Genomic DNA, 121896 nt, shown 5'->3' on the forward strand with positions numbered 1-121896 from the left:
TAAAATCAACAAATAAAAACCCACTGAAGATCCAGCATTGCAACCTAATATCATCCTATTTTAGTTCCTTTTAAATCTTTTAAGTGCACCTGAGTCAAATGCTATATCTCAGTATCACAGATAGGTAGAGACCCTCACGCTTGACAATACAGAATGTTGAATTTCAAATTGTAAACAGTGCAAACCTTTTACCACTATCAGGTTACCTGACTCTAGATAGAACATGACAAAACAGACACGTCTTGAAGGCGTTTTAGCATAATAAGGTGGATTTATACATCAAATTAGAGTTTAATGGTAGAAAAGTTTAAATCTAATTCACAAGGATAGCCTCTATTTTTGCAAGGGAGAAGCAAGCTGAAAGTTGAGGAGAAGCAACCTGTTCATGGGCATCTGGTAGGGAGTCCACTTTGGCATCAATATTGAGGCTATTGAGCAATTCATCTATGTTAGATGAATGTGACTCCAAGTCCAACTGCACATTCTTATCAGCTACCATATCACCATTGTCATTAGGTTTTTTTTCTTCTACCAGTGACCCTGGGTCATGCTTGAAACTATACAACTTAGATGCAAGCCCTTTGGAATCTTTAAAAACTCGTCCTTTCTTTGACCTTTCTTCTATAATATCTAAAACAGACGGTCGGTGTTTTTTCCTCAGTTCCTGCAATCTTGCCTCAGTCACAGCTAGGTAACCCATACAAGCAGTAAGGACAAGCTGGCTGCTATCAAATGTTGAGCCAGCAAGTGATTGCAATAGAGTAATTGCATCACCTGCATCTGTTGTAGTAACTAATGCAGGACCTAGAATAAAAGATATATTATTTAACTATGTAAACAATAACTTAGTTTAGTTTACTACATGTACAAACTAGTCAGCACAGATCAGACTCAAAAATAGAAAAACACAGGTCAATACCATATAATTCCATTAGAGCCAGCGCTGTTCGAAATAGCATAACACGGTTCCCTTCAAATAGCAGAACATCCCAAACTCGAATAACTAAGATGCAGAAACACATCAAAAGGTAACATTTAAGTATATGCCAAGTTCGAAATCAATGCTGTAATATTAAAAAATCACTCCAAAAAATATTTTACCACTTTCCCATGGAATCATGTTCATAAAGATTGATAGAAACCACGGCGCAGATATCCATGCCACCTGCACTCCCAAGTAATCTAGATGATTAACTGCACCAAAAACATTCATAGAATAAAAAAAGCTACCCAAGCTGATTAATTGAGACAATAATAAGAAGAATACTAAAGAGCAAAGATGATAAATACGAACCAAGTTTAGGAAATCTTTCACGCATCAATTCCTCAAAAACGAGCTGGTCCACCTGACAAGTTAAAAGCTTCGGTGAGTCTGTGAATGGCAAAGAAAGTAGTGTCCCTCAATACTATGATTATCAAATCTGACTCAGGAATCAGGATAAATAATGTTTTCTTTCCATTTTATTAAAGACATAAGTTAGATTCGCACCTGGGATTCTATCATTTCTTCCGTATAGTAGCCTTCAAAATAATCATCAATAATTCTAACGAATGTCCTGAGTTATACCAGTACAACAAATCAGATCCTATAAACATAAGACAAATTAAACCAAGTATTGATAGTAAACTTCCAATAAAGAAGGTTTGTGTTACAGAAGAAATAAGCAGGGCAGTAGGAAAATAGAGCTTTAAAGGAAGTAATAATTGTAGCAGAGCAGCATAGGTAACTGCTGGTTACTACTTATTAGAATTAGTTAGTTAGTTTGCAGTCAATAAGGGGGAGGTAGTTACATAAATCTGGAAAATAGAAATTCTTGGTTATCTTGTATTTTGGGAAACACTAGTTAGGAGAGTTACCAGGTCTTTTGAACACCTGGATACTCAATAACATTTTTATATTTTCAACATCCTTGACCTCTGTTTGTGTATCATGTTGGTAAAAATCTATGGCTTAAGGATTCAAATTAAAAATCTAGGGGTTAAGGATTCAAATTATGAAAAATTATATTCCGTTACTTCTTTTGATACAGTTCTAATATGTTGTGTGTTAAACCAACCAATATGCAGTCATAAATAGACACATATTTAAAATATTGAGTTTCCCGTATAATTAGTTGCCAAAAGACAATTGATGGAAGTTTATTCATTGGCACAACTATTATCTATGTTGTATAGGGGACTGACAAAGGGGAAATATAAGGCAAGTTTCGTAAACCTACCAAAAGGCATTTTCTTCTGGCATAAGAAGCAACAATAAACCAGCAAAGAAATTCATTGCCTGCATGTATTTAGTAACAAAATTTAATGACAAACAATATGATGACGATGACACCAACAACAGCAATGATGAAGAATACCACCAGTGAAGAGATTAACAGATGTCCTCAACAAATGAAAAGACACCTCAAAAGCTATTCTAAACCTTTTATTTTGTAATCCTATCCATAGCTCAGAAAAATAATTTGGCTTCTTATATTATCAGTTTTTTTCCGATTGTGCTTTTCATTTTCGAGAACATAAGTCCTTTAGAAAAGAAAATTTAAACTGGAAATAGTAAATCTTGAGTTTCAAATCATGAATCCCAAAAGAAGTTACCAGTTTTACAGTATACTAACATTTATAAACACATTTTGTAGTTCTTGAAAGGAAACATCCATGATCAGTTATATGACATAGTTTGCAAATTAGATAACAAGTGGCTAGATGTATAAGAAAATTAGACTCTGGATTTAGCTCTATGCAAATGATTCTCAATAATGCTGTAAATAAAAACAGCAAGTTGAAAACATAGAAACGAACAAAAATATTTTTAAAGAGCCAGAGAGAGAGAGGTTTTACAATACATGAGCACTAACTAATTTTTCATAATAGGGGAAAATGACCATAAGTTTCTGGACATTATAGATAAATTTCCCAATGGCACAATATATTTCAATTTCTTTATTCCTTGCAAGGAAAATACTTGTTTGGAGGGATGGAAATTTTATGAGTGAATTCGAAAAGTTTAAACATTCGGAAATAATAGCTGAATCAGTATTTACCAAGATTTTATTTACAACTATCGTTACCTGACAGTACCCAACAGAGGGGTTATGTCGAGCATATGCTAGTAGTAAACGCCTCAAGGAATTTCTGCCGTTTTCGTCCAAAGCAGGGTGACCTGGGAAAGTTCGCGGTATGTCCTGAGAATGGAAAATCCTATTTAGTCTAAGGAGAGAGTCAATTTGCAATATAAAGCAAAAGATGCAGCACCTACAAATCAAAATAAATTCCAAGGCGCATGCAGCTAATGACCTTCTCAATCTGCTTTCTGCATTTCCCTTCTGCAGCAGATAGAACATCTTGCTCCTGGCCTTCACAACTGTTAGTTTCTTGAGCTAACAGATCATCATAATAACTCTCCACCCGTCGTGTGTTCACACCTACAAAGGCTTGCCATACCTGTAACAGCAATATTGTATAGTGTAGGGAAGGCTACTGTACTTTTTCCCCAACAAAAGTGGGAACTTGAGTGAAATAGAAAGCATAAATCTACCTCTCCTCTAAGATCCTTTGGGACTCCTCCCTGAACAAGAAACTCCAGTTCCTTCCACGGAGAAAAAAGTTCTGGCAAGATTTGATTCGTTAAATCATTTTCTTCCCTTGGGCTGTTACCACCATCTAGTGTCTCATTAGTGCAGACCTCTCTCTGAATATCTTCCTTAGGAGCCCCTTCTACAGGTTCTGATTCTTCTATAGATGGAAGGTGGTCACGACTACCGTTTATCTTCTCAACTTTCAGATTCTTTCCTTTCTTGACACGAGAGCTCAATATTTCTTCAATGGCACTAAGAGATGGTCTAATTTTAGACCAGCGTTGAACCTTACGGGTCTTTCTTTCTTCCGAATGGTGTAGTTCCTTTGCAGAATTATTTGCTGTAGAACAATCAGAAAAAGATTTTCTGTTACTTGAATCATCCCCTTCAGTGGCCCTCCCAGGATTAGTAACTTCTTTTATCTCGGTTTCTTCAGAAGAAGTACTTCTACTTGAGTCACCTTCTTTGTTAACTCTATTTGGAATTGTCTCTTCTACTATCTCATTAACTTCAGTAGAATTCCTCTTACTTGAATCATTTGCTTCACTAATTATGTCTGCATTTGTCTCTTCTACCTTTGGACTTTCGGAAGAAACCTTGCTACTTGAATCATCCCCGTTACTTACCCTATGAGGAGATCCCTCTTCTTTTACCTCGCTACTTTCAGCTTTCAATGTTTCTTTATGTTCGTTCTCAGAAGAACTTGTTTGAGAGGATTTGTCTACCTGTTCAATGAAACTTCTCCATTTATCTGATCTTTCATCTTCCTCTTCCTGATATGATAAATACATCAATTTAGGTTACATTGTATTTCTTTTACTAAGTAAAAACAAGTTCTCATGAAATTCGACCATTTAGCTTGTTGTACCAAAAAGCTAAAATATAACAATTCAATTGTTTTTTCCTTGATTATTCAGGGAAATATATTTGAATTTGGCAATATAGGATTGAAATATCAAAGTAGATCAGCACTCAGCAGTAAGATAAACCCATACTGAAGCACAATGGATAGTTACCTTGTAGATTAAGGAATACTCTCTATATCTTTGTGCGAATTGAGGCCTTAATGTAAATCCATAAGAATCCCTGTACACATACATGCAAATGTGATTGATTATTGCTCTGATGAAGAAAAACAACAACCACGGTCTCATAATTTCCGATACACGAAATATAAACATAAAACACAACACATAACCTTTAATTTCTGGCTACACAATTAAGAAATTCAAACAAATCCCCGCAACAAAACTACAAAATCGATGACACACATGTGCATGACATTCAGCATATACATTACCTGGAATCAACCTCCAACGTACGCTTACTTAACAAGGACAACAACATAGTTCAAGAACAGTAGCAATTCTACAGCCCATTGCTTTTCACTCTGAAAAGTAAACTCAAAAAACGCAAACGCTACAACCACATTTCATGCATGAAAGCGTAACATCCAAATCGAATCCTAAAAAAATTCTTAACAAATCAAAATTGAGAAATCGGATTATAAGTTTACGATGGATGAACGGAATGAAAAGTGATTAATGAGTGGATAAATTGTATTTTGTTAGAACAGTGAAGAAACATTCAAAAGTAGATTGAAGAAATAGCGAAATGTTAGGGTTTTGAGACGCGTGGAAATGGAATTACGGTGAAGTGTATGTATATACCTGTATGATTCGAAATTGTGGAGGAAATTGAAAGTGGATTCCGCCATTTTCGTTCGGTAGAGTTGGCGCGAATATGAATTGGAAGAGAGTGAGATTCGGAGAAGGATCAAAATCAAAATGAAATGCTGTAACTGAATTAATTAATATGCTTCTTATTCCTTCTTCATCATTTTTCTGTATATGAAATCCACGTCGCATGCTCATCAACTTTTCGAACCTCTTTTTGTAGTTTCAGGAGTTGATTTATGGTGTGTCCCCACGTGTCTCTCTCTCAGAGACGGACCATCATAATATTTATTCTTAAAATATTGCAGGACTGAAATTTCTCTTTTATCTTTGTAACCAAAAAGAAAAATTGTGATCGGTTGAAAATGTAAATTTTGTATACTGAGATTAATTTAATATTGTTTTGACACATTTTAGTGTCAAATTAATTGTTTAGTTGGAAAAGGCTAACAATTCTCGCAAATATATTTGACGTATAAATGAATAAGCTATGTTTTGTAGCTTTAGAGAAAGAGAGATAATATTTGTACGATCATTCTGTGACAATTTTTGAACAATCTTCTCTCTCATATCCACGTTATCTTCTTACTCTCTCTTCCTTTTTCTCTCTCTACTATTTTTGTGACCAATAAGAAGAGAGAAAAAGAAGATTATCACAAAAGTTGTTAACAAATAGTTGTACAATTATCATTACTCTACGCACGTAAAGGTTGTTGTATTCACCACATAAGCAAACATGATCTAAAGAATTAAGAATTTTTTTTTGTAAGTTGAAGAGAAATTGATATTTAAGTAGGCTAATACGAAATATGTAAGTTTTTACAGAATTTAAGTTTAAACCTAAAACCAAGCACTTGAGAGACAACTTTTTTACCATGCAAAACTTGAACATTGCAAAGTCGAACTCGATTCAGTCTCTTCTTATCTCTAGAGATAGGATAAATGAAATTAATGAGTGAAAAAAAGTAAAATAAAAATATACTCTCTTCGTTCCAAAATAATTGAGTCATTTCACTTTTTAATACGGTATTAATTATTTTTTTTCCTTTATAACTCTAATAAATACTACTTTCATCACTATCAATTCAATATATTCTACTTTAAGATAGTGGAGAATGCACTAATACTTAACAAGAGTACTTAAAATCATTTTTCTCTCTCTCCTTCATTTATACATTTTTCTTAATATGTGTGAAATGAACAGATGACTTAATTAATTTAGGAGGGAGAAGTATGAAATAGTTTGTTGTGTTAGCCCTTTGATTCCAATGAGAAGAGGATGCTTGTATTTTAGCTTTCGATCAAAGATGAATAAACTTGATCAATGATTGTTTGTCCAACCAAAACATAAACTCAGATTCTATGAGACAAATCAACATATTAATAAAATTTTAAGCTCAATCACTTGATTAAAGTATATAAAATAGTCCTCATCTTCTAGGCAGTTATCATATACATATAGTTCAAGGGTAATAACATTTGGTTAGCGATCACAAGCTGGTACATAAACATTATTACAACAACAAACAAACTGGAAAATGGGATATAACTATTACATCAGCACTATAATTTAACACACCAATATTAATTGACCTAAGATGCATCCCAAAATAGTCTTATAGGAAGCTTGCTTCAATTCAACTATCACTGTTGAGGCTGCAAAGTAAAATTGTACAAGTTTCAACCAAGTAGCATAGAGAAAGCTCAGAATCTAACAACAATTCTTCAAAATCAGTAGTGAAAGATCAACTATAATACCTGAAAACGTTTCTTGAAAAGATCGACTATTTCATGAGGATCCACTCTTGTCTGAGTATAAGCATCAATCTTGTTCAACTCCTACAAAAGAAACATTTTCATTCACAAATCAATCTCTTATATGTCTGAACAATGAGTAGTTTTGCTTCTTTTCAATGGAACCATCTGTTATCTGTCATTACTTATAAATTGAAGATTATGTATTACATTGATGATTGATGAATACATATAAATGAAAGCAAAGTAGTACAATTCTCATAAACGAAGTAAGAAATTCTACACAAGTGCTTCTTGTAATGTACCTCAATCCATGTTGCAAGTTTAGGCTTTCCTTCGGTGATGTTGTGCTTGAACACCTCAGCAAGGACAACATCGAATCTTTCAACAAAAGGAATGTAGGCAATATCAACCTGATCAATACACGCATTTACAAATTATATGAAGGGAAAACTTACGTCATTAATATTAATATTATCAGATGCATCATGAAGAACATTATATCAGTCTACCTGAAACAGCAAATTTCAGAGGAAAACGAAAAATTTCCAAGATCATTGATTTGATTTAAACTCACCAAACTGAATTGACCAAGCAAGAATGGCCCATCATCAAATTTTCCAAGAGCATTCTCCAAGAATTCAATAGCAGGACCTGATTCAAAATAACTAATTTTAAGGTCTATTTTATAATTGAAAAAAGGAGATACTCTCCTCCATTTATAAGCATAAACATCATACCGGATTGATGCACGGTATCCTCTTTTAATGAATTGAAAAAGTCTCTGGTGAATGTATCAACATGGGATAGCAACTACTCACCGAGCTCTTTCTTGGCAGGATCCTAGAAAAAATTTACACTAATAGTCAATTTTATTAAAAATAAATAAATTTCAAGCATGAGCTGGGGCACAACATGATGGTGAGGTTAAGGTTTCTAATGTGTTTCTGATTCCACAATGGCATCACAATTCACAATAGACCGTAGTCTCATTAGCCTTAATTGACCTCACAATATCAAGGATCACAATATGACTGTGATTTAAAACTTTGTCCAACATCATTAGTTTATTCTAACTATTAAGGTTATGCTTGGATAAATAGTTCAATCAAACGCTTATAACATAAATGCTTATGTATAAGCAATTTCAGAATAAAAGATAAATAAAGTCAAACTATTTTAATATCAACTATACATTGTTTTCATAAGCTAGCATGAAGAAGTTATGAAAATAAGATGAAAACAACTTATAAACAAGTCATAAGATCTAACAAACAGCAGTCTCACAACTCACAAGTGCTTATATAAGTAGATAAACTCATACAAATCAATCTAAACATAGCCTAAAAAGATAAGAGAGCCATGATGATGGACAAAAAGAGTATGTAATGTGCAAATGTTACTTACATTGGGAAATAAAGGTGTTCCTTCAAAATTAGCATCAACATATTTGATCAAATCAAGACTTTCTCCCAATACCTTTCCATTGTGCTCCAAAGATGGCACCTATTAATATTAATTAATATGAGGAAGGGAAAAATTAGCTCAGTCAATTCAAGTCAACACCATTGCAACCTAGCATCCAATAATAATTAAGTTATAAATTATAATAACAAAATCATAAACCTTATTTTCAGGGTATACTTTTTCCTTATACCAAGCAGGTCTGTTTTGAAGGTCAAAAGGAACCAGTTGGATTTGGTCTTGTAGTCCCTGTAGTTCAATATCAACAAACGGACTTTTTATTTTGATAAATTCAACAGACAGAATTAAAAAATTGTGATAGACAAATCATAAGAAATAGACACTTTATGCAGGACTCAAATATAAAATAACAAAAAATCTGAAATGGAATAGCCTTGGAATTAATATAGTGAAATAAATAAATAAAACAGAAGGAAGTAACAACCTTGTAGTTCCTAGTGATCCATACACGTTGTGCAAAGGGGCAACTATAACTGGTATACAACCTAAAAAATATACATAAAATAAGAACACGGGCATGCAAATTCAATAAGACCAAGGTAGGAGTAGGAGAAGGAACCAACCTAGTGGTTCCATCAAAAAGAGGTGGTTGTTCCGAAGTTGAAGTTAACGTTGGAGGACGAACTTGTTGCATGCCTCTGATTAATCAGTTGCAAATACAGAAGAGTTTTAGAGAAAAAGAAAAATATTCTTCAGTGTTTTAACAAAAAATGTAACAGAAAATGATTAAGTAAATAAAGAGTTTGTCCTTCATACACAGTGGCCATTGATTTGATTGTCTTGTCTAATGGTTAGAAAATAGTACTCCAATATGAATATGAATCCAAATGCAAATCATTCAAACGAATTAGATTTGTATTTATAGATGGATGTCATTGATTAGCACCGTACGTGATGTTGTCAGCGATGACGGTGGTTGTTTTGGGTCAATAAATAATTGTCATGTATGCATGTTAGTCTAGAAATTTTGAAATTAAAGTGTGAACGACATAATTGAAGATAGAACACTTCTATGGTGAAGGAGAAAGAAATTATTGAATAGTATTCATACTTTGAAGAATTTTCAATACAATGAATAATAAAATGTCATACTAACAATCTTATATATACCAACATTCTGTAATGGAAGAATTGACAATATGACTTTTCTGCGGGAAAAGAACTACAGTTTGATTTATGAAGTCATTCATAATGGACTCGAATGGCCTAAGTCGTAGATATCTTGGGGTGCCTATTGGAATCAAAGATTTTAAACACGGTGGATTAGAAAGAAAGAAAAAACTTACATATGGCCATTCCTTTGAAATAATAAACTGACTTAGTCAAAGTAATTATAGTCAAATTGACTTTAACAGACGAAACTGAAAAGTAATCACTTTAATCATACAACAATCAAACTTAACCAACTAGCTTAAAGTGAGGAATGGGGTAGTTCAAGGAGAGTAAAATAGAATAAGGATAAGTTAGCTGGTGCCTTGATGAAACATGATTTAACTTGATTAATCGTGATTCCACCACACGTTCTCTAATGAAATGATAATCAATGTCTATATGTTTTGATATGTCATGAGTAGTTGGGTTAGAGGTTAGGTAGATAGTTGAAATGATGTCACAGAATACCATTGATGGCGATTTGATTTCAAAGTTCTTCAATAGTTGTTTTAGCCATAACAATTCAGAGGTTAAAGAAGCTTGATACATGTACTTTGCTTTTGTTGATGAATGAGCCACTATTGGTTGCTTCATTGACTTTCACAAAATTAAATAGTCTCCCAAAAACACACAATATTTCCCTTAATTCCTTTAATATGAAAACTTTTGTTCATTTTTATCCGCAAAACCTTCAAATTTTATTGTCTAGTTTGTTGCGGCAAATGAGTCATAACCATGGGCCATGGCGCGGTGCCACGAAAAAGGGTGAACACCTTTTTTCTTCTCTGTTTAAGTAGGTGTGCGTCTGCCCTTGTTGTAGTGTAATGCATGGGCAACACATGAAGATCTGAGTAGCTCATCAACAAATTAATTTAATATTTTGTGGACCATTGACCCACATACCAAATATTTGCATTTTCAAGCTGGAATTCTTCCATGATAAAGAAGGAAAACAGAAAGGAAGTTTAGAAATTCAGGTGACTTCTGATAAGAGAGAAGAGGCTCGTTGTTAAGTGCATGGATGAATGTTCTTTCTATATGATGATGAGTAAATCTACTAATAAGAGCTATTATTATTACGAATTGTTAGTTTAGAGTTCTCTCATACATGTCATAAAACTGCCAAGACCAATGAAGAAATCTCTATGAATAGCTGCTGGAGGCAGTACAATACCTGGATATAGGTAGGAATATGAAAAAACTTAACGAGGAAGCATGCAAGATCATGACTAACACATGTTATTTCCACCTTCTATATGGACCAGAGAAGCCTATAGATTATAGTAGTACTCACACATGTTGTGACTTCCAAGTCAATAACATGTAAGTTTTTTAACATGTCCATCTAAAAATATAGGGACGCGCCTATTATATCCCTTGCAGTTGATCTAAAGTTCTACATGATTAATATTTTGGTTAGACTTATGAATGGTTCCTAGTTTGGAGATGTGAACAATATATTATAAATATGGAAGGAATACATATTATTATAGAGTATATTTATTTGGAATTCCCAGCTTTCAACACGACCAACGTATATAATTTTAACACAATAACAAATCATTGATGACACAAGTTTCAAATTTTATTAAATATTATTAACATACTATACAGTTACAAGTAGGATAATACCGTATTTTGATCAGTGATCACAAGCTGGTACAGCAACATTAGCACAACACCAAACAAACAAGAAAGTGAAACATAACAATGACATCAACCTATATATTTGACTGAATACGCATCCTACTAAACCAAACGATGCTTTATAGGAATATCTCAGAGGAAGTCTGCTGCAGTTCAACTTTCACTGTTGAGGCTGCACAATAGAAATGTACAAGTTTCAACCAAGTAGCAAAGAGAAAAATCAGAATCAAATCAGAATTCTTCAAAATCAATAGTGATGAAGAGATTCATAAGAACGAATTTAATACCATATGACGCTCCTTGAATTTATCAACAATTATTTGAGGATCCACTCTTGTCTGTGTATAAGCACCAATCTTGTTCAACTCCTACAAAAAAAACATTTTCATTAACAAAAAATGAATCTCTCTTATGTCTGCAGAGTTAGTAGTTAGTTTAGTTAGTTCTGCTTCTTTTCAAATGCATCATTATCTGCCAATACTTGTTAAGCAAATGGATTAATTTTCTTCTACTTTGGATTAAAGATTATGGTGAATACATACAAATGAAAGCAAACTAATGATGCATCCCTAATAGTCATTTTATAACTTTCCTAGGTTGGATTTGAATCATGCCCCTTGAGGTTACGAAATCAAGCTCTTACCAAGAGCTGACACCTCTTGGACGTAGGGAATTTTACACAATTGATTCTTCTATACCTCAATCCATGTTGCAAGTTTAGGCCTTCCTTCTGTGATGTCATGCTTGAACACCTCGGCAAGAACAATATGAAATCTTTCAACAAATGGAATGTAGGCAATATCCACCTGATCACCACAAGCATTTACAAATTATATCAGATGCATCATGAGAACATTATTGCAATCTCCCTGAAAGGCAGCAAATTTCAAAGAAAATAGAAAAAGTTTCTAAGATTATAGATTTGATTTAAACTCACCAGACTGAATTGACCAAGAAAGAATGGCCCGTCATCAAATTTACCAAGAGCATTCTCCAAGAAATCAGAAGCAGGACCTGATTCAAAATAACCATTTTAAAAATCTATTTTATATTTTTAAAAAAGATAACACACTTTCCTTCATTTATAAACTTAAATAATCTTACCGGTTTGTTTCTGTTAACTATTGTGTTTAGAACTGCTGCCACGTTTGCTGAGTTCATTTTAATTCTGTTTTGAATATTTTAAATATGTTCTCCTAATTTCTAGTTCAGTTTTATTTCCTCCTTGTTTTCAGCAATCAGTTTAATTCTAGTATTCTATCGTGGCCTAACTTATAGGAACATGATATTAGTGGGCAGTTATTTTCTATTCTGTACTTTTCTATTTGTACGTTTGAATTGAATAAGAATTTTACTCTTCTTCCACTTGTTCTAGCAACCACCTTTAATCTTTTCCTCTGCAACTTTACAAAATCATAACAAATTGGTATCTAGAGCTCTCTTCTTGAGGGGCCTGTGAAATGGATGATGAGTCAGGTTTTTCAAAAGTTGCTCCTCCTCTCTTTGATGGGAACAACTATGACATTTGGGCTGTCAAAATGGAGGCTTACCTAGAAGCTTTGGACGTTTGGGAAGCCATAGAAGAGGATTATGAAGTTCCTCCGCTGCCAAATAATCCAACTATGGCTCAGTTGAAGTTTCACAAGGAGAAAAAAACAAAGAAGGCAAAGGCAAAATCATGTCTTTTTGCTGGTGTTTCAGAAACAGTTTTCACTAGAATCATGACCCTCAAAACACCAAAAGCAATCTGGGACTATTTGAAGGAAGAATATGCAGGGGATGAGAGAATTCGAAGCATGCAAGTGCTGAATCTGATGAGAGAATTTGAGTTGCAGAAAATGAAGGAGTCAGAGACAATAAAAGAATACTCTGACAAATTACTTTCTATTGCAAACAAGGTTAGACTACTCGGCACTGGATTTGCTGATTCCAGAATTGTAGAAAAAATCTTGGTTACAGTGCCTGAAAGGTATGAGGCATCTCTAGCCTCTTTGGAGAACACAAAGGATCTTTGTAAGATCACTTTGGCAGAAGTCATTCATGCCCTGCAAGCACAAGAGCAACGAAGGGCCATGAGGCAAGAAGGAGTTGTTGAAGGAGCACTTTCAGTCAAGTATCAAGACAGAGAGAAAATGTGGAAGAAAAAGAACAAGAAGAATTTTAGTGCAAGTGATGATGCTACAACAAGCAACAATAAGAACAAGATCGTAAGTTCAAAGGGTAATTATCCTCCATGCCAACACCGTAACAAAATGGGTCATCCTCCTTTTAGATGTTGGAGGCGACCTAATGCAAAATGCAGCAAGTGTAACCAAATTGGTCATGAAGCTGTAATTTGCAGAACTGAATTTAAGGAGCAAGAAGCAGATGCTCAAGTTGCTGATCAAGAGGAGGATGAGGAGGACCGACTATTTGTTGCTACTTGCTTTTCAGGCAGTGATTCAAGTGACAGTTGGTTAATTGATAGTGGCTGCACTAATCATATGACATTTGACAAAGAAATTTTCAAGGAATTAAGGAGTTCAAAGACCTCAAAAGTCAGAATTGGCAATGGATAAAATATTGCTGTAAAGGGAAAAGGCACCATTGCAATTGTAAGTTGTTTGGGTACAAAACTTATCTCTGATGTTCTCTATGTTCCAGAAATTGACCAAAATTTGTTAAGTGTTGGTCAATTGTTAGAGAAAGGTTTCAAGGTACACTTTGAAGACAAACACTGCCTGATAAAAGATGCTTCTGGCCAAGAGATGTTCAAGGTCAAGATGAGGGGAAAGAGCTTCACACTTAATCCATTAGAGGAGAAGCAATCTGCATTTACTGTCAAAGAAAGTGTCACAGAGATGTGGCACAAGAGGCTTGGTCATTATCACCATCAAGGATTACTACTGCTTCAATCAAAGAAATTAGTGAGGGATTTACCTATGTTAGAAGATACTCTTCCTCACTGCCAAGCATGTCAATATGGAAAGCAACACAGACAATCATTTCCAAAATCAGCTTGGAGAGCAACACAAAAGCTTCAGTTAATTCATACTGATTTATGTGGACCACATAGAACACTGTCTCTCAACAGTAGCCTTTACTATATTGTCTTCATTGATGATTTTACAAGATTTTGCTGGATTTTTTTCTTAAAATTCAAGTCAGAAGTTGCTGGAGTGTTTTTGAAGTTCAAGAAACTGATGGAAAATGAAAGTGGCTGCAACATTCAAGTTCTAAGGTCTGATAATGGAAAAGAATACACATCTGGAGAATTTAATTCATTTTGCGAAGAAGCAGTTATAAAACACCAATTTACCGCTCCCTACACTCCACAGCAAAATGGAGTTAGTGAAAGAAGAAATAGATACATAATGGAGATGACCAGATGCATGTTGCATGAGAAGAACTTACCAAAAAAGTTCTGGGCTGAAGCGGCAAATACATCAGTTTTTCTTCAAAACAGGCTTCCCACAACTGCAGTAAAGAATCAGACACCATTTGAAGCTTGGTATGGATACAAACCTTCTTTAAACTTTCTTAAAGTATTTGGTTGTTTGTGCTTCACCTATGTTCCTCAAGTTAAGCGTGATAAGCTTGACAAGAAGGCAGTACAAGGCATCTTCATCGGTTATAGCACAATATCCAAAGCTTACAAAGTTTTTCAACCAGAAACGGGAAATATTGTCATAAGCAGAGACGTGCACTTTGTGGAAAATGAAGAATGGGTCTGGGATACTTTAAAAGTGTCAAATCAAGCTTCAAATCAGATTAAAAATGTTGAGAGGCAGACTAGTGAAGAAGATTGGAAAAATGAGATGGTGGATGACATTCCAATCAGAGGAACTAGATTACTTTCTGATGTTTATGAAAGATGCAACATTGCTGTTTGTGAGCCTGCTAATTTCAATGAAGCAAAACTTGATTGAAAATGGATGGTTGCAATGAAGGAGGAGCTGCACATGATAGAGAAAAATAATACATGGCAACTTGTTGATAGACCTCAAGACAGAAAAATCATTGGTGTGAAGTGGGTGTTTCGAACCAAGCTAAATGCTGATGGCTCCATCAACAAGCATAAGGCGAGGCTGGTGGTTAAAGGCTATGCTCAGATTTTTGGAGTAGACTACTCAGACACGTTTGCACCAGTTGCCAGGCTAGATACTATCAGGTTATTGCTTGCTGTTGCAATACAAATGGGTTGGAAAGTGTACCAATTAGATGTTAAATCAACATTTCTAAATGGTTTCTTGCAAGAAGAAATCTACGTTGAACAACCCGAAGGCTTCATGAAGAAAGGGGAAGAAGACAAGGTTTATCTCCTCAAGAAAGCTCTCTATGGACTGAAGCAAGCTCCAAGAGCCTGGTACAGCAGAGTAGATAATCATCTGTTGAGTTTAGGCTTTGTTAAAAGTCTATCAGAATCCACTCTTTACATTAAGCAATGTGAGGTTGATATTCTTGTTATATCTCTTTATGTTGATGATCTTTTTGTCACTGGAAATAATGCAACCTTGATTGATGAATTCAAGATGGAAATGACAAAAGTATTTGAGATGACAGATCTTGGGCTGATGACTTTTTTTCTCGGAATGGAGATTAAGCAAAGTCAAGATGAAGTTTTCATTTGTCAAAAGAAATATGCAAGGGAAATTCTGAAAAAATTTCGTATGGAAGATTGCAAGTCAGTAAGCACTCCTATGAATCAAAAGGAGAAGTTGAGTAAAGAAGATGAAACTGAAAAAGTAGACGAGGCCTACTTTAGAAGTCTGATTGGGTGCCTTATGTATCTTACAGCAACAAGACCAGACATCTTGAATGCTGTGAGTATCTTATCTCGGTTCATGCACTGTGCAAGCGAAATTCATTTGAAGGCTGCTAAGAGGGTGGTTAGATACATCAAAGGCACAATCAACTTTGGCATCAAGTTCAGGAAAAGCAAGGAATATAAGCTGTTTGGGTTCTCTGACAGTGACTGGGCAGGATCCATTGATGATATGAAAAGTACCTCGAGGTACTGTTTTAGCTTTGGATCAGGAGTTTTTTCATGGAGTTCAAAAAAACAAGAAACAGTGGCTCAATCAACTGCTGAAGCGGAATTTGTTGCTGCTACTGCTGCTGTAAATCAAGCTCTATGGTTGAGGAAGATATTGAGTGATCTTCATCTTGAGCAGAAAGAAGACACTAAGATCTTTGTTGATAATCAAGCTGCAATAGCTATTTCCCATAATCCGGTTTTTCATGGAAAAACTAAACATTTCAACATCAAGCTGTTTTTTGTGAGGGAGGTACAGAAGGATAATGTTGTAGCACTTGTTTACTGCAAAACTGAAGAGCAGATAGCAGACATTTTTACTAAACCTTTACCAGCTAGCAAGTTTGAAGACCTAAGAACTAAACTTGGTGTCTGCAGTATCTAAAGCAAGGAGGAGTGTTAACTATTGTGTTTAGAACTGCTGCCACGTTTGCTGAGTTCATTTTAATTCTGTTTTGAATATTTTAAATATGTTCTCCTAATTTCTAGTTCAGTTTTATTTCCTCCTTGTTTTCAGCAATCAGTTTAATTCTAGTATTCTATCGTGGCCTAACTTATAGGAACATGATATTAGTGGGCAGTTATTTTCTATTCTGTACTTTTCTATTTGTACGTTTGAATTAATAAGAATTTTACTCTTCTTCCACTTGTTCTAGCAACCACCTTTAATCTTTTCCTCTGCAACTTTACAAAATCATAACAGTTTCACAGTATCCCTTTTACTGACTTGACAGTGTCTTGGGTGAATGTATCAACATGGGATAACAACTGCTCACCGAACTCTTTCTTGGCAGGATGATGCTACAAAAATTTATACTAAAAATCAATTTTATTATATAAAAAAAGTTTTCATTCGTGAGCTGAGGCACACAATAAAGGTTAAGGGTCCATTTACATTTGATGTTTTTTTGTCACAAATAAAAACAAAAATACATAACTAAATGTTATCCAAGCCATGATATACAAAGTAAAAATTGAAAATGTTAAAAAGTAAACCGACAAGATATCTGGTGTTTTAGCAGCCGCAGCATGATCACAATTGATCGTGGTCTCAAAACCTTGGTTAACATCATTAGTTCATTCTAAGTACTAAAAATAGATGACAGGCCATGATGATGGACAAAAAGAGAATTTAATGTGCAATTCTAATTCTAATTACTTACATTGGGAAACAAAGGTGTTCCTTCAAAGTTAGCATCTACATATTTGATCAAATCAAGACTTTCTCCCAATACCTTGCCATTGTGCTTCAAAGATGGAACCTATTAGTATCAGGAAGATAAAGATATTAGCTCAGTCAATTTAAGTCACCACCATTGCAATTTAGTATCCAATTTAATGTCCTCAGTTACAATGTACAAACCTTGCCTTCAGGATATACTTTTTCCTTGTACCAAGCAGGCTTGTTTGAAAGGTCGATAGGTACCAATTCGATCTTGTCTTGCAACCCCTGTAGTTCAATTTCGAAAAATAGAATTAAAAAACAGTATTGACAAAGACTAAATATAATATAATCAAGGCAAAGCTACATTTGTTGTCCCTTAACTTAATTTCAGATAACGATTCCGTCCTATATATTATTTTCAAGTCATTTTCGTTCTTTTGATCAATTTGCATATGAATTTTTAAGATTCAATCAAATCTATGATTTTATTTCGATATGAGTTCTTATTGTTCAAATCTATAGTCCTTCACTCATGTTTTATATGAATTTTAGATTTGATGGTTGAAAATCAAATTTAAACGGACAAAAATCACTTGAAAAAAGATAAAGGACGAAATCGTTATCTGAAATTAAGTTAATGAAATTTTGCCTAAAATCTAAAGAAATAGACATTTTATGCAATCAAATAAGTCAATGAAATGGATTAGCCATGGAATATTTAAATAAATAACACAGGATATGAAGAAAGAACCTTGTAGTTCCTAGTGATCCATACACGTTGAGCATAAGGGCAACTATAACTTGTGTACAACCTAAAAAAATAAATTAATAAATAAAAAATATAAGAAAACATGTACATGCCAAATTCCAAGCAAAAGCATATATAATATAAGAAAACATGTTGAGTATGACTCATATATAGACACAAAAGAGGGGCTAGCACAGCGTTGCAATGTAATGTAATCAGGACCTTAGTATTAGTATATATATAATATAATATATGTCTTGCAACACACTCTATAACTGTAATTCGCTCGAATAATATACAAAACTATAGCTGTTCTATGATCGCAGAGGAACGATAGTGTTCAGTTTCATTGTTTGTGATTTACATTTTCTTTAATCTTAATTTACTAGTTGATGGTCTAACATAAAATAAAATAAGATGAAATCAGGAGTAGGAGAAAAAGCCAACCTGGTGGTTCCATCAAAAAGAGGAGGTTGTTCTGAAGTTGAATTTAGCGGGGGTTGCACGCCGCTGCTAATTACAAAGAGAGAAGAAGAGTGTTAGTTAGATAGAGATAAAGTTGAAACAAAATGGTACAAAAGAGAATTGAGAGAATGAAAGAGTTTTTGATTCATACATAGAGGCCATTTTGATTTGATAATTTTGTCTGATGGTTAGAAGCTAAGGAGTAATATGAATCAGAATGTAGTCTAGGTTCAAACCAAATATTTATAGATGTCGTTGTTTTGGAAAATAGTCAGAAACTTTGAAACTAAAGTACTCCCTCCGCCCTAATTTATAAGAAAAAACACTAATTCACACTTATTAAGAAAACTAACACTTAGTGATTTGAGGTATAATTTTTTGTGTTCTTCTTGGAATAAGTTTCATGGAAAGATGTAAAAATAATTTTCATTGGTTAAAAATTATGGAGAAAATAAAAAGAAGAACAAATTGAATGCAATTTGCATTTAATTTTATATTGGAAAAGATGATTTGTTTGAAAAAACATAATAATAGCATAAAAGTTTGTCTTTTTTACTTATATTTTGAGACAAAAAATATGAGATTTTTTTGCTTGTATTTTGGGACGGAGGGAGTATTATCTGCACATGCCACTTGTGGAAAAAGATGAGGATTGGAGACTGTCGGGAGTTAGCTGGCCCACATTATCAAGATACAAATAGTGACATTGTTTTTTTCGTGGTAGCCTACTTGCTAGAATTTACCTCGTAAGGTGAATAAGTGGGGTGTTTGGGGTTCGAACTTCAGCCCCTACATATAATAATGCATCCTCCTACCAACTTAGCTATGTTCACGAGACTTTTTTTATTCTTCTTTTAAACAACTCTAAAAGGTTTTAAATTTAATTTGTAATCGTTTTTTTTTTCTTCAAAAATCGGAGTAAAATTTTCCCTTTTAAGAATCTTTTCCAAAACAAGATCAAAGACGCACTACATTAGTACATTTTATATAATAAAATGACTTTGCCACGGTTTGCATACTCGACATTAACACCAAAACAAGTACAACCATTTTGATCAAATTATGTTCTCAACAAAACTGTAATGAGATCTAATACACAATGACTTATTTCGGTCTTTTGAATGATGAGATGATACAGATTTCTTTCTATCCGCATTCAATTTCAATCTGGATAAATCATGTCTAATTTTTTCGATTAAGGTGATGTCAAGCTAAGTTTTTAGGCAAGCCAGTGACTTTTCACTCAAGAAATAACAGTTGTGAGTTGAGCCAAATAGTCTCAGCAAGCATGAATTCTGCAATATCATTTTACAGCTGTATGCCTGATGACTGTGCATCAACACTAGTTTTTAGCTATGTTTATGTCGTTTTTATGGCATTAAGAGAGACAACTGCTTGTAAATAATAGTGAAATCAGGCCAAAACAGGAATAGGAGCTCAAAGAGAAGAAGTTGAGAAAAAGATGAAAAATTCCTAAGAGTCAAGAATCGTGCCACGTTGAGGATATTTCGTGGCACGATATGAAGAACGTGGGACAAGGTTTCACCGCTGAAAATTTTGTGGCACGAAGCGATATGCAACGTGCCACGATGAGGGATTTTGTCTGCTGCCACGTAGGATTAATGAAGTCATCGTGCCACGATTGGATCGTAACGTGGCACGATGGTGGGCTTCTGAAACCCTAAAATTCTTTCTATTTAAAGCCAGCTGCGGCCAAGGATTAGGGTACTGATTGTGATTGCGATTTTGAGCATAGAAGACACCAGGAGACCGAAGAACTAGCCCTGAATCTCATACCAACTCATAGTTGGTCCGGATTTATGTATGTTCACTCTTATTTATGCTTATAATTGTTAAGCCATGAGTAGCTAAACTCTTAATTTAATTGAGCCATGATGAACCTTTTGTAATATATGAATCAGTAGTTGATACTCTCTTTATTATTAATGTTATTCAGTCTTTATTCAGAATTACTTGTGTTCATTGCTTTTCATATAATTGTGTTGTATGACTATTAACCCTAGCGTCTTGGAATTATATTTATTGATATTAGGAATTGAATGACTATTAACCCTAGCTTTTAATCCTGAAATAGTAATTCTGTTTGATTCAACATAGGAACCTAGAGATAGGAAATTGAGGATCATGACTCATGAATTAACGTTCTTGTATCGTTTCCGCGGTTATTCAATCGGTTTAAGAGATTAAAAGATTATAACTTAGGAAAGGGTTTTGAGTCAAGAGATTGATCAAAACTACTTAGTTAATTTGTCATAAAGATTGAATAGTAATTAGAAATAAAGGGAGGTAAACTACTCATATAAAACAATAGGGGATTCATCGGCTTGATCATCCATTTCCAATCATCTTTCAAACAACTTTTACTTTCTTTTGTTACACTCAAATCATCTGCCTAGGGCAACCAAAATAACTTTTACATATCCTAAACTAAGTAATGTATTTGCTATAATTGGAATTAATACAGTCCTTGTGGAACAATATTTATTACTACTTCGATAGTTATTGGTACACTTGCTAATTATCTATCAATGTCAAGGCATGTTCTTCCATCATTTTGATCAAAAGAGGCACCACCATTGCACTCAAAATCCATCAGGAGGCTCAGTCCATTCAATTTGTCAGTCTAGAACAGGTTTAGCTGAATTCGAACTGATCAAACAATTTTCCTTTTTCCAGTCATACAAACAAGACTTTGCTTTGCTTAAAAATGTAATTAGGTTAGTTAATCAATATTGGTTAATTAAAATGTTTTGCTTTACACGGTCCATATTTGGACCAGTGGGGTAGAAAAAGTTAAATGTGTATAATTTTAAGGCTAAACTGTACTTTTTGCCCTCTATGTTTCAAAATGTTGTAATTTTGGCCCTCTATTAAAAAAAAAGGCTTAAATATATAAATTGTCCCTGTAATTTGGCGTGTTTTTGATTTTCATCCCTGTATCTTTTTTTGTTCTAAAACAACCCCTATAAGTTAATAACTTTTTGATTTTCGTCCCTTCCGTCAACTTCCGTTACAAAAACGCACATGTGGCAAACGGAGGATGACGTGGCAGACGATGCTGACGTGACAAACTTATTGATGAGTCACACAGTGAGAGGGATCAAAATCAAAAAACGAAATTTGTAGAAGGACCAAAGCCAAAAAAACAAAATTCTTAAAGGGACCAAAACCAAAACCAAAAAACGAAATTTGTAGATGGACTTGACTATTTCCAAGACCAAAACCAAAAAACAAAATTTGTAGAGGGACCAAAACCAAAAAACGAGAAGATGAAAAATTTAAATTTAATTACATTTCTTCATCTTCTTCCGACATCTTCTTCTTCATTACTATCATTGTCTTCATAAACTTCATCATCATCAAACAAACACAGAAATTCATCACTTCAAAATCTAAAAATCCATCAACTCAAAACAACAACAAACTCAATTCAACACCTTCAGTTATACCTTCATGTGATAATTTCTCTTTTATTTCTTCTCACAAACAACAAAATCAAATTAAACCAATATACCCACTGTTCAACGTGCAATCCAATTTCACACACTTTAAAATCGTTTAAAATAAAACTTATCTCAATTCAACATTCCAACATATTTTTCAATTCTATTTATTATCCCTTTAGATCTTCAAATGAAAAGAATATTCATATCAAACTTGAACCTTTCTCTTATAATCCAATTTCACACAACAATCTTCCAAATCAACCGAAAAAAAAGAACACAACCCAAATGTTCGAAACAAAAATGATGAGATTAGAGTTCAAAGAATTGACGAAGAAAGTATTTGGAGTGACCAAGAAACAGCAGAGATGCGAGATCAATGATGAGACGAGAGTTGGTAATGAAAAAAAACATCATTCTTTAGGTTTTTCAATTTGAGAATTTTGTGAATTTTTTCAATATTGGAAATTCGAGCATTCACAATGAGGATTTTGTTGTTATAATTTGATTTTGATATTATCAATAAAAGTTTAGTGGGACTATGAACATTGTGGATTTTAGTGTTGAGATTTCAATCTGATCATTGTCAATGGGGGTTTTGTTTGGGTTTGTGAGAAGTTGTCTATTGAGAGTGATATGATGATTTTGAGTTTTTTTTTTTTTTTATCTCTTTTCTGAGTATTTTTTCTTGGGTTTTTTGATGATTTATGAAGACAATGATGAAGATGTAAAAGAGGTGAAAGGAAGAAGATGAAGAAAGCTATTTTTTTCTCGCTTTTTGGTATTGGTCCCTTTACGAATTTTGTTTTTTTGGCTTTGGTCCCTCTACAAATTTCATTTTTTGGTTTTGGTCCTTCCCATTGTGTGACTCATCAATAAGTTTGCCATGCCAGCATCGTCTGCCACATCATCCTCCGTTTGCCACATGTGCGTTTTTGTAACGGAAGTTGACGGGAGGGACGAAAATCAAAAGGTTATTAACTTACAGGGGTTGTTTTAGAACAAAAAAAGATACAGGGACAAAAACAAAAAACACGCCAAATTACAGGGACGACTTACATATTTAAGCCTAAAAAAATAGTAATTTTGACCCCTTTCATCCAAAAATTGCTGAGAAGACGCCACATGTCCCAAAAAAGGGGGCCATAATCGCCACTTTTTGTAAAGATAAGGGGTCAAAAAGCATATTATGTTAGGAGGTCAAAAGAGCATATTTCCCTAAACATAGGGGGTCACTTTTGCCATTTTTTTTAATAGGGGGCCAAAATCGCAACATTTTGAAACTTAGGGGGCGAAAAGTGAAGTTTAGCCTAATTTTAACACAAGAATAAATCATTGCAGACAAGTATCAAAGTTTATTAAGTATTATTATCAACATATGTAGTTCAAGTAGGATAATACCATCTGATCAGTGATCACAAGGTACTACATAAACATTATTACAGCACCAAACAAACAAACAAGAAAATGGAACAACATAACTATGACATCAATCTATATATAACACATCAATATTTGACTGACGATGCATCCTGATCCTACTAATACAAACGACGCTTTATTGGAATATCTCAGAGGAAGACTGCTGCAATCCAACTTTCACTGTTTAGGCTGCATAATAGAAATGCACAGGTTTCAACTAAGTAGCAAAGAAAAATTCTAAATCCAATCACAGTTCTTCAAAATCAATACTGAGAGAATTGTAACAGCAAATATATAGTACCAGAAAACGATTCTTGAAAAGATCAACTATTTCTTGAGGATCCACTCTTGTCTGTGTATAAGCATCAATTTTGTTCAGCTCCTACAAAAATGACATGTTCATTCACAGATGAATCTCTCTTATGACCGAAAAGTTTGTAGTTCTGCTTCTTTCTTCAAATGCATTATTATCTTATCTGTTAAGAGTTGCTAAGCTAATGGAGATATTTTCTTCTAGTTTAGATTGAAGATTATGGTAAATGCATACAGACGAAAACAAACTAGTACAATCCTCATAATCAAGGTAAGAAATTCTACACAAGTAGTTCTTCTAAAGAGTGTACCTCAATCCATGTTGCAAGTTTAGGCCTTCCTTCTGTAATGTCATGTTTGAAAACCTCAGCAAGAACAATATGGAATCTTTCAACAAAGGGAATATAAGCAATATCAACCTGATCAGCACGAGGATTTACAGATTATATGAAGGGAAAGATAAAGCTGCATCATGAAAAACGATGTAGCAATCTACCATAAAGGCATACTAAATTTAAAAGGAAAATGAAAATTTCCAAGACAATTCATTTGATTCAAACTCACCAAGCTGAGTTGACCAAGCAAGAATGGCCCATCATCAAATTTACCAAGAGCATTCTCCAAGAATTCAAAAGTAGGACCTGATTCAGAATAACCAATTTAAAGGTCTATTTTACATTTGAAAGAAGAAAATAAATCTTTCATCCACTTATAGACTTAATCATCTTACTGGATTGTTGCACAGTATCCCCTTTTAGTGAAACAAACAGTTCCTTGGTGAAGGTATCAACATGTGATAACAACTGCTCAGCAAACTCTTTCTTGGCAGGATCCTACAAAAAAATTATACTAAAAATCAGTTTTCTTAATAAAAAAGGTTTCAAATTTCAAACATGAGCTAGGGCACCACATAAAGGTTTAGGTTTCAGTAGTTGCAATTGCAACGTAATCACAATTGACCATGGTCTCATCAACCTTAATTGACCTCACAGTATCAATGATCACAATTCGACTGTGATTTAAAACCTTGCTTAACATCAATAGTCCATTGCCTGTAAGGTGGGAACTGCCCCCCTCTTATAAACTCATTTTCAGGGTTTAACCCATGCAATGCAAGACTCGTAACACACGCTCTCACTAGTTGATGGCCCAATAGACTCATCTTAACAAACGTCTAGAGCATGACCCAATAACAGAAGACCCAATACTTGAAGGCTAAATAACAGAATACCATCTTAACAGTTTGTAAAGTAAGGATTTTCCCATGTTATAAACTCATTTAATCCGACCCATCGAACGTGGGATTCCTAACACTACTAAAAGAGATTAGAGGGTATGATGGCAAAAAAGAGAATTAATGTGCAATTGTTACTTACATTGGGAAAGAGAGGTGGTCCATCAAAGTTAGCATCAATATATTTGATCAAATCAAGACTTTCTCCCAACACCTTTCCATTGTGCTCCAAAGATGGCACCTATTAGCATCAGAAAGATAAAGATTAGCTCAGTCAATTCAAGTCAGCACAATTGCAACATAGCATCCAATTACAATTTACAAACCTTATTTTCAGGATATACTTTTTCCTTGTACCAAGCAGGCCTATTTTGAAGGTCAATAGGAACCAAATGGATATTGTTTTGTAGCCCCTGTAGTTCAGTTTCAACAATTCACAATTAATAATAATACCAGTACTTAAAATAAATAATGAAAAAGTAATTCTACGAAAATCTGAATTGTATCTTAATAGCATGGACTAGTCAGAGGAACGGTAAGAACCTTGTAGTTTCTAGTGATCCACGTACGTTGTGCAAAAGGGCAGCTATAACTTACGTACAACCTACAAAAAAGAAAAGAAGATGAGCATGTGAAATTGGAAGCAAAGAAGGAGAAAGAAAAAAAACCTGGTGGTTCCATCAAAAAGAGGTGGTGGTTGTGAAGTTGAAGTTAACGGAGGAGGGAGAACTGGTTTGACACCACTGGTAATTAGAAAGAGAGAAGAAGAGTGTTAGTTATTAGAAACAAAAATGGTAGAAAAGTGAATTGTAAAAACAGAGAGTTTTATTTCATACATAGTGGCCATTGATTTGATTTGATGTTGTTCCTTTACAGAGTCTGAGTCTGATCTAATCTAATGTAAATAATATGATTCGAGTGAATTATCTAGCCTTTTCTTTTTATAGACGTGGTTGGTGAGTGATCAGCTTCACCACCGCATGTCAGCGATGACGCTTGTTTTACTTTGAAATTAAAGTGGGAACTGTTTATGTTAGTAATCAACAATTTTCACACCGTGTAGCCATTGATTATTATGTTCCTGGACTCAAATGTGTCTACGTTCAAGTCATCGAACATTTAATAACCAATACCAATTCATCTAATTTAAACTTGGAAAATTATATCCAATCTTTACCATACCATAAGAGAGATAAAACAAAAAGTGTCAAGTGATGTATAGGATGACAAAATAAAAGGAAAATTAGATGTGGAATGAATGTTTAACAATTATAGGTGTAGAAATATAAAGGGTTGTTTAAAGTTTGGAAAATTTTGTCCCCACGAACTTAGTTCGACTCATAAAGACACAATGTTTAATATATGCAAAGTTCGGAAGTTCGAATTCCGGACATAAAAAAAAAAATTGAAAAATGTTAACTTGTGTCTAAGGACACAAGATAAGAATCTAAAAATAGAATTAAAAATTAAACATTGTATTAAAAAGATAAGTTTTTTTTTAATTTTAAAATTATGAATGCACAATTTTCAAAATTAAATTTTTACATTTAGTTACCTATTTGATAGCAAAATCTAAAATTTTAGCATACATTACAATCAATATATTTAAAAATGTATCATATTAACTTGTACCCTATAAATTCCTATAAAAAAAAAAATTATGAAATGCGGTCAATAGTACACATGATACTTAGTAGTTTTTTTAATATTGTTTGTTAGGCAATACGTATCTGGAACTTTGCATATGTGTGTCATGCAATTTTAGAAATTTCTATAATATTTTCTAGGCTTAAATATATATATCAAAAAATATATATTTGTTTTCAAAATATATTGTTTATAGTATTTTTTGCTTGGAATAGTTCTTTATAGTATTCGACTATTCATTTCTTACAAAAATTATGTAAAATAATAATCACGACCATTGTTTAGAAAAATATTAATAGTTTAGATTTTAATCTTACACAAAAAAGTCAAAACTTAGGGTGAGGCTTCAACAATTCTTTCACTAAGAAAGCAACAAGAAGAACGATTAAGAGTCATTAGATTAATCAAACTCACATATCTTATTATAAATCACATACACTAGATCACATCTCTCTTGAACCCTTCCGTCGTACTCGTCTCACCATCTCCGACTCACCTTCAATGTGATATTAGATCCTCCTCCCCAAGCCTCGCAAGTTACTTCCCCTCCCCTATATTATTACATTCACTAGATATGCATCCCAACGTCCTCCTTCAATGTGCATGCACCCTACTAGGGGTGGGCAAAAAAACTAAACTGAACTGTTGAACTGAACCAAAAAAAAAAACTGAACTATTACTAACAGTTCAGTTCGGTTCAAAACAGTTCAGTCCCATTCGAAATAGTTCGGTTCAGTTCGAAACAGTTCAATTCAGTAATTAAAATTCGATTTTGTTTTTTTTTTTTATTATTTTCAACTATACCAATAATAACAGTTCGAAACAGTTTAGTTCGGTTTGAAATAATTCAATTCAGTTTGAAAATGCAAACAGTTCGGTTATATTAAACTTAACAAACAATTCATTTTTCATCCCAAATTTAACCATGTCCACTCCTACCTACTACCAATGTCACGCGCTGCACACACGACTAACACAAGTGGCCGCATTAAAGCTCCATCCATGACTTGCCCAAAGATTTTTCTTTGCCTTCAATTGGTCCATCTAAATATCTTGTTCATTCTTGTTGAAATTGTGAAGATAAAAGTACATATTGATTTTAATATGAAACGAAGGGGACATGATGCTATGATTACTACTCCTGTTTTGATTATAAGAGAAAATTTAGTTATTAGATTCATTCATTAAATAAATAATGAATCTGATTTATATTATAAACAATTAATACTTATTGAATGAACCTAAAATGTAAACTTTATCTTACTATGAATGCTTCATCACACAACCAGTAATGGACACAAAATTACCAATTTAAATTTTTCTAAGAAAAAAGTGATCAATTATGTTCTTGCGAATGATATTTTGTTCGAGATTGTTAGCAAAATAAAGGAATAAATATTATGTTCTTGCGAATAAGTATTTCTTACCAAGTATACAGGATGATAAAGGAATAATAAATAGATTTTTCTTTTTTCTTATTTGAGGCGTAAAATTGGATTGCTTGGTAAAATAGAAGCAATCATAAAGAGCTCAACTCATTCTGAGTTGGTCTATAAGCTAATCAGATTTGTTAGCCAGACTTAACATCACTCCAATGGAAAGATTAGAGGCTACAAAAACAAGAGAAGCTTCCGTTGAGACAAGGAATCCTGTACAAATTATGCTTTCTCTCCAGAGTGAAGTCGCAAATTTTGGATGAAGTCGCAAATTTCTATATTAGCAAAAAGCCAAAGGAAAACAGGAATTATGAAGTGATAAAAGAAACATAGTTCAAGACTTCAAGTCCTAAATGTAATACTCATGTATAAACAGCAGAAAGTCACCAATCATGGTATATCCACGGTCAACGGACCAAGTCAACAGTTACCTGTAAGTACTTCAATTCTGAGACACCCTCCAAAATTATCAAGTAAAATGACTTCAAAATGTACCTGTGCTATGTAATGTACATAAATATTAGTAAATGTTGTACAGAACAATTTTTTTCTCTCACTCCATTAACAGCAATCTAAAGAAACACGAGAGTAAAGACAACTAACAAACAGATAGTTGGATATAAGAGACTCTGATACAAATCACACCAGCTTTCCCAATTAAATAAAAATTAAATAAAGAAGGATCAAACACATGACTCAAAAATATTCAAATATATAAATCCCCTTGAAAGACAAAATAGAAACAATAATGTAGTTAACTGCAGAAAAAATAATCTTAAACATGCAATCTAACTAATAGAAAGATTTCTTATGGAAAAAGTGTTGGTTTATGGAATCTATGTTTCGAGGACTCTCTTGATTCCAATCTCTTAGCAATGCTTCTGCATCTCAGATTCCTCTTGCTTTTGTATCTCCCACCTTGCTTTTTCTGTAAAACCCAACATCTATAACAAGAGTATGAACTTGGTTTTTGTTTCAACTGAAAAAGGTACACCATTAAGAGTATGAACTTGGATTAACTTCCCCACAAATTCAGTTTACAAGCATTAGATGAACTGAAACAAGCAAGTCATTTTCATTTTATCAGACAAGTACAACATCAAGAAAGGAATCCAATCCTTAAGTAAGCATCTTTAAAATTTTAGAGGGAATATGCTGCACATCAAAACAGATACCCAATAAAAAGAAAACCGAAAGCAAGAAATGAACGAAAGACTATTCCAGAACTCATCAACTTAACGTTTTATTCAACAACAGGTGTAAGGGAAAAAATGCAAATGAGTTCGATATAGAATCAACCTCCAATCAAACCAATAAGGGATACATGGGAATGAAATCAAATAAAACAATACTTACAATTGTGTCACAGACCAGATCGCAAGCATTGAAATAAACAACCAGAAATTTCCAGGGAACATTGTATGAGTATTTATCATAACACATTCTATAGAGCATCCATTTAAAATGAGAGAGCAAAGGAAACAAAAATAGAGGAGGCAAAAACCAAACCAAAAAATCGCTATTGAAAAAGTCGAATGCACATTTTACCTTAATCTAAGATGTTAACCTCTGTTGATGGTGAATTTTGAAACAAAAAGTCAATTGGTCCATCAGTTAGATGTGAAGATGGTTTCAATGCTGCATTAAATGCTTCTCAAAACTTTGCATCTTCTTTCCATGACTTGGTAGTTGCTTGCTCTAACTTGGCATCTCTCAGTATCTCGGATTTTGAAATGAAAGATGAATTAATTTTTACATCTAGTGACTTCAATTTACACAAGGAATGGAACTCAACCTTGAATAAATCAGGAATTAAGGTGAGAACCTAATCAATGAAGGGTGAGAGGATCAGTTTAATGCACACCATATACCTTTGACAAAATTTCGGGAAACAAAAAGGAAAAAGATCTTTCATCATTTCAGCAACAAATAGTAGAGAAGTGAAACTAAAATAAGAAATTAAATGCGAAAACACAAAATGAAATGTAAAAAGGAAAACTCAAACATAGCAGGCTCTAAGGTACCTCAAGAGTTCTTGAAGTGATTGTCAACCATTTGATATTAGCAAGTTCTAGCAGCCAGCTTGGTAGAATCAAAGGAGTATCCGCATCATTGACCAGCATTGAAACATCAATATATGCATGCTTGATAGAAGAGAGATTGCTCTTACTCCCACAGAGTTTCGGAAGAGGTGTAACTCCAAATTCAAAGGTACAAAGATTTGGTGTGGATAGCTCCATTTCGAAACACTCCCCAAGATAACTACTACGCATATTTAAATTGACAAGCATGAAATTTGATATGCAAAGCGTTTTTGCATCCATGATTCTATAATAATCAAGGGTCAAACTATTCAACCTGTGACATGCCAAAAAGGGCTCAACGCGACCATTGAAAGACAACAAACCCTAAATACAAGGTGGTTAATGCTGGCAAATTGAGAGAATTTGGGAATGGTTTTGTACTATAATATTAGCCCCAACTGTAAGGTGAAGAGATGTTAAAGTTTGACATGAAAAGATGCGAGATGGAATGTGTTCAATATCACAAAACAACGAGATGTGTAACCGCTGTACATTATGTGAAACAGCGTATTTTACAAATCTTCTGAGTAGGCGACGCTCTATGTTAGCTTCGTGATGAATATCAAGAGCGTGCAATGTGGTTGAGGCATCACGTAGAAACAAAATATGAGACACGAATGTGGTGAAACAGTTGAAAGACGTAAAATGTGAGGGACTTAATGTAAGGGTGGGAAGACGCTTCCAGAGATTCTTCCATCGAGTGGAGAGTATGCAAGTTTGAACAGCTTCTTTGGCTTTTAAAAAAGATAATATGTGAAGTAGAACACAGTCCGGGAAATCACTGAACATGTCTTCATTCTTATCTTCGTTTTTGCTTTGGTTATGTTTATGCATTGCTCTGTTCATAAGAAGCAAAACTGAAACAGAGGGGTGTAATATGAGAAATTCGAAAATGTGGTAGGTAAGATGATGATTTATGGCGGAAAATGAAAATATTTGAGTAAAGTAGAACAATACCTTTCTTAATTCTTATTCGCTATTGAGCTGTGACTTGTACCTGGTAGCACTTGGGTGACATAGAGTTTGGTGACATTGGCCAATCACAATGTCACAGTGCTTGTGAAAGAGAGAGAAACACAAACACTGTGATTGGCCAATGTCACCAAACTCTATATCACTCAAGTGCTATCCGTATTACAATAAGATGAGGTTTGACTCGGTATTTCCCATTTATTCAACCTTATGGCTGAAATTTTGACACTAAATTGTTACTTGACAAAAAAAAATTAGATGGTAAAAAAAATCTAAATTATAGATCTAACCTATTTAATGTTGGTTTTCTTAGCAAAACAATTTTTTGTTTTATTTGTTGTTTGTGTTTTTACAGAGTTAAGAATTAAAATCTCAAATAAAAGTTTTTGAATTAAAAAACAAAATGAAAATTATCTTTAAAAGTTATAATATTCAATAAGCAGGCAAGAGTTTGACCTTGGATACAACTTATGTATCTCACTTATTTGTAGTTCTAGCAGAAATACGAGTAATAACGCATTTGTCTTTTTTTTTTTTTTTTTTTTTATCGTAATTAATTGTATAGATACCAATTTTAGCATATACAGTGATCAATATTTTTTTCTAACAATATTTAAATAAACACTTTTTATAATGTTTAATTTTGTCTCTATTGTATCAGAGTTGTTTCTATTTTATAATTAATAATTTAAATAATATAATAAAACTGATAAAATAGTTTAGTAAATCATAAAATATTCGGATGATAGGTGCATACTCAACCAAACTTAATGGATGCCACTATGTTCACCAAAACTTATTAATCCAACTACCTAGAACTTATTAATCCAACTAACTTTTAATCAAGGTTCACCTTGTGGCCAATTCTTTGTAGTGGTCCATCATGGACTAATAATTAAAATTATTAGAAATTTTAACTACCGTCAACGATAATATTCAAGAATAAAAACTCATAGACATTTATTATATCTACGACTAAAACAATGACTTGATTGATGTCAGCTCAGTATGATATACAAATTTATTTTTCGCTGTTTTAAGCAAGCTGGTATCAATTACATCATTATTTAAATCACAAAAAAGATGAGGACCATTAACATTTACCACCATGTCGTCGTTAAATTTTTAAATATTTTTGAAGCACTAGTCCACGATGGATCACTTAAGATGGTCCATATTAGAATTCCTCTAACCACGCTATGTAGTATTAGCCAATCTGTTTTGTGATAGTAAAATATCATTTCATGATGATATGGTGGTTTACATGCATGGGTTTATGATTTTTCCCAGACCCGTGTTTCTTCTACACGGGTAAACTGCTAGTTTTTGCCAAAAATATGTTTTGATTGACCATTTGCTATTACTATGCTTTCACTTTGAACACTTTGAACATCAACTAAAGCCATTGCACAGTCTACAAAGGGTTCCTCAGTTGGCTATTGGCTAATGAAACCAACATATAAAATAAATATTTCTTACCAAGTATACAAAATGATAAAGGAATAATAATTTTTTTTTTTTATTTGAGGTGGAGGGGTAGAATTGGATTGCTTGGTAAAACAGAAGCAATCATGCTGAGCCAACTCATTCTGAGTTGGTCCATAAGCTAATCAGATTTGTTAGCCAGACTTAATATTACTCCAATGGAAAGACTAGAGGCTACAAAACCAAGAGATGCCTCCGTTGAGACATGGAATCCTGTACAAATGAGAATATGTGAGAAGTTCCAGTACAGTGGATCATGTTAAAATTTGGTAACTGAACGAGTGGTTGCATACTCACCAAAATAGTCCGAGATCATCTTACACCCAATAAATCCCAGTACAACAGCAATGGACGGCTAACAAGAACAAAATATGGATATTAATGGTAAGGATGGAAGCATAAATAAACAGAAGCGTTGTAATATTTGTAATATTTCATATCAATGGATTTTCAGTATGTATTACACATACAACAACAACAACAACAGCAGCAACCAAGCCTTATCCCACTAAGTGGGGTCGTATTACACATAATAAGTACAAAATGAAATTCTCAGCAGAAACATATGCAGAGATATTGTATTTCAAAAAATAGAAGAGATGTTACTACCATAAGTCATGGTATAGATAAAGGAAAAAGAAAGCAGAAGTAGCACCATGTTGTTATTTATCGTTAAATCAAATGAAATTATTAGGAGGGCCTTATGATAAAATTCATTATAAAATACAAAATGGATATATAAATGACACAGACGTTACGAACCAATCACAGATTTATCCATATATATAGAAATTATTGAGCAAATAATTCAAGATAACTTTTGAACCAAAACCTTTAACCATGCATTATTGAGCAAATATCAACTACAAATTTGAAATTCCCAATTGATGTAAGTCAGATGTGAATAGGGATCCTCTTCATTTGTCAAAAAACTGGAGGGCTTTATTGCTATGGTTTCGAGAATATAAAGTCTAACTATGTCACAAGTTCATGAAATATATTTTACACACAAAAACTATACTGCTAGAACCCTCCATTTCTTTCGAGAAATTGAGAGGATCCCCACTCGTCAAATGGACCCAAAAAAATTGGTTTCTGAAAACACATTGATTAAATAAACAATATAGTATGTAATGTATGCATTGAAGATTCATTCGATGCGAAGAAATGGTAGTGCGCAGAGGCACACCCCCATTACTATTGGCCAAGGCACCAATTGCATGTTGGGGCCACCAACATAGGCCAACTCAGAATTAAAGCAAACAGTTTCATTCATACTCAGTTACCCAGGGATCTAGAGGATCTCCTTGGAGAGAGAACAGATTTTTAATGGCTTACCCCAGTCATGGAAAAGTGTTTCACCCTTGAATTTCACCGGTCCACGCTCTAGTACATTTTAATGTCAACTAAGTGATTTAGATAAGAAACACATACATTTAGGTTTTTAATTTCAAAATAGGGGATTTTGATTTTGGATTAAGTACTGTTACTTATTATTTAGAACTTTATCCAATTTTGAATTATATTATTCTAGCTTAGAATTGGATTGTCTTATCAAGGTGTTTCGCTATGTTAGGTCTGTGAATATACGTTGATGAAGCATGTGAGTTACGTTTTGCAAGATAATAGATATTGGTATACTGTTTCCTTTAGAAATTACCTGAATCTTAATCAAGGCAGTACCCTATCAAGAAGAGTACTTTCCCTACCCTTTTTGCTGACATGATGATAGTGTATCTTCCTTTGAGAATAAATTATCAAATTGAAGTCAAATGCAATGAGATCCTACTTAGACAAAGGAATATAAGCCGGTTGTGTAAGGGTTGAGTTAGGCCTAACCCAAATTCCAAGATAAGCCATTTATCTTTCTAAAGTTTTTATTTCAGTCAGTTCACAAAAAAAGGTCTAGGCTTATGCAATAATTCTGCTCCAGGCCAAAACAACGTTAGTTAATTTTCAACCACTATTTTGGATGAAGTCGCAGATTTCTATACAAGCAGGAAGCCAAAAACAGCAAGGATGAAGTGTTAATAGAAACAAATTTCAAGACTTCCAAGTCCCAAATGTAATACATTTAAAGAATAGATGCATAAACAACAGAAAAGCATGCATCAATCATGGTATATCAATAGACTAAATCAATAATTACCTGTAAGTACTTCAATTCTGACATACCCTCAGAAATTATCACGTAAAGAGACCTCAAACCTACATTTGACAAATAACAGTTGTTTATTCATTGCTTTTTCAAATACAAATGAATTTGTAAGAAAAACATCTGATCTCAGATAAAAACAAAGAATGAACTCTTCTTGTTCCTCCAGCTCCACATGTTAATGACTTAATGGAGAATCAGACGGATAAAGTTACAAAAGAACAACTTCTTTGCAACAAATTTTGTTATAAAGTTGTTTATTGGCACATGTTTAGCAAGCAAATGGATGAACTACCCTATAAATGAAGTTTTACTTGCAAGCTTTCCAGGTATCAAACTTTAAGGAGCACAATTCAAATTCTAAAATTAAATTCAAATGTACAGGCATTACATCACAAGGGGAACAGAAGCAAGATAGCTTACCCAGAATGGCAAAAAGATTAGAAGAAAACACTATAAATGGATCTCGTGTTACACCAAAAACTGCAGGTATCGAGTCCACCTATTAGAAAAGAAAACCGTGTCAAGATTTATACCACAAAATTTCACATTAAATGGAAGGATCGAGGAATCGAAAATCTTACTGCAAATGCAATGTCACTGAGTTCAATAACGGCTACGGTAAGAAGCAAAGGTGTGGCCTGCCCAAAATGTTTGATCCCTGTTAGAAATCAAGCTGAAATTAATTTAATTCATTAAAAAATCTTGACTTATTGATAAGAAAGCAACAAATGCAAATCAAACAAAAACTTCAATGCATTTGTGAGTAACAGCTGCTTAAATCAATAGAATAATGAAGTATTTTCAGTTTGAGAGGTATCTTACCATCCATATCCCATCCTGATTTGTTATGAACTTGTTTCCATCATAATATGCTGCAACAATTTTTTCAGAGAAAGATTTTGGATGACAATATTAGTCAGCAGAGTGATATATATACTCAAATAAAATGACCACGGCACATGTCTAGTAGAATGATAAGCCAACAACATATGATTCCCTGGTTTTCATTCAGCATAGTTGCATACATGTATGTATGTATGTATGTAGGTATTCCTGTGTATACCTATTTTTTCTAATCCAGCATTCCACAAAGGAACAATGGACCAATCCAATATAAGAATACTCCAGCTTATATCTAGTTATTCTAATCCAGAATTCTTCTTTCATTGGTTGCATACCCCATGGGTACAACCACTGAGTTGAGAAGATATTGTCATTAAAAAATTCATTCTTTTCTTCAATGTTCTGATCTAGTTAAATAATTTTGTTTAAAAAAATGAAGAATTCAGTTTCAATTGATCAACAGAAAATTTCAAGTGAAAAACATTCAAGTGATCAATTATGAATTCAGTTTCAGTTTCAAAAATGAAAACCATTCAAGTGACCAACAGAAAATCTCCAACAACAAAAAGAGAAAGAAATAAATATGATTAGAGAACATTACTTGTTACGGGGATCAATTTCTGGCATGTCTTCACCAAAAAGTTGTCAGATAAGTCTGACTCTTCTTCTTCACTAGCAAATAGCTATTCATAAAACAAGAAACAAACTTTGATTAAAGCCAGTCCATAGAATTGTGAATACCACAACAAAAAATTTGAAGTTCCTAGGATACTGTTGAAGAGATAAAATCATTTGATTTGAATGCTTCAACTTAAAATTTTAAGGTTTAGGATGATTGGTCCTTGATATCATATAGCCAAAAGTTTGATCTTCGTGACTCTCATCCCTTCATAATTTAATTAAACTTCAGCATAATATAAAATGGCACTATTTGCTATCCATGCCTCAAGCCCTAAGTAGCATGAAAGAGGATATTAAGTATATAAAAGCTTCCTTGTCCTAGTATCTTAAGCTTTGAGGGTCATAGTTTCCTTGACAAGTAGGGATGTAGAAGGCATTATACCAAGCAAGAATGAAGTACTTAAATATTGGATAATGAGAATGGTCACCTTAAATGATGAGAAGAGCAATATTGCGGCCAATAGAAGGTTGACTGCCTCAAACCTCTAAAATCATAGTATTAATCAAGACAGGACGGTCAATAAAAAGTATAATCTTTTACCAAAAATACAAAAAAAAAATAAAAAAAAAATGAATCACAATAAGAGAAATATATCCATTTTGAAAACACACCTGAATGGTGGCTGTTCCAAGAAGTATTATTATCAGGCGAAAAACAACTGCACCAGCAATACCATAGGAAAGTACACGATTCTGTAAGTTCAACAAGAAGTAGACGCAGACCGATCAATTATTTGCATTCATGCTATTCTATAATGCAGTACCAATAATAACTTGTTAATACATTAAGTTTAAACTGCTCAAAGTTTACTCTTGACGAGAAGGTTTATAATGCATCACCTGATACAAAACTGGCACTTTGAAGTATTTGAATATTAGAACAAAGACAAAGAGATTATCCACCGAGAGACTTTGCTCCAATATGTATCTATAAACAAGGTCAAAATATCATAATCCCATTGAGTACAAAGTTTGCAAAAGTGAAAAATATGTAAACATCCAGAGTACTTCAAAATATCCAAACCGCTAAGTCACCAGTCATGAATTCAAAAATAAACATCCAATTATCCAAATATGCTATAACTACAAACTCTTGGTGTTTGATTAATCTCTGTGATATACTAATTTAAGGCCATATTCACATGAGAAGCAGGATAAAAAGAAACGAGGTGTAGCTTATCAAAGCAGAAATTAAGGAATCTGAAATACTCCGAATGATTAAAAAACTTAAAGAAACTTCACAAAATATTGGTGGGATGTGGAATGTGATTGGTGATGGATGGTGGTTAAGAAATAAGTTCTGCATCAGATGATGACTTTGACTCATCCAGAACATTGATTTTTCTATTCTAGTAGTGTAAAGTTGGATAATGAAATTAAAATATTTTGCATTCAACAGAAATGCAAGCTTTTTTTTTTTTTCCTACTAGATAGGATCTACTACATGAATCAAACAACATCAAAACTGCAATCTGAGAACTTACTATGAGGTCACCCATTCTAGAAAATTTTAAAAATGTTACATACCCAGCAAAGAATTCTGATGCCTTTTCATAACCTTCTGTAAAACCCACACCAACACCAAATGCTACTGCGGCGCAAACCTGTAAGAAACCATAACTAGATTAATGTTAATGAAATCAGAGGAATCAAAGAAAATGTAAAAGAAAAGCAATAAAAAGCATAGTTAGCAGAGATTTACCCACCCATAAGGCTACAGTTCTAACTGCAGAACTCTGTGATTCCTCAGTAGAAGATATCTCATCATCTCGTTGAGCAGTAATCCTCTTTACATCTGCACCGCCACACATAGAATCAAGGGCTAAACTAATCACGGGTTAAATATGTTTTGATTCCTTGTAATTATATCAAACTTTGTTCAGTCTTGTATCCAATTTTTATTACTTATCAAAAGCATTTGTGAGACTGTTTGGGAGAGCTTATAGAGTCAGTTTATGACATGTCCATAAGTTTTTTTTAGCTTATTTCCATAAGCTCTTCAGGATAGCTTTTGTGAAGATTTTGTAGCTTATACGAAAACAGCTTTACTTTATTTTATCATTTTATCTGTTGTTGTATAAACACTTTATAATAAGCGTGTATGCTATAAGAGCTTAATTAATCTCTTTATCCAAACAAGAGAGGACTAAAAGCATGTAGTTTTGTAACTTGTAGGAATAAAAGGTGGACATTGGATCAAAAATAAAAATAAAAAATTTACATGTTGTTTTTGGTTATGCAGTAACAAGGATAGATTTTGAATGAACTGGTTTTGTAAAATTAATTCTAGCTAAAAGTGAGTAGAACAACAAGGGTGTGTTCAAGTTAGAATCAATTCTATAATCAAAAGCTCCAAATTAATTAAACATGTCAAAATCAATTCAAGTCCATGGACTAAAAACATATTTAACTAACGAATAATTGATAAGAAAAGAACAGTAAGCATTTGAAAATAAAAGAAAATGAATAGAGTAACCTGAAGTATGAAATGGATGAACCTGACGAATTGGTTTGGAGCATGGAAGTGGGAGACGGAGAGGACGATGTAAATGATACACTGCCACCACAAACACATAAAAAAAAAAAAATGCGATCAGGGGTAAAGAAGTAATTAAGAAGATGAATTTAGAGGAGAGAGATAGAGAGATGGAGAATACCTGAGGAAAAGGAAGAGATAGGACGGTGAAGGAATTGGAGTGTGGAGGTTTTGGAATGCGAAGCCCTGATCCTGATAAGGTCAGTATGATTCAATGGAGTTTGGATGCCATTGTGAACAACAGAAGCCAAACTCATAATTCAAATTGAGAAAATGAATTGAAACTTTTGAGAGAAGGGGAATGAATGAAGCCACTACCACTCTTTTGGTTTTGCGCCAGAATTACAAGATAAGTTTAAGTGTTTAGACTTAAGATGGAGTGTGGTCACAGCACACCCTTACCAATATTTGGATATACTACGTAGTTAATGGAAATATTTTATTTTATTTATAATTATACTTTATTACATTTTATACTATTTTAAATAATCCAAATTAATATTTATGTCAAATTTCTAACTTAGTTTTTTTAGAGGACTTAGTCGTGCATGTTGAATTTGTGAGTGATTTAGAAAGGATATAGGTTTTTCGAGGGTTGTCAATGTTTTTTTTTCTTCTTCGAGTTGTTTAGTTGTTAGAAATTTATCTGTTAAAAGGGAATAAGTAGGTGTCTAGATTCGATCTCCAACCCTATATAAATAGGGTGTTTGGGTTCGATCTTATATATTACAATGTATTGTCCATACCAATTTAGTTAAGCTAACGAGACCTTAACAATAGTTATTTACTATGGCTAAACAAAAATAATTGGTTAAAAAAAAAGGCATATTCTTCCCATAAAAAAATAAACATATAATATTTTTCAATACTTTTATTTGATCATATGAATAGTGAAATTTAGAGGTATGTGATGGGGCAAATTCTAGTTCTACATAGCTTTATTTATTTATTTTCGTTGGTGATGCTAATACACGTTTCAATACATATATAATGGCCCAAAAAAAAAAAAATCTAAAATACCTTCCTTTTGCCAAAGAAAAATTCATATAATATAAGCTTTTCAATGGACATTCCATCTATACAAAATATATGTTCATTTTAATCCACCAGATCATAAACTGGACAGAACAAGGTAGGGGGTGACAATGACAATTGCCTAAAATTGTTTTTTTTTTTTTTTTTTTTTTTTGAGAGGAGACAATTGTCTAAAATTTGATTGGCTATAATAATAATAATATCTTAATTTCAATATACAGATTTTTTTTTTGTTTGTTATTTTTGCATGATGATGATCAATCAACTTAGTGATTGGCAGATCCACCTCCTTTGATTGAAAGAGAAGAACCCCAAAGAGAGCTGTTATCAATCAGTTTGTGATTAAGAAACACAACAATCACAGTTATATCATCATGGAAGTGTCTCCTTGTTCCTTGTTCAATCTTTTGAAGGTCTGCTAGTCTCATCTCTCTTTTCCTTGCTGCTTCTCTAAGTGCTGCTTTCACAAGTCTTCTTGCAATTCCCTGTTACATAAAATGCATATTTAGACTCTGTCACGATAAACAACTTAATTAAGCGCTTCATATAAGTGATAATGTTTATTTTTATAACAAAAAGATAACATAAGTCAAATCATTTTCATATACGCTATAAGTTGTTTTCATTACCAATCCTGGAGAGCTTATGGAAATCAGAGTAGATAAGTTCAAATAAATTAATTAAAATAGGACTATAGTATACCACAAGTTAGTCGGAATGCAGTTGAGACAATCCTGCATTCACACAATTTAATCGGTCTGATTAAGATCGGATAGCTCGTATTTTAACATGCAAAACAAGCTAAAACACGTGGACTGTTTGATCAAGATTTGAGGGTCCAGATTCGCAATAATGTGAAAGCGCGAATGATAACAATAACATAGAATCATAAAAATAAAATGGAGCCTAACATTAGGTGGATTGTTGCTGACTATGTTAACAGCCTCTTGGTTGCTAAGCTGCTCCCATAATCCATCCGAAGCAAATATGAGAAATTGGTCATCAGGATGAAGTTTATGTGTTGAAATTGATGGCTCACAGCTGAGAATTGGTTTGAAAAATGTTTCAGCGAGTCTGAACTTTGATGGTAGAGGCTCCCTATTGAATTCTGCTTTCTTCAGATATGCATCACCGATCGATCGCGAAACCTGCAAAAAGCATGTAGTTTTGTAAATTTTAAGGACTGAGGTGGATACAAAGACTAATAACAGGAATTATAAAAAAAATTACGGACTAAAAATATATTTAACCGATTTTGTACCTGTATGAGGCCTTTGACGCGCCAAACATTGTGTCTCATAACCACAATTTGTGAATCATAAGGGTGTCTTAATCTAAGTTCATCTCTCACTCTTTCAAGGTTAACATTATGTTCTGCAGATAATTGTATGGCTGATGTTTCCCTTGTTGCCCTCTCTAGTCTTCCTAACACCACCCTTGAGTCACCAGAATTTGCAATATATACCAGTCCATTGCAAATTATCCCCACCAAACAACAAGTACCTGCTGATGCAATATGTGGCTGTCTTAGCCACTGTTTATTCACAAGTGATAGAAAACTCTCCTCTGTTGCTGAAAATGCCCTTTTGATCACATTTTCTGACAAGCCTTGATTTTCTGCTGCAAGCCCTGGATCACAAAGAAAATTGGATTAGTAATAATAAACTCAAAACAAAGGGTAGCTTAGTGCATGAGGGTTAAATACACATGCATTTTTTTTTTTTTCTTTATTTTTTGTTGAGGCCTGAGAAGTTACTAGGATTATTATTTGTATAAATTTTATGGAGAAATTCAAGTACATGTTCATATAAAAAATCATCGAACTGAATCCTCCATAATCACCACTATGGTGCACCCGACTATAGACTGTTAGATTAAAAGAGAAAAAAATCATCTCATAATCTAACAATCTACACAGCCGGCTATAGAGGATTCGGGTTAAAAAATCACTCAAGGTGTTGGAATAAGACGAACAGCTTGGCGATTTCGATCTTGTGTAGCACCGCAGCCTCTCCGGCCAAACACGAGCCTTTAGATTAATCCAACGACCGATGTTTGGCCGAAAAGACTACAAATTTTCTTATCCCTCAATTATTTTGAAAATATACATAAGAGACCAACATACAGAAAACTATTTCAAAATGAATATGAGAATCTATATATATATAGTTATGGTAAAGAAGAGAGAATGAAAATACTTTTGAGATTGCAAAAAAGATTGTCACTGACAAATTGAGAAGCTTCAGCTCCACCATGACCATCATAAACACCAATAAAAGTCCCTTGAGGACCCAAATGGTTAGAACTCAAAGGTCCAGACTCAAATTCACTTCTATCCTCCAATGAACTATTAGCTTGAATCACAGCCATTGAAAATTCACCATAAATATGGTTCCCTAAATCTTTGTACCATAACAATCCATCAACTCTCTCACCACTTCCACTTCCACTCCCATCCCCATCATCACCATCTACAGCTGGCTTCCAGCAAGATCTCACCATCTTTTCTCAAACCTCTCTAATGAGTTACCTTAGCTTCTGAATTTGTGTGTATATTTATAGAGCCTTCAGAAGCAAACACTATTTGGATAAGAACAAACTTTTGAGGTAAAAACCAAAAGGGTATGGGGTAAACTAACTGAGAGAGATGTAAGTATCTTGAAAAGATGGTTTCTCATGCAAGTTTCAGAGAATATGATGGTGTGTGTTTTGTTGGCACTATGTAGCTTAAATATGAGTCTAATGTGTTTTGGAATTCAGTGAGTGTGTCATATATGAGAAACAAATTTAGCTGGAAAAGCACATAAGAATTTCTATATGGCAGAGTTGGTCTGTGATCTCAGTGACCAAAGGTAAACAATGAGATAAGAGAAGGATATTGTAGATCTATGATCAGTAAGATGAAAAGAGATTTTTATTTTAAACAACAACAACATAGTCTGACATTGTTTCTCTTGTCCTTTTTTAAATGTCCCTTGTAATTAATAGCTTTAATTTTGTGAGTTTGTGTTTCTAATAAGTCTTCAATTTAATGGTTGAGGTTTTTGAGTAACATCACCCTTTTTAAGCAATAATCTTGAGGTTTTAGGCAACTTTGATGTTGGGAGGAGTAATATAAAGTAAGGAGATTTCCGCGTGGATTGTTGTCACTCACATATACTTTCTCTATAACATAGGATGATTGAAGACTAACTAACCACTTGTCAGGGGATACACAAGAGGATCTAAAATCAGCCAGACATTAATCATGATATTAATGATATAAATCATAATTGAGATTTTAATGTTATATTATAACCTAAAACCTCAAGACAAGTAGTATATAATAAGTTTGTTTTTTATGTTCTAAATAGTTTCTTCTTAAACAATATTAATGTTGGCCATCATTACTTAGCATGGCTGGCTACACGTTCACATAGCTTGGTATGCGCTGCAAAGTTGTATTTTCGTGACGCACACTAATTTCTCGCGTCAACTTCAATAGTTTCTTAAACAATATATTAATATTAACCTTGATTATTTAGCATGGTTGGTTACACGTTCACATAGCTTGGTATGCGGTGCAAAGTTATGTTTTCGTGACGCACAGTAATTTCCGACGTCAGCTTCAATAGTTGTTTAGTGATTGTCTAATTTGAAAAAAGAGACACAATTACCTATTTTTGTGTTGTCTCCAACCGACCTAAAGAGAAATAAAAGATACATATACATTGTGTATTTTGTGTGATGTGGTAATTTTTCTTATCAACTTCAATAGTCATTTAACGATTATCCAAGTTGAGAAACAAATACACGCTTTCATATTTTGCGAGACGCAATAACTTTTTATGTTTCCCTCAACTTTCCTAAAGAAAAATAAAAGATACACTTATATACTTTGTGTGGTTCTTATTTAAACTTCACCGCTCATTTAGAGATTGTTAAGAGAGAATCAGAAGTCACATAATTTTGTGCAAAGAAATAATTTATTGTGTCAGCTTCAACAATCGCTTAGTGACATCACAATAGAGAAACAAAAACACACTTGCATATTCTGCGCGGCGAAGTGATCTCTTGTGCCAGCTTCATCAGTCGTTTAGTGATTGTTAAACAGATGAACAAGAGACACAATTACTTATTTTCTGCGACGTAAACTTCTTATGTAAGCTTCAAAGGTTGTTTAGTGACTATGAAGAGAGAAGTAAAAGATACATATATATATATATATATATATATATTGTGCAATGCAATAATTTCTTGTACAAGCTTAAATCATCACTTATTGGTTGTCCAACAAAGATATAAATCAAAGACAGGTTAACATATTTTGTATGACACAATAATTACTAAAAGGAATGTCAGGAACATTCTTTTGAACACTCTCTCCAATACTCATTTTTTTATTGGATGAAATTATTGTATGTCCCACCATATTATGTGGGTTCCATTTTCTAAGTATGGATCCACATTTACTTAAATCAATAAGAGAGTGAATGTTAGATAGAGTGTTTAAAAAGAGTGTTGCTAGCACTCTCTTTAGCCGCGGTTCAATATAGAAACTAACACACTTGCGGAATTGACATTACCCTGATTCTATATATAAGATAAAATTGAATCAATAAAAATTAATGTATTTGACTTAAATTTTGAATCAGATATATCAATTTTTGTTGACATAAATTTCTCTTATATGTAGAGCCAAATAGAATATGTTGTTGGGTTTGTACTCCCTCTATCCCTATTTATAAGATTTATTTTGCCCTTGATATATGACCTTTTACAAAATTACACATGCATTGTTAATTTTTGCACACAAATAGTACTAATTTACCATTCAAAATAAAAAATACACTCTCTCTCTCATTATATTAATAGTTGTACGGATAAATATGTAAAACTAGACAATATTTCAAACAAATTTATTACTCCAATAATTACGTTTAATACCAATGATATTTGTTGTATGATCATGTAATAAGAGACGGATGGACTATTCATTTTCTCTTTTCAATCTTTTGAGTTTTAACTATGACATCTAACTCCAACTTTTTCGTGTTTTGAAGTTTACGATAGCAAGTAAAGTTTACTAGAATTATGGTGTATCTGTAAAAAGTATCTTAGTTGATTTTGACTTGTATTGAACTCATTTTAGTAAAAATAAAAGTGTTTTGTGGTTAGGATAGGATAGATATATGATATAAGATATAAAGTTGGATAAGGATAGATACGACAAGACCTTAAGATCGATTATTTTTAGATATTAAATATGATAACATTATCTTATTTTATTATATATTTTTTTCGGATGGTCAGTTATCTTCTCATTTTTTTTTTGTACACACTATATAATAAATGATATGATATGGTAGTGTGTGTGAGGGGTGTAGTGTGTTGGTGTTGTGTTTGAGTTATGACTTTTTAACTATAAAGGTTAATAGTGTTATAACTCCCTTGTAATGTAATATATGTTATTTTCGGTATCCTTTTGTAATTTTTTTTATTTATCTTCCTGTACAAAAAAAATTGTTTTGGAAATAGGTCATTCAAAAACCAACTTTTTTTTTTTCATAAATTTTTCGTTTTTGAATGATCTATTAGGGGTATTCCAAAACAAATTTTTTTGGTCCCTATAAATATACCAACTTTTTCGTTTTAGTCCCTCTAAAATTTTCCTTCAACTTTTGGTCCCTATAAAATTTTCAATCACTACCTTTGATCCCTACTTTTGGTCCCTCTAAAATATTTCTTCAACTTTTAGTCCCTATAAAATTTTCAATCACTACTTTTGATCCCTATGTTTAAGTTAATTTTTGTATTTTTTTTTTTAATAAAATTGTGCAGAAAAGTGTAGAATATTGTAAAAATCTCTCCCAAAAAAATTCAGATTTTTTTTAACAAAATATAAATTAAATATGAATTTTTAACCGTAATTTTCATTAAATTCATAATTTAATGTTTTTGTTACAATTTTTCTGTAAATTTTTATTTAAAAATATGAATTCTACAATTGATTTTACTTTAAAAGAGGGACCAAAAGTGAAGATGAAAAACTTTAGGGGGACTAAAAGTTGAAGAAATATTTTAGAGGGACTAAAACGAAAAATTGACATATTTATAGTGACCAAAAACATATTTAACCCATTTTTTTACAGGAGGTAAATAGAAAAAAATTACAGGGGGAAAACAAAAAATGACCTATATTACAAGATAAAACACCGTTAACCCTAACTATAATGTGGTATAATAATCACACAAAAACAATTGTAACAATTTTTAATTATTGAATTTGTGCATTCATGGAAGTTGTTTGTGAAATTTCCCGACTGAGTATTTATTGATGAGAGTGGGAGAAAATTAAAGAAGGGTTGGAGAGTTTGCAAAGGAAACAAGAATACGAAGGATCAGTTTACAAGATTGCAAAGTGAACCATATGACTGTATACTTTCTATGCGAAGGATTGATGATGATGAGAGTGTTTTGATTGGATGAAAAGGGATTGATTTTTCAAGGAAAAAAATTATGAGTGGGTTGATGATGAGGATCGAAAATGGGTTGGATTTTTCATAATTTTTTCCCCCTGGATTTGTCTTTGGGAAGATGGAGATAGAAGGGTAGGTTGATGAACATGATAGAGAAAGAGATGAAGATGAATGATGTTTTCAATTTTGATTTTTTAAAATTATTATTAATTAACAGAAAAAGCAAGTGGCAAAAAATTAAAGAAAATGAATTAAAAATGTCAAGTCAGCCTATCATATCATTATTTTTACACATAGATGACTCGATTATATACAGTGATATGCATTTAAAATTAAAGATTTTCTTTTCATATTACAAGATTTCCAGGATTGAAATTTAATTTTTTTTATAGGGGTAAAACTAGAACTCTAATATTATAGGGTAAACATATCTTAACCCTAATTATATTAAACACTCTTTCTGCAAGCCTTTCACTCACACCAACACTCTTCTTCTTTCATTTCCCTCACTCTCTTCCCTGCAATTACATTCACTCCCAATGCTAATCACGTCGTTTGCTAATTCAGTAACATGATTCAAAATGCATGCTTTCCCAGCCATCATCGAATTTTAGGTTCTCTTATCAAGACATAAAATGGAATGATGTGGAATTAAACCATATTTGGTTTTTTTAAAACAATATCTTCATCAATTGTTACCGTCACATCGGTCATATTGCATTTTATGTATTGACGAAGATTCTCAAGCGCGGTTATCAGTCACTGATATTATAGCATTAGACATTATACTTATGAAAAGGTCTCTTTCTTATCGGTAAAGTTATGAAAGCTATGCACTTTCATGAAGAATTAGTAGCGCATGGGTTCGTTGATCAACGAGTTATGTAAATTCATAAAGCCTGATGTGATAATGTACAACACAGTTATTGATAGTCTTTACAAAAGATAAACTTGTAAATTGTGTTTGTTTTTTATATTCTTAGATGGCCGTTGTGAGAATTTTGCTTAACTTTAATGTATAGTTTTTGCATTGTGGGTCAATTTGAAAAATACATTTGAATTGTTAAATGGAATGGTATAGTAAATGACCTTTAGTATATTGGTTGATGCATTATGCAAGAAAATAAAGGTGAAAGAAGCTAAAACGGTGATAATCGTGATGATGAAAGGTGTGAAATTGGTGTGTTACTTAGTAAATGAAGTGAACAATGCCAAATATATTTTTAACGTTAGGCTCAAAGTCACCTAGTTTTCATTGCTATAGTATCTTGATTAAAGGATTATGCAGGGCCGTTCCTAACGTTTAAGGGGCCTTAGGCATAGTTTGAAAAAATGGACCCTTACATAATACATCATAACTTTTTTAGTTTCTTGTTATGATTTTACTAACGCTTCATTTTTTTTTTCTTCGCTTTTCACTATAAGATAAAAGTTTTTTTAGGCAACATCTTTAAATAAATCAAATACTCCATAGAAACCAAAACTAAACAAAATACCATAGGATTAGAGAACAATAGCTTCTCCAAAGTAAACTGAAATTTTAGCACCTAAATAGTAGGCACTGAATTTTTGACATCTAATGATAGTAAAACCAAAAAAATAAAAGTATATCAACACGTAATTAATTAAATTTTAGACATTTGGATACAAAATTCTCCAATGCTAAACACATAACAACAATAATACTTGATAAACAAAATTAGTGTTAAATTTTTTAGAGTAATCTAAGATACAATAACTCATTTGTTATACTACAAATAAATCATTCATCTTTTCATCTTTTTATATGCTATAAGTACCAAGTTTATATTACTATATTGATATAATTAATTTATTTTGGATACTTTCAAGGCAAGATTAAGATTAATTTCTCTAGTAGATCCATTTTCAACTAAAATATAATTTGTTTTGTTATGAGAATTCTCCCAATTTTCTGGATAATAAATATCACATATATTTTTAATATTAGTAAGACACATTATTAGGAACAAAGGGCCCCAAAAATATAAAAAAAGTTCTTGGCACATTATTAGAAACAAAGGGCCAATTTTTTTTGGGAGGGTGTATATAGAAAGCTTTTTTTCATATGCGGTATATATAGCAAATTGCATCAAAAAGGCCAAAACAATAACAGACTGCAGCCCAGCTTTTCATGTCAATTTTCGGGCCTGCCAATATTTTACTATATAAACCCCCATAAAACCAATACTTACTATACACACCCTCACCAATAAAAAATTTTTAAGGCCCCCCTACCGGCATGGGCCTTAGGCCGTCGCACTCGTGGCCTATGCCTAGGGCCGGCCCTGGGATTATGTAAGATTAGAATGATGGATGAAGCCATGAATTTCTTTAAAAAAAATGCATTTCAAAAAGATTATTCTTAATATGATAACTTACAACAGTCTTATCAATGGTATGTGCAAATCAAGTAGAATGTGATGTGTTTAGGATCTTCTTGATGAGATGCATTGATAGAGACCAACCAGCTTATGTGATCACCTAAAATTCCCTATTAAATGCTTTATGAAAAAACTATCATGTTGATAAGGCAGTTACATTATTCAAGAAAATTAAAGATCAGAGTATTCAACCAAATCTACACACATACAAGTATTTAATTAACTGTCATAACATACAGTGTTATGATCCATGGGCTTTGTAATAAGGTCTAACTAGGCCATTGACTTGGAATATTTGACGGCAATAGGTAATAAAATAATTTAGATGAATGTCATGATTGTCATATAATATTTCATAATATTAAGAAGCATAGACGTTGGTACTGTACAATAACATAATTTTTCATGACATTGTCCTTGATATCGTAACATAACATAATAGGTTAAGTATAGCAAGACGGGTTAACATTTATAAGTAAGAGATTATGTTAAGTATATCGAAACGGGTTAACAGTTATTCCTTTCCAAAAAAAAAAAACAGCATATAATTAGGAACATAATTTTATTTTACTTTAGATAAACATTAAATGCAAAAGTGTAAATAGAAAAATTAGGTTAAGTATAGCGAGAAGGGTTAACATTTATAAGTAAGAGATTTCCAAAAAAAAATAACATATAATTAGGAACATAATTTTATTTTACTTTAGATAAACAATTAAATGCAAAAGGGTGAGGGAAAAATTAGGTTAAGTATAGCGAGACGGATTAACATTTATAAGTAACGTAACATAATAGGTTAAGTATAGCGAGACGGGTTAACATTTATAAGTAAGAGATTATGTTAAGTATAGTGAGACGGGTTAACGGTTATTCCTTTCGAAAAAAACATCTTATAATTAGGAACGTAATTTTATTTTACTTTAGATGAAGATTATATGCAAAAGTGTGGAGGGAAAAATTAGGTTAAAATTAGAGATGACATTTTGCATAAATTAAATCTAGGGTTAATATAATAAAGTCACACGAAAATTAGGTTAAATATAGGGTTAATATTGTGTCACGGGTTAACATTTAGAAATAAGAGATGACATTTGGATTAAACTAGATCGTCCACCCGTGCTGCCGCACGGGTCATATACATTATAAGTGTAGTAGACAAAAGCAAAATTTTATAATACAGTCTCAACTTATAATTTTAATGTCATAATTTTAAATACAACTATAGAAAGAAATTGTATAATTGATTCAAAATATTTTTAGTGACATTGAGCAGCAATCTATAATTTAATAACAGAAGAGATTTTGCCAAAAGCACTGCACACATCTCTTTTTCTCGTGAGTCAGTTACATTGAAAATTCATATATTATATATCACAAACAAAGATACAAAAATTATGTTGAAAGAAATTTGTATAATTGATTCAAAATATGTTTAGTTAACTTTAATATATAAGAAGATGTATCGAGAAATTGAGAAGGGGGAAAATTCAATAAGGTTAAACAAAGGAATTTAGCATCAGGGTTAAAATAGTAAATTTATGCAATATGTTTAGGTTAAAATTAGGGCTAAAATATGCTTATGTGTTAACTTTAATATATAAGAAGATGTATCAAGAAATTGAGAAGGGGGAAAATTCAATAAGGTTAAACAAAGGAATTTAGCATCAGGGTTAAAATAGTAAATTTATGCAATATGTTTTGGCTAAAATTAGGGCTAAAATATGCTTCAGTGTTAACTTTAATATATAAGAAGATTAAATCCAGGGTTAATATAGTAAAGTCACACGAAAAATTAGGTTAAATCTAGGGTTAAAATTGCGTCACGCTATGAAGCCCGGATACGAGATACGATACGGATACGATACTGCACCGATACGTCGATACGGAAAAATTTCAAAAATCAAGATACGATACGGCTGAGATACGTTAATAAAAAAAAATTATATAATTAAATGTACAATATAATTATAACCATTTTTTTAATATGCAAGTATATTAACAAACACAAGAAACCAGGCTCGTAGCACATTAACATAAATATAAATAATATTGACGATTAAGAGAGTGGTCATTAGTCAATTACATACACAATATATACCAAAAAGAGCACCATCATAGCTATACATCAATGCTACACTATATCCAAAAGGAACTTGTTAGTGTTATACTATATCGATCCAAAAAAGAATCACTATATCCAAAAAAAGAACACATCAGTACTAAGAGTTAACACTAACAAGTAACTAACGTTTACATCTCCTCTCATCCATTCTCATCATCAAGATACAAATCAACTTCCAAATCCGATTCATCCAAAGACAACTCTGCTAACTCAATTCCAACACCATCAAGCGGTTCATGTGCATCTCCACTAATGTCCCACATTCTTAGAAAGGGAAAGATGCAATTGGTTGTGTGGTGTGGTGTGGGTCGTACCGACACCAAAGAAAGATAAAGAAAATGTATATACTCCCTCCGTCCCTATATGTAAGCACCCATTTGATTTTATTTTTGTCCCTAAATGTAAACTCCTTTTCAAATTACTAGATGCATTTATTATTATTTTCCTAAACATACCCCTAATTAATCCTACTAATTTGTCTTGAAATACAAAAAGTCAAATTTAATACACATACAAACAAAGGACAATTTAGTAATATTAACACATAAAATAGACACATTAACTACACTAACAACTTTTCTTAAGAAATGTGAAAAAAGCAAAGGGGGGTTACATATAGGGACGGAGGGAGTATATTATAGTAATATAATGTTTTTATTCTTATTTTTTTTAAAAAAAAAAACAGAAATCAAAATAATATAAAAAAACACAAGTATCTGTGTGTATCGGGATGTATCGGAAAGTATCGGATAATTATTTTTTAAAAAAATAAAATTTAATATTTGGATACTCTCCGGATACGTATCAGGAAGTATCGGGCAGGTATCGGTGCAGGATACGCAGGGGATACGGTACGTCATCCATTTTGAAGTATCGGGGCTTCACAGGTCACGGGTAAACATTTAGAAATAAGAGAAATAAGAGATGACATTTTGCCTAAATTAAATCGAGGGTTAATATAGTAAAGTCACACAAAAATTAGGTAAAATCTAGGGTTAATATTGCGTCACGGGTTAACATTTAGAAATAACTAGATTTTTGACCCGTGCTCCGCTCGGGTTTATTGTAAAGGGATTGACATACGAATAATAAAATGCAATATATAATAGGTAACGGTGAAAAAATAATACGTGATAATCCATAGTAGACAAAATAAAACACTTCATAAAATGTATGAAATCTGAAAATATTATAAAAGAAATTTCGGCAATCCTATCAATAATTCGGGTATATATAACCAAGTTTACATGGAAATTAAGGTAGCCGAAAAAAAAAGTATAAAATAGAAGACATCAAACATGATCATTGATATGCTCATAGTTTCTATAACAAACGTGCAACATCAAATAACTGTAGAAAATATATATTTTTTTTAAAAAAAGGCAAGAGGATAGGAACAAAATTGATGCGATGCATTTTTTTATATGAAATTTGTTAGGTTAAATAATTACAAACCTAATAAAGCAAATGTGCGGGAAAAATTAGGTTAAATAGCTTCAGACGTAACAAAATTAATAAATTGTTAGGTTAAATAATTGCAAATTGCAAACCTAATAAAGCAAATGAGCGGAAAAAAATTAGGTTAAATTGTTGCAGACGTAACAAAATTAATAAATAAGGATAAGTGTAGAAAATATTTTCTTCAAAAAAAAAGAAGAGGCAAGAGGATAGGAATGAAATTGGTGAGATGCATTTTTTTAGATGAAATTTGTTAGGTTAAATAATTTCAAATCTAATAAAGCAAATGTGCGGAAAAAAATTAAGTTAAATTGTTGCGGACGTAACAAAATTAATAAATTATTAGGTTAAATAATTGCAAACCTAATAAAGCAAATTAGCGGGAAAAAATTAGGTTAAATTGCTGGAGACGTAACAAAATTAATAAATAAGGAAGAGAGAGGATAATTAGTTTGAAAACGATTTTGTTTTGTTTTCAATAAATATAGGATAATTAGGTTGGAAAGGAAACATATCACAAAAATAGGAAACGATTTTGATATTTAGTTTAGATATGATTTTGTTTTGTTTTTTAGTAAAAGGAAATAATAGGAGCGATATGTCATTTTGATGGAGAGATTTGTTTATTTTGATTTCCTTAACCATTAATATTTTGTTTAGGGTTAATATAGTAAAATTAAGCAGATAAGAATAGGAGGATTTGTTTAGTAAAATTAAGGAAAACAATTAGGAGCGATTTGTTTATTTTGATTTCCCTAACAATTAACTTTAACATTTTGATTAAATTAAGTAGGGTTAATTAAATAGGGTTAATATAGTAAAATTAAGCAAAGAAAGTTATGTTAAATTTAAGGCAAAATTTTAGATTGATGAAGCATTGACCTTGCTGTCAAAAAAGGAAGACATGGCTGCCTTACTGATGTTGGAACTTTATGAAATGATTGGTAGAGGTTTACTGTGAGTAAAAGTTGACACGAAAAGTTGAGGCCTACCTCATCTTTACAAAATTGGATTGTACGGTGAGAAGTATCTCCTCTTTATAAACTCTTCTCAAGAATCTTATCTTCGATGTGGGACTAAATTCCCTCAAGTATTGGCCGCTAACAAAAGTAGGTATGCTGTTCTAGCCGGTTCAAGCACAAAGGTTTGCACTTGTCGGTTTTCACCGCAGACATCTCGTGGCTTCAATCCTCATCGATGTCAGACCTTTAGGGAAAACTCACTGCTCCTATCATCTATTGTGATGATATGAGCTTTGTCTCACTTGCTCACAACCTTGTTCTCCATGTTATTACAAAGCACATGTAGCTAGATTTTATTTTTTGTCACAGAAAAAGTACTCAGCCCTGTTACAAGTTGTTCATGTTCCTATTTCTGCTCAATATGTCCCAATCTAATGGTTTTCTCAATATGTTTTGGAGATTACATGTGCTACTCATAACATTATCATATGTTATTACTTGTGATTAAAGCTCTCAACCACTTTCTTCTTGTTTAATTACTTTCAGCGACAAAGTGGAACTTGCTATTTTTGACATGTTTATTTTTAAATAAAGAAATTAATGTCTAAAGAATTATCAACCATCCAATCACAAATGAACAGCCAGTGTTGTTCAAAGCTAATTTTGTTATCGTATAATATGAGTCATTCAATCTTAAATTAACGATTAAGATTGTTTATTGCATGAAGTTGATCTGCACAACCATTTTCGTCTTAAGTGGGAGATAAGTTCTATTTAAAGTTACAATTTTGGTTGATGTCCAAACTCGATCCCTAGTAAAGGAACAAATTTATACTAAGATTGTATTTACCTTTAACTAAATAAAGTATATTATAGAGACCTCTTTTGTCAAATAATGTGGGTGAAACCAAATACAAATAGAAGTTGTGAAGAGTTAAAACAACAAAAAATAATCACTATCACTACACTTTTACATTTGACAAAGACAGGCATTTATTGATATCCAAGAGCGGGACACACGGGACCAAAAGAATTTTCCATAAGATGCATGTAGTAGTTGGTAAACTTTGATGATTTAGACCAAATAATGGAATCCGAAAGATAGAAAGTTATAGCAATCTATAAAATTTAGGACTTGGTTTGTATAGTTACATGTGATGCATAACCGTACTTGAATTGTCAATGTATATAGTCCTTGGTCATGTGACAATGGGGGTGAAGGTGCCAACATATAGTTGGGATGTCCCAATAACACTAATTGTGATATTTTGTTTATAATACAATTGTGATAGGTTTTGTACTACTATAGTAAGATAAATAAAATGTGACCCTTTTTTTAGAGGAAAAATGTGACACTTGTAGGAAAAAATCAAGTTAACTTTTTATAGTTTTTACTTGTCAAAACACACCTTGAAAATCATCATCTAAGCATTTCATACTAGATTCAAGTTCTTTGTAAGATATGAATTGAATTCTTATCAACTCGATCAACCTACTTCGATTCTTTAACCATCTATAATAAAGTCTCGATGTTATTATTTAATGTTATGGTTTATATCACATTTGTTTTCTTAAAGTATCTCTAAATTAAGAATTCAATTTGGATTCTTAATTAAAACCATGTTAACAACAACAAAAATGCCAAATAGATAAACAAATTTCCTACTAGTTTTTAATCACTAGTTTACTCTGAGTTAATTAATAGTTCACCTTTTGCAGTCAAATTAAATTTTTAATAAGAACACGTTCTTACATCTAGAGAACATGTGATCCCCTACAATGACACAATATACAAAAACCCATCATTTTGTGTGTAAAAGATTAGCAAGGACTAGCCTACTCAAAATCAACAATGTTGATGTGAGTCACATGAATTAAGTGATGACCACATTGAAACTCATCAAAAGTGTATGAAAACAAAAAAAGCACAAAGGATATAGACAAAATAATTGAACCTCATAATAGAAGAAGCGTTAAACTGACAACACATCTCAACTTCACATGTTTTCTGTGGTAAGTGAAAAACCACAATTCACAAGAACTTTAGCATTATTCAAGGTTATTGTTGTTCTCACCTATATCTACATGCTGAATAATCTCATTTCCTATAATGCATTAACATAGAAATATCAAATAATTTAGCCTTAGTCCATATTTGGACCGGCCGTGAATTTAGCAAAATCATGTTGTGCCACTGTAATTTTATCAAACTCACTGTCAATCCAAATATGCAATCATTACTATTTCGGAGTGAGAAGTTACATTAGGCCGACGCGAATCATTTGCCTTATTCCTAAGGAACTTTGAAGCTTTTCCTTGGCAACCTTCAATGCATCTAGAGCTTCAAAGACACTTTCATTGACTTGTTTGTGATTAGTTGTGGTAGCTTGAGATGTTGCTGTCACATTCACAGTCACAGGAACTAATGCCAAAGAATTATCAAAGGAATCTGCATGATCATTTTCATTCTCTGTCACTGATGATTTTGTGCTTGAACTAGAAATCCTGAAAAACATGACACCAATATTCCAAAATTGACAACATGCTCAAAAACACAAATAAATAAATAAAAATCACATGTTCAAATGAATCTAATAATACCTGCTTTCATCATTCTTCAAATTCTCAAACTCAGAGCTTGGTTTTGAATTACTACTTGAATCATCATCAGTAATCTGAGAATCACAATCTTTTGATGTGGATGAACTATTCTGTGTCTCTGAAACATTTTGATTTGGTACTTGATTTTGTGTTTCATTTGCTTCTGAATATTTGGAATTTGAACTAATTGATGATGACCCACAAGAATTTTCACAATTCTGTGATGAATCAGAATGCCCCAATTGTTTTGATTTGGAGGATTTGCTGAAAGATTCAAGCTTTTTCCTTAAAAATTTAAGCTTTCTCTCAGATTTATCTCTTAATTTGATCTCTTCTTTAACCAATTTTTCCAACTCAACCAACTATCAAAAAATAACTTTCAATTATTTCAGAAATAGAAACACAAAAACAGAATAAAAGTTATGTCAGAAAAACATGAGTGTCATTTTCTTCTTTCCTTTATGATGATGTTCTAAACAATGTCACAGAAAAGTGAATTGAAACATTGTTACTATTAGTTAAAAGGTAAAAAATATTATTACCTTATTGGCCATTAATTCTGCTTGTTCCTTAGCTACTTTTGAAGCCTGTCTCTCTGCTAGTAACCTCCCTCTTAGACATGCCACAGTGTTCAAATTCAAACCTTCATCTACTTCCATTTTCTTGCTACTAAAACCAATAATTCAACAATGTCATTCAACAATATATATATAGAGAGAGAGAGATACCTGCAATTGTGGTCCTGTTTGGTGTTAGTAGTTATGACATGCATTTAGTTATGATCTGAAGTTTCAGTTTCAGTTTCAGCAGAGAAAGTTCCCATCTTTTGTATATCAGAATCAGATCAGAACCAAAAGAGTTAGTATTTTTGAAAAAGGGAAGTGTGATGTGTAAGTTCAAAAATAAACAATGTGATTAATTTGTGTATTTTTGAAAAACAAGGATGAGAATGGAACTTTGGTACAAAGTGAGTTTGAAGTTATTGTCTTATAGCTATAAATAATTAAATATCCACCTCCAAAGTACGATTCCTTTGTATTTTGGCACTTATTGACTGTAATTTTTTAAATATCTTTCAGTGTTTTTTGGCGCAATGTAAAAAGAATTTCACACCACATATACTATTTTTTTATGCAAATAGGAATTCATTTATATGTATATAAATTTGTATTGTATTGTTTATTAAGGTCAACAGAGAATATGCAATTTTTTAAATTTTCAACTACATGTCCTTTTTCTTTGATAGTGACTGTTCACCGGATCAAAAAAATTATAGCAAAACATGCTTAAATCAACTGTTGCGTAATTAAAAAGATTAAGGCTATGTTTGGTAAAAATAAGCTATAAGCTAGCTGATAGCCGATGACTGATAGCTGATAGTTGAAAAGCTTGTTTATTAAAAATAATGTGTTTGGTAAAATTAATTGTTGAAGTGGATAAGTATAAAATGACATAAAAGGAAATTTTTTTTTTTAATATACATAGACACACATTTTTTTGTAATGTATTTATTTTTTAATATTTTTAATTATAGTTAAATATGTTTTTGTTCCCTATAAATATTCAAACTTTTGATCTTAGTCTCCATAAAAAAATTCTTCGACCTTTAATCCTAAAAAAAAATTCACCGACAATTTTGATCTCTGTTTTATGAATCCCAAAAATAAGAGAAAGGTAGAAACAAAATATGAGCTAGAATATATAAAATTTTACAACGTATAATAGACTAGTTATTTTTTCCTAAAAAAAAAATAGGCTAGTTATTTTTTGTGTGGTGTACAGCAGGTTTTTTTATAGCAAAATATAAAACATTTCCTTAAATATATATATATATATATATATATATATATATAGTGCTCCTTAAAAAAAAAACAAGGTGGCATTTTTTTTAAGGGAAAAAATGGGGCGGTTATAAAGATGAATATGGGTAATTGTTTAATTAAAAAAATAATTAATTTAAATTAATAGGGTTAAAGTTGGAAGAAAATATAAAAAGCTACCAGCTATAAGCTAAAAAGCTACTTGAAATAGCTTTTCAAAAAATGTTATAAGCTCATGAAAAAAGCTTGTTACCAAACACATCACGTTTTCATCTAACGAGCTTATAAGCTAATCTAACAAGCTATAAGTTAGCTTTTTTATGTTACCAAACACAGCCTAATTAATTTGTGTTCTAGTAGTTATTTGATGTATTCCTCTAAAATAATATAAAATATTAACTATGTGACCGATATACCAACTAATGTTATGTCTTTTAAACCACTGAAAGGTTTATATATTGGTTTTAAAATGTAAATTTTGGTTGAGTCAAAACTTTTTCTTTTTTTTTTCATTAACCATTTGATTTTCAGAGGAATGAGATATTGTTGATCCGAAGTTCGACTATGACGTAAGTATTGTCTAAGCAATTATAAAATGCGTATATTGGTGTATGACCATGGGCTTGGCCGGTTTGTTTCCATATATGATTCATGAGTCTGGAGTAACTCAGGGAGAGTGTTTTCTGTGATAAAGACACATAACTTCAGCAGTATTTATTGGTTAAAATCATGTTAAGTTTAAATTTTGAATTTGTATACAGGGGTGAGATGATTCTGCTTGTCCATTTTTTATTCTTTAACAGTTACTATTTTATAACTGTCACGTGATGTTCTTGAATTGTCTTTTTCCTTGTCAACCTTCCTTAATTTCATTTTTAATATCTCCTGTCTTATTTATGGTCCATTGCATAAAAATAATTTGAGAAGTGTTAAATTACATTTTCTTTCGAACACCTTTAACACCCATTTTTTTATTAGATGAAACTTACATAGATTCTGATAACAGTCAGTCATACACTATTTTTAGACTCAATTTTGGTTGAATTTTTAGTCAATTTTTACTAGTTTAGTATTTAATTAGGAGCCATTTTAAATAAAGCATCATTTCTGATTTATCGAGTCAAATAGTGTTTTCTTATTATTATTAGTCAACTAAGATGCTTTTAAGGCTTAAGAAAATGAGAAGAAATTAATGTGGCAGCCTAAAAAGAAAAGGGAGTTATGAGTAGAAAAATAGCAGCAAGATTATTTGGTGTATTGGGCTATACATAATTTGTGGATCGGAGAGAATTAACAAGAGATTAATTTGTGAAGAAAATATAAGTGCGAGAGCCATATAAAAAGAAGGGGCGCTACACACTAGGGGGTATTCACGTTTTGGGGAACAAGGTTGGATCACTATTTGGAGAAAAAGGTGGAAAACGAGCTACATACATCGGTGGGAAAACAACAACAGGAGAGGAGACTAAGAAATTCATGAGTATTTTCCTTTTGTCTTGTTTGTTTATTCTCATGGATATGATTAGCTAATTTTCTATTAATTAGGTCATAGATGATTCTGTTCTAGCTCATGATCATGTAATCTGTAATTCTGAATTATTAAGAATGTTATTTCAGTTTATTCAGTATAAATTATGTGTAATGCTTTTATGATTTTGACCCAATTGATCTTAGAGATTATAGGACTGCTGACATCAGCTTATAACTCAGACCTATTTATACTGTTCAACTTAACGGATGATCTAGGGATAGAAAATTGTTAGGTTGTGATTCTAAAATTAACGGACTTAAACCCTTTGATGATTATAGGTTCACCTAAGGAATTAGAGAATTATAATCAGAGAAGAGACCTATGAATCAAGGGATTGACCTGAGCTATTTTCAGTTATTTATTTATCATTGCAATCAAAACCAATTTGCCTAAGGCAACCCCCAATTTACATACATCTTGAATATTAATGAAATTGCCAAGTAGAGATTAGAACAGTCCCTGTGGATACGAATTAAATTATTACTTCGATATAAATTAGTACACTTGCTAAAATTGTATCAGATTCCACATTTTAAAAATGAATCTTACATAAAGTAGTAAAATTCACAAGAGTTTCATAAGAGACTATTAGAAAGAAGAAAAAAAAAGGTGTTTCTAGCATTTATTGAATAATTTACTGTTATAATTATACTACTGTTCAAACTATTTTAAAAATGAAAAAATATATATATGAGATTCTTAAGTCTACAATAGTTTTTGTGTTAACATTCCGAATTTAGAAAAATAGACGCAAATAATCTAAAGTTCGACTATTAGTGAAATAAAGTAACTTATGATTATTTTCAACCAAAGATTAAACTTGAGTACTCTTGATTTACAAGATTTTAACTTATGTATCCTTAAAAAAAAAAAGATTTTAACTGATATTCAAAGTTCAATTAGCAAACTTTTTTTAAAAGCAACAAAAATAACATTTATTGAAGGAAAAAAAAATTAACGTAATGGAAAGGAAATAATGAAAACAAAAGCAAAAGAATAAAATGATGGGAGAACTGTTAACACAAATCAAAAAGCGCTTCTAATATGAAGGTAAATTCAAAGGTGCCCTCAAGTTTCGAAGGGATTTGATATTCTCTCGACAAAATTCATTTAGAATTTGATTTGATTTTTAAATAAATTAATACAAAAATATAACATGTCATTGAATAGGTAGATAGTAAATACATCCCCAACCAAACTTCATGTGTATGAACGTGTTCACCTAATTTGATCTGTAATACCATGCATTTGGAGAAAGTTTTGAGTTTCTTAAGTTTAAGCATAGAGATTTAGAAATAACCACAATAAACACACCATTTACTGTCTCCGTGAATTTAACACTGTTGGTAGAGATATTGCATTATATATACATGAATTAGGATTTCAAACTTTATATTTCTCAATTATTTATTTTAAGAGGTGAAATTTTAACCACTAAATTACTTGAAAAAAAAAAAAAAAAACTCACTATCCGGGACAATAACTCAACTTAATAGAGTTACGATCAAAATCAAAATCAACTTTAACTCTACCTTCCAAAATATTGGTATGTTCTTTTATCATGTTTCATAAATAACATTTGAATTTGAATTTGTTGCTTCAACATTAACTGAATTCACATACTTTGTTACAATGCTTCGCTATGGAATTAGAAGTTATTCCTAGTCTTTAAACATCACTAGGATGCAAAGTCGTCATCTTTTCCAAGCATTTCCATCTTTTTTCCATTTCTAAGCTCAAAAGACGAGCACTAAAACTTAAGTGGCCAAAATAACTTTTAAATATTAACATTAAAACAACTTGGTTTAAAAGAGAACTTGATCGATTGAATTAAAACCTCATTAACTCCTAATTAAATAAAATTTTAGCTCATGGTGAGCTTAAAAAATAAAATGGAAATGTGATAAATCATAAAGGAATTTATAATTCTAATCTTTTAGCGTCATAAGTAGTTTTGTTCGAATTCAAATTGATCTCTTCAATATGTTAAGGCGTGTGGTGTATTCAACATGTTGCAATATATCTTTAACGAGAGTGTGGTCGAAAGGATCATGTAAATTCCTAGCACCCTCAGGCCTCAATATACAGATTCACCAACGAAGACAACAATTGTAGTATTGGTTCATTTGGTTGCTTTAGACTTTTAGAAAGTGTATTTCATGAATTTGTATCCAACATTGTGTGGTAGTGTTCTTGATTTAGTTCAAATTGAAATTGGGTTCCAAGAAGATAATTGCAACAAATGCAGTTTGAGATTCTATGTGTTACAGTCCAAACAATTCGTAAATATTCTTCTTAATTAAGATACATAGAATTCGTTGAATTTTTTACCACGTGGAACCATCATTTACTTGTCAAGAGGCTTCCAATGTTTCAATAACATCTCATTAAGAAAACACAACATGATTGGCACATCTCTATTGGACTGGACATGAAGAAACCCAACCATGAATGTTGTTGTTTTAAGATTAAATGAGTTAAACAATCGAGATTTAAACTTGGTGAAGGACAAAATACTAACATATTTACTTATCTAAAAAATATATCTTTTTTCATATTTTTATTTTACGTTCCTTTAGTTTTAAGATTCCATTTTAAACAATTGAGCCTGCTCCAGCTCCACAATATTCAAAAACATGTAAGGGGGGCATTTGTACAACAAATCAAACAAGCAAGTAGGGCCAATAAATACTAACATTAATAATGATACTAAATTATGTATGCAATGGGTTGCAGAATAATAGTTCACGTTTCCATGAATAATTACAAATTATGAGTTACCTTATTTGGCTTGCACTGCACTCAAAGAAAAGAGCCAGTGTTTGCAACTCTTAACATAATAATTCTGCATGTTAGATCCAATACTTCCACACCACCTAATATATATACATTATAGTTATCTATCCATTCGAACGCATAAATGCTGGAAACTTTTAAGCATTCGCCTTTTAATTATTCAACTATATATAGGACCACTACATCTTTAATTAAGGGACGTATCCTTATACATATATTATTACGGCATGAGGGGGGAAATCAACCGATCCATCCAATCTAATCTAATAACTATCAATTAAGCATGGGGGGGATTGGATCTTACGAAATGGAGTAGATTCCTACAACGTAGCTAACCAAGTTTTAGACCCCTCGAATATGATTATCTTCAATGCAAAATGCATGTAACAAAAAAAAAAATTATATATGAAAGCTATTTGAAACTTTCTTTTGCTCGTATGTCATGTTTGCTATCAAAACATATATATCGTGATGATGGATCTAAATATTTTTCCATAAGTCATTATCTTAATTGAAAACTCTCTCTTTTTTATAAATGTTTTAGGTATTAAGTATTAACGTTTTAAAATGGCTAATCTTTTCAAAAAAATTCTGTAAACATATAAGGAAGTGTTCTCTTCTCCAGATTAATTTTTTTTTATTTACAAAAGTAAGAGTTAATTACTCAACAACAAGGTGAGTCCTAAAGTTTATATATAATGCAAAACTCGCAAATTATATTCTAACGAAAATATAACTTTTTTTTAACAGCTAACGAAAACATAACTATAATCACGACAATTTATAAGACCTCTAAAAATTAATATTTTTATTTATTCATTTGAAATGAAACTAATATAACTAAATAAATATATTACTGTTAGTTTAAATACGTGATAAAATCAATAATATTGGGTGTATGTAGCTGAAAAAATAAATTCACCTGCTTTTTGGGTCGATAGTGCTGTCAACATGGGCCCATTATATTTTGAAAATTGCTCTTTAGACACCATTGCTTGCTCTAAGACATCCCCAATGGCAATTAATTATCGTTCAATGCTGAACTGTAGTTAATTGTTGTTCGCTCACCAGCGGCAATTGATTGTCATTCCATATCTGATCTCATATCACGCATGCTCACTTGCACCACACTATTCCTTCCCCACCTTTCTTACCATACTAGTATAGTGACCCGTGCCAAGCACGGGGAAATAAAAAAAAAATTTGATCAAATGTATAGATTTTATATTATGTTATCTTAAAGTTATAAGTGTACTTATAATTGAAATTTGATATGGAAAAAATATCATCTTAATTTTGTATATATTTTGAAATATCTAAACATTGCAAATAACGATTAAAGTATTTGGATTTATACTTAACTAATTATTTGTAGTATAAGATGTACTCATTGTTAAACTTAATATATGTAATATTTTTGCAAAAATACGCTGACGTACTGTATATTATTATTTGTTGACATAATGTATTTTATTAATCATAAAAACTAAAAAAATTGTATTTTTTTTATATAATAGTCAGTGTCAGATGTATACACCTAGTCTGTGAATGCAAACGTTAAATTTTTTACGGGTGTGTATAAATATAGTTTGGACTACATAAACGCCGATTGTTATTTGTTTTTATTTTTTACAAAACCAATGGTCTAATGTAAATATTATATTTTAGGGTAACAACGATGTAAAAAAAAAAGTTCCGCGTATTGTTATACCTGAAAAATGCATCAATTAAAAGTCAATGGCAGGAGGACCTGCTTATATAGAAATTGCATGTCCTGTAATGACCAGTACGTCTTACAAAGAAATTTAAAAAAAAAAAATGACTTCCAAACAATACGCAACTTTTGTTTTCTAAATTATAGCAACAACAACTCTAAAACATAACCAATGGTCATATATACTTTTTGAAAAACTTCACCATACACAACATTCGTGGTCTCCTTGCAAACATTATTATCTTCATTCAAGATGAGCAGCTTCAAACTTTTTCTAGAAGTAACTCGAGAGACAGCGACATAGAGTTCCATGCGTGAACACGGGCTTAGGAAGATAAACTTCCACTCGAGATAAAGATTGACCCTGACTTTTATTTATTGTCATTGCAAAACAAAGTGTCAATGGAAATTGCATGCGTCTGAATTTGAAGGGTAGTCCTGGATCATGCGGAATAAGATTCATCCTGAGAATGAATACCCTGAATTTTAGTTTTTAAACGTCATTCGCTTTCATGTAAAAACAATTATCCAACATCTATTATTTCAAATTCTTTTCTTCTTGGTCTTTGGTGGGATCCGACAATGAAAAATATAGATGTGTTTTGGTGAGTTGATAAAATACATGCTTATTAGACATTTTAAATTGATGTGACATTTTTTTAATGAATCTAATAGTTTGGTGACATAATTACCCAGTAATCTCCAACACCTTCAACAAATCTATAAAATTACCCTCAATTCACTCTTTTCTCTATACTCTCACAGATAAAACAAACTCCTTACTTTCTTCTCCTTATAATTTCTCTCATGTTTAAATTCATGTTTCTTTTCTTTGTTTTTCTAATTTACTTTCTCTCTTATCTAAAAGAAAGGAACAAAAACATTCATCGATGAAACCGCTACCAACCCACATTTTTTTTACCATGATGTGTCTCTGCCTTTATCTGACTATCTCACAAAATCACAAACACATGGAGTCTAATATTTAAGAGAGAGATGTTAATATTTCATGTGAGTTAAACTTCTACATTTGATGCCAGTGTGTGTGTGTGTGTACAGACACACACTAAGCAACATATATGTGACATAACCAATATACCCAACGTCTTAAGATTTCAGGTGAAAATGTGGTGTCAATCTTACTTGTGAGGTTTCTCTTAATTAAATTTGACAATCAAATTCATTACAGACTACCTCAGAAATTCAAGCACTATGATGAACTATGTTTTTTAGTTTTGATATCTCATTTGTGTAATTTTGTTATATTAAATATAAGTTTTTGGATGTCATTCACTTTCATGCAATTTCTTTGTCCAACCTCAAATATATCAAATTTCTTTCTTTTGATCTTTGGTGGGATCACACTAAAAAAATTATAGATGTATTATGTTGAGTTGACAAAACACACGCTCATTAAACATTTTGAGTGAAGATTTGATGTTAATTTCACATGTGTGATTGCTCTTGGTCTAATATGGTGATCCAATCCAATTTATGCTCCCTATTGTCCTAACATTATGATAAACTACTTTGTTAGTGTTTGGATGTCATTTAGTTAAAAAACAAAAATTATCTTAAAAATTAGTGTGTGTATGTCATTGTTTTCATGCTATTTTTTATTCAACATCTATTATTTCAAATTCGCTCGCATTTGGTTTTTGGTGTGATCTGACAATGGAAAAATTTGTATGTCTTACATTGATTTTACAAAATATATGCTTATTAGATATTTTAAAACAATGTGATTTTTTTTAAATGACGTGACATTTTTTAAATAAAGCCTAATTTTTTGGTAAAATAATTATCCAAAAATCTTCAACTCTTTCAACAAACCCAAAATTATCGACAACTTAGTTTATTTAATATACTCTCACGAATAAAACACACTACACATATTTCTCCTTTATTTTTTCTTTCATCTTTAAAGTCCTTTTACATAAGTAACAAAAAAAATCCTTTTTTATATTCACTTTTTTCTTTATAACTTCTTTTATCTATTATTATGAAAGAAAAGAACATAAATCTCCCTTTATGAAACCGCTTTTAGCCCACCTTCTTGCACATGTTGTTCCTCTATTTGACTTTATTTGACCACGCCATATAATTACAGGCATAAATGTTTGCTCACTTCATTAAGAGATGTTAATGTGTCAAGTGCGAGTTGACATTCTACATCGGATGGAAGAGAAAATTTTCAACAGCATATAATGAGATGTTCCATGTATCCAATGCCTTAAGGTTTTGTGTTAAGATATAGTTTCAATCTCACTTGTACGGTTCATATTGACCTAACATTAATATCCATTTTAGTGTAGGCTCACCAAGAAGTCCTAATATTATCGCAACATGGAGTAATTTTTTTTTGTTTCTTTATCTTGAATTTTATTTATTGGATATCATTGGCTTTCATGCTATATTTTTATTCAACTTCTATTGTTTCAAAATCCTTCACTTTTGATCTTTGGTGAAATTTGACAATGGAAAATTGGATACATATTATGCTTAGTTAACAAAATACATGTTTATTAGAATTTTTAAAATAACGTAACTTCTTTTTTATTTTAAATTTTCGGTAAAACATTTACCCAAAAAACTGCAACTCCTTCAAAAAAAACGTGTAAATTACCATCAACTAACTTTATTCTCTACATTCTCACTATCAAAAAGCATAAACCCCTTTATTCCTTATCATTTCTCTCATTTCAAATTCTTTTTATCTTCGCATGAAAGGAACACAAAATTTCCTCCATTAAATCAACTGAACACCAACCCATTTTTTTTACCATGTTACACCTTCCATGGTCTTATTTAGCTATGCTACCAGATCATAGATGCAGAGAGTATCAAACTTAAGCGATGAAACATATAAATGAGATGACTCAAATACCTAGTACCTTAACAATTTGAATATGGTATTAACCTCACTTTTGTGATTGCTCTTAACCTAATGTGATTGTCCAACCCTGTTTATGACCCTCTGGAAGTCAACCTATATCATTTCAAATTCCTACATATATGGTCATTGGTTGAAATGCATGTGTGTTTTTATAAGTTGACAAAAATATATGCTTATGAGACATTTTAAAAATATTAGTTTTTAATTGAGTCTAATTTTTTGGATAAATAATTACCAAAAAAACTCTATCTCTTTCAACAAAATCATAAAATTACCAACAACTCACTTTATTGTCATGGTAAATTAATTATCCAAAATTTTCTATTCCTTCAACAAACCCATTAAATTACCAACAAATGTGTTTGACTAGGCAATCCCAATCAGTAAGAACAATTAAACCAACCAATAATTGCTTTTAATAAAAAAAATTAAGATGAAATATGATTCGGGTATAAGAAGTATGTCATTTGTCGTGATTATAATTTGAAATAAAAATTCATTTTCTAGTTCTTTGCAATTCTCTAACTCAAAGGGTTTAGTTTAGTAGTAAAAATGCATACTATAGATTTAGAGGTTATAGGTTGTGAGTCATTCAAGTACCCTTGGTGATGGGTAATGAAAATATTACACTGAGTGTTCTTTTATCTCTAAGATCTTTTCTATGTGGTCCAAAATTAACATTCAATCGTCGTAATTTTTTTTACCAAAAAGAAATTACTGGGACTTTTTTTTTTTTTTTTTTAATAATGACATTAAATGCCATACCTCAAGAATCATTATGGTTCAATGATCATTAATTTATTTTTATATTAAAATACATTTAAGTGCATTATTATGTTATTAAAAGACATAATGTACATAAAAGACATCTACTTTCATTATGATGTGAAGCCTGTGAGAATTTTCTTCTTTTTAATTATTTTTTATTTGTCTTTTTTAATTATTGAATAAAATGTTTTTTTGAAAATAATGCTTGGTAATTTGTGGAGTTGTCATTCAATTTGGTAATCTATGAGAAGAAAAAGACTCATCATGTGATCAGATTAATTATCCATGTATGGTCAATTTTGTTGCACCAAAATAAGTGTATTTATGAAGTGAAAAAAGTAAAAACTATAGAGGCGAATGATAATGTTAAAATAATCTTGTGGTGATAATATGTTTTGATGGAGGATAAAAAAACAGTTATATTTTCAAAAAAGGGGATGAGTTACGTCGTATAATATGAATTAGAGTACCTACTGTGGTATCTAATTATATATTATTTTACTTATTAAAATTCAATCATTTAAATATCTAATTTTCATTTCTTTTTGATAAATTATTTTCATTGATTTTGATTTAATGCACATGGTGATTATAGAAATCGGTTATTTTTTTTAGAAGATTTCCTCAATAAAAAGAACCCATAATAAAAACACCAAAATGATAATTCTTGTAAATAAAATTATATCATAATCACTTATAATAGAAATTTCCACATTAATAATAGAAATTTTAATATTTTATTGTGTGAGTATAGATGATATATATATGATTAAGACAACGCAAAAATTTCAACTTTAAAAAACCATGAAAGATACATGATGTGAAGAGAAATGATTTATCAAACACGGTAGAAAGTCAATCCCATGATTTTTATTGAGGCTTGATTTCCTATGAAGTTAAAAGCTGCTCTAATTTAGCGTTGGTACTTCCTAAAATTTGATGCATTTCTTCTTGACTAAGTGTGTGCGCTCTTGTGTGAAAATTTACGTTAAGCTAACAATTTTTTTTCCTAGAGATTCATCTATCCAGTTGCGTGCTTGACGGTACTTATTTTGACACAGATAAACAACCACAAACAATTTTTTAAAACATTTGCACTAAAAGTCCATAACATGCTTATTTTGACACACATGTAGCGAGTCATGAAACAATGTTACAAAAAAAAAAAACTAATTGGTTAATGTATGTATGCATCTATATATATTTATGTAGATGAAGTTTTAAACACTATTGAAATTCACACTTGCAACGTACAGTTGTCTAACTGAGAAACTCTGGTATTTAAATAAATTAATTAACATTTTATCTAAAAATTCATTTAAAATTCAAATAATAAAAATTTCAAATGTTAGTAATCCATGATAATAAATTTATGAATTGCAAATAAATATTGTGATTTTCTAAAAATGGAAAAACTTTGATTGCATGTAACCATTGAATAATTTTTTTTTTTAGATTTAATTAACGGAAATGAGTCAGAAAATAAGGACTGTGATGTTTTAGTAAAATATAAAAAAGGAGCATGATATTATTGTAAAAGGAATGTTAAGATTAAAGTTTTCAAAAGAATATAATGTGATGCAACCAAAGTCTAAGAAGAAGTTGTGTAGCTTATACAGAAAAAAGAAATTGTGTAAATATGACACAAATATTATAGTTGTCAATGTGAGTTTTGTTTTTTAAGACTATTTAAATTTAGAATTGTTTCCTTTTTTAAGAACACATTTATTACAATTTTTGATATTTTTTAATGAGTCATAAATTTTGATTAATGTAGTTTTTTTATGTTATTTCTATATGTAATTTTTTTTGTTGAACTTATAAAGTTAGTACATTTGATGTACGATTAATTTAAACTATTACAATGAACAAACAAAAATATATAAATTTGATGTATATTTTTTTGAGAGAGATTTTAAATTATATTTATATCAATAATGTTAATAAAATATATTTTATTTTTTTAACGTTTTTATATATGTTTAAAAATTATATTATTAAAAATTTATTTAATCTATACAAACTTCTCAAATAAGTTGACTATTTGGAAAAATAAAAAATAATTTACATATCATTAATGTATTAAAATCGTGTGATTCTCCTTATTTTCTCCAATAAATGTATAAGATAATTTATTAATGGTTTTAAATTATTTTAATCAAAATAGTGTGATTCTCGTTACCTTGAAAACTAATAATAATCCTGTGCAATTAAAATTTGTTTTTCTTTTAATTGCATAAAAAGATGAGTAACAATTATAAAATAGAATATATGAGGATCATATGCGTTAATTCTCTCACCTGAGAATTAAAGAAAATAATAAAAAAGTATGTATTCATCCTTCAAAAAAAGTGTATGCTCAAATATGTTAGCTTAATAAAATCTTTTATATAATTAAGTTTGTTAATATTAAATATGCTAACTAAATAAAAATGTCCTAGAAATGGATGTATATGACTATTGAATAATTAAGTTGGTTAATATCTCATCAAATCAATATCTGTATAAAGAAAAGAGCAAGATCATTGTGTTAGAAAGGATGAAGACAATAGGAAGAAAGAAAAAAAAAGTAGATAAGATACATCAATAATTGAAGAAAATAAATCAATAATAAAGGGCAATGTCCAACTCGAATTTTCTATTCAACCCTATAAACAAATTTCTATAATATTCAATAAGATCTTATCAATATTAGAATCTTAAGAAGAAAAAATCATAATATACATAAGACAGTTCTTACAACCATTTTTTGTAGATGCACATCAAAGTTTAAAATACAAAAGAAATACCACTATTTAGAATGTGAAATATCATTTACAACACAAATTGTATCTCCAAACTGATTAACTAATTACATGATTTGTTGTGCAAAATAATCATCACTTAAAAATCTAATAAAATTTATTCATTATAATCAAAGTGATTAATCCAATTTCGTCAGAGTTCATGCCATGCGCCGATTCTTTCATCATATTCATCGTTTGAGATCCACTTCTGCAACAACTAAAGAGAAGGTGAATATAGATCAAGGTGAATTGAAAGGAAGAAAAACATTTGTTTAATTGTTCTACCAATGGAAAAATATCAGAAATTGAATCAGTTTAAGAATTAGATCTATAAGAAAAACATGAGAATAAGAATAAAAAATGAATAAAATAAAATAATGATCTTGAGAAATTTTTCAAAATTTTTATTATGATTCTCAAAATTGTGTAAAAATGGTAAAACTAAAAAGCACAATTTATAGCAAAATTATGATTTGTAACTCAAATCAAAATGGTGTGAAAAGTGTGAGCCTCAAACACAATATTTATAGCCAACATGTATGAAGCAATCAAAAAACGTATTCCCTTAATTTATGGATATAGTAATTGAAAATAAAATGGTACATTAATTTTCAAAAATTGATATGATTAAAATTAGAGAGAAAAATAAAACAAATACTCATGTTTTTTTCGAAAATATTTGGGTTTTTTTATTATAATTTTTAACTCGGTTCTAAAAAAAATAGAGGTCTATGTTTTTTTTAGTTATAATTTTTAACCCGATTTTTAAATAAAAAATAAAAAGAGGTCATGTAAAAAAATATCGTATCATATTAAAATTGTTTCGATGCATATTTCTTTGATCAAATCATATCAATAATATTCTTAATCAATTTGGAATAACTATTACCATTTTCGGTTCCTATCATATTAATAATATTATTATTTTAGAAAATTAATTGAGAATAGTTTTATAAAATAAAAGAATAAACATAAAACAAAAAATCTTCTTTGTTTTAATGAATAATTCTTTGACCAAATCATATCAATAAATTACTGATCAATTTGGAGTAGCTATTGCCATTTTCGGTTCATGTCATATTAATAGTATTTTTGAATATCATTGCATCAATTTATTATGAATAAAAATAAAATAATAACATTAAATGTCAAATGTATGAGAATGCTTGGCTCTAGTTCCAATTTTTTCTCTTTCTTGAAATAAAGATTGCACAATTCAACGAAATTTATTAAAAAAAAAATCAGTTTAATGAAATAAAAATTTGATTTACATTTTTTACTTTGTGATAAATTATAAATCTGATAATTTTTTAATAGGTTAAAATATATGCAATTTACTCTGGATATTTAAATATGTTATAATTGAAATATAATATTATATAAAACAATCTCGTTAAAATTTCATTATTTAATATCAACTATAAAATATAGGATAATAAAACATTACATTACACGATTATACAAATAATATAATTATACAATATAATTGATGTTCCAAAAAAAAAAATACAATAAAATTGATACATATGGTTCCATATATTAATTAGAAAAATTAATACACAAAGTTACAATAATGCAAATGCTTGAGAATAAAACAATATTAGAGTGCCACATGTCACGACTTATGAAATTCTAAACATTGAAATGTGGTGACACATGTCAACACCAAAAGAAGAGAAAATTATTTCCATAAAGGGACATGAAATAGGTCCTAAATTTATATTATATAGATTCCATCAATATTCAAAAAAGGTTCCATTTTTTTTATGTTGCAAAAAGTGTCTCAAATCATAGAAGAATTATTTCAAGAAGCTTTATACACTAATTTGATATCGAGAAACAAATATTGCATCTTTTAACCCATTTATAGTGTTGGTTTTTCAAACTTTTTCGTTTTTTATTTTACTATGTTACATTTAATGATTGAATTAGTTATTTTTTTTTTTTAATGTTTTATTATTTATTGATAGTTATGATTGATAATGTGATTGATAATTTTGTTGAGTCAAAATCAAATATTGTTGAGTCTTCCATCAAATTCAAAGCATTTGTTGAAGCTTATGTCAAATTGAAACCAAATGTTGATTGTAAATATAACATTGTTGGTTTCGTGGTTTCCAAACTTTGTGTTAATGAAGTAGATATGGCGCCTTAATTTTTCACCGATGATAAATGAAATGTTAGAGATCATAAGATTAATTGGGTTTATCGACAAGTAGCAAAGACGGGATTTGCTTTAATCAAGAGAAATCATATTCAGGTGATGGAAGAAAGAATTCAATGTTAATGTTGGATTGTTAAAGGGATGGTGAGTACAAAGTACCCAATAAAAAATTGAACTGAGAAGATACGAGGTCAAGAAAATGTGGATGTTTGTTTAGGTTGTGTGGTTATTTAAAGAATACAAATGAATGGTCATTGAATATTGTTAATTGAGTTCACATTCATTCGATGAAGCCAAAGTTAAAAGGACAACTTCTTGCTGGTATATTAACTGAGAAAGACAATAAGATTGTTGCTGACCTTTCTAAGAATTTGGTGGAGTCTAAACATATCCTGATGAATATGAAAGGTAAATGAAAATGACAATTTGACAAATATAAATAAGGCTAAATTGCATTTTTGGTCCTTTAACTATTTAGGTAGTATCGCTTTGGTCCTTTAATTAAAATTCGATTTATTTTGGTCCATGAACTTCTCTCTGTTACACATTTTGGTCTTTTCCGTTAGTTTTAATTAAAAAACATTAGGTTTTCTTCATCCTTTAATTTGTATGGGTGTTATGGAGTAACCTTCTTTTCATTTTTTGTGTTGTGTTTTGTTTTGAGGAGTGATTCTCTTTGCACACCTTGTGCGAGATGAATCGCTCTTGGTGATTATTATATTTCATTTTGCCTTCTTTAAAAAAAAATGATGTATAATATTTTTTATGTTGATTTGAGAGATTTCATATCATATTTTAATCATATTGTGATATTTTTGAGTAAATTACACTTCTCTCCCCCTTAGAGAAGCTTAAATTACACTCTTTTTCCCTTAAAGAAGTTTGAATACATTCATCATCCCCTCCTATGTTAAAATATACACTCTCCTCCCTTGAAAAGTAAAATGTATACCCTCCTCTTCTATAAGATGCTTGAATTAGAACTCTCTCACTTAATAATTAAATATGCACTTCATTTTAATCTATTTTAACATAAATAAATATTTTTATGATATATACTAATTTTGAACCACCATTTAAGAAAAAGGAATTCATTTCTTTATAATTTAAATGTCAATAATAATTAAATTTAAATATTTTGCTATTAATTTTATAATTTAGAGTATAAAATTAACTTTTAAACAACCATGCTTTATTTTCTTTAGTATTTTTTCATATATTTTAATTTTATTTTGGGTCGTTTCATATTTTATAATAGGGTTTAAAACTACATGTTAATGAAATTATGAATAAAAAATAGCGAAAAATATGTATTCAAAGTTTGATTATAATAAAATAGACCCACAATACTATTTTTTTCGAAGTGTGTTAGTTTATTATTATTTTTTATTAGGTTATTAAAAATAAGTGGGGAGGGGAATGTAATTCAAGCTTCTCTTAGGGGTGAGGAGTAAAATGTTTTCTAATAAGTTTTGAATAAGAGAGGAGGAGCGTGTATATTTTAACATAAGAGGGGATGTAAATGTAATTCAAACATCTTTGACGGGAGGGGAGTGTAATTTACTCTATTTTTTTTGTTATTGATTATCTTTTTGTTGTTAAAGTGCGGGTACGGCTCTTGGTTGCCATTAGGGTATGGGGGCATGCATCAAACTTGTTGGCCATGAGAGTATGGGCTCAGGTATGGGGATAGTTTGGAACGACAATTAACTATTGTTTAACAATGAACAATAATTAATTGTTGTTGGGGTGAAATGGTCAGTTTGGGGGGTGCTTGAGAGCAAATCGTAGATAAATAAAGATCAGTTTTCTTATATTTTTGGATCATATTTGAATTCGGCCTTACTGACCATGTAAGGTATTTAAAAAAAAAGACTCTTTCAAAAAAAAAAAAGTATTTAAAAATTGTTCTTAAGGCCCCCACATTTCTCACAGACCCCCCCCCCCCCCCCCCCCCCCCCCGAAAATATCATCATACTCGTCTTTCACGCGCCGTCCAAATTTTCAATTTTGCCTCTTTTAGATTAATATAGTTTAGAGAATTTTTATTCCATTTCGTATTATATAACCTAAATTTTGTTTCAAAATCTTTTGGATTATATGATACTAAAACGAATTAAACATTTTAGATTATATAATCTAAAACGTGTTGGACCCTATTAGACCATTGTTTCAACTGTAATGAGAGTCATAATATTGACAGTTTCGGATTATATAATATTAAAACTTAAAATATGTATTTATATTATATAATTCAGACCGTATCAGATCTATTTGTACATAAAGCCCACTTATTGCAAATCAACACCAATTTTGCAACATAATTCAAACCACATTTTTAACACACATCAAAACTAAATCAAAACATAACATATGATAAAAAAAAAAAATCCTTAATAAAATCAAATTTTACGTCGATTTTACAACACAAATCAAACCATAATATTATACATATGATAATCCAAATCGTGCAAAATATTCAAAACAAAATATTTAGTGGCCTTGGCTAAGAGTCATAAAAAGTCATACAAAATCGTAACTGATGAAATGAGAAGTTTTTTAGTGTTACTTGTATATGGGAAAGTATAGATAGACATACATTTATTTTATACACCCTTTCCACCACTCTTACTTGGCAAACTTTTATTGGTCCAACAAAAGCAATAATAAAAAAAAAAAAACAAAGAAAAAAATACAATAAGCTGAGTTTCTCTCTTCACGACTTACCTTCTCCCCCTCCTCTCCTCTCCTGTGTCTGTTCACCATGTTCCTTTCTCTCCCCCACTCAAACTGGCCACCAACAAAAGCTTCGCACGGCGGTGGAGTACGAGTTTTCACGGCGAAGGTCTCGTGTCCTTCGTCTGTCCAGATCCTTCTGCTGAGAAACAAATTATGCTATGCAGGAAAAACATCTTGCTAGTGAAAATGGAGAGCATTTCGTGTTTGTAGGAAACAAAAAACACACAAAGGCTCTTTAAGATGATAAAACAACGATTTCTTCTTCTTTTCCCTCTATTCCATTCAATTACAAATTTCTCAAAATTTCTATCATTTTAAGATTTTTTTTATTTAATTTAATCCATTGGTGAACAAACAGGATTTGTGTGGCATGAGTTTTTGAAAGGAAATTTTATAGATACATGCTTTATGGGTACAAATTTGTGGCAAATTCTGAAAAATGGATAGCATAGTCGTCAATGAAACTGAAGACGAACAAACATCTTTGTTTCTCTCTCCTTAAAATTGTTCATTTTTATTTGCTTTATATCTGAACCGTTGGATTAGGGGCAAGAATATGGCATAACAGATATAGCACATGAGATGATCCGATTCAAGAAAAATTCTAAGCTTTTGTGGGGACCACTAGACAAATGTCACAATTGTATTTGGTGGTATAAGTGTGCATGTCACGTAAGGATGTATGTGTATCACTGCTCCTTGTATATAGACATCTTTTAGATTATATTATCCCAACCTGTTTGTTTTTTTGTTTCAAATTATATAACTCAAATGGAGGCAAAAGTAATTTCTCTCATAGTTTTCTCAACAAAATACTGTATTTGCCAAGTCCAGTTTACTTGAGCCCTATTGAGTGTGTTTGCATGTTGTTAGCCTAAAAATGCAGTGGTTCAGCCTCCACCCCCAACACACGTGCACCAATACAATGCATTAGCTAGAGAGTTTTGCTGGAGTTAGAGATAGAATGTTTGCCACACGGAAATGTCAAAGGAAGATAAATGAAGTTTCAATCAATCAAGGGAGAAAGGCAAAGCAAGAATGCAATTGTCTGTTTTTGGCCACATGAAATCATTGGCATAACTCATCTCGTGGGGCTAATAACAAATTAGCAATAAATACAAATCAACTACCAACAATATAAGGAACTTATTGTGAATTACGGTTATTAAAAATTCTATCATACTCCATCTATTGACTTATATGATATACTAATCTAAATCTATTACTATAGTATACATACAAGATTATTACATCTTTTTTTTATAAATATATATAATAAGAACCTCACATTTGTATACTTTATCCATCCATCAATTGAAATCATTCCCTCTACCACAACAGTCCCTGTCTAAGGTCCAAAACATCTAAAACCAAACAAATTAACATATATGCAAGAATCCATATTAAGCCAACTAATTGCCACGCCATCTTCTCCTCATCACACATATCACAAGCTAGCCTTGACTGTTTTCTAGTGGACCTCACTATCCCTATGATGCCTCCTATCAAGAACTAGTAAATAGCAGATAAATATACCTTTCTTCCATTTGTTTTTTAAGTAAGAATAAGATAAAATTAACTAATGTTAAGGGTTTAATTAATCAACCATCTTGTTATATATGTTTCGCACTAATTTTAACCAAGACTTCCCACAACCGTTGGATCTCTCCAAAAACATCATCGGACGGTAACCGAAACCTACAACAAGGACACGTGTTCTTCTTTCCCAACCATGGTAAAATACACATCCAATGAAACAAATGCTGACATGGCAACTCACACACGTCTCTCCCTACTTGCATCTCTTCTTTACATATCACACACTCTCTCCCACCAACACTCACCTCCACCGCCGGCAAAGAAACCACCGTCGCCGCCGAAGCCGCCACCTCCTTCACTTCTTTCCCTTCTTCACAACCCAAAACACCTACCAATCTCCAACATCGACTCACCGTCTCGATAAACGGAATCAAAACCGAACCAAAACAAGCACCAAGCGGTGGTGCAGAAGAATAAGAAAGCGTTAACAATGTGTTGGAGAAGATTTTGTTCAAGTTTAGCCTCCAGTGTGAAAACGGTGCGGTTAAAGCTTCTGGGTTGTATTTATGTGTTTCACAGAACAACAGAAGGAGTAACACAGCGTCGGTGTCACGTTCTCTCATGGAAGTTGAAACAGGAGGTGGAAGAGGTGAGGTGGGGTTGTTTGATTGAGTGAGGAGGTGTAGAAAGGAAAGGAGGTGGCGTGAAATGAGGAGAGTTTTTTGTTGAAGAGATAGAGTGTGAAGGTGGTGAAGAGTTAGTGAGAAGAGTGATGGGGAGGAAAGGAGGAAAGTGAGACGGCGGTGGTGGCGGCGGGTGGAGGAGAGAATGGTGTTAGTGAGGTTTGTGAGGTGGGAAGGAGGGAGAGATGAAAGTGCTGCCAAGATGGTTGATGTTGTTTCTTCCATATGGATAAATGAATTGGTTTGGAGTGTTAGTTTTTTTACTTATAGAATTCGAGAGTAATTTGGGAGTGTGAATGGGGATGATGATGAGAAGGCTTTTGCTTTTTATGTATGTAGTGTACCACATGTGTTTTACTCATTACTGTCATCATCACTGCTACTTCCTTTTTGTATGATCCAATGTGTCATTGATCTCTGTTCCTTTTCATTGTAATTCTACTAACTACTTTAAGACAGAAAAAAGAAAGAGAAAAAAGAATCTAAAACTAGTACACCCTCCCTTGTTAATTATTAACAAATTTAATTTTTTTAGATTTATTCATACGTGATTTATATTATCAACCACATATATCATTAATTGAATGAATCGATAAAATTAAATTTTCTTATAATTGATAACGGAGAGAGTACTCCATATTTGGGATAGGAAGTAGAGACGAAATACATTAGTTAATTGTGATTGAAAATGAGTTGAATTTTAAATGATTTATTCTATTAATAATGATTTACGTTTGAATAAAAGTGAGTTGAACAATAAGTTTGAATGTCTAAATCAATTTTTGATTTAAAAAGTTCAATTTTTAACTTGAAATAAAATATAAAATTAATTTTATTCGAAAACAATCAAATATGTTAGAATCAATTTTAAAAGACAATCAAATATGTCAGAATCAATTTTAAGATATAACCAATTTTGACCTTTCTAAAAGTAAAATTAAACCTATGAATTTGATTTTAGAATAATTGAATATTTTTAGTATAATAGATTTTAATTTGAAGATATTTCTAGTTTTTTACTTTAAATTTGATTTTTTTTTCCATTCAATTTTTTAGTCCAACTAATTAATTTTAGTATTCATTCACAATTAGCTAAAATTAATTTTTGAAAATCAACTTTGACTCCAAATACACGCTAAGTTGGAAAGTTGGTATTTCCTCCTATTTTCACCATGATGATTTTTTTATTTTTTAACATAAACAGTGTGTCTTTTTCTCCATTATATATAAAGGAAGATACATTACTGAGCTGATTTTTTATCTCTCAATTACACCTTTCATTTAAACTATTCTTTTTTGATGCGGCCGAGATTTGAACCTCGAATCTTGCATATATTATGCATTATCTCTATCAAATGAGCTAAGTTCAGGAGGACTTATTTAAACTATTCTAATTATAACTTTATATTTTGCATAATATTATTTAAATCTTTAATTAAAAAAATTAGTTAAAATTCATTTTAATATGAACAATTTTGCTATAATAAAATCAATCAAGTTAAATCTAACTTTGATTACATTATTTTTTAAAATTTATAATCATTTACGATAAAATAAATATACACTAAAGCGCGTTACAAATGGGTAAATGTGTTTGTCTGAATGCTAGTTAAATACTCCATTCATCCGTTCTAAATTATATGACGTTTTGACTATTTCACACACATTAATAAATGTAATTAAGTTTGTATAAAAAAGATATATTATGAGTTTTTTTTTATAAAATTATCCTTGATAAATAGTATGAGAAAGATAAATAATAGAATTGAAAGAAGAGAGAGCAATAAACAGTTAAAGATATAATAGGAAAAGTAACATTAATGTTTTATTGATATTTTTTTTTAAAAGGAATATTTTTTTGTGAGGATTTAAAGAAATGTTTTATTGATATTGTAAAACGACATATAATTTGTAAATTTTTTTATCAAATCGACATACAATTTGTGATGAAGGGGTATAAAGTTATTTTCATTTATGAATTACAATCTTTTATCAATTTTGTTCTTTAAAAAATGAACTTTTGTCAAGTTTTTTTTTATTGCTAACTTTTGCCAACTTTGACTAACTTATATTAATCTTTTTTTTACTAAGTCATTATTCTATTGCAATATTATTTATCGTTAAATATTTTTGTTGTTCATCTTATTTATTATTCTTTGTCTTAACTATTAAATTTCTTACGCATTTAATATAACGTTCTTTTATTTTTTATTTATTTGAAGAAAAGATGCTTATAACATTTCATTATAATAATATCAGTAATAGAACGAAGGATATAAAAATAAATATTGGAACTAATTGATAACACGACTTCTCCAACCAAAGCATGAGCTATCACATTTGTTTGTCAACTATTGAATTTTATTTGATGGTTTGTGAACTGTGAATGAAAGAGTCTCTAACTCCTAATATGATATGATCCAATTCTGAAACATCATTGGTTGTTTTAGAATCCATCACAAAGTCGACATTGTCTATCTGCATGCCACTTAACCGTTCTATAACATTAAACAAACCTAAAGCTTCACCAACAGGAACATAACATATATAAAAGGATAGAAACTCATGCTTTTGGCTAGAACAAAAGTTCCATCATTGTTGCGCACCCATATACCAATGCCTACATGATTCATAGACTAAGAAAAAGAAGCATCAACGTTGCACTCGAGACAACCAGGCGCCAACCTTTGTCAATGTACATCATGACTTGCAGTTTACAAGAAGCTCGACGAGAAGCATCGTGTGTGAATCTGAAGTGGTTTGTTGATCGTCACTCGCACTATGAATAATACTAGCATCTTGTCGGTTTTCAATGCGGTGACGCGCTCTATAAACTACGTTGGCACAAAGTTCATTCTCATTCTTCGAGAGTTTAAGGTTACGGTGGTTCCATAAGCTCCAGCAAATGGCTGCCAAACGCTGAGCATATTCCTGAGATATATTTTGTAACAAAGAAAAATAGCTTATATGGTCGAGTTAGTGACAAGAAAAACATAGTTTACCTTGCTCCAAATACCAACCATTTACCACACTTGCATCACAAAAGGACACTCGAAAATAATATGAGCAAGATCTTCATGATTGGAATTACAACTAACACAATTCGTTGGACATCGGTCTTGTGTCCTAAAGACGAACATGCATTGGCAAACAATCCCTACACATGGTCAAATAAGGTTCTTCACCTTTGGAGGAACTTTTAACTGCTAGATGCCACACCAGAACCCCGTGCACCCAAAATGGGTCGTATCAACAAGAGTACATTACTTGTATGCACTTCAAACAAAGTACAAACCATTTTTCTCAGCTTTCCAAACCAATTTGTCATTAGGAACATGATTAAACAGCGACGTGTTTAGAATAGAATGTTAAAATTGCTTAATAATGATGATAACATATTATTACAATTATTTTTTGGGGAAAATATTATAACAATTATATATATACACACACAGAGATATTTAAAAAAGTTTAAATTACACCATTATTATCAAATACTATAACTTATACTTCTAACCAAAATCAAACTTAATATTAATTTGTTTTGACAAATTTTAATAATATTTACATTTATTTATTGTGCAATTGTGGCAATATTAGAAACCTTAGATTTATTAAACAAAAAAAACCTTTCAATTTTAATTTAGAATTAAACTAGTATACTCCATATGTATATAATTATTTTACACATACATTTAATGATGTGTTGTCACGTCAATTATTAAATATTAAAACATATGTATTCATTAATTGATGTGACAACATATTATTAAATACATATGCAAAATATTTGCACAGTGACAATGTTTACCAATTTCCTTAAAAAAAAGACAATGTTTACCAATCATTTAGATTTAATTTAAATTTAGTCTATATATATTTTTTGAAAGAAATTTAGTCTATATATATTTTGTGTATTTTTATTATATTCTTTATATATAAAACAAGGGTTGATGAGTCCTCGTGAGTATAACTCAATTGACAAGGACATTGTGATATGCAAAGGCTAGGGATTCAAACTTTAGATATTTCTCACTTATTTACTTTAAGGGATGAATTTTCGGTCACTAAAGTACTTGGAAAAAAACAAGAGATAATTTATTTTTTTGTTAGTGAAACAAGAGATAATTTTTACCCAAATATCATATGAATCAAAAAAGTTATGCTTCTAATTTTTTTTAAAGAATAATAAAATTGTAAGCTTAAATACATCATAATTTAATGAAATACGACAGAAAATATAATATGAATACAATACCTTAACGATATATTAAACACATTAAAATACGTATATCAGCTATATTATAATTATAATACAATATAAACTCCTGAATCAATTTTAATATGTGAATCAATTTTAATGTGTATTACCTCTAAATATAATGATTTTTTTTAAGGAATAAAGAAAATATATACTCTAATTAATTTCCGATGAATAAGTTGATTATGACGAATGTGTTAAATGACAATATAATTTGTTAAAAATTATTTTATTATAAAAAAAAATAAAAATTAGCATAAAAAATTTCTTAAAAACAATTTTTTTATTCAAGGTATATTTTTTCACAAGCCGCGACTAAAATAAATTTAGTAAAATAAATTAGATTGTAGTTACTTTTAAATGGACGATCTTATAACTATTCTTAGCATTATGATATGATGGGAGTGAAGATTGAACCCTCAACTTCCTTAGCACTCTACTCCTCAACTCTTTAGCTTAAACAAACTTGATATACCATAAATTAGATTGTAGATTGCGTGTAGAAAATGCAATAGAAGTTAGAACTAACTATAGTTCGGCAGTTTTGTATTTTCATATTGGTTGGGTAATTTTTAATATGTTTACGTAGCATATAAGGTTTGTTTATAAGGATTGGTGTACCCCTTCTTTCGTTAACAATTTGTTTACAAAAGTACAAATCAATAGTGTGACAGTTGTGGAGATGAAACAATGAACAGGGAAATGAATTGTCTTCATGTTAATGTCCAGTTCAAGCACGTTTGTCGCTCTTAAGCTTTTCGTTATCTTAACCGTGTCTGTTACGGATTTGGTTAATGTCAACAAAAACAAGCAGAAAAGAAAATTTCATTCCCAACCATATGGCCCATGACCGTGGCTTGTTGCTCTTGTCCCTTATAAAATAAACCAACCAAAACAATAATGCAATTCCAGAGTAAAGAATTTGACATCTTCATGCCTTCTGCTCATCATAGATTTTCTCACCCTTTATCATTTACACGCACACATGCTTATTTCATAATGCATCTAGTGTTTTCGTACCATTATTGCAAATTACTTCCTTGGTATGAGTGACGACGGAATAATTTACTTTTAAGATGGGCATTCTAGAACAAAGCATTAAAATATAAGGTCAAGTAGTCATTCATGTTGGGGAGAAGAACGACATTTGGTGGCAAACCAAGTTATGATTAAAGGAGAATATATTATAACTTAACAGATATCTGATGCTTTACTAACAAGAAAACTTTTTTCAAGACAGTAATGGAATAAAGATGTAGAAGGAAATCTGTAAAATTTATAGAATATAAAAATCAACATGTAGTTATGAACATAGAATAGATGTATCAGTATGTAAATTTAATATGAAAATATATCATGCATAGATGCTCTCAAAGAAAAAGTTAGACACGAGAGAAGCCCCACTAATAAAATACTAAAAATATCAAACAAATATGCTTCTTGTATGATTTTTCAACTACTACAACTGGCTGTATCAAAATCAATGAACAATGCATTCCTTCCAATGTCTTACCTCATCAATTTGGTGATTTCTAAAAAAATATCCTATACGTGGAGCCATTCTCAACATAATTTATACCTTTTTGCTCCTGCTTTTCACAAAATATTAGTCACCGTCTCATCATTCCACGCCGTATCAATCTCGATACCGTAAAGTTGAAGGGAAAAAGAGGAAAAAAGATCTGAAATGTGGGGAACTGTTTAACCTCATGTATGATACTGGTTTATCCATCTATTACTATTTGAGCAAGAGTTTATCAATAGTCCATAAGTTATTAGTTCTGCGGGGCCACTTTTCTGCTGAACTGCAGAGTTGAGACACAGCCGACACTCAGAATCTATTCCACATGATGGAAATTGAAGCCGATTTGTCAATAATCAAATCTTGACTGAACCAACAATCCAATATTAAAGCTCTATGACCACAATGCGGTTGTAGTTGAGGCCGCGTCAAGCTATCAACTGTATTTAACCACAAAATTTTGCAATATTAAGGATCCAGATCACAATGACAACTTAAAACCTTTTATACAAGTGCTTAGTTTCTGCACCTCGGAAGTTGAGTGTCCATTTTTGTTCTGGCCGTATACAAGGGACGAGAGATTTATTTCAATGAAAATTATCACATCTCATAATCCAACTCTTCTTGCAAGATATATCCTTCTTCCCTCATCAAACCAAGCAACCCTTTGAGCAGTGCATAAATCTCATCAGACATTTCATTTGACATATCCTTGGCAATAAAGCCTAATAACTTTCCACTAGTTTCAATCCAACTACTTCCCCGGATCTTCGGCGACCCAGTTTTTTCCATCCTTTCCCTAATCTTACGAGCTTCTTCCCATCTCCCAGCACGTGAATACAAATTTGCCATAATTATGTAATTCCCTGTATGTTCAGGCTCAATCTCAAACAAATGATCACAAGCAAACTTCCCTATTTCAACGTCGTCATAAATAGAAGCTCCATTCAGCAGAGCGCCCCAAACTTTAGCAGTTGGCTCAAACGGCATCTTAGAAATGAACTTTTCCGCTTCTGAGAGCTTTCCAGCTCGACTAAGAACACCAACCATGCAGGCATAGTGCTCCACCACAGGTTGAATCCCATGTTTCGAAGGCATCGCGTTGAAAACATCCCAAGCTTCATTCACCAGCCCGGAATGAGCACAAGCTGTCAACACAGAAGTCAATGTAACTGGGTCAGGCTGAATTCCTCTATCTAACATCTGGTTATAGAGACCAAGTGCTAAACTAGCATCTCCGTGAGAAGCATAAGCATATATAATTGAAGTCCAAATTATCAAGCTCCTACTTTGTGACTGATCAAAAACCCGCCTTGCCAAATGAATAAACCCTAACTTTGCATAACTATCAACAATGGCAGTTGCCACGTATATATTTTGGTCATAACTTCTTCTTATTGCATAACCATGCACCTCTTTCAGCCCTCGAAGGTTCGAGAAATACGAAAACAAAGGAATAATGCTAGAAAGTGTGACAACATTTGGCTTCAAATTCAAACCAAACCCCGGCATCTCTCTAACCAAATCCAAAGCTCGTTCAAACTGGTTATTCTGAACCATACCAGGAATCACATCATTCCAAGTACTCAATCCAGGGTTTTCTATTCCCTTTAAAACATCTAAAGCCTCATCGACAAACCCATTAATCATATACCCAGAAATAATCGACCTATAACTTACCTCATCTTTCTCACCCATTTCATCAAACAACTCACGAGCATAATTCAAACTTCCACATTTTGCATACATGGCAATTATAGCATTACAAAGAAACACATCTGTCTCAATTCCATCATCCTTCATAAAACGATGAACTTCCATTCCAAAGGAAAGATCCTTCGACTGACCACACGCCTGCATCACACTACCAATCGTAACAGCATTCGGCAAAATCCCTTTCCCTTCTAAACCCAACATCTCCAAATACAATCTCTTACATTCTTCGTAAAATCCACTCTGAGAATAACCACCAATCATAGCATTCCAAGTCACGATATCTCTCTCCGTCATTTCATCAAACACCTTTCTCGCAATTTCTATCCTACCACACCTACAATAGCACGTGACCAACGCGTTAAGAACGCAAACATCCGAGTAAAACCCGCGTAAAAGAGCAGAACAATGAATCTGCTTTGCTGATTTATAGCACACAGAAGAAGACAACGCTAACGTCTTCAAGATGCTAGTCATGGTAAAGTTATCAGGAGATACATTGTTGTCAGTGGAAGAAACAAACGACGCGAAGAGGCTAAGTGCGTCGTTGAAGAGGGATTTTGAAGTATAAGCAATGATCATAGAGTTCCAGGAGAAGCTGTTTTTGTGAGGAATTTTGTCGAACACGTTGCGTGCATTTCGAATGAGATTGGATTTAGCGTAGAATGTGATGAGTTTAGTGGCGATGAAATTGTCAGGTGTGATGGCGAATGGGAAGAAGCGAGCGTGAAGCTGCTTTCCCTGACGGATGAGACGGTGGTTGGTGCAGTGTTGGATTGCGGAGCCATAGGCGGCGATGTCGAGACCGCCGCCGTGGGTTTTAAGGAGGTTTGTCTTGAGGGTTGATTGTGTTTGAAATTGTTCGTTAAGCGCCAATGGGTTACGTATCCTCCTTCCTTCACCGTGTGCGTTTCGTAATACAATTATCCTAGCGGGTTTCATAGTGTTAAAACAAAATATATATTGTTATTTTTTTTTTTTTAGAGGAAAACCAAAAATATATATAATCATAATCACATTCATCGAGCTTGGGCTAACAGGTTTGTGTCTTTGTGAGCCGCATAGAATGTAGAGGACTTAGGAGAGGAGTATTCTTAGAGCCATAGGAAGAGATGCTCTTCTCTTCTCCCATTTACAATTGTTCCGTTCATTCTTCTAAAAATCTTCAACTAGAGTTAACTTACATTCCCCTATTTTCAACTTGATTAAATTCATTTCTGTTCTTTAATGATATATGTAACTCACTCAATAATAATACCATTCAATTTGATATATGTATTAAAGTTAAAGTTTTTTAATCAATTACATTAACAAAAATGATTTTTGGACACTAGACACAATATAAACATACAATTTTAATTACAAGATTAATTATTATTTTCATCTTCTTCTTTTTGTATGTATCAATCTGATCGAACATTTTGAGAACCATAGATGCTACTCTAAACATAAACTGAGCCGGATTGCCAAGCAACCATTCTAATGCAATCTATTAATGTTTAAGTTCTATTGTAAAAATATGTTTGGTAATTTAAAAACCAGTCAAATTCAATCATATAATAGTCATATATAATAATAATAATAATAATAATCGAAATGGAACATATTACATCAAGAATTATCAATTCGGACGTATATGGTCTTTGCTTCTGATCTGTCAAAAAAAAGTCTTCCTTCTATTTCATTTTATATACTAACTGAAAAACACAAAAATTCAGATTTTGACTATAGATAGACCCCTGGCCTGTGGACATCCAAAAACCACGCTATTTTGTTCACAATGTAATTTTGCTATCTAAAATATCCATTCAACTATGGGTTCAAATTACCAAATCGCATATAGAACTTATCATATTAATTTTCATCCGTGAAGTTAAAAATAGCAACATGAAGTGCAAGATCGTAAAATTACAAGCCCAACAAAAAATTTGTTACATTCTTGTTTAGTAAATGTAATTAACTAACAAATATAAAAAGCGTAACATTTGTCTTCCTCTTAATTCTAACCGGGGCTCTCGGCAACAAGAGTCCCCAAGAATCTCATAATGCATACATTCTCATTCTTCATTGTTCTTCTAATCTTCATCTTTTTCAACGTTGTCACCGCGACACAATCACAACAATCTTTGTCACCACCACCTCCACATGGCAAAAGTCACCACGGTCATCATGGTCACCACCGTTGCAATGCTGCAAAATTCTTTGGATACGTTAGGACAAGCCCCACGGCGTTTTTGAATAACCAAACTGAATTAATTAATGAGTTCCTACACGCGCACAATTGGGTGAGAAGTGAATACAAATTACCGGCATTGAAGTGGGACGAAAATCTCGCGAGTTTCGCGCGAAAATATCTTATGGAACGTTATAACGATTGTAAATTGGTTCATTCTACTGCTAATTATGGTGAGAACATGTTTTGGGGAAAGAAGTTGCATTGGACACCTTCTGATGCGGTTTATTATTGGTACAAGGAGAAGACTTGGTATAGTTTCGAAACCCTTAAGTGTGAGCCTCCACCAAAGATGTGTGAGCATTTTACGCAGATTGTGTGGAGGGATTCGACGCATGTTGGATGTGCCTTGCAACATTGCAAGAACAACGGTACTGGCATGCTCATCGCGTGCGAGTATAATCCAGCGGGTAATTATGTCAATGAGAATCCTCTTGTTCATGCAGCTAAGTAATTTTGAGTGGATCATTTCGATCCACTCAACTTTATGGTACATTCGACTGCCGGACGTTAAATTGAGATAAGTGATTTTAATCTAACCTTATACATACAATTGTATCAAATTCATGACCCTATTTTACTTTTGTCTTGACCTCTCTTGATATATATAACTAATGAATAATTACATCACATATATGTATATGCTCCTTTATTCTTATCTTCCTTTTTTATTTTGGAGCTTTATTGAAATTTCGTTAATTTGGTTGTACTCCAGTTGCGCTGCCAAATTCTACATAATTTGTATGATTTGTTCAACATAAGGCTAATTACTTGAACCATCAAACATGCAGAGGATTTTCTCAAAAAAAAAAAAAAAAAACCATCATGCAGAGGATTAGATTTTCCCTTTTATTTATTCTCTCTTTACTTAATTCGCGTTTTCTGCAATGGGATAGATATGTCCTTAATTGTTGGAGATAAAAAGGTTAAAAAAACTATCATGATTTATATATATATGCTTATATGAAAATATTTATGTATCAATTCGAAGCGTTGAGAAAAGGATTACATTATTTAGAACAAAAAAAGCACTAGAAAAAATGATTATATGGGTTTAAATTGCAAATGCAGTACTCTTGTTGGCGGAAACATCCATATTAAATGCTAGTCTAGCTGATGAAAAATGTTAGTCATGCAGTTTTATAAATCACCATTTCCGTTTACATATCTTTCTTTAGGAACAGTTTGCAATACTATTACCTATAAAAAACTTAGATATACAAAAGCATACAAAAAAAAATATTAACGCAAGTCCATAACAATCAATCACTTAAATAGTTAATAAACTTCGGTTGAACATGAAAAGGGTAGCAGAACTCGAGTTTGAATGCTGACTAACTTACCTCTAACTCATTTCGAATCATTAGGGCTCTCGTCAGTCATATATTTAAGAAAACAATATATCCTTGTTAAATTCCGCAAGTTGTCTTCTCATCGATCTAATTTAATTTTTTTTTCTCCATGATTCGCTCTCCTCCTTATTTTTCTCACCATTTCATCATTCATTGATACATAAAAAGTTATGAGACAAGTAATTGTTATTGATAAATAAAGAAAAACCAAAAGATAACTATTACTCCCTTCGGTCCTATTTACAAGAAACAATTTACTTTTTAGATACATTAAATAATTTATGTATTTGGTTTAGATTCTTGACTAGATACGTACATTATTCAATGTATCTAATAAGTCAACTTTCTCTTGTAAATAAGACCGGAGGGAGTAGTATATTACCGATGAATATTCATATTCGATAAATATGAATATTTGTTGAAGTGAGAACAATCAAGCATATATTGTGATAGCTCTGCATATACACTTAAATAAAATAATTTGAATGTAATTGCAAAGTTTGCATTGAATTTACCAACATGTATGTGTTGGAAGTGGAATTGAACTCATTTCTGTTAAGAAATGTTTCATAGAACCTAGAGTCGGAGAAAACGTTGTTGACTGAGGATACCTTACTCACTACAAGAATTTTGGTTTTTACCGGCGGAAATAATCCCTCAATAATGCCCAAAATCCCTCGGTAATATGTATTACTGGCGGATATCAGTCCCTCAGTAATATGAGCGTCAGTAATGTTACTGGCGGAATTTCCCCTCAGTAATGGATAGGTAGTTTTGACAAAGGATTACTGAGGGATTATTCCGCCAGTAATTACTGACGGATTGAAATCGGTTAGTAATTACTAACGAAATAATCCCTCAGTAATGCTTTGTCAAAACTACTTCTCCATTATTGAGGGAAAATTTCGTCAGTAATGTTTATACAGATCTGCATTACTCAAGGAAATTTCTGCCAATAATGTACTTTTCATTTTTTTTTGTAATTCGTTTCCACTTTTTAATTTTAATTAAAGAAATGCAATTTATTAAACACAAATAAATTAATGAAATAAAGTTTTAATTTAATAAGACACAAATTAATTAAACAATATATATTATCATAATATTCGTACAAAACCATTATTATATCAATAATATTCGTATAATCTAAAAACTAACATAATAAAGTAATTATCATAATATAGGAAAATTCGATCTTGATCTCCCTCCTAACTCAAAACCCTTCAACTCTTTTTGAGTATTAGATTCCTGGCTTAAATGCTTAATTGGTCCCTTAACTTGATTTCAAGTATCGGTTTGGTCCCATAAGTAATAAAAGGTCCGCTTAGGTCCCTTAACTTTATTTAAAGTATCGGTCTGGTCCTTTTTGTTAATTTAATTCAAAAAAACGTTAAGTTTAGAGACCAAACTAATACTAATTAAATAAGTTAAGGGACCAAACTATACTAATTAAATAAGTTAATGGACCAAAATTTAACGTTTTTTTGAATTAAATTAACAGAAAGGACCAAACTGATACTTTAAATGAAGTTAAGGGACCTAAACGGACCTTTTATTACTTATGGGACCAAACCAATACTTGAAATCAAGTTAAGGGACCAATTGAATATTTAAGCCTAGATTCCTCAATTTTCAGCAGCTGAAGCAGCCCTTTTGTTGGTTGGCTCAAGTACAAGGGCATATTTAAAATCATCAATTGCTTCTTTTTAGTAGCCCAGAATCTCTCTAGCTGTACCTCTATGGAATTATGCCTTTACACTCTGTTTGTCAAGACTTATTGCTTTTGTACAATCCTTGACAAAAGTTAGTGATTAACAAAGTCAGTAAATATTTTGCATTAGTAACATGGTTACTATAAAATCTTGTACTAAACTTGTGTGAAAGAATAATTCTACGATAAGGAAATTAATGAATAAACTTATAGAGATGTGGGACGATTTGATAAGTTCTCCGTTTTCTGAAATAAATTAAATTTGGCTTAATTACTCTTTTGGTCTCTTAACTTATTTTTTGATTTCGTTTTGGTTCCTTAACTATTAAAAGTTTCGTTTCGGATCTGTGCTCGTGATTTTCGGATATCAAACCATTAATTGATTTGAATCGTTAATCTTTGAACTCTCGATCTTTATTCGTGGGAAGGGAAAAAATGAGTAAAAACCCTCATCGAGACTTTGGATTCGGGGGTTGGTTACGCGAAGGGAAGGTGCTAGCACCCTAAGCGTCTACGGTATTCCGTAGGAACCTCTTACCTAATTTATCTTGTGCTAAATTCATTGCTTATTTGAAAATTATTACCTAAAAATCTAAGTGAAAGAATGGGGGGAGAAGAAGTATGTTTTTGGTTATTTTTATTTGATTTGGAAGGATAAAAATCCTATGCCTACATACCCTTAAAGAAAAGGGATCAAAACCAATGTAGTTCACCTAAAAAGTTTCTTTTTGGTGGGTTGGTTGATTTTAGATTTTAGAAAATGGTTTTAAGAAGGGATAAGAGGCCTCAAGGCATGAGAGAAAATAAGGTGAGGTTGGTCAAATTTTAATTACAAGAAAATCAGGTCTATTATGAATATTAATTCAATTAAGCATTTGATTAAGAAAATAAAAGGAAAAAAAAAAAGACACTTGGGTTACAAGCCAAGGTTTATTAAGAAAATATTTTTGGAGTTTTTGCATATTTGATTTTTTTGGTAAAATGATTTTTTCTAAACTAAACGGTATACTAGCGTAACGGCGTAAAACAATAAAAAAATAAGCGTAAAGCGGTAAATAAAGTGGGATAGTGTCAGTGCATGTGTCGGTGCTTGTGTTACCTACATTATTACATCAACTCCTAGATACATTCTATGGTCTCAAGAGACATATAATAGCAAGAAATAAAAAAAAAAAACCGCACAAGATAAATTACATCAACTTCCTAATTATACATACTAAAAATAATACCAATGAAATAAAATAACAAACAAAAAAAAAATTAAATATGCATGAGATGATTCAAATATACTACAATAATAATGACAAAACAGTAAATAAACAATTAACACAAAGCAAAACATATTTTTGTAATTTTTAGAGAGATTTTCAAAAATGAAAGAGGTGCAGAAAGTAAAATAGGGGTATAACTAGCGAAACTGTAGTGAATAAAAACAATTGGGCTTAAGCAAAAAACGGGTCGTGGGCGGGTCGGTTAGACCCGCCCGGTTCGGATTGGTATAAATAGGGTGTAAGACCCATTTTCCTTCATTTTCTCAAATCATTTCTCTCTCTTCTCTCTTCTTCTTCCGTGAATCTCTCTCCCCCTCTTCTTCTTCTCCGGCGAGCTTCGCCGCTCCGGCGCGGTGGTTTGCCGGCCCAACAGGGCGGCGCACCGGAGAAGTGAAACTTCTCCGTTTTCAAATTTTTTTACATATTCTGAAATCCTTTTTGGTTTTAAACACGAATCCGGCCTTATTTTTTTCAAAATCAAAGTAAAACTCTCTAGATCTACACTTTTAAGATTCGGATTCAAACTTTTTCAAACATTTTTGAGAATCATATCACTCCACACAGCTTTTAAACGCGTGAAAAAGAAAGAAAGATCCGTGAAATCATTACCTCTGTTGGATCTGTTAAGATCTGGAGGTAGTGTTCTTCGGAAAACTTCAAGTCTTCTTGCTTGTTGTTATACTAAACCGCTCTTAGATCGCTTGTTTCTTGTTTCTTGTCCCTTGTTCCGGATCCGAAAAAAGAAAGCTGTTGATGTTGTTTATGAGCTTGAAACAAAAAAACAGATCGAAATCGAACGTTGGTGATGATGAACAGGTTCGAATTCGTTGTTGTTAGTGATGAACAATTTCGAGTTTGAAATTAGATGCTCTTCCTATTATTCATGGTTTCTGGCAATATTTGGGTGTTATACGATTTTGTGGTTTGTGAGTTTCTGGTGAATTTGTGGTTTTTTGGAAAATTTGTGGATAAACATTCATGAATTGTTCATAATGTGTTCACGGTATTTTTTTGATTTGATTCTGGAAATTGGAGGAATGAAATTAGGGTTTTGGATGATGTGACCGCGGTTGAAAAGTCTCTGCTCTTTTTTCTGTTTGCGGCTAGGGTTTTTTCTTCTCTGTCCTCCTTTCTTTTTGCAGGTTTCAATTTATACCATTAGGGTTGAATAGAATAAGGAAATTACTACTGATTTGCTGGATTTGGCAACAACACTTTGACCCTATGAACTTGCCTAAACATGTGGCGTGGAGAAGAAAAGAAAAAAGAAAAATGGACCCTTGCTGAAATTTTCGGACTTATTGACTTCATTGGACAAAAAACGGAAAATAAACATTTATTAAATATTAAAAAAGTAACTAACTTAAAAAATTAAAATTAAAAGACGGAAGTTAGATAATTAAATGAAAGGAGAGAAAAGTGCCTGCAATCGGAACAAAAATGAGGTATTTTAAAATACCTCTCTGCCGAAATTTTCACTGAATCATGAGATCGACCAGAGTCAAACGAATGCACGTCCGTGGGATCTTTGGTCAAAAATTAGGGTATGACAGATGCCCCTATTTAAGTTTCTCCGTCACAGGGATTTACAAATATCAACTTTGGAATCCATGGGTCGGAGAGACTTAAATATTAAGTACGCTAATTTTGACCAATTGGAATACTAAGAATGCCATGCTCATGACTGTAATAATATGAATATTTACGATGCACTTACGAATGCAAGGATAATGAACACCTACTGACTGGGGGACATACAGATAAATATTATTGGGGAGGAAAAACCATTTACCAATGTACGGAAAGGAACACTGTCTATTACCTTTACTGGGGTAAAGACCAAAATACGAAAAGAAAATATCGTCAATTACCTTTACTAAGGTAAAGACCGACATACGAACATAAATACTGTCAGTTACCTTTACTCGGATAACGACCAAAGGAAATACCGTCAGTTACCCAACGCGGATAACGACTAACATATGAAAGGAAAATACTGTCAGTTACCTCAACTCGGATAACGACCAACTTACGGAAAGGAAATACCGTCAGTTACCTCAACTCGGATAACGACCAACTTACGGAAAGGAAATACCGTCAGTTACCTCAACTCGGATAACGACCAACTTACGAAAAGGAAATACCATCAGTTACCTCAACACGGGTAACGACCAACTTACGGAAAGGAAATACCGTCAGTTACCTCAACTCGGATAACGACCAAAATATGATAAAAGTCAACTGCTACCAGTACGAGGATAGCTTACATAAGGTACTAGGGAGCTAAAATATATATTGAGACAAAGACTATTGGATGGGACCTGCCCCTTGAAATAAACTTTAATTGGTGACAACCTTGAATTAAACACATTGGGGATGACACTTTTTACGGGATACACTGAAAGTAGACACCTGGTAATAATGCAACCATGCATGAATGATATTTGTATGCGTGCTATCTATGCATGAATGAATGAAAATGTATGAGACACATATGACCATACAACGGCAAGATTATTGAGGGATGATTGGGCAGGTCCAGAACGGAAATGGCCCGGTATCATAGTACAAACAACTCGGTAATCTTCATCAGGGCACAACCCTTTAAGCAAAACACTGATGGGGCAATGAACCAAAAGTCAGACCACTAGCCGAAGTCGCCATTTTTGGATTGAACTGGAGTACTTTCGCAAGCTCATGCTTCAAATAGTCATTGCTTTTTCTTTGGTATATTAATTTTTATGAAATCCCTAACTTTTGCCTGGATCGCCCTTTTGGGTTTTCAATCCACCGGGATACTCTCTTTTTTTTGCCTAAGCCGCCCTTTCGGGTTTTCAACTTAGCGAGTTTTTTTTTTTTTTTTTTTTTTTTTTTTAGCAATGCCTATGTCCATGCTCTTGAATCGAATGTTGACACATGCTTCTACGATACATGAATTAAAGATAAAATGTTTGTCAATTTCGCTCTTTTCAAAAGAAAACATAAAGATTTAAAAGAATTTTCAAAGTTTTTACTTCAAGTATTGACAGTAAAGATGGAAGAAAACTTGCACATAGAATAAATAGGAACTTCAAATAAAGGGCACAGGCTCAAATTGATTTAAAAGAAATGGTAACCAGCCAAAGGCATGGCACCACAGATCACAAAGTTTGGAAAATGGTAATTAATATGGGGAAGGTACATTGAACACAATAACCATCATACTTCCTAACAACTTTGAATTCCACTGTTTAGATTGCTTCAATATCGAAGATCTTTTGACGGCTAAGGTGCCCCAAGTGAGTGATGCTTCATCTGATGCAGTTACTTGTCATAATCCTTAATTTTTGCATAGATCGCCCCTGCGGGTTTTCAATCTATCAGGATAATCATTTTTTTTTTATTTTTTTTTGTCTCTAATTTTTGCCTGGACCGCCCTTTCGGGTTTTCAGTCCACCGAGACGCTCATTTTTGGTTTAGGCCGCCCTTTCGGGTTTTCGACCTACCGAGCTGTTCTTTTGTAACTATTTAGACAAAGTATTTCTTGACTGCATCAGAATTCACAGGACGAGGTAAATCTTCTCCATCCATGGTTGTAAGAATTAAAGCACCACCAGAGAAAGCTCTCTTCACTACATAGGGACCTTCATAATTAGGTGTCCACTTGCCCCTAGGGTCTGGTTGAAAAGACTTGATACTCTTGACTACTAGGTCTCCTTCTTTAAACTCACGGGAACGAACCTTCTTATCAAATGCTTGTTTCATCCTTGTCTGATATAGTTGTCCGTGACACAAAGCAGCCATGCGCTTTTCCTCAATCAAATTCAACCGATCTTACCTATTCTGACACCATTCAGCCTCTGACAACTCAGCTTCCATCAAGACTCTCAAAGACGGGATTTCAACTTCTACAGGAAGTATCGCTTCCGTACCATACACCAAGGAAAAAGGGGTTGCCCCTGTTGAAGTACGCACTGAAGTACGGTAACCATACAAAGCATAGGGTAACATCTCATGCCAGTCCTTATAGGTGACCACCATCTTCTGCACAATTTTCTTGATATTCTTGTTTGCAGCTTCGACCGCACCATTCATCTGGGGTCTATAAGGAGAAGAGTTATGATGCTCAATCTTGAAATCATCACATAATTCCTTCATCATCTTATTGTTCAAATTCGTACCATTATCCGTGATAATCTTGTTAGGGACACCATAGCGACATATGATATTGTTCTTGATAAACCGGACCACCACCTGCTTGGTCACATTGGCATAAGAAGCCGCTTCAACCCACTTGGTGAAGTAGTCAATGGCCACTAGTATGAAACGATGTCCATTGGAAGCTTTTGGTTCGATCCGACCAATCATATCAATGCCCCACATAGAGAACGGCCACGGCGACGAGATAACGTTGAGCATAGACGGTGGTACATGAATCTTATCTGCATAAATCTGGCACTTGTGACACTTCTTGGCATAGTGATGGCAATCAGCATGCATTGTTATCCAGTAGTAGCCTGCCCTCAATGCTTTCTTAGCCATTGAATATCCACTAGAATGGGTCCCAAATGAGCCTTCATGTATCTCATGCATTAATAAATCTGCTTCTCGTCGGTCCACACATCTGAGCAAAACTGAATCAAAGTTTCTTTTGTACAAAACATCTCCACTTAGAAAGAAGTTACCAGACAATCTTCTTAAAGTTCTCTTATCTTTACGGGATGCCCCAGGAGGGTACTCTTGAGTTTGAAGAAACACTTTAATATCATGAAACCACGGCTTATCATCGAAAACTGCTTCGGCTGCAAACACATAAGCAGGCCTATCAAGGAATTTGACACTGATCAGCGGCACGTCGTTGCCACGATTCACTTTGATCATTGAAGATAAAGTAGCTAGGGCATCTGCCATTTGATTCTCATCCCGAGGAATGTGGTGCAGTTCCACCTTGTTGAAGAAAGTCAACAAACGTCTTGCATAGTCTCTGTAAGGTACCAAACCATCATGGTGAGTTTCCCATTTTCCTTTGATCTGGTTAATCACAAGAGCTGAATCTCTATATATGTCAATATTTTTGATCCTCAAGTCAATGGCTTCTTCAATACCCATGATGCAAGCTTCATATTCTGCAATGTTGTTCGTGCAATCAAACCGGAGTCTTGCAGTGAAAGGAATGTGAGTACCCTTTGGAGTAAGGATAACCGCCCCTATTCCATTACCATAGACATTAACGGCCCCATCAAATATCAAACCCCACTTAGAGTCTGGATCAGGACCTTCACCAAACAATGGTTCGTCACAATCTTTCATCTTTAAATACATGATCTCTTCATCTGGAAAATCAAACTTGATAGGCTGATAATCTTCAATTGGTTGATGAGCTAAATGGTCAGCAAGAATACTACCTTTGATGGCTTTCTGAGTGCGTTAGACAATATCATACTCGGACAATAACATCTGCCAACGAGCAATTCTTCCTGTTAAAGCCGGCTTCTCAAAAATGTACTTGATCGGATCCATTTTGGATATCAACCAAGTAGTGTGATTAACCATATAGTGACGAAGACGCTTAGCAGCCCATGCCAAAGCGCAACAGGTTTTCTCAAGCATAGAATATCGGGACTCACAATCAGTAAACTTCTTACTCAAGTAGTAAATGGCATGCTCTTTCTTTCCAGTCTCGTCTTGTTGACCCAACACACAGCCCATAGAATCTTCTAACACGGTCAAGTACATGATCAAAGGCCTCCCTTCGACTGGAGGGACAAGAATCGGAGGTTCTAACAAATACCCTTTAATGCTGTCAAAAGCTTTCTGGCAATCTTTTGTCCAAACAATCCCTTGATCTTTACGGAGTAACTTGAATATCGGCCCACACGTGGCAGTCATATGAGAGATAAACCTGGAGATGTAGTTCAATCTTCCTAGAAAGCCCCTAACTTGTTTCTCTGTCTTTGGAGCAGGCATTTCCCTGATAGCTTTGACTTTGTCGGGATCTACTTCAATACCCTTCTGGCTGACAATAAAACCCAAGAGCTTGCCGGATCTAACACCGAAGGTACACTTGCTAGGATTCAAACGGAGTTTGTACTTTCTCAACCGTTGAAACATCTTCAACAAATACTCAACATGTTCTTCTTCAGTGCCTGATTTGACGATCATGTCATCTACATACACTTCAATCTCTTTATGTATCATATCATGGAATATTTTAGTCATGCCTCTCTGGTAAGTGGCACCAGCATTTATCAACCCAAACGGCATTACTAAGTAGCAGAAAGCACCCTAAGGCGTGATGAACGATGTCTTTTCTTTATCTTCTGGAGCCATCTTGATCTGGTTATACCCGGAGAATCCATCCATGAAGGAGAATACCTTGCATCTAGCAGTACTATCAACCAATACATCAATGTGAGGTAAAGGAAAATCATCTTTCGGACTAGCTTTGTTCAAATCCCGATAGTCAACACACATTCTGACCTTACCATCTTTCTTTGGAACGGGCACTATGTTGGCCAACCATTGAGGATATTCGGAGGTAATCAAGAAACCTGCGTCAATTTGCTTTCGCACTTCCTCTTTGATCTTGAGAGCCATATCTGGATGAGATCTTCTTAACTTCTGCTTGACTGGAGGACACTCGGGCTTCAAAGGCAAACGGTGTTCCACAACATCATGGTCTAACCCCAGCATATCTTTGTAGGACCATGCAAATATATCATCATACTCTCTGAGAAGCTCAATTATCTTTTTCTTGACAGACGCCTCCAACGACGCTCCAATCTTAATTTCTTTTTTATCATCCTCAGTACCCAGGTTGATTAACTCTATTTCTTCCTTGTGAGGCTGAATGACTTTTCTTTCTTGCTCTAACATCCATCGGAGCTCATCGGGAATCTCTTCATCCTCTTCTACCCAAGCCTCGTAAACTAGGAACTCAAAGTTGGGAGGCAGCATAGGGTCACCATGTTCAATGGGCTCATGTATGTTCAGTCTGCATATGATTCATGATTGATTTATAGTAAGATAGTGAATGCAGACCTTTCAAATTGATTTTTTTTTTTTTTAAAGAAAAAGAGAACAAGTTTTTTTGTTTTTTTTGTATTACCATTTTTCCAGAAAAAAGCATTAAAATATAATAACGGCCGTGACAAAAACGACAATTTTTATTGATACTGAAAACACACTCAAAGTAAAAACAAACCCTGCAAGATTTCACTTTCGTCTGGGGTAGGACGAAATGAGTTTTCTTAAAAAAGACAAAAAGACAAACACATTACTTAGAAAGAGGTATCGCATAAGGGATGTCAACAACAATCCAATTGCAGCAGTTTCCACCAGGAGTCACAAAGTTAGGTGCCACCTCTTCTGATTGATCTTCCAAGATTGCATTAGTCTCAGGTGGCGCATTAATGAATCCAGCACTGTGAAAAGTACCCCTAGTTGGGTCGAACATCACTTGCTTATTGCCGGAGAAACCCAGACCTTCTTTGCGCTTGTTCTCGGGCAACTGTACTAACTTCCCCCAGCCTTCAGCCTTTCCTTCTTGAATTACTCTCTGAGCATCCTTTAGAGAGGCCATGCATGTTTCACCTCTTGTAGTACTATTTTCAACCGAAAGCCCTTGGAATGACGTTCCATCCGAATTTTCACCACCAATGAAGGAAAAAGACGACAAATGGCTAACCAAAAGAGCTGATTCCCCACTCACTGTAACAAGCTTTCCACGACTCACAAACTTTAGCTTTTGATGAAGAGTGGATGTTACTGCCCCGGCTTCATGAATCCACGGTCTACCAAGTAAACAGCTGTAGGAAGCTTGAATATCCATTATCTGGAATGTAACTTTAAACTCTTGGGGTCCAATAGTGATAGGTAAATCTACTTCTCCCCATACCGTTTTCCGGGATCCATCAAATGCCCTTACTGATACGCAACTAGGCCTAATAAATCCATCTGAATATGTCAATTTATCAAAGGTTGTCTTTGCCATCACATTGAGGGAAGAACCGGTGTCTATCAAGACATTGGACAAAGAATCTGTTTTGCACATAACAGAGATATGCAAGGCCATATTATGGTTTTTCCCCTCCACTGGGAGGTCTTCATCACTGAAACTCAGATTGTTGCATGCCGTCACATTTCCAACAATGCTCCCAAATTGACCCAAAGTCACATCATGGTCTACATAGGCTTGATTCAACACTTTCATCAATGCATCCCTATGAGCATCAGAGCTTGTCAATAGTGACATGATAGAAATCTTTGATGGAGTCTGCAATAACTGATCCACTATCTTATAATCACTTTTCTTGATTATCTTCAAAATCTCATCATTATCAGTTTCACTAGGTTGAACCACACTCTTACCCTTGCTAGGATCTGGTATTGGCACTGACTCTATCACCAGAGCTTTCTTCTTTGCTTGCACAACAGCCGGAAGGATACGTCCACTTCTCAAAATTTGACTATTCTCCGCAATGTTACTCACGGAAGTTGAGGGACTCCAGGATATCTCTTTACCATTCTCTATGCTTGTAGGTTCATAATTATACGGCATGGCGTTTTGAGAGAAAAACGGCTTGGGTCTCGGCACACAAATCACAAGAGGAGTGACAGCTGGCTTGGAATTGTCCTTGAACACCGGAGTAACACCGTCAATTGGCTTCGCACTATCCTTGAACACAGGGATTACAACACAAATGCTCTTGTCCTCCCTTGTAACAACCAGCTCTCCTCGATCCATTAGCCCTTGCACATCATTTTGAACCTGCACGCAGCCGCGGGGGTCCACAGAACATACCTCACAACTATTATGATTGTGGCTAAACATAGCTGCCTCACACATTTTCACATGTAATGGAACCAACGGAGTTTTGATATCCTGAGAGCAAGTGACAAGACCTCTTTCTTGATAATCTTCAACCATGTTAACAGTAGGCCCATGGGGTGGCAGAGGATTGTTTGGAGCAACAGGGTTAGGGTCAGTAAAGGATAAATCTTTGTTATGAATCAACTTTTGAACTGCTTCTTTAAGGGGGTAACAATGTTCAATGTCATGTCCCGGTGCCCCTTGATGAAAGGCACAATTTCTATCAGCACGGAACCATGGGGGTAAAGGGTTCTGCACACGAGGAGGTGGTAGGGTCTGAACAAGACCTCTGACAAGCAACGAAGGTAACAAGGCTTCATATGTCATGGGAATAGGGGGAAATTGGTTTCTTTGAGGGTGAGGCTGTTGTTGTTGAGCTCGAGGGCGAGACTGTTGTGGCTGTGGTGATGGGGTATAGTATGGTTGCTGATAAAATGGTTGTGGCTGATAAGGTTGTGGTTGATATAGTGGTGGATAATATGGATGGGGTGTTTGAGGCCTTTGTAGTTGATAGTTTGGATTTTGTGGAGCTGGGGTAGGTGGTGGAATGTTAGCAACATAGGGGTAGCTGGGGTATACAGGCTGGGATCCGCCATGGGCCACCATGCCAACCTCTTGAGCGTTCTTCTTTGAGTACCCATTTCCGAACTTCCTATTACCATTAGATGAACCACCTGAAGAAGCACCATCCTTACTCACACGTCCCTTACGGACCCAATCTTCAATGCGCACACCCATATCTACCATATCGGTAAACTTTTGTGAAGCACAACCAAGCATCTTCTCTGAGTAGAAAGGGCTCAGAGTCTCATAGAATAGATCGGACACTTCCCTTTCATCCAGAGGCGGACGGATTTGAGCAGATTTCTGAATGAAGCGCTGAGCATATTCCTTGAAAGATTCCTTATCACTCTGAGTCATAGATTGCAGTTCTTTCTGGTTAGATGCCAGATAAGAGTTATATTTGTACTGTTTGATGAAAGCATTGGCCAACTCTTCAAATGTAGCGATGCCCTTCAAATTCATGTACCATGTATGTGCGGGACCAGTCAAACTGTCCTGGAAACAGTGAATAAGCAGAGGCTCATTATTCTTGTGAGCTATCATCTTCCTGACATATGTGACTAAGTGCATCTCAGGGCAAGTATCCCCTGTGTACTTTTCAAAGATCGGCATTTTAAACTTATGAGGTATCACCACGTCTGGAACCAAGTAGAGGTCATTCACATTCTGACTGAACATTTCTTTACCGCGGATAGTCTTTAACTCTTTATGCACCGCCTCAAACTTTTCTTCCAAGTTTCCCACCCTATCAGCACCCGCCACACTATTGGAGTGATAAACTTGATCTTCTTCTTGATGAGCAGCATGAACGAGGGGTCCAGCACAGGTCATAGTGGCCTGAGGAAAAGGCTGGCCGGACTGATAAAACAGTGTTTGTTGCTGACCAAAAGGGAACTGCATTTCTGGTGCATTATGACGAACACCTTCATTATTTGCGAGTGGCATGCCCCACGGATAGCCTGGCGGCATATGATACTGAGGAGGGATAGAAAAACCAAGAGAGCCAGCAGGACGAAACCCTGAATTATACATGTTTGTCATATCACCTGAGGAAAACTGATTCACCAACGGCTGTGTAGTACCAATAGTTGCTGTAGAAATTGGCTGGGTCACCGGAGAACCAGCAGGCTGAGAGACTTCAACATCTGCCCGAACAGTCTGAACAACTTTTGCTTGAGAGGCTTGTGCCTGTGCGGCCATCATGTCCATCATCATTGCAGTTATCTTCTCCATACTTTCCTTGAGGCTACTAACCTCTTCCCTAAGGTCATTGTTCTCTTGCTCAGTAGCTACCATTTTCCTTTTGATGTATGCTCGAGTATGGTGAACACGGGTAGGTCTGTACTGAATACGCCGGGCCACCTTTGCTTTTCTCCTGAGGCAGAAATGAGGAAAGTGTGAGACTTGGCTTTGACACTTTTTATGAATGCGATATGATGCATGATATGCTATATGTCAGAATATGCAATTTTTATATATTTTTATCGAAGGACCTATAGAAGCAATTTTGTAAACATATCAACCTAAACAATTCATTAAAAAAAACAAAGTTGATTACAAGATAATTCCCTTTCTAACAACAAAGCCAAGGGATAGACTTTAAAGTAAAACAAAGATAATTCCCTTTTAACAAACTGAGTCAAGGGATAGACTCCAAAATACATAAAGGAAAACTAGAAAATGACATGAAAAACAAACTAAGAGACTCTCAAGCTCCTGAAGCAGACTAATCCTCAAAGTCAGAATGTGGACCATCAAAGAGATCCATACGCCTCTTCTTTCGCCCGGGAATTCGATCAAGGGCGGCATCCTTCTCCTTGATTCTTTCATTCAGCTTGGCGATTATCACATCTTTCTGTCGGCTATCATAGGCTTCTTGCTCCAGCAGGCCCATTACAGTCTCATAATCCTGATCCTTCTTCTGATACTCCCTTTTCCACCTATGTATCTCACGTTCCGCTTCGGCTAAACGCTCTTGGTACTCTTCCTTGGTCTGTGGGAGTAGAGGTAAAGGTATTTCCGGGACGGTCGAGGATAAGAATCTTGGCAAGGTATAAGGCATACCAAAAGTTGTAGCTCTATCAATCACCCACTGTGTATACGATTCATATGCAAAGCTCTGTTTTCTTCCCAATTGGATTCCATCAAACTTACGAATAGAGTGCCAAGCTTGCACAAACCGCATCCTCAAACTTGTATGGTCATTTTTGTTAAGATAGAACTCATTGGACAGAGAAAGACTATCAGGTCTCCCCTTCATAGGGTATCCGTACTGACGCATAGCAAGAGTGGGGTTGTAAGTGATTCCTCCACACGTACCGATAAGGGGCACATTTTCAAACTCTCCACAACTACCAATAATTCCTTCGGTGTTAGTACCCGCATGGACCCACACAATGTCAGCCGGAGTGAGAGGCATGATCCTCTCAGACCAAGAGGTTTTCCCGGTGTTCTCTTTGGAGAAGACAGACTTAGGTAAATGTGAAGCATACCATCTGTATAGCAGGGGTGCACAACAAACAATCAGCCCACCCTCTTGGATGTTTCTGTGGTGGATAGAATGGTAAGTGTTTGCGAGTAAAGTGGGAACTGGATTCTTGGCTAGGAAGATTTTAATTGCGTTGAAGTCGACAAAATTGTCCATGTTGGGGAACAAGAAAAGGCCATATATGAGTAAGGTGAAAATAGATTCAAAGGCATTGGTCTTTTTGGCTTTCACAAAATCGGAGGCTTTTTGGTAGAGGAACTTGGCGGTTAAGCCTTGGAGGTTGTTTTTAATGGTGAAGTGAGGATGAACCAAATCAGAAGGTTTGAGGTGAAGGGCTTCTGCAATAGCTGCATTTTTAGGGCTGGGTTCAAGGCCATTGAAAGGTTCTCCCTCGGATACTGGTAAGCCAATCCAAAAGGAATATTCTTCAAGAGTGGGGACCAACTGGTAGTCGGGAAACGTGAAGCTATGACAAATTGGGTCGTAAAACTGCACCAGAGTCTCTAAAATTCCATCTTCAACCTTCACTTTGAGGAGGTCAAGTAATCTCCCATCACGTTCCCGAAAATCTCTTGGATTAGTCACATGAGATGCTAACTCCCTTAGCCTTGTCAAATCCGGTTTCTTGAAAGTGTACTTTTTAATACTCCTCGTCTTAGAATCCATCTACAATATTTACAAAAAATGCTTGTCTAAGTCCTTCGACAATTTAATGGATGAAAAAAAACATTTATGGATGAATGCATGTATGAATGGTTATGCATGATGCGGTTAAACCGACAATGTTGGAGTCAAAGGTAACAATGCCATTTGGTAAGGACTACGGTTTCAAATGTACCTGTATCACGGGTTCTACCAAGTTCCCAAATTACAACTTCCCTTATGAACATATCGGTGTATAGGACCGCTCCTAGTCCAATAACATCCATAAGTAAGTCTAGTTTGAGTGTAGTATCGCGTGTCGACCAAAGTCAAGACTGCTCTTGGTTTAGCCACCGCACTACGTCCTAAAAAAGGCCAAGATGGGTTAAGGGTGATCTAAAGGTCCTCAACGTTTAGCGGACTTCAAAAATAATAACGCCAATCACGACTGCTCATGACGACATATTATTACTTTTAAAAGACCTATGTTGAGTGGAGTTACATTACGTGTACACATATCGCAGGACCGCTCCTGGTATGGCACTATGATCGTACTCCGTCCTATCTTATGTTTCACTCAAGCCCGGGTGTAGGACCTATCTCACCACTCACGTAACACGGTATGTAAGCAAATATGTACAAAGCATAAACAAATAATAAAGCGCAAAATAAACAAAGTAAGATGGGTTTAACCCACGTGGAATTTAGGTCCCCAGTGAAGTCGCCATTTCTGTGCTCGTGATTTTCGGATATCAAACCATTAATTGATTTGAATCGTTAATCTTTGAACTCTCGATCTTTATTCGTGGGAAGGGAAAAAATGAGTAAAAACCCTCATCGAGACTTTGGATTCGGGGGTTGGTTACGCGAAGGGAAGGTGCTAGCACCCTAAGCGTCTACGGTATTCCGTAGGAACCTCTTACCTAATTTATCTTGTGCTAAATTCATTGCTTATTTGAAAATTATTACCTAAAAATCTAAGTGAAAGAATGGGGGGAGAAGAAGTATGTTTTTGGTTATTTTTATTTGATTTGGAAGGATAAAAATCCTATGCCTACATACCCTTAAAGAAAAGGGATCAAAACCAATGTAGTTCACCTAAAAAGTTTCTTTTTGGTGGGTTGGTTGATTTTAGATTTTAGAAAATGGTTTTAAGAAGGGATAAGAGGCCTCAAGGCATGAGAGAAAATAAGGTGAGGTTGGTCAAATTTTAATTACAAGAAAATCAGGTCTATTATGAATATTAATTCAATTAAGCATTTGATTAAGAAAATAAAAGGAAAAAAAAAAAGACACTTGGGTTACAAGCCAAGGTTTATTAAGAAAATATTTTTGGAGTTTTTGCATATTTGATTTTTTTGGTAAAATGATTTTTTCTAAACTAAACGGTATACTAGCGTAACGGCGTAAAACAATAAAAAAATAAGCGTAAAGCGGTAAATAAAGTGGGATAGTGTCAGTGCATGTGTCGGTGCTTGTGTTACCTACATTATTACATCAACTCCTAGATACATTCTATGGTCTCAAGAGACATATAATAGCAAGAAATAAAAAAAAAAAACCGCACAAGATAAATTACATCAACTTCCTAATTATACATACTAAAAATAATACCAATGAAATAAAATAACAAACAAAAAAAAATTAAATATGCATGAGATGATTCAAATATACTACAATAATAATGACAAAACAGTAAATAAACAATTAACACAAAGCAAAACATATTTTTGTAATTTTTAGAGAGATTTTCAAAAATGAAAGAGGTGCAGAAAGTAAAATAGGGGTATAACTAGCGAAACTGTAGTGAATAAAAACAATTGGGCTTAAGCAAAAAACGGGTCGTGGGCGCGTCGGTTAGACCCGCCCGGTTCGGATTGGTATAAATAGGGTGTAAGACCCATTTTCCTTCATTTTCTCAAATCATTTCTCTCTCTTCTCTCTTCTTCTTCCGTGAATCTCTCTCCCCCCTCTTCTTCTTCTCCAGCGAGCTTCGCCGCTCCGGCGCGGTGGTTTGCCGGCCCAACAGGGCGGCGCACCGGAGAAGTGAAACTTCTCCGTTTTCAAATTTTTTTTACATATTCTGAAATCCTTTTTGGTTTTAAACACGAATCCGGCCTTATTTTTTTCAAAATCAAAGTAAAACTCTCTAGATCTACACTTTTAAGATTCGGATTCAAACTTTTTCAAACATTTTTGAGAATCATATCACTCCACACAGCTTTTAAACGCGTGAAAAAGAAAGAAAGATCCGTGAAATCATTACCTCTGTTGGATCTGTTAAGATCTGGAGGTAGTGTTCTTCGGAAAACTTCAAGTCTTCTTGCTTGTTGTTATACTAAACCGCTCTTAGATCGCTTGTTTCTTGTTTCTTGTCCCTTGTTCCGGATCCGAAAAAAGAAAGCTGTTGATGTTGTTTATGAGCTTGAAACAAAAAAACAGATCGAAATCGAACGTTGGTGATGATGAACAGGTTCGAATTCGTTGTTGTTAGTGATGAACAATTTCGAGTTTGAAATTAGATGCTCTTCCTATTATTCATGGTTTCTGGCAATATTTGGGTGTTATACGATTTTGTGGTTTGTGAGTTTCTGGTGAATTTGTGGTTTTTTGGAAAATTTGTGGATAAACATTCATGAATTGTTCATAATGTGTTCACGGTATTTTTTTGATTTGATTCTGGAAATTGGAGGAATGAAATTAGGGTTTTGGATGATGTGACCGCGGTTGAAAAGTCTCTGCTCTTTTTTCTGTTTGCGGCTAGGGTTTTTTCTTCTCTGTCCTCCTTTCTTTTTGCAGGTTTCAATTTATACCATTAGGGTTGAATAGAATAAGGAAATTACTACTGATTTGCTGGATTTGGCAACAACACTTTGACCCTATGAACTTGCCTAAACATGTGGCGTGGAGAAGAAAAGAAAAAAGAAAAATGGACCCTTGCTGAAATTTTCGGACTTATTGACTTCATTGGACAAAAAACGGAAAATAAACATTTATTAAATATTAAAAAAGTAACTAACTTAAAAAATTAAAATTAAAAGACGGAAGTTAGATAATTAAATGAAAGGAGAGAAAAGTGCCTGCAATCGGAACAAAAATGAGGTATTTTAAAATACCTCTCTGCCGAAATTTTCACTGAATCATGAGATCGACCAGAGTCAAACGAATGCACGTCCGTGGGATCTTTGGTCAAAAATTAGTGTATGACAGGATCCATAACTTATTTTTGGGTTTTCTTTTGGTCCCTTAACTATTAAAAGTTTCGTTTTGGTCCCTTAACTTATTTTTTGGTTTAGTTTTGGTCCCTTAACTTATTTTTTGGTTTCATTTTGGTCCCTTAACTCTAATACATTCATCCTAACATAAAGGACCAAAGTGGTTGACGGAGGAAGAGTTAAGGGAGCAAAACGAAACCAAAAAGTAAGTTAAGGGACCAAAACGAAACTTTTAATAGTTAAGGGACCAAAACGAAACCAAAAAATAAGTTAAGGGACCAAAAGAGTAATTAAACCATTAAATTTTATTTGAAGAGGAAACAAAAAACTAAGGTTTAAAAAAACTATTCTTTTACTAAAAAAAATCTGTTTAAAGTCATATGTTATTGGTATTTTTTTTCTTTTTCCAAATAAAATTCACCATTTCTTTTGAGAAAATAAATAATATATCAGTAAGTGTAGATATATATTTGTTGGTTTTTGAAGACGACTTTGGTAGAAATATATATATTTGATATTTAAAAAAAAATTAAAATAACAATACGATATTAGATGTTTCTTTGTCAAAAAAACAAACAAGATATTACATGTTTCATCTCATGTTCATCTCTTAATTTTTAAAAAATATCAAATATATAATAAAGGCTTAATACATCCTTTGGTTCCTTAACTTATTTTTGAATTTCATTTTGGTCCCTTAACTTTAAAATGTTTCAAATTAGTCCCTTATATATTATATCGTTATCTATTTGGTCCTCTCTATTAGTTTTTTAATGTATAATATTTTTAATATGATTATAGCCGTTTGATTGCAGGTCCACATGTTTAACACTGAACCACCTGTATCTAACTTTTTTCCTTTTATTCTTCTCCTTTCTTGTTCTTCCTCTTGAACTTCGTCATCATAAAAATTATGTTCATATAAACCCAGCAAAATTTAAACAAACAAACCCACTAAAAAAAATAAAATTGATTGAATCCTTCACTAAAATCTAAAATTAATTGAATCCAACTACCAAAAAAAATCTAGAATTGAAACACAACAATTCATTGATTTCTTCCTTCATTGAAAAAGAAAATGGATGGAAGAACGCAACCCAAAATAGCAGCGGAACTAAAATTAAAAAAAAAAAAAGAAGGATTGAGATGGTTGAACAGATACACGTTATCTTCTTCTCTTCTCCCATTTCCAAATCCAAACATATGCAACACAACAACACTCATTCTCCTTCTCTCATTTTCACCATGACAGAACCCCCCAGCAATTGAACCACCATCGTCCACCTCCTTACTGCCTCCCACACAAACGAACACGTTCAATTGCAATTTTCGATTCACTTCAGATCTATGGTGAACAAACGAGGTTGGTTCTGGATACTCTCACTTCAATTCTTCCTTTTAAGTCTGAATCCAGATTGAAATATGATATTATTGATGTGAATTCAAAGAGAAAATAGTGGTTTTTTTTTTTCCTTCTGGAAACTGTGATATTAAATTAAGCATGGAGGATGGATGAAAAAGTAATTTAAATATTTAATTGATTTTATGGGTTGATTTTGCAAAAGAAGAAGAAATGTGAAGTGAAATTATGGATTGATTTTATGGGTGCGATTGAAATTTCAGTGAAGAGAAATGTGAAAATGAACTAATGGAACTAGTAGGAGAAGAGGGGTGATGATAATTTTTTTTTGTTTGGGTTTGTGTGTTGTTTTTTTTGTGTTTGTATAAACACGGTTGAAGATGATGAAGGAGAAAAGGGAGAAGATAAAAAAAGGGAAAAATTTGTTGTTGGTGATTCATTGTTAGATAAAATATATCTGCAAGATCAAACAGTTATTATTTTAGAAAAAAAATCAAAGGGTTAAAATAGAAGGTCTATGGTGGACCACATATAATATTGGTCCACTTTAGATATTTATGGTTAAAAATTAACGGAAAGGACCAAGATAAGTAACGACAGAATACATAAGGGACCAATTTGAGACGTTTTAAAGTTTGGGGACCAAAATGAAATCCAAAAATAAGTTAAGGGACCAAAGCATGTATTAAGCCTATAATAAAATATAGACTTAGTTCTCCAAAGTCTTTTCATCTAAAATACAAGTGGCAAACACATCATGAGGACATGTTTAAAAGTTTAAGAGAGGAGAGGAGGACTTTGAAACTAAAAAAAAGAAAGAAAAAAGGATCAACCGAAAATAATTGAAGGTTTTGAGAGGAGATAGTTTTGGAGATGTATTTTTATTCATAAAAGAAAATCTCCAAATTTTGAGAACCTCTTCCTCCGGAGATACGTTAATTCTAATATTGTGTAAATAATGTATCTAGTCTCCAAATTTTGCGTTGAAGTAAGGCTTTGTCAACAACTGCAATTCTAGTATTGCATTATAAGATGCTGTTTTGGAGCTAATAAAAGTATAAAATAGTAAAAGCAAATAAAAAATACATGCATGTAGTCCAACTACGTGATGTAGTATTTTTGCATCAAACAATTGTAAGTATTTGTATCGTCTCCTCCGGGACTAGTGCGATATCGCGGACCGTTCGACACCAAATATCATTCTAAGTTAAACGATAATTTGTTGTTTGTTTGAATAACTAAGTTGCAAATGATAAAGTTGAGATTAATAAGGCGTAAAACTTGTTAGGATTAGAGTTCCTTGGTCGAGCGTCACACGTAACCTAATGATCATACATGGATTCTAGCTTTTCTTTGATATTATCACGTATCCCTCGACAACACTATTCATGTCCAAATAATATTGTGAAATCAATTGTATCATTCAATTGTCGATGTCTCAAACTATTGAATGATTCAAGAGTCGATCTTATCGTTCAATCGATGATTTCTCAATCTATTGAATAATAAGAAAGCTTTAGGTTTGGATACACAAGGTGATTATCAAAACATCGATTCCATGTCTAGAACCTATGTTTTGATAGATGGTTATTCTAAACCTAGATTCAAAAGTATTTCTCAATCACAATTAAATCAAGCATAAGCATTAAAATGCAAGAATAACATCAAATCAAATGCTAGAACCATATATTTATAGATCAAAAGATTACATGTTAAGCTAAGATCAAGTACCTCTAATCCCAACAAAGGAGATTTAGCTACTCATTGTCATGGAAGCCTTGCAAGAATGAATTGAAAGAGAAAGATCCATTACACATTTGTGATCTCTCAACAAAGTGATGTAGAATTCACTTTCTATCACTCCCACTCTATAAAGCACAAGCCCTATCTCTCTCTCTAAGAATATTACAAGTGAAAAATATGAAAAACTCAGAAAAACTAAGTATTCAATGAAATGGTTGAGTGGGCTATTTATAGAATTCTGATTCTGCATCAACTCGCCTCGCGAGCTCCTTCATTCGCCATGGCGAGTTGGAGTTCCTTCACCATTGGGTTTGTGCCACGTCATCTGTGAAGAGTTAAACCGCCCTCACTCGCCTCGCGAGTAGACACATTCGTCATGGCGAGTTGGCTCGCCTTCCACTCGCCATTGCGAGTTGGTGGCGAAGGATCTTTGATGCTTACTTGAGTTGCTCGCCTTTGCTGCTTGCCATGGCGAGTTGGAGGCGAGTAACATCATTTCTTGCCTCTTTGTACTTTTTCTTCATTTTTGCTCTTTGCTTGATGTCTTGAGCTCGAATCCTGCACAAATGGGTGAAGTAAGATAGATAAAGCGTAAAAGGGCAATAATCACTTATCTCTCGGCTTTTCCCTCAATAACTTGCAAAACAAGTAACAAAAGTGCCTAAAATATATCATTTAAAATACAACTTTCTAGCACTTATCACTACGCTAGGAATTTTAGGTAGTTCTACAAGACTATACCATGCTTCTTCAACATAGGACATCTCCCGCTTCCTTGAAGATCTACTTGTGCCCAATCACCCTTGGCTTTTAGAGTAATCCACAAGTATACACCTTAACCTTGAAACTCCACCTCAACAGGTAGATCATGCGTATTGTTGCCTCCGCCTCTCCAGACTGATCATGAGTATTTTTACCACCGCCTCTCCAGGCTGATGTTGAGTGTTTAACGTCTCTCCAGACGACCGCCGCTCCACTAGGCATCACTGCCAAGGTGTGACACATCACCTTCTTCATCCTCCAAACAACACCACACCATCAGAGCACTCACATCCTCAAGATGCACCTCAATGTTCTCCAAATCACCAATGATTTTGTTGAACTCCATAAGCAGTTGCATGATAGCCTTTGACTTTACCATCTCGAATGAGTAAAGTTGTTGCTTTAGGACTTGCCGATGAGTCAAAGATTTTGTCATATACAAATATTTGAACTTTGACCACATTGATGTCGTGGTTGTATCCTTTGCTACTTCTCTCGAAACTTTATTCCTGAGGCACAAGATAATGGCACTCCTGACCTTGTCCACCATCTCAGTCTTCTCCGCTCGTGACATGGTGACCGGTAACGAACTTTCACCCTTCAAAGCTTTCTCACACTTCTGCTCTATTAACACCGCTTCCATCTTTACCTTTCATAACCCAAAATCATTATCTCCGATAAACTTCTCAATATCTCACTTCGAACCCATGATACTTGATTATCCTTTGACCTTGCCCCACGGTGGGCGCCAATTGTTGTGAATTCGAAGAGAAAACACACCAATGACAAACTTGATGTGTGGAGCAAGTGATAATCAGGCAACCAAAGAATCAAAGTGTATGGAACAATTATAAACACAAGCCAAAAGTAGAAAACAACGAGAGAAAAGAAGAAAAGAGAGAACACAAAAGAATTTGTTGACCCAGTTCGGTCCAAATTGACCTAGTCTGGGGGAGAGAACAACCCTCAGTTTCACCATATGATGAGTAACGTTGCAAAAGAGATGTCAATGAGTTACAAGAAAAAGTCTCCCGCCTAATTCTACCCAAAGCCCCAATCTCTTCCTGTAACCAAGAGACTCAATCCTAATAGTGTTTCCCAAGGTGAATCAACCCTCAAACCCTAGTGTTTATTCGCAAAAGACAAACTCTATACAAACCCTAGTTTTGTTGTTGTCATTCTAAACCCTTGTTTCAGCCTCCTCTATCTCAAAGTTTACTCTGATTCAAAGTCTATATTTATAGTAAAAGTATAACTCATAAATTTGGAACGAATACCACACTAAATATACGGTTTTTTTTTCTCCTTCAGTGAAAGAATATTTGCATCAAAAATATAATATTCCCTTTCAAAATATATTTGCATCAAATATTTCTTCGTACGGTACAAAAATGTATTTATTGTCCATAAATATATTTTCAGCACAAAATATATTTTAAACAAATCTTTTATAGTTTTAGCAACAATATTCTCCATCCATCAAATTTTGAGTCATACTACAACAAATAATAACAAAATTCAAAACATGATTTCTGCTTTAGAAAAAATCGTGATATAAGTGTGCTAGCCTTGAAACTTGGCAGTAGTAGTATAATCAATCATTCTTTGTTGTTGTAAGGTAAGGAGTCATGGCTGATACCTCATGTTCAAACACATCATGGCCACTTCAATGAAAGATGTGGCCTTTTCTTAAGAAAATTGTTAACTTATAACGTGAACCATACCATGCCAGATCATAATGAATCCATTAGGCCACTAGCATGATTTTTTAAGCTTATTACCCACCACTATATATCATTCAAAGCATATGGAGGCAAAAATTAACAATTGTTTATACTTCATTGTATCTATCTATCATATCACTAACTTTGCATCCTAACATAGAGATACTCTATGCCTCAAAAGCTTGATGACAGTTGAACTCGAGTTTGAATGCAGACTAACTTACCTTAAATTCATTTCGAATCATTAGGGCTCTCGTCAATCATATATTTAAGAAAACAATATATCCTTATTAAATTCCGCAAGTTGTATCCAGAAGTCCTAGCTCAACTGGCAAAATGCCGAAATTGTTAGGCCGGATGCCATGACCGGGGTTCGAACCCCGGTACCTCCACTTGTGTGTGTGAGTTTATAATGGCTTTGCCATTCCGCAAGTTGTCTTTTTATCGATCTAATTTTTTTTCTCTCCATGATTCGCTCTCCTCCTTATTTTTCTCACCATTTCATCATTCATTGATACATAAAAACATACACAGGATAAATGTTTGTCATTGATACATAAAAAGTTATGAGACAAGTAATTGTTATTGATAAATAAAGAAAAAACAAAAGATAACTATTAGTATATTACCGATGAATATTCATATTTGACAAATATGAATATTTGTTGAAGTGAGAACAATCAAGCATATATTGTGATAGCTCTACATATACACTTAAATAAAATAATTTGAATGTAATTGCAAAGTTTACATTGAATTTACCAACATTTATGTGTTGGAAGTGGAATTGAACTCATTTCTGTTAAGAAATGTTTCATATTTGAACCTAGAGACGGAGAAAACGTTGTTGACTGAGGATACCTCACTAAAAGTGATTAGTTAGATAATTCCTTGACAAAAGTCAGTGATTAACAAAGTCAGTAAATATTTTGCATTAGTAACATGGTTACTATAAAATCTTGTACTAAACTTGTGCGAAAGAATAATTCTACAATAAGGAAATTAATGAATAAACTTATTCAGATGTAGGACGATTTGATAAGTTCTCCGTTTTCTGAAATAAATTAAATTTTATTTGAAGAGGAAACAAAAAACTAAGGTTTAAAAAAACTATTCTTTTACCAAAAAAAACTGTTTAAAGTCATATGTTATTGGTATTTTTTTTCTTTTTCCAAATAAAATTCACCATTTCTTTTAAGAAAATAAATAATATATCAGTAAGTGTAGATAAATATTTGTTGGTTTTTGAAGACGACTTTGGTAGAAATATATATATTTGATATTTTAAAAAAAAATTAAAATAACAATACGATATTAGATGTTTCTTTGTCAAAAAAACAAACAAGATATTACATGTTTCATCTCATGTTCATCTCTTCATTTTTAAAAAATATCAAATATATAATAAAATATAGACTTAGTTCTCTAAAGTCTTTTCATCCAAAATACAACTCGCAAACACATCATGAGGACATGTTTAAAAGTTTAAGAGAGGGGAGGAGGACTTTGAAACTAAAAAAAAAGAAAGAAAAAAAGGATCAACCGAAAATAATTGAAGGTTATGAGAGGAGATAGTTTTGGAAATGTATTTTTATTCATAAAAGAAAATTCTCAAATTTTGAGAACTTCTTCCTCCGAAGATACGTTAATTCTAGTATTATATAAATAATATATCTAGTCTTCAAATTTTGCGTTGAAGTAAGGCTTTGTCAACAACTGCAATTCTAGTATTGCATTATAAGATGCTGTTTTGGAGCTAATAAAAGTATAAAACAGTAAAAGCAAATAAAAAATACATGAATCACAAAAAAACAAACATACTCAAACAATATCTAGCATAAATAAAAATCATAAAAATTGACGACAATAGGGATGACAATAGCACAATAGCATAAACAAATTATAAAAATTGACCACAAAACCAATCAACTTAATCCTATGCATTCTAGACTGAGTCGTGATGATAGTTGATTATTATGAAGTCAATGGAAGTTATTGGCGGCAAAGTTATTGAATTAGCAGCAATCAGGTGCGTAATGCACACGTATCTTAGACTAGACTCCCCAACCCACCAACCAATCGCGTGTGGCCACGTCAAGTCTTCCATTCTTCCTTCAAATAACAACATTTTGAAATAAAGGACTTCTTCAACTTCCATTTTCTTTCATTTCTCAACCTCTCTCTCTATCCCTCCAATGTCTGCGTCCAATACTAGAATTTCTCTTGCACTTTTCGTTTTCTTCGCTAACTTTCCAGGTATAACTAACTCATTCTCTTTAATTTTTCATTCATCTTTATTTATAATTCGTCGATTGCTATGAAGCACGGACACAAACACATGCATCAGGATATTGAAAATGATACAATTCAGATACGTTTTCGATCACAAGTGTCGGTGCTCTTGACGTGTCGATTGCACAGCACACAAAAAAATGTGTTTAAGCTGAATTATAAGTTATAATCGAAGTGTATTTATTGTGTAAATGTTGTTGATTGCATTTGCATTTGAATTGTACAGGGTTGATGTTATGTGCAGTTGTGTCGTTGAGTTCAATTGAGATCTTCGAAAGGCACGAGTGGCTAAAAGTGACTTCAACTGTGTATTTCCTTTGTGAAGGGGAGAACAAGAACGTGTTTGAAGATGTTAAGAGAGCTCGTTTTGTTTATGCTTACAATGGTCAACAATCTTGGAAGGTTAGATTCTATTATGCTTTTTTAAAATTAAGATAAATTTGATTTTATGTCCATTCTGAGGTAGTTCATTTGAAGTTAGTTAATCAATCGTGTAATACACGTGTTTTAGTGTTTCTGTTTACACTTTCAAATTTGGTTGTATGTTCTTAGAGTAAGGGTGTCTTTGGATTAGCTTATGTAAGTTTATCTACCAACATAAATACATGTGAGACTGTTTTGGATAGCTTTTGGAAACAATTTATGATATGTTCATAAGTTGTTTTCAGCTTATTTCGATAAGCTTTTCAAAGTAGCCGATGAAAACAACTTATAGCTTATATGAAAATAGTTTGACTTTAATTTTTCTTTTGTTATAGAAATAACTTAGACATAAGTAATCTTAAAAAAGAAATACATAAATACTTAAATGATACGCGCTTAATTAAGTTGCTTACCTAAACAATAAGTATATCATTCACATATAATTGAAAGTAATGTGTATATTTACAAGCAGCCATTCGAGTAACTACTATCTTCCACACATGAACTTTGAGTAATTTGCTTACACTACAAGAAAACTTTGTTTTATCGACCAAAATTTCCGAGGAAAAGGTGAGTCCTCACAAAAAAACAGGGTATTTGTGACAGTGTTTTTTAAGTGTTTTCAATCTTCATCATGTTTTGGTTGCATATTGCATGTGTTACTTTTTGAGCAATTACTGAGATTTTGCTCTACGCTTCCAGATTTTAAGCAACTTCTCAAGTAAAAATTGCAAGCGGTGTGGACTATATGAGGAAAACAGTATTACTTCAGACGATGCTTTTGACGAGTGGGAGTTTTGTCCTTCCGATTTTACTGCACCCCATGGTGAATATGTTAGGTTCAAGGAAAAACAATTCAATGCTACTTTTCTGTGCCCAGATTGTTTATCTTTTGGTGGTGAGTATCTTACAACTTTTGCTTTGAAGATTATTTATTTCCGCAATGAATATTCTTTATTCCTTCATGATGCTATTTGACCAATGGATACATCAACTAGATATTTGGAAAAGAGTATTTGTGACCCAGTTGATGCCATTGAAAAAGTTGTTTACTTATTCAAAATTATGTAATTTCAATTTTGATGAATGATTCTCTCAATCTCTAGTTCTAATGAGTTTATGTCAACACATAAGCAAGAAACTTCAATTCGACTACCCAATTTTGTTCAATGATTCTCTCATTCTCTAGCTAGCTCTAGCCTCTTTTGCACTTATGTCAATAAATAAGCAAGAAACTTCAATTCACTTTTAAGTTAAAGTTGATCACCATGAATAACTTGGGTATTCAAATTAAAGTAGCAGATGAGTTGCTTAAGTTCATTAGACTTTTAAGGTTCTAATAATGAAAGAGAGAAAAAAAATGGTGAAGCAAATTACTTTGTCCATCTCCTATATTGTGTTTTCTTTGTAATCATCCCTGTATTGGGAAAAGATAAACAAAATGCCACAGGTAAGTCCAAATAAACGTCTTAACAAATATTTTAGTAGCTGATTTGAAAATTAACCGTGGTACCCAACAATTTGATTTGAAGGTTTAGTTACACTAGATTATTTAGTATCAGTGTACATAAAAGTTGGGACAACATTTGACTAAGATATCAAGTGGGCTAATTTAGCTTCTTCAAAAAAAAAAAAAACATTTGACTACAATACATCCATGATTTAACTAGTGACTAATTGGATTTAGCTCCTCTTAACTGAGTCCACTTTAGAGGATAAAAAATGAACTTATGACAGTTGGTTGGAAAAAATAGTGTATTGAACTATGAAGTTGTTAACATCTACCTTGTACTCCTGACTTTAGAGGAGTCAACTCCAGTCTACTTAAACAAATTTGGTGGGTCTAACACCATTTTAGATTAAATTGTAGGGATTTTTATTATAAATACAAGTACATTTTTCTTCATTTTTTTATGGAAGAAAAGGTAAGTTGCTCAAAAGAATTTATACTTTTGCTAGATGGAGGAATATTGTGTTGATTAAAGAGAAGGCACATAAGATTCTTTAAATTATTTTCCATTCTTGTATGCTTCGCTGTTTTATTTTTAGTGTGAACGTTGATGTACTGGTAGTAGGTATGCTAGAAATAGTTTTTTTTTCCACTTTGTTGCATTTCTTAGCAAGCCTTTGAAGACTTTTAAGTTATTTTAATGTCAGAATTTTATGGCAAATCAAGGAGGACTGATGCTCCTTTTCATGGTAATCTTTATTATATTTTATATCAACAAAACTGATTGTATTCCTGCTCTGCAGCTTCCAGCTCTTCTGATAAACGCGGAAAGCACATAGCAATTCTGGTTTTTCTTGGTGCTTTGGCCGCAGGTGTACTGATTCTTGGAGTATTTGGTGCATATAAGTTCTGGCTGAAAAAAAGAAAAGAAGAGGACCAAGCTCATTTTTTGAAGTTATTTGAAGATGGAGATGACATTGAAGATGAGCTTGGCCTTGGTGGTGTGATAGTATGATGGAAGTAAACAAAATAGGCCTTGTAGAGTAAGGTTAACCACAAAATTTTGTTTATGCAAAGGGATGAAAAAAGAAAGGAAAAAAAAATCTTCTAGTTAAACATGTAACTATCCCAGTCTACAAATCTGTACATAAAAAATAGGGTTATGTAGCACTTTTAAGGTTTTTGCTCAACAATCCAATAGAAACAAATAAGCAAGATATCAATAAAACTCACGGATAGCATCAATTTTATTGGCATTATGATTTTGAGGACACTATAGTCGCCTAGTCAGTGTTTGTGTCTCCGGCAAGTGTTCAGACCCTGGTTGTCGCTACGTAAAAGAAGATAGTAACTACTGCAAACTGTAGTGCGTCAACGTAATAATAATCATAATCATAACAAAGATAGTAACATGACCTCTTCATTAGAATACACGAGGGCACCATTCATTTAGTTTGTACAGGGCATTAAAAGTCTTAAAACCGACCCTGAGTAGAATAATGAAATTAGCCTATTCAAATCAGTTCATACTTATATTTTTTGAACAACTGTCCATCTAATATTACATTTCCAAGTGATCAAAATTTAGCCATCACTGCAGTAGGGTGAGGATTTGAATTGTGAACCTGCAGCTTCTTTGTAATTATGCCGCCAGAGGAGAAGCGAAAACCTGACACGCCACCCCACAGCAACAATATCTAATTTGGAATGGAAATTGGTGATCTAAGAATACCACCAACAACGTGGTTGTGCTTCAATAACAGTAGAGTGCTTGAAAGGCTTCAACATATCCATTGTGTGGATAATTCCTTCCATTAAGTACCCGACATAACCCACGTCCCACATTCAGTCAAGATATTGGTACCTGGAAGAATTTTAAGGAATGACTTCTATTAGTGGCCAACAAGTTCTGCAGAAAGTTACTTCCATGCATCAAGATTTTTTGAAGTGTAGAGGTCACTTTGAAGAGTAAGGTTAAGCAGATGGTCAAAAGGAGATTACTTACAGACTAGCTCAGAACTAATAATTTTCTCATTAATGTTCACAACTTTCACTTAACTATCTAAATTTCTATCAAGGACCCAAACCCATGTGATGTACATGCCTTAGCACTTATTTTGACAATAATTTCTTATTAGATGCATTTTAATCATCATTAAGTGTTTGTTTTTTTGGGTAGTGTTTAACTCATATGAATCCTTCACTTAGCCCAAAATAAGATATGGGAAATCTAACTAGTTATATTTTCAATGAACAATAAATTCCAATAGAAGAACATGCAATGATAATTCATTAGTTTATTACTACCTATCAAATATAGCTATTTTTAAGTGTTGTTAGCTTCTACTTTCTAGATTCATGCAGAAGTTATTCAGTTCAAAATATCTTAGATATTTAGAACTTATAAACAAGAAAACTCTAACCAACCATTATGGTAAACAAAAAAGACAAGAAAACTGACCTTGATCAATAAAGAATTCAAAACTCTAACCAGAAGAAGAACTCCTAATTGACTCGTCAAAATTATGAAGTTCCTTTGAATTGGAACCATAAATTGCCTTAATTGAGTCTCTGCAGAAACTACAAGGGAAAAAAACAAAGAAATTGGATAAGAAACGCACACTTTGGCTGTCTTAGTTTAAAGGATAGTGTTGTGCTTGTTTTGATATAACATAATATAATATTTTTTGAGGATAAATTGAATAAAAGACTATGAAAAGTTGGACAATAATAACAAAATTCAAAAATGATTTCTGCTTTAGAAAAATTCATAATATAAGTGTGCTAGCCTTGGAACTTAACAGTAATAGTATAAGCAACCATTCTTTGTTATTGTCAGGTAAGGAGTCATGGTTGATACCTCATGCTCAAACACCTCATGGCCACTTCAATGGAAGATGTGGCCTTTGCTTAAGAAAATTGTTAACATATAACGTGCACCATACAAACATGCCATGGCATAATGAATCCACTAGGCCACTAGCATGATTTGTTAAGCTTACTGTCCATCACTACCCTTCATAGCATATAGAGGCAAAAATTAACAATAGTTTACTTCATTGTATCTATCTATCACATCACTAACTTTGCATCCTAACATAGAGAGATGCCTCAAAAGCTTAATGACAGAACCTCCTCATAAACAAAAGAAACTACAAAGTAAGGTTCTTCAATAAAATCTGACACATAGCTGCACTGCACCTAATGCAAATCGAAGTAAAGAGGTAGAATCTCAAAATGCTAACCCTATTTAAATGCTGCTTCGGATCGAAAGCACGAAATTGTTCCAATTCATGAAATACATAAAAGTCAAAAGATAATTAACCCTCATTATACTAACAAGTGGACAATGGGATTGATCTCCGGATTAGTCGGTTCTTGGTCCAGATATCGAGTTTTAAAGAAAAAACATCGGCCACTAGCATATCAGTATTACATAATACATACCACCAAAGTAATTATCTTTCATTTAAAATAAAAAGAAAATCATTTCAACTAAATAAACTTCATAATGTGATTCTCCATAAACGAAAGTAAAAGAAATTAATTTGAAAAGTGAGTGAGAAAGGTGAACCTGCATGCCTCCTTATTGAAATTCTTCTGTTTGACTCCAAACAAAGATTCAAACACCTCAGGCTCCGCACGGCAAAAATACGGACGCTCTGAAAAAGAACAAAACAATATACAAGTTAAACTCCAAAACTAACATTCTCATAAGAAATCATAACATTCAAAACTTTAGAGTGATGGTGTGGCCACTGACCAGAGTAAATGGAACATTTTCTGCTACTCTTTTCATAATGTATACACCATCCATCTGGTCCTATTAAGCTATTGTAGAGCTGAAATTCAATTCATTGCCATATAATCAAATCATAAATAAAACAATAAACCAATGTCAAAGACAAATACTAATCATCATTAATTCATTATAATAATAAACACTAAATAGAATGTACATAGGTCAATTTACTACAAATTAAAACTTATAAAACATAGGAAAATGGACCTCAACATCTAAAGGGTCGGTGAAAATTTCTTCAGGAGATGGATAAGAAGGACCTTTTTGAAGCTTACAACAAGCACCACAACCTTCCACGCAATGCCACGACAGTTCCTTCTTCTTGCCGCTGAAACCTGCATTGTTTTGCCTTTGCTTTCTGTCAGTTTTAACCGTAGTTGTATGTGGACGACGTGCCGCCGAACATGTGACCAATGATAATGGCGTCAGCACCAGAGTGGTGGTGGTGGTGAGAGATATCATAAGGTATACTTATCTGAATTTGAATTGTCGCAGTTGTTGAGAATTGGGTGTGGAAGGTTTTTGCAGAGGAATTTCTCAAAATCTAATTGAGTTCTTCTTTGCTTTGATGGCAGGTTTCCACCGTCTCAAAATCACAATTTATCTTATCCATATTCTCTTCTAATTAATGTGAAGGAGTAGTAGTAAAATGCATGCAAAATTACTCTATCGTTTTTAACTTAATTTCAGTTCCTCTCAAAAACAACTTAATTTCAGTTAACAATTCTTTATTTTATTTTATTTTTTCATGTCATTTTGATTAATTTGTCTATGGTTTGTCAAGATTTAAATATATGATTTTATTTTGATATGAGTTCTTAGTGTTTAAATATATAGTTTTTTATTCATGTTTCATATGAATTTTTTAGATTTGATGTTTAAAAATCAATATTCAAACATATCAAAAGAATAAAAATGACGTGAAAAAAAAAAAAAAGATAAAAAGTCGATACCGAAGTGGAGGCAGTTCTGACTCCTTCAAACCTACATATCTCAACATATCTTGAATATTAGAGAATCGAGGGTACAAAACACCAAACACACATATAATTTCATTCAAACGCACAAGAATCCAACTCGTGGGATG

The 121896-nt window shown here is 32.9% G+C and overlaps 13 protein-coding genes and 1 pseudogene across 21 annotated transcripts in view; 2 read left to right on the top strand and 12 right to left on the bottom strand.

Annotated features, from left to right (window-relative positions):
- The window catches only part of LOC25484063 (ecotropic viral integration site 5 protein homolog), an 11747-nt gene extending 6159 nt beyond the window's left edge, over positions 1-5588 (bottom strand). Inside the window, exons 1-11 of one of the 5 annotated variants that reach the window (XR_003010275.2) lie at positions 5246-5588; positions 4592-4661; positions 3536-4348; positions 3295-3441; positions 3069-3182; positions 2220-2278; positions 1490-1556; positions 1295-1346; positions 1102-1194; positions 920-1003; positions 380-804 (exon numbers count right to left, since the gene is read on the bottom strand). Coding sequence is in view for 2 of the 5 variants with exons in the window: in XM_024778823.2 (XP_024634591.1) it covers positions 380-804; positions 920-1003; positions 1102-1194; positions 1295-1346; positions 1490-1556; positions 2220-2278; positions 3069-3182; positions 3295-3441; positions 3536-4348; positions 4592-4661; positions 5246-5292 (1971 nt within the window). In the remaining 3 variants the exon portion in view is untranslated. Of the gene's footprint in view, positions 1-379; positions 805-919; positions 1004-1101; positions 1195-1294; positions 1347-1489; positions 1557-2219; positions 2279-3068; positions 3183-3294; positions 3442-3535; positions 4349-4591; positions 4662-4875; positions 5024-5245 lie in introns of those variants that run through there. The other 4 variants (XR_003010276.2, XR_003010277.2, XM_024778823.2 and 1 more) reach the window with 4 other exon arrangements.
- A 1065-nt stretch (positions 5589-6653) lies between these two features.
- LOC112417496 (glutathione S-transferase L3-like) lies at positions 6654-9329 on the bottom strand (annotated as a pseudogene).
- Positions 9330-11206: 1877 nt separating this feature from the next.
- Positions 11207-26185, bottom strand: LOC25484065 (glutathione S-transferase L3). 3 transcript variants are annotated; one of them, XR_005643054.1, is made up of 12 exons: positions 25951-26179; positions 25783-25857; positions 25658-25718; positions 25441-25527; positions 25257-25355; positions 24611-24713; positions 24445-24521; positions 24192-24299; positions 23870-23950; positions 11934-12012; positions 11578-11658; positions 11207-11462 (listed from the first exon to the last, which is right to left on the bottom strand). XR_005643054.1 is itself a non-coding variant. In XM_039827708.1 (12 exons), the coding sequence occupies exons 1-12, from the start codon at positions 25959-25961 to the stop codon at positions 11451-11453; spliced, it is 819 nt and encodes a 272-aa protein (XP_039683642.1). In that variant the 5' UTR covers positions 25962-26185; the 3' UTR covers positions 11207-11450. The 3 variants fall into 3 exon arrangements, 2 of the variants coding, with proteins under 2 accessions (XP_039683642.1, XP_013468274.1); XM_039827708.1 differs by having other exon boundaries at positions 11989-12012; positions 25951-26185; XM_013612820.3 differs by lacking the exons at positions 11207-11462; positions 11578-11658; positions 11934-12012 and adding an exon at positions 23482-23757 and having other exon boundaries at positions 25951-26169.
- On the bottom strand, positions 16987-18756 carry LOC25484064 (glutathione S-transferase L3; the record flags this gene model as incomplete). Its single annotated transcript, XM_039834115.1, has 5 exons — positions 16987-17105; positions 17468-17566; positions 17668-17754; positions 18221-18281; positions 18665-18756. Coding segments are annotated over 5 exons (435 nt in total), but the record flags the coding sequence as incomplete, so codon positions are not given.
- A 1995-nt stretch (positions 26186-28180) lies between the features above and the next one.
- LOC120576933 (uncharacterized) lies at positions 28181-31099 on the bottom strand. 2 transcript variants are annotated; one of them, XM_039827711.1, is made up of 2 exons: positions 30222-31099; positions 28181-29125 (listed from the first exon to the last, which is right to left on the bottom strand). In XM_039827711.1, the coding sequence occupies exons 1-2, from the start codon at positions 30519-30521 to the stop codon at positions 29006-29008; spliced, it is 420 nt and encodes a 139-aa protein (XP_039683645.1). In that variant the 5' UTR covers positions 30522-31099; the 3' UTR covers positions 28181-29005. The 2 variants fall into 2 exon arrangements, with proteins under 2 accessions (XP_039683645.1, XP_039683644.1); XM_039827710.1 differs by lacking the exon at positions 28181-29125 and adding an exon at positions 29142-30022 and having other exon boundaries at positions 30222-31096.
- A 1373-nt stretch (positions 31100-32472) lies between these two features.
- LOC25484067 (thylakoid membrane protein TERC, chloroplastic) lies at positions 32473-39319 on the bottom strand. The gene is made up of 14 exons (XM_013612822.3): positions 39078-39319; positions 38897-38977; positions 38127-38215; positions 37948-38024; positions 37261-37348; positions 37033-37113; positions 36849-36905; positions 36341-36422; positions 35719-35768; positions 35478-35534; positions 35317-35395; positions 34888-34946; positions 33036-33093; positions 32473-32951 (listed from the first exon to the last, which is right to left on the bottom strand). Exons 1-14 carry the CDS (start codon positions 39211-39213, stop codon positions 32860-32862), a joined length of 1086 nt encoding a protein of 361 aa, XP_013468276.1. The 5' UTR covers positions 39214-39319; the 3' UTR covers positions 32473-32859.
- A 545-nt stretch (positions 39320-39864) lies between these two features.
- On the bottom strand, positions 39865-43170 carry LOC25484068 (probable protein phosphatase 2C 38). The gene is made up of 4 exons (XM_013612823.3): positions 42190-43170; positions 41253-41620; positions 40903-41139; positions 39865-40476 (listed from the first exon to the last, which is right to left on the bottom strand). Exons 1-4 carry the CDS (start codon positions 42491-42493, stop codon positions 40258-40260), a joined length of 1128 nt encoding a protein of 375 aa, XP_013468277.1. The 5' UTR covers positions 42494-43170; the 3' UTR covers positions 39865-40257.
- Positions 43171-55330: 12160 nt separating this feature from the next.
- On the bottom strand, positions 55331-56976 carry LOC25484069 (uncharacterized serine-rich protein C215.13). Of its 2 annotated transcripts, none has more exons than XM_039827718.1 (4): positions 56723-56976; positions 56537-56660; positions 55995-56356; positions 55331-55898 (listed from the first exon to the last, which is right to left on the bottom strand). In XM_039827718.1, the coding sequence occupies exons 1-4, from the start codon at positions 56764-56766 to the stop codon at positions 55652-55654; spliced, it is 777 nt and encodes a 258-aa protein (XP_039683652.1). In that variant the 5' UTR covers positions 56767-56976; the 3' UTR covers positions 55331-55651. The 2 variants fall into 2 exon arrangements, with proteins under 2 accessions (XP_039683652.1, XP_024634623.1); XM_024778855.2 differs by having other exon boundaries at positions 56537-56663.
- Positions 56977-76335: 19359 nt separating this feature from the next.
- LOC25484071 (E3 ubiquitin-protein ligase SGR9, amyloplastic) lies at positions 76336-77815 on the bottom strand. Its single transcript, XM_024778864.2, has one exon. The coding sequence runs from the start codon at positions 77653-77655 to the stop codon at positions 76822-76824; it is 834 nt and encodes a 277-aa protein (XP_024634632.1). The 5' UTR covers positions 77656-77815; the 3' UTR covers positions 76336-76821.
- Positions 77816-83095: 5280 nt separating this feature from the next.
- On the bottom strand, positions 83096-86083 carry LOC25484072 (pentatricopeptide repeat-containing protein At2g37310). The gene has a single exon (XM_013612827.3). The coding sequence runs from the start codon at positions 85866-85868 to the stop codon at positions 83814-83816; it is 2055 nt and encodes a 684-aa protein (XP_013468281.1). The 5' UTR covers positions 85869-86083; the 3' UTR covers positions 83096-83813.
- An 888-nt stretch (positions 86084-86971) lies between these two features.
- LOC25484073 (pathogenesis-related protein 1) lies at positions 86972-87613 on the top strand. Its single transcript, XM_013612828.1, has one exon. The coding sequence runs from the start codon at positions 86972-86974 to the stop codon at positions 87611-87613; it is 642 nt and encodes a 213-aa protein (XP_013468282.1).
- Positions 87614-97757: 10144 nt separating this feature from the next.
- On the bottom strand, positions 97758-102204 carry LOC120578274 (uncharacterized). Its single transcript, XM_039830906.1, has 2 exons — positions 98753-102204; positions 97758-98466 (listed from the first exon to the last, which is right to left on the bottom strand). Exons 1-2 carry the CDS (start codon positions 102202-102204, stop codon positions 97758-97760), a joined length of 4161 nt encoding a protein of 1386 aa, XP_039686840.1.
- Positions 102205-114956: 12752 nt separating this feature from the next.
- Positions 114957-118266, top strand: LOC25484074 (uncharacterized). The gene is made up of 4 exons (XM_013612829.3): positions 114957-115098; positions 115361-115536; positions 116260-116455; positions 117811-118266. Exons 1-4 carry the CDS (start codon positions 115038-115040, stop codon positions 118020-118022), a joined length of 645 nt encoding a protein of 214 aa, XP_013468283.1. The 5' UTR covers positions 114957-115037; the 3' UTR covers positions 118023-118266.
- A 130-nt stretch (positions 118267-118396) lies between these two features.
- Positions 118397-121419, bottom strand: LOC25484075 (uncharacterized). The gene is made up of 5 exons (XM_013612830.3): positions 121017-121419; positions 120771-120849; positions 120582-120669; positions 119469-119587; positions 118397-118871 (listed from the first exon to the last, which is right to left on the bottom strand). The coding sequence occupies exons 1-4, from the start codon at positions 121269-121271 to the stop codon at positions 119494-119496; spliced, it is 516 nt and encodes a 171-aa protein (XP_013468284.1). The 5' UTR covers positions 121272-121419; the 3' UTR covers positions 118397-118871; positions 119469-119493.
- Between the last annotated feature and the right edge of the window lie 477 nt (positions 121420-121896).

Source organism: Medicago truncatula, chromosome 1 (assembly GCF_003473485.1).
Source record: "Medicago truncatula cultivar Jemalong A17 chromosome 1, MtrunA17r5.0-ANR, whole genome shotgun sequence".
NCBI lineage: Eukaryota > Viridiplantae > Streptophyta > Magnoliopsida > Fabales > Fabaceae > Medicago > Medicago truncatula.

Bases quoted from the DNA above. Each gene is read 5' to 3' on its own strand.
- LOC25484067 (XM_013612822.3), bottom strand. From the start codon at position 39,213: ATGAGTTTGGCTTCTGTTGTTCACAATGGCATCCAAACTCCATTGAAT. The intron at 34,947-35,316 runs GTAAGCTATCTT...TGTCAAATGTAG, and splicing joins TAATCTTTTTGCCATTCTGG to GTTTGAGGTCTCTTTACGTG. The intron at 33,094-34,887 runs GTAATTATTGAT...TGTTCTTGTTAG, and splicing joins CAGAATTGAAGTACTTACAG to CCGTCCATTGCTGTTGTACT.
- LOC25484068 (XM_013612823.3), bottom strand. From the start codon at position 42,493: ATGGTGAGATCTTGCTGGAAGCCAGCTGTAGATGGTGATGATGGGGAT. The intron at 41,621-42,189 runs GTATTTTCATTC...TTTGTGATCCAG, and splicing joins TCTTTTTTGCAATCTCAAAA to GGCTTGCAGCAGAAAATCAA. The intron at 41,140-41,252 runs GTACAAAATCGG...TGCTTTTTGCAG, and splicing joins GCGTCAAAGGCCTCATACAG to GTTTCGCGATCGATCGGTGA.
- LOC120578274 (XM_039830906.1), bottom strand. From the start codon at position 102,204: ATGGTAGCTACTGAGCAAGAGAACAATGACCTTAGGGAAGAGGTTAGT. The intron at 98,467-98,752 runs GTAATGTGTTTG...AATCATATGCAG, and splicing joins TATGCGATACCTCTTTCTAA to ACTGAACATACATGAGCCCA.
- LOC25484065 (XM_039827708.1), bottom strand. The intron at 25,356-25,440 runs GTTTGTAAATTG...TGATGCTAATAG, and splicing joins AAGTATATCCTGAAAATAAG to GTGCCATCTTTGGAGCACAA. The intron at 24,714-25,256 runs GTAAGTAACAAT...ATTTTTTTGTAG, and splicing joins GACCACCTCTCTTTCCCAAT to GATCCTGCCAAGAAAGAGTT.
- LOC25484071 (XM_024778864.2), bottom strand. From the start codon at position 77,655: ATGGAAGAAACAACATCAACCATCTTGGCAGCACTTTCATCTCTCCCT.
- LOC120576933 (XM_039827710.1), bottom strand. From the start codon at position 30,521: ATGGATGCAAAAACGCTTTGCATATCAAATTTCATGCTTGTCAATTTA. The intron at 30,023-30,221 runs GTACCTTAGAGC...TTCATTGATTAG, and splicing joins TCACTTCAAGAACTCTTGAG to GTTCTCACCTTAATTCCTGA.
- LOC25484073 (XM_013612828.1), top strand. From the start codon at position 86,972: ATGCATACATTCTCATTCTTCATTGTTCTTCTAATCTTCATCTTTTTC.
- LOC25484072 (XM_013612827.3), bottom strand. From the start codon at position 85,868: ATGAAACCCGCTAGGATAATTGTATTACGAAACGCACACGGTGAAGGA.
- LOC25484069 (XM_024778855.2), bottom strand. From the start codon at position 56,766: ATGCATGTCATAACTACTAACACCAAACAGGACCACAATTGCAG. The intron at 56,357-56,536 runs GTAATAATATTT...ATTTTTTGATAG, and splicing joins CAGAATTAATGGCCAATAAG to TTGGTTGAGTTGGAAAAATT. The intron at 55,899-55,994 runs GTATTATTAGAT...CATGTTTTTCAG, and splicing joins TTGAAGAATGATGAAAGCAG to GATTTCTAGTTCAAGCACAA.
- LOC25484074 (XM_013612829.3), top strand. From the start codon at position 115,038: ATGTCTGCGTCCAATACTAGAATTTCTCTTGCACTTTTCGTTTTCTTC. The intron at 115,537-116,259 runs GTTAGATTCTAT...CTACGCTTCCAG, and splicing joins ATGGTCAACAATCTTGGAAG to ATTTTAAGCAACTTCTCAAG. The intron at 116,456-117,810 runs GTGAGTATCTTA...CCTGCTCTGCAG, and splicing joins AGATTGTTTATCTTTTGGTG to CTTCCAGCTCTTCTGATAAA.
- LOC25484075 (XM_013612830.3), bottom strand. From the start codon at position 121,271: ATGATATCTCTCACCACCACCACCACTCTGGTGCTGACGCCATTATCA. The intron at 120,670-120,770 runs GTCAGTGGCCAC...GTTCTTTTTCAG, and splicing joins AAAATGTTCCATTTACTCTG to AGCGTCCGTATTTTTGCCGT. The intron at 119,588-120,581 runs GTTCACCTTTCT...TTTCCCTTGTAG, and splicing joins TTCAATAAGGAGGCATGCAG to TTTCTGCAGAGACTCAATTA.